At 34.4% G+C, this 144,179-nt stretch overlaps 8 protein-coding genes, 1 long non-coding RNA gene and 1 other non-coding gene across 18 annotated transcripts in view; 4 read left to right on the forward strand and 6 right to left on the reverse strand.

Annotated features, from left to right (window-relative positions):
* Positions 1–53,316: 53,316 nt before the first annotated feature.
* Positions 53,317–55,708, reverse strand: LOC127096524 (pre-mRNA-splicing factor ATP-dependent RNA helicase prp22-like). Its single transcript, XM_051035085.1, has 3 exons — positions 55,450–55,708; positions 55,246–55,316; positions 53,317–53,523 (listed from the first exon to the last, which is right to left on the reverse strand). Exons 1-3 carry the CDS (start codon positions 55,706–55,708, stop codon positions 53,317–53,319), a joined length of 537 nt encoding a protein of 178 aa, XP_050891042.1.
* Positions 55,709–56,109: 401 nt separating this feature from the next.
* On the reverse strand, positions 56,110–64,841 carry LOC127096525 (probable pre-mRNA-splicing factor ATP-dependent RNA helicase DEAH3). Its single transcript, XM_051035086.1, has 4 exons — positions 64,792–64,841; positions 64,274–64,686; positions 63,868–63,949; positions 56,110–56,917 (listed from the first exon to the last, which is right to left on the reverse strand). Exons 1-4 carry the CDS (start codon positions 64,839–64,841, stop codon positions 56,110–56,112), a joined length of 1,353 nt encoding a protein of 450 aa, XP_050891043.1.
* A 9,854-nt stretch (positions 64,842–74,695) lies between these two features.
* LOC127092392 (PTI1-like tyrosine-protein kinase 3) lies at positions 74,696–78,127 on the forward strand. Of its 3 annotated transcripts, none has more exons than XM_051031254.1 (8): positions 74,696–74,864; positions 75,225–75,408; positions 75,510–75,763; positions 75,872–75,998; positions 76,075–76,348; positions 77,229–77,361; positions 77,464–77,550; positions 77,639–78,127. In XM_051031254.1, exons 2-8 carry the CDS (start codon positions 75,315–75,317, stop codon positions 77,759–77,761), a joined length of 1,092 nt encoding a protein of 363 aa, XP_050887211.1. In that variant the 5' UTR covers positions 74,696–74,864; positions 75,225–75,314; the 3' UTR covers positions 77,762–78,127. The 3 variants fall into 3 exon arrangements, with proteins under 3 accessions (XP_050887211.1, XP_050887212.1, XP_050887210.1); XM_051031255.1 differs by having other exon boundaries at positions 74,698–74,864; positions 75,277–75,408; XM_051031253.1 differs by lacking the exon at positions 74,696–74,864 and adding an exon at positions 74,886–75,121.
* Positions 78,128–85,716: 7,589 nt separating this feature from the next.
* On the forward strand, positions 85,717–89,293 carry LOC127094426 (uncharacterized). Its single transcript, XM_051033262.1, has 4 exons — positions 85,717–86,364; positions 87,177–87,300; positions 87,885–88,062; positions 88,227–89,293. The coding sequence occupies exons 1-4, from the start codon at positions 85,776–85,778 to the stop codon at positions 88,740–88,742; spliced, it is 1,407 nt and encodes a 468-aa protein (XP_050889219.1). The 5' UTR covers positions 85,717–85,775; the 3' UTR covers positions 88,743–89,293.
* Positions 89,294–89,882: 589 nt separating this feature from the next.
* Positions 89,883–91,469, reverse strand: LOC127092973 (chitin elicitor receptor kinase 1-like). 4 transcript variants are annotated; one of them, XR_007792362.1, is made up of 7 exons: positions 91,429–91,469; positions 91,210–91,275; positions 91,040–91,130; positions 90,751–90,838; positions 90,537–90,658; positions 90,247–90,336; positions 89,883–90,142 (listed from the first exon to the last, which is right to left on the reverse strand). XR_007792362.1 is itself a non-coding variant. In XM_051031868.1 (6 exons), exons 3-6 carry the CDS (start codon positions 90,761–90,763, stop codon positions 90,110–90,112), a joined length of 258 nt encoding a protein of 85 aa, XP_050887825.1. In that variant the 5' UTR covers positions 90,764–90,838; positions 91,040–91,130; positions 91,210–91,422; the 3' UTR covers positions 89,883–90,109. The 4 variants fall into 4 exon arrangements, 2 of the variants coding, with proteins under 2 accessions (XP_050887825.1, XP_050887826.1); XR_007792361.1 differs by having other exon boundaries at positions 91,210–91,336; XM_051031868.1 differs by lacking the exon at positions 91,429–91,469 and having other exon boundaries at positions 91,210–91,422.
* Positions 91,470–91,493: 24 nt separating this feature from the next.
* On the reverse strand, positions 91,494–91,908 carry LOC127097324 (uncharacterized). Its single transcript, XR_007792997.1, has 3 exons — positions 91,796–91,908; positions 91,626–91,692; positions 91,494–91,556 (listed from the first exon to the last, which is right to left on the reverse strand). It is a non-coding gene; the product is annotated as an uncharacterized LOC127097324 (long non-coding RNA).
* A 76-nt stretch (positions 91,909–91,984) lies between these two features.
* Positions 91,985–97,231, reverse strand: LOC127096526 (zinc finger BED domain-containing protein RICESLEEPER 1). The gene is made up of 10 exons (XM_051035087.1): positions 97,199–97,231; positions 96,545–96,610; positions 96,327–96,404; positions 95,388–95,394; positions 94,720–94,744; positions 94,414–94,607; positions 94,221–94,306; positions 93,904–94,000; positions 92,111–93,814; positions 91,985–91,989 (listed from the first exon to the last, which is right to left on the reverse strand). The coding sequence occupies exons 1-10, from the start codon at positions 97,229–97,231 to the stop codon at positions 91,985–91,987; spliced, it is 2,295 nt and encodes a 764-aa protein (XP_050891044.1).
* Positions 97,232–102,429: 5,198 nt separating this feature from the next.
* On the forward strand, positions 102,430–105,757 carry LOC127094485 (uncharacterized). Its single transcript, XM_051033313.1, has 7 exons — positions 102,430–103,227; positions 103,418–103,473; positions 103,852–103,961; positions 104,077–104,236; positions 104,680–104,772; positions 104,971–105,102; positions 105,556–105,757. Exons 1-7 carry the CDS (start codon positions 102,540–102,542, stop codon positions 105,604–105,606), a joined length of 1,290 nt encoding a protein of 429 aa, XP_050889270.1. The 5' UTR covers positions 102,430–102,539; the 3' UTR covers positions 105,607–105,757.
* Positions 105,758–114,132: 8,375 nt separating this feature from the next.
* On the reverse strand, positions 114,133–114,239 carry LOC127099856 (small nucleolar RNA R71). The gene has a single exon (XR_007794323.1). It is a non-coding gene; the product is annotated as a small nucleolar RNA R71 (small nucleolar RNA).
* A 24,228-nt stretch (positions 114,240–138,467) lies between these two features.
* The window catches only part of LOC127091516 (CMP-sialic acid transporter 3), a 7,399-nt gene continuing 1,687 nt past the window's right edge, over positions 138,468–144,179 (forward strand). For 2 of the 4 annotated variants that reach the window (XM_051030183.1, XM_051030181.1), the window contains exons 1-11: positions 138,474–138,733; positions 138,937–139,147; positions 139,501–139,617; positions 140,732–140,788; positions 141,407–141,484; positions 142,031–142,075; positions 142,354–142,413; positions 142,579–142,701; positions 142,824–142,901; positions 143,392–143,461; positions 144,074–144,179. The exon at positions 144,074–144,179 is cut by the window's right edge and continues 2 nt beyond it. In XM_051030183.1, the coding sequence (XP_050886140.1) occupies positions 138,980–139,147; positions 139,501–139,617; positions 140,732–140,788; positions 141,407–141,484; positions 142,031–142,075; positions 142,354–142,413; positions 142,579–142,701; positions 142,824–142,901; positions 143,392–143,461; positions 144,074–144,179 (902 nt within the window). In that variant the 5' untranslated portion in view covers positions 138,474–138,733; positions 138,937–138,979. Of the gene's footprint in view, positions 138,830–138,936; positions 139,148–139,500; positions 139,618–140,731; positions 140,789–141,406; positions 141,485–142,030; positions 142,076–142,353; positions 142,414–142,578; positions 142,702–142,823; positions 142,902–143,391; positions 143,462–144,073 lie in introns of all 4 variants that reach the window. The other 2 variants (XM_051030182.1, XM_051030180.1) reach the window with 2 other exon arrangements.

Here is a 144,179-nt window from a genome sequence, read left to right on the forward strand (position 1 = left end):
GATGATTTGAATTTAAGAATCTCCGATGACCGAGAAAGATATTCTTCTGACCAAACTCCAAGCGCTTCCAATCTGTTTTATCTTCACAAATAGGACACGCACATTGACCTTTTATGCTATACCCTGATAGATTTCCGTATGCTGGAAAATCATTAATTGTGCCAAACAACATCGCCCTCAAGTTGAAACTTTCTTTCCTATATCCATCATAAACCTCCACACCGGTCTCCCACAAAATCTTTAAATCTTCGATTAAGGGCTTCAAGTACACGTCTATGTCATTCCCTGGTTGTTTAGGTCCAGAAATCAACATAGATAACATCATGTACTTACGCTTCATACATAGCCATGGAGGTAGGTTATAAATCATAATAATCACAGGCCATGTACTGTGTGAGATACTCTGGATACCGTGTGGGTTCATTCCATCAGTAGATAATGCCAAGCGAAGGTTTCTTGATTCTTCTCCAAATTCAGGATAATCATTATCAATTTTCAACCACTGTGGTGAATCTGCCGGATGTCGATACTTTCCATCTATAATTCTTTCATCTGCATGCCAGGTCAAGTGTCTTGAATCGGTTTCACTATGAAACATGCGTCTAAATCTCGGAATAACAGGAAAATACCACAAGACTTTTGCTGGAGACAACTTGTTCTTATATCGCGAGACACCGCATTTAGGACACTCATTTAACGATGCATACTCATTTCGAAATAAAACGCAATCGTTTGGAATGCATGTATCTTATCATAGCTCATGCCAATAGAGCACAACATCTTTTTGGTCTCATATGTTCGATTGGGAAGAACATTATCCTCAGGAAGCATATCTTTCAAAAGGGCTAATAACTCTGTGAAACTTTTATCCGACCATCAATTGCCCGCCTTTAAGTTGTACAACTTTAATACCGCAGACAATCTTGTGAATTTAGTGCAACCATCATACAAAGGTTTCTCTGCATCACTTACCAACCTCTCAAACATTTCGGGACAATCCTTAAGATCTCCTTCAAGTGCTTCTGCAATCTCTTCAACTTGATCACAATCGTATGTATCTGCGCCACTATAGTTTGAGGCATAGGTCGTACTATCCCCCGGTTCAACATTCTCGTTACTTTTCTCACCATGCAAATTCCAACATGTATAACTTCAATCAATTCCATGCCTCATTAGATGCGATGTCAACTGAACTGCGTCAACCCGTTTCCCATAACAACAACCCAAGCAAGGACATATCATTCTACTGGGGTCTTCGGCGTGCGCAACGACAAACTTAACGAATTCTGATACCCCATTCTCGTACTCTCTCGACAATCGATTGGAAGACATCCATGTATTATCCATTACTAATTAGAATAAACAAAAAACAATTTCAGAAGAGAAACCAAAAATGGGATGAGACAAAACAATTTCTCTTTATTGAGTTAGTCTCTATGCAGGGCATTCATGTCTCCATTTACTCTATCAAATAACATCCATACCTAAACTTCTTAAGTTACTAGCTACGCTATGTATGCTAAGTTACTAGAATCAAAGGTTTCTAATGTCTCTATAATGCAACCATAACCGAACCCTAACAACAGTCTTTGAATGTGATTCATAGCGATATCAAATTCAGCAATTTAAAAACCAATCGTCAATTTCCTAATAAACCCAAACTATTTAAATGACTATGAATATTGAAACTTTACAGGTCGAAACAAACGTAGCATAGACAACAATAACATAAAACTGAAATGGGGCAAAGCTAAAACAAAGCAATAGTGCAAGTAATAATGTATGCATCGTGTACCTTTGATTGGTAGAAGGAGGAAACGTCGTAGATCTAACAGAGGTGGAAGGAGAATGCCTTAGAAGTAGCGAAAATCGTAGCAGTGAGAACCCTAACGTGAAAAAGAACGAAAATAACAGAGAGTGAAATAACAAAACGCGCAGTATGTTATAATTTTAATGTTTACTAAAGGGGACCTTAGAGGGCGCTTGTGGAAAAAAAGCGCCCTCTAAAGGGGGCCTAAGAGGGCGCTTATGGAAGCGCTCTCTAAGGCTTTCCAGAAGCGCTTTATAAACTGGAAATGCACATGGACTTATAACAGCGCTTTATTAAAAGCGCCCTCTAAGGGTAACCTTAGAGGGCGCTTTCTAAAAAGCGCCATGTATTGTTGTCCCTCTATCTCCTCCTTATTTTTTCGCTTCACCTTAGAGGGCGTTTTATTACAAAAGCGCCCTCTAAAGTGCGCTGTCTATTGCTCCTTATTTTTTCGCTTCACTTTAGAGAGCGCTTTTGTAATAAAGCGCGCCCTCTAAGGTGCGCTGTCTATTCTAGTTTTTGGCGTAGTGAAATTAACATGACTAAATAGAAGTTATGTTATGTCATGCAAAAGGAGAATCCTAAAATCCAACAACATTTAAATGAGATAGCATGAATTAGTATAGCTTTGCCCAAAAATCATTGCAACGGCATGAATATCCAATTCATTAAAAAAGGACTCCTACAACAAAATTTTCTAATTAAATATGTGATTTAGAACTTTAAATTCTCTATGTGATTAAAATAGATTCTATTTTATACAAACTCCATTTATATTCAGCATTATAATAAGAGAGTATAACTAAATTTCTATACTTAAAAGATAAAATGTTTTTTTGTATTTTAAAAAATGTTTTTTATAATATTATAATTTTTTTTAACTTTGTTCTTTTTAAACTCAAAGATTAATTTTAAAATCTGATAACTTAAAAAATATATTATTGAAGATCAAATCATAATCAAAATAATAATTTTTTTAAATAGTTATATTTCAAAAATATTTTTTTGAAAAACTATTTATTAAGTAAATTTTTTAAAATTTTAATGTTAAAAATGTTTCAATAATATAATAAAATATCTAAAATAACATTTTAAGAATAACTACTCAAACCAAATTATTTAAAACTTTTATAAAAAAAAATTTATAAACTTTTTTACTCAAAAATATATAATATTATAAAAATCAGTTTTGAAAAACCTTAAACAATACTATAATAAAAATTAATTAAAGATATTCTCTATATTTTAAATATATCCATTTTTTATAGATTAGTTTTCATTTTATGTATGTATAAATGAATTTGATATAATTATTTAAGTAGTTTAGTAGTTAAAATTCATTTTTTAAAGATGAATAAGTGAGATATTCAGATTTAATTATGTGTAAATTCATTAATATTTCTGCGCAACTATCAATTTTATATGAGTCTAATTTTTTAATCCCTCAGTCTCATAATAAATGACCCATTTGAAATAAATAAAACATCGAAAATGAATGGTCAATTTCAATTTCTAATACATTTTTTTAATTTTAACCTCTAATTAATATTACTTTTATTATTTTCAAGGGTATTTTAGTAAAAATGTCTTTCAATTATTTATTTTTCTTAATTGATATGAAATTATTTATTGTGGAACAAAAGAGTAAAACTAACCTGTATTTTATGATTTCAAATAATTGAAGTTATATATATGTGTATAATCTTATGTCATCATTCGCTTTATCTCTTCTTTTCTTACTTGAAGGTTTCTCAACTCTTCTACAAGTTCTTCAAGCTCTTGGGAGTGCCTTTGGAAACACTCATGACTCAACAAAGCACCTCTGTGCACCGTGTTTAGGAAGAAGCGCAGATGACCGATTCGTCTCTCAATTCTTTTGCACTTCGCTTCAATACATGATAGCTCTTCCATCAGATTTTCCATTTTATCTTGTTTTCTTCTTAATTTCAACCACTTTCTTTTTTCACTAACAAACTCGTACCTTATGATAGAAGCGATTCTTCTTTATATAGAGAGAGCTGCATTCAAAAATATAACTCCGTGTTTATTTTTTCAATTGCAACTGCCTCACCATTTTTATTTTGTTATAATTAAATACTAAATCGTCTAATTATATTAATTACAAATTATTTTATTTTATTATACAAGAAATTCAAAATGATATGACTCATTTAAATTTTAAAAAGCCAAAATTGTATTATATAAAAAGAAATGATAATTACACAATTGAGAAAAAGAGTGACGATATATCATCTATGATGCAGAGTCAGCAAAAGAAGCATGGGAAATTCTGGAGAAATTGTTGGAGGCACGGAGAAGGTGAGGTTACAAACTCACAAAAGAACGTATGATTTTCTTCAGATGGAAGATAATGAAAGCATAACTGATTTCTTCACCAAGGTTACGAAACTGGTGAATCAAATCAAGGTATGTGGAGAAGTGTTGACATCAAGATATGTGTTGGAAAGATCTTGAGGTCGTTGGATCCAAAGTGCGACCATGTGGTAGTAGCCATAGAAGAGTCGAAAGATTTTTCAAAACTGAGAAAGGAAGAGCTTCAAGGGACGCTTGAATATCATGAACAAAGAATGCCTGAAAAGGCTGCAGGAAAGTCGAAGAATGATATGACTTTGTAGGCTCAATCGACAAAAGAAAGAAAAGGCAAAGGAAGCTGGAATGGCAACAAAGGCAAAGGAGGCTACAACAATTCGACTGGTCGAATCAGAGAAAACCCTGAAACCAAGGTAACCAAAGAGGTGGTGTTACAGGTAAAGGAAGAGACGTTGTTGATGGTTACAATAAGAGATGAAGAGAGATTCAAGGACCAGTGTGGTACTTGGACTCAGGATGCTCATCACACATGTCTGGAAGGAAAGATTGGTTTGTCAAAATAAAACCCTCAATGAAGAACATGGTGAAATTTACAAATGACATCACTCTAGCAGTTGAAAGTGTTAGTGATGTTCTGATTATCAGGAAAGATGACAAGAGGTCAGTAATTTCAATTGTGTTGTATACATCAGGCATGAAGAGTAATTTTCTCAGCATATGGCAGTTAGCCGAAAAGAACTACAGAGTGTCGAGTGAAGACAAGATGATGAGAGTTCTCGACTCAAATAGAAGGTTGATCTTGAAGGCTCTAATGTCTCAAAATAGAACCTTCAATATTGAACTAAATCCGATGTAGCATAAGTCCCTTGCAACAACAGCCAGCAAAGATGAATGGATATGGCATTATAGACTTGGCCATCTCAATTTCAAAGACATCAGAGATTTGAAGAGAATAAATATGGTTTCAAGATTGCCAGTAATCGACATTCCAAATAAAGTGTGTGAAGAATGCGTACAGGAGAAGCATCATAGGAATAACTTCAGTAAGGATGCAGGAAGCGGGTCGAAGGCAATTCTTGAAGTCATATACTCTGATGTGTGTGGCCCTCTCCAGTTGGATTAAATTGGAGTTAACAAATACTTTGTTACATTCATAGATGATTTCAGTCAAAAATTATGGTCTTACCTGATCTAGAAGAAAAGTGAAGTGATCGAGGTATTTACCAAGTTTAAATTTATGGTCGAAAGACAGAGCGGTTGAAAGATCAAGATTTTGAGGACTGATGATGGTGGAGAATATGTGCCAAAAGATTTTAAAACATTATGTGTGAAATAAGGGATTATGCATGAGGTGGTGCCACCATACACTCCACAGAAGAATGGGGTCTCAAAAAGGAAGAATAGAGCCATCACGAATATGGTTAGAAGTATGTTGAAAGGAAAGCATCTACCTAAAGAATTATGGGGAGAAGTTGTGTCGACTGCGACATATATCCTGAATAGATGTCCAACTAAGAAGCTATAAGGAATCACGTCAGAAGAATATTGGTCTGGTGTCAAGCCTAGCTTGAGTCATCTGAGGGTGTTTGGATCTATAGCACATAGACATGTGTCATATCAGTTGAGAAGAAAACTTGATGACAAGTCGAGTCAGATGATCCTGATAGGATATTATTCGACTAGAGGGTACAAGTTGTTCGACCCAGTGAATAAACAAGTGGTGATCAGCAAGGACGTGATCATAGATGAGCTTAAGGAGTGGGATTGGACTGAGAATGTCAAGAAAGATTCAGTGAGATTCTTTTGTGATGAACCAGCTAGTGAAGTCGAAAGAGAAGTTCGACAGGAAGAAATCAGAGGTGAAGCAAGCACAAACAGACCTCAAAAAACAAGACACATGCCTGCAAGGTTGCAAGAATGTATGATTACATCAGATGTGGTCAATGAAGAAGGTGAGCTGGTACATTATGCTTCCCTACGTAGATGTCAAACCTGTCAATGCAACTGAGGCATTGAAATATGAAGGTAGAGAAAAACAAGAAAGATGGGGGGGGGGGGTGAATTGTTTTTCCATACAATAAAAACTTTTGGAGTTTCTACACACATAATTTAAAGATAAACAACACAAAAGTTATCATGGTTCGCATGAAATTCAAAGCTACTCCAGTCCCCCTACCAAGGTGATTTCTCCTTCAAAAAGGACTTAATCCACTAATCTTGAAAGATTACAACAACATCTAAGAGTGCAAAGGTCTTTAGCCATCTCAAGTCTACAGACTACACAAGTCACTTACGAAATTTTACAACAACTATTATAGAACTACAAGAAGGTGTTTAGTGCTTTTAGGTAAGAAAAATGAACACAATAAGAACAATTGAATCTCACACTAAGAGCAACAACTCGTGTGAATATGTAGAGCAGACCAGTTGAATCAATTATCAAATGTCCATCAAAACAGCGGGCAATTTTTTTTTCAAAATCAGGCTTGCGGACATCAGTTTTATTATTCTATGTTTCATGTAGTTTAACATGGTATGCTCGATTTATTCATTTCCAAGTTTTGGAAAGCCAAGAAATCCATGTTGCAACTTGAAATTTTTCTAGAAAATTCAACTATCGTATTTTGAGTTTCAACTTGTTTCAACTTGTTTCAATCCCATTTCTTGATTCCATTAGCACATTCGGCATCCTCTGAACCTTTTGCAACAATTCTCAAGCTCTGAGACCTTATGAAGTGCTCTAACCAGATCGAGTTTTATCAACTTTTGATCACCATTTGGACAAGGTAGTTTTGAACATCATTTGAACTCAAACAAGTTACCACAATGTAGTCCTTCACTCTCTGGTGTTTTCTATCACACCCGAGTCCGAAGAGGACATATAGTGGTTACATGTTACACCTGAGGGAGAGAGAGTGGTTATCAGTGCACGAGACATGACAATGAGACACTCCTAGCAGCTTATGGGGACAAACCTAATTCACATCAGAATGAGAGGGATCTTGAGGATGTGCAGGTATGGGACTGAATGGTTGAAGGATGGATTATAAGGATTAATTGGTACTACCTATACCAATAAGATGTATCTTATTTTTGATATCCCAGCCAATAAGAACTTCATAGTTAAGTATGCTTGACTTGGAGTAGTATTGGGATGTGTGGCCTTCTGGGAAGTTTCCCGGAAGGCGTGTGAGTTAGGACAAAACATGCTGAAAAGACTCGTGTTGGTTTGTGGGATCAGTCGATAATCCTGAATATAGTCTGAGGCGTTACAAATGGTATCAGAGCCAAACGTCTCCCAGTACGATCTGGTTCAGGGACAAACCAAGCGGAAGCTGGTGGGCATGTAACACCCGAGTCCGGAGATGACTGAGAGTGATTACATGTTACCCGAGGGCGAGGCAGTGGTTGTCAGTGCACAAGGCATGACACTGAGACATTCCTGGTAGCTTATGGGGAAAAACCAAAGCCAAACCTCTCCCAGTACGATGTGGTTTGGGGATGAACCAAGCGGAAGATGGTGGGCATGTAACACTCGAGTCTGGAGAGGACAGAGAGTGGTTACATGTTACACCCGATGGCGAGGGAGTGGTTGTTAGTGCACGAGGCATGCCAATGAGACACTTCTAGAAGCTTATGGGGATAAAACTAAATTCACATCAGAATGAGAGGGATCCTGAGGATGTGCAGATATGGGACTGAATGGTTGAAAGAAGGCTTATAAGGATTAATTAGTACTACCTATACCAACAAGATGCATCTTCTTTTTGGTAGCCTGACTAATAAGAACTCCATAGTTAAGCGTGCTTGACTTGGAGTAGTATTGGGATGGGTGACCTTCTAGGAAGTTTCCCGGAAAGCGTGTGAATGAGGACAAAACATGCTGAATAATTACGACTCGACTCGACCGACTATGCTCTGATACCACTAATGTAACACCCTTCTAAAATACCCCAACTATTTAATTAAAATAACAATATATCAATCAGAGTAAATATGCAATTAAGGGTGTCACACAATCAATTCACACCATTCACCATAATAACTGTCATGCTCTTTTATTAATTCAAAACATAAAGCATTTGCACAATACGCAGCGGATAGAAATCAAATCAATCATGCAAAACATGTAACACATTACATGTAAAATTATTCAACAAGGTAAAACATCCCGTCCCGATGTTACATCTATCAGAGCATGACCCACTAAGGAGACTACAATAGACTCCAAGCACTAGCTTCTACTCAATCACTGCTCGTTACCTGAAAAATAGTTGTAAGGGTGAGTTCCTCAATCGATATAAAAAGCATTATAAAATATCATGGAATGCTAAGTAAATAACACATTAATCACCCTAATCATATCACACATTCGGTAACGGCACATCAACTCAAATATCATACTCAATACCAACACAATTCATACTCATACTCAATGCCAATACAAACACACGTATAATATTAGAATATATCCATTCATATTATACGCCATACATACATTATGCAATGAGACTCCATACATGCGGTACCGACTATTCGTGAACATATAGTTCACCTCACCGATCAAATCCAGATACGGCTACCAAGCCCACTAGTCCCACTTATTTGAGACCTAGTGACTCACTCACTAATTCCTCACCATGGGAATTAGCTACCACCCCAAGGGCTATGCTATGCACGCTAATCACCTAGCATGCAAACATCAACAACAATCCACAATGATTTACTCACTAATTCCTCACCATGGGAATTAGCTACCACCATAAAGGCCACAATATGCATGCTAATTCACCTAGCAATGCAACATCATCAACAACAATCCACAATGGACATATGCTCACACTCTAAGCCATAAAACAGTCCATTCACCAACACATGCATAATATATACATTCACAACATTATGCATATTTCCACACATCATCAGCATATTTATCACATAATCATATCATGTCATGCCAATTAATCAATCACAGTATTAGCACACTCTACTAATACCTATACTACTCAAAACAACGGGAAATGATCCCTACTATATCACACACTGATATAGGCAACCATCAAATAGGTACACAACATTCAAATATTAATTTTTTTCACTTTTCACACAGTGTTAACCGATTAACGCCCTGGGTTAACCGGTTAACGCAACACAGAACACGCTTTCTGGCAAAACTCAACAGTGTTAACCGGTTAACGCCCTGGGTTAACGGTTAACGCAGACAGAACAGCAATATTTTCACAACTCACAACAGTGTTAACCGGTTAACGCCCTGGGTTAACCGGTTAACGCAAGCAAAACAGCAATACCTCACAATTCCTAACAGTGTTAACCGGTTAACACCCTGGGTTAACCGGTTAACGCAAGACAGAAAGCTGTTCCTGCGCTAACACGAAGCAGAATGCAGAATTCTCCGCATTTTCCGCCGTTGGAGGACTTCCGGACCTCCGATTCCGATTCCGTAAAAAGCTATACGTTCGGGAAATCACAACTCACACAAATACAGATTCGATTACAGCTTTAACACAACTTATCCAACACAATTTCTCAGCATTCAACATCCCAATTAGGGTCAATTCAACGGTTCATCACTACCCATTACATGTTAACCCATAATACCCATTAAACGACGATAAACCCCCCTTACCTGAGTTAATCCGGCAATCCTTTAGCTTCAAGCTCTTCTCTTCTCCAACCTTCTTCCTCTTGCTCTGCCTCTTTGCCCTTTTTCCTCTTTTTGAGCCGCTTCTCTGTTTTCACGTGAAAACTCTTTTTACCAAAATGGAACCCTTTTTTCCTTATTTCCAACTTATATATTCCAATAATAAAATCCAATAATAATAATAATAATAGTCCAATAATATTCCAAATTATTTAATTAAATTAATAAATATAATATTAACTTAAATTAAATAATTATCTTATTTTTATCGGGGTGTTACAACTCTCCCCCACTAAAAGAGTTTTCGTCCTCGAAAACATACCTCAAGCGAATAACTCCGGATACGACTCCTTCATCTGACTCTCAAGTTCCCAAGTCACATTTCCACCTGCTGGTCCTCCCCAAGCTACCTTCACCAAAGCAATCTCTTTACCCCGCAACTGCTTCAACTCTCGATCCTCGATCCTCATAGGTGATGTCTCAATAGTCAGGTTATCTCTCACCTGTACATCATCTACTTGGACAACATGCGACGGATCAGGAATGTACCTCCTCAACTGAGACACATGAAAAACCTCATGCAAATTCGCAAGTGACGGCGGTAAAGCGATACGATAGGCTACTTCCCCTATCCTCTCCAAAATCTGATAAGGACCAATAAATCGAGGTGTCAACTTCTTCGACTTCAAAGCTCGACCAACCCCAGTTATCGGAGTAACACGAAGAAACACATGATCTCCCTCTTGGAACTCAAGTGCCTTCCTCCTCTTGTCGTGATAACTCTTCTGACGACTCTGAGCAATTCTCATCTTCTCCTGAACCATCTTAATCTTTTCCGTAGTTTGTTGAACAATCTCCGGTCCAACCACAGCACTCTCACCGGACTCATACCAACATAAGGGTGTCCGACATCTCCTACCATACAAAGCTTCAAACGGTGTCATACCAATGCTCGAATGAAAACTATTGTTGTAGGTAAACTCAATCAAAGGTAAATAACAATCCCAAGCACCTCCCTTTTCCAAAACACAAGCCCTCAAAAGATCCTCTAGTGACTGAATCATCCTCTCAGTCTGACCATCAGTCTGCGGATGATATGCAGAACTCAATCTCAGCTTAGTTCCCAAAGCCCTCTGCAAACCTTCCCAGAACTTCGATGTAAATCTAGGATCTCTGTCCGAAACAATACTCAACGGAATACCATGCAAACTTACAATCTTCTCAATATACAACTCAGCTAATCTCTCTAACGAATAATCCATTCTGATCGGAATGAAATGAGCCGATTTTGTCAATCTGTCAACAATCACCCAAATAGCTTCAAAATTCTTACCTGTCCTCGGTAAACCAGAAACAAAATCCATACTGATACTATCCCACTTCCACTCTGGAATAGCCAACGGTTGCATTAGCCCAGACGGCTTCTGATGCTCAATCTTTGACTTCTGACAAGTCAAACAAGAATAAACAAAACTCGCAATTTCTTTTTTCATTCCCAGCCACCAAAATAACTTTTTCAAATCATGATACATCTTCGTAGCTCTAGGATAAATACTCAAGCCACTACGATGTCCTTCCTCAAGAATACTCTTCTTAAGTTCGATAACATCCAGAATACACACCCGATTACCAAATTTCAAAACACCATTCTCATCAACTCTGAATTCACCACCTCGACCTTGATTCACTAGAGTCAACTTATCAACCAAAAGCACATCGGATTTCTGACCCTCTCTAATCTCATCCAGAATACTACTCGTTAACTTCAACATTCCCAATTTAACACTATTGTGAGTACTCTCACACACCAAACTCAAGTCTCTAAACTGCTCAATTAAATCCAATTCCTTAACCATTAACATAGACATATGCAATGATTTCCGACTCAATGCATCAGCCACTACGTTTGCTTTACCCGGATGGTAATTCAAACCAAAGTCATAATCCTTCAGAAACTCTAACCATCTCCTTTGTCTCATATTCAGCTCTTTCTGATCAAACAAATACTTTAAACTTTTATGATCACTGAAAACCTCAAATCTTGACCCGTACAAGTAATGCCTCCATAACTTCAGAACAAATACCACAGCTGCCAACTCTAAATCGTGTGTCGGATAGTTCCTCTCATGAACCTTCAGTTGTCTCGAAGCATAAGCCACAACCTGCTTATTCTGCATTAACACACCACCTAAACCCAACAATGAAGCATCACAGTAAACCTCAAATAGTTCTGACGGACTCGGTAATATCAGAATAGGAGCAGTAGTCAACCTTCTTTTTAACTCTTGGAAACCTTCTTCACATTTTGAGTCCCAAACAAACGCTTGCCCCTTTCTAGTCAACATCGTCAACGGTAACGCCAACTTAGAAAATCCCTCAATGAACTTCCTATAATATCCTGCAAGTCCAAGAAAACTCCTTATCTCAGAAACTGACTTCGGAGCTTCCCACTTAGATACCGCTTCTATCTTAGAAGGATCAACAGCAACACCACCTCTTGAAATCACATGACCAAGAAAACTAACCTCTTCTAACCAAAATTCACACTTGGACAGTTTAGCAAATAACTTCTTTTCTCGTAGAACTCCTAAAACCACCCTCAAATGCTCAGCATGCTCTTCTTCAGATTTCGAATACACCAAAATATCATCAATAAACACCACAACAAACTTGTCTAGATACGGATGGAAAATCCTATTCATATACTCCATAAATACTCCAGGCGCATTAGTCACACCAAAAGGCATTACAGAATACTCATAATGTCCATACCTTGTTCTGAAAGCAGTCTTCTGAATATCCTCAGTTTTCACACGTATCTGATGATATCCCGACCTCAAATCTATTTTGCTGAACACACTCGCACCAACTAACTGATCCATCAAATCATCAATCCTCGGCAAAGGATACCGATTCTTGATCGTCACTTTATTCAGTTGCCTGTAGTCCACACACAACCTCATAGTACCTTCTTTCTTCTTAACCAATAACACTGGTGCACCCCACGGTGACACACTCGGACGAATAAATTTCTTATCCAACAGATCTTCCAACTGACTCTTCAATTCAGTTAACTCAACAGCAGACATACGGTACGGAGCCATCGACATCGGCCTAGTACCAGGTACCAAATCAATCGAGAACTCAACTTCACGCTCTGGCGGTAATTCATTCACTTCTTCAGGAAACACATCAGGAAAATCACACACCACGGCTAGATCGCGAATCACAAGTTTATCTTTAGCCTCCAAAGTTGCTAACAGCATAAACAACTCTGCCCCATCTGCTGCCGCCTCATTCACCTGCCTTGCTGATAGAAACAAACTCTTTCCTTCCTCAATCTCAGAAAAGATCACAGTCTTATCAAAACAATTAATATAGACTCGGTTAAACACCAACCAATTCATACCCAGAATAACATCAATCTGCACAAGTGGAAGACACACTAGGTCCATCCCAAAGTCTCTACCAAAAATACTCAAAGGACAACTTAAACAAACTGAAGTAGTAGTCACTGAACCCTTCGCAGGAGTATCAATCACCATACTTCCATGCATCTCAGATATCTCTAACTTAAGTTTCACAGCACAATCCAAAGATATAAAGGAATGAGTCACACCTGTGTCAATAATAGCTACAAGAGGAAAGCCATTAATATAACACGTACCTCGGATCAAACGATCATCTGCAGAAGTCTCAGAACCCGATAAAGCAAAGACCTTGCCTCCCGACTGATTCTCTTTCTTTGGCTTAGGACACTGTGGACTGATATGACCCACTTCTCCACAGTTGAAACAAGTCACAGTCTTCGACCGGCACTCTGCAGCCAAATGACCACCTTTTCCACACTTGAAACACTTCTTCTCATTACTGGTACACTCATGGATACGATGTCCAGCCTGACCACATCTGAAACACTTAGCAGGGGCACTGGAGTCTCCCCCACTAGGCCTCTTCATCCCACTCTGTCTCTGGAAACCTTTGCCAGCTGCATACGGTTTCCCACGATCATTCTGATTCTTGCCTTTCCTATCAACCCTCTGCTGATAGCTCTCCGCTCTGGCCTTGGTATCCTGTTCAAAAATCCTGCAACAGTCTACCAAATCAGAAAACACTCTAATCCGCTGATACCCAATAGCCTGCTTGATCTCGGGACGTAACCCGTTCTCAAACTTCACACATTTCGAAAATTCCCCAGTGGCCTCATCATAGGGAGTGTAATACTTCGACAGCTCTGTGAACTTAGCAGCATACTCCGTAACAGACCGGTTGCCCTGCTTCAATTCTAAGAACTCTATCTCTTTCTTTCCTCTGACATCCTCTGGAAAGTACTTCCTTAGGAATCTCTCTCTGAACACCGCCCAAGTGATCTCAGCATTCCCAGCAGCTTCTAACTCAGTGCGGGTAGCAACCCACCAATCATCTGCTTCCTCTGACAGCATATGCGTACCGAACCTGACCTTCTGGTTATCGGCACACTCAGTCACTCGGAAGATCCTCTCGATCTCCTTCAACCACTTCTGAGCACCATCTGGATCGTATGCTCCCTTGAACATTGGAGGATTGTTCTTCTGGAACTCACTCAGTTGACGAGCAGCTCCCATTCCCACAACATTCGGATTCCCTCCAAGTACTCCAGCTAGCATACCCAGAGCCTCAGTAATCGCAGCATCGTCTCTACCTCTTCCAGCCATCTCTATTCTGAAAACCCAACAAGCTAAAACAATAAGTACTGATAGGGTTACACAACACCTATCACGTACAGGGAAACAGAATAATTACGACTCGACTCGACCGACTATGCTCTGATACCACTAATGTAACACCCTTCTAAAATACCCCAACTATTTAATTAAAATAACAATATATCAATCAGAGTAAATATGCAATTAAGGGTGTCACACAATCAATTCACACCATTCACCATAATAACTGTCATGCTCTTTTATTAATTCAAAACATAAAGCATTTGCACAATACGCAGCGGATAGAAATCAAATCAATCATGCAAAACATGTAACACATTACATGTAAAATTATTCAACAAGGTAAAACATCCCGTCCCGATGTTACATCTATCAGAGCATGACCCACTAAGGAGACTACAATAGACTCCAAGCACTAGCTTCTACTCAATCACTGCTCGTTACCTGAAAAATAGTTGTAAGGGTGAGTTCCTCAATCGATAAAAAAGCATTATAAAATATCATGGAATGCTAAGTAAATAACACATTAATCACCCTAATCATATCACACATTCGGTAACGGCACATCAACTCAAATATCATACTCAATACCAACACAATTCATACTCATACTCAATGCCAATACAAACACACGTATAATATTGGAATACATCCATTCATATTATACGCCATACATACATTATGCAATGAGACTCCATGCATGCGGTACCGACTATTTGTGAACATATAGTTCACCTCACCGATCAAATCCAGATACGGCTACCAAGCCCACTAGTCCCACTCATTTGAGACCTAGTGACTCACTCACTAATTCCTCACCATGGGAATTAGCTACCACCCCAAGGGCTATGCTATGCACGCTAATCACCTAGCATGCAAACATCAACAACAATCCACAATGATTTACTCACTAATTCCTCACCATGGGAATTAGCTACCACCATAAAGGCCACAATATGCATGCTAATTCACCTAGCAATGCAACATCATCAACAACAATCCACAATGGACATATGCTCACACTCTAAGCCATAAAATAGTCCATTCACCAACACATGCATAATATATACATTCACAACATTATGCATATTTCCACACATCATCAGCATATTTATCACATAATCATATCATGTCATGCCAATTAATCAATCACAGTATTAGCACACTCTACTAATACCTATACTACTCAAAACAACGGGAAATGATCCCTACTATATCACACACCGATATAGGCAACCATCAAATAGGTACACAACATTCAAATATTAATTTTTTTCACTTTTCACACAGTGTTAACCGGTTAACGCCCTGGGTTAACCGGTTAACGCAACACAGAACACGCTTTCTGGCAAAACTCAACAGTGTTAACCGGTTAACGCCCTGGGTTAACCGGTTAACGCAGACAGAACAGCAATATTTTCACAACTCACAACAGTGTTAACCGGTTAACGCCTGGGTTAACCGGTTAACGCAAGCAAAACAGCAATACCTCACAATTCCTAACAGTGTTAACCGGTTAACACCCTGGGTTAACCGGTTAACGCAAGACAGAAAGCTGTTCCTGCGCTAACACGAAGCAGAATGCAGAATTCTCCGCATTTTCCGCCGTTGGAGGACTTCCGGACCTCCGATTCCGATTCCGTAAAAAGCTATACGTTCGGGAAATCACAACTCACACAAATACAGATTCAATTACAGCTTTAACACAACTTATCCAACACAATTTCTCAGCATTCAACATCCCAATTAGGGTCAATTCAACGGTTCATCACTACCCATTACATGTTAACCCATAATACCCATTAAACGACGATAAACCCCCCTTACCTGAGTTAATCCGGCAATCCTTTAGCTTCAAGCTCTTCTCTTCTCCAACCTTCTTCCTCTTGCTCTGCCTCTTTGCCCTTTTTCCTCTTTTTGAGCCGCTTCTCTGTTTTCACGTGAAAACTCTTTTTACCAAAATGGAACCCTTTTTTCCTTATTTCCAACTTATATATATTCCAATAATAAAATCCAATAATAACAATAATAGTCCAATAATATTCCAAATTATTTAATTAAATTAATAAATATAATATTAACTTAAATTAAATAATTATCTTATTTTTATCGGGGTGATACATATAGCACATAGACATGTGTCATATCAGTTGAGAAGAAAACTTGATGACAAGTCGAGTCAGATGATCCTGATAGGATATTATTCGACTAGAGGGTACAAGTTGTTCGACCCAGTGAATAAACAAGTGGTGATCAGCAAGGACGTGATCATAGATGAGCTTAAGGAGTGGGATTGGACTGAGAATGTCAAGAAAGATTCAGTGAGATTCTTTTGTGATGAACCAGCTAGTGAAGTCGAAAGAGAAGTTCGACAGGAAGAAATCAGAGGTGAAGCAAGCACAAACAGACCTCAAAGAACAAGACACATGCCTGCAAGGTTGCAAGAATGTATGATTACATCAGATGTGGTCAATGAAGAAGGTGAGCTGGTACATTATGCTTCCCTACATAGATGTCAAACCTGTCAATGCAACTGAGGCATTGAAATATGAAGGTAGAGAAAAACAAGAAAGATTGGGGGGGGGGGGGGGGTGAATTGTTTTTCCATACAATAAAAACTTTTGGAGTTTCTACACACATAATTTAAAGATAAACAACACAAAAGTTATCATGGTTCGCATGAAATTCAAAGCTACTCCAGTCCCCCTACCAAGGTGATTTCTCCTTCAAAAAGGACTTAATCCACTAATCTTGAAAGATTACAACAACATCTAAGAGTGCAAAGGTCTTTAGCCATCTCAAGTCTACAGACTACACAAGTCACTTACGAAATTTTACAACAACTATTATAGAACTACAAGAAGGTGTTTAGTGCTTTTAGGTAAGAAAAATGAACACAATAAGAACAATTGAATCTCACACTAAGAGCAACAACTCGTGTGAATATGTAGAGCAGACTAGTTGAATCAATTATCAAATGTCCATCAAAACAGCGGGCAATTTTTTTTTCAAAATCAGGCTTGCAGACATCAGTTTTATTATTCTATGTTTCATGTAGTTTAACATGGTATGCTCGATTTATTCATTTCCAAGTTTTGGAAAGCCAAGAAATCCATGTTGCAACTTGAAATTTTTCTAGAAAATTCAACTATCGTATTTTGAGTTTCAACTTGTTTCAACTTGTTTCAATCCCATTTCTTGATTCCATTAGCACATTCGGCATCCTCTGAACCTTTTGCAACAATTCTCAAGCTCTGAGACCTTATGAAGTGCTCTAACCAGATCGAGTTTTATCAACTTTTGATCACCATTTGGACAAGGTAGTTTTGAACATCATTTGAACTCAAACAAGTTACCACAATGTAGTCCTTCACTCTCTGGTGTTTTCTATCACACCCGAGTCCGAAGAGGACAGATAGTGGTTACATGTTACACCTGAGGGAGAGAGAGTGGTTATCAGTGCACGAGACATGACAATGAGACACTCCTAGCAGCTTATGGGGACAAACCTAATTCACATCAGAATGAGAGGGATCCTGAGGATGTGCAGGTATGGGACTGAATGGTTGAAGGATGGAGTATAAGGATTAATTGGTACTACCTATACCAATAAGATGTATCTTCTTTTTGATATCCCAGCCAATAAGAACTTCATAGTTAAGTATGCTTGACTTGGAGTAGTATTGGGATGTGTGGCCTTCTGGGAAGTTTCCCGGAAGGCGTGTGAGTTAGGACAAAACATGCTGAAAAGACTCGTGTTGGTTTGTGGGATCAGTCGATAATCCTGAATATAGTCTGAGGCGTTACAAATGGTATCAGAGCCAAACGTCTCCCAGTACGATCTGGTTCAGGGACAAACCAAGCGGAAGCTGGTGGGCATGTAACACCCGAGTCCGGAGATGACTGAGAGTGATTACATGTTACACCCGAGGGCGAGGCAGTGGTTGTCAGTGCACAAGGCATGACACTGAGACATTCCTGGTAGCTTATGGGGAAAAAACCAAAGCCAAACCTCTCCCAGTATGATGTGGTTTGGGGATGAACCAAGCGGAAGATGGTGGGCATGTAACACTCGAGTCTGGAGAGGACAGAGAGTGGTTACATGTTACACCCGATGGCGAGGGAGTGGTTGTTAGTGCACGAGGCATGCCAATGAGACACTTCTAGAAGCTTATGGGGATAAAACTAAATTCACATCAGAATGAGAGGGATCCTGAGGATGTGCAGATATGGGACTGAATGGTTGAAAGAAGGCTTATAAGGATTAATTAGTACTACCTATACCAACAAGATGCATCTTCTTTTGGTAGCCTGACTAATAAGAACTCCATAGTTAAGCGTGCTTGACTTGGAGTAGTATTGGGATGGGTGACCTTCTAGGAAGTTTCCCGGAAAGCGTGTGAATGAGGACAAAACATGCTGAAAATGCTCGTGTTGGTTTTTGGAGTCATTCGATAATCATGAATGTAGTCTGAGGCGTTACATTTCCCCTAACTTATCTAATGTTGATTAATCGTGTTCATCATTTAATTTAATTTTTCGTGACTTACTTGTTTCTGAAACTTCTCTGAAATTCCATTTGCTTAGTTTATATAAATGAATTTGGAGTATGAGGTTGAATTCGGGATGAGAAGAGTATCACAATGGTGGTGGTCTCGTGTTCTGAATTTACCAAACGATGAAACTCTGGTGAGAGCTCACCGGAGAAGACGAGCGGAGTTTTCTGAGTTTGGTCAGACACATTGGAGGAACGAAATGTTCAGATTGGTTGGATTTGAACTTGATTCTGTGTTTTGCTTGCAGCATGTTCCATCGTGTTCTCTAACGTATTGAATGTTGGATCTGCCACGTCAATTAATGTGGCGTGATCCAACATTTTGTGTTTTTTCTGATTTTACTTATTTTTCTTATTATTTTTAATTACCTTTTCTTTTAAAATTCATAGTAATTTTATTTTTTATCCAAAAAATCCCAAAATAATTTCTAAAATTCTCTTTTATTTTTTTATATTTTACTTTACTGATTTTCTATTATTCATGAATTTTCTCTTTTCTCCTTTGTTTTAATTGGTTTAAAAATACTTTTTTTTTGCAATTTTAAATTATGGAAAAATTATTATATGCTTCTTATTTTATTTTCAACCTTCCATAATTGTCTTGGTCATTTATTTGGTGTTTTGAAGGACTTTGTGGATTTTCCATTTTATTTCTATTTTAAAATTTATTTAAAAATAACTTTGGTGCATTCTAATTTCATTTAATTGCATTTTATATTTGTGTGACCCTTGTGAACTTTTGTTGGTCTTGGACCATGATGATTTGGACTTCAAGTCTCATCAAACTCAATGGATCTTGGGTGTTGATGTAGTGAAAATATTAATCCACCAAAATGGATGATTGATTTTGATGATGACTTGATCAAAGTTTGGGTCCAATTTGGGTGTAATTTCTCTTGTTTCTTTCTTCTTTATCTCCTTATTTTCCCTTTGATCAATTGGATTGTTTGTGTCCATCTTATTCATGATGTATGGATCGGTACTTGATGAACTTTCATCATTTCAAATCCACCTTCTAAATGATCATGGATCATTTAAGGTACTTTAGGTTGATGCAGAAGTTTGTCCTAAGTGTCATGAAGTATGGATTGAAGTAATGGATCATCCTCATATCCTTTGTGCTTGATCATCCTCTTTCTTTCTTTTTTTGTGGCATGACTTTAGGAGAATGATTTACATATCATTTCTCTAGCATGCATTAACATAAACCTTATTACTGACCGGCCTCAGATAGTTGTGACTTCTACATAAGTCCAATTACGATTGCTTAACATAGCGCTAAATTTATCCCAAAGCAAAGACATTTTTATATAAGAGATTGTAATTCTCCTACTCCTCACGGTATTGTGTGAAAATGTTATTACTTTTCAATTTGTGAGAGTTAGTGGCATACTTGTTGATTTCATCCAAGTTGGAGCCCTTCTCATAAATGATATAGGTTCATATTTTCATACTTGTGGGTGAATAGTTGAGTTTTCTCCAAAAAATGATCAAACCATCCTTTATTATAATTTATAACCTCATTTACTAACATTTATTTCCAAGTCATTTACTTTATGGTCTTTGACTTTATGCTATTAACTTTATACTTTATGTTTAGCATCCCATATCATATTATTTGTGATTTTGTCATTTGTTCTTTGTCCATTTTGACTTTACTTTCATATCTTTGTAAAGAAAAATACTAATAAGAAAAAACCAAAAAAAATAAACTTGGCTATCCTGATTCATGGACTTGTGGTTACTATCCTTGACATCATTGTGGAGTTATGGACTTAGAATTAGGATCTTGACCTTTGCTTTGAGACTTATGATTTGAGACCTTAGAATCCATCTAGTACCTTTGACTTTGGACTTGCTTTGAACACTTGGTTGGGTTACCCTAGTTTCATCTGATACATGGATTATTATTTGCTTATTTTGGCTTGCTTGAGGCTTAATTCAAATGAGATAATTATTGCTTGACTTATGTCATAAAGATTACTATTTCTTGGTTAGATCTTTCCTCCATAACTTTTACTTTATGCTCTAGGATATTCTCTCCTTCTCCTCCCCTTATTTAATTTTCAAAATCTTCTCTCTTTTTCAAAACCTTCTTGTTTTTTAAACTTGAACCACTTTCTCAATAAACCTTGACTTTTGTCAAAAAAAATTATATAAACTTTTTTACTCAAAAATATATAATATTATAAAAATCAGTTTTGAAAAACCTTAAACAATACTATAATAAAAATTAATTAAAGATATTCTCTATATTTTAAATATATCCATTTTTTATAGATTAGTTTTCATTTTATGTATGTATAAATGAATTTGATATAATTATTTAAGTAGTTTAGTAGTTAAAATTCATTTTTTAAAGATGAATAAGTGAGATATTCAGATTTAATTATGTGTAAATTCATTAATATTTCTGCGCAACTATCAATTTTATATGAGTCTAATTTTTAATCCCTCAGTCTCATAATAAATGACCCATTTGAAATAAAAAAAACATCGAAAATGAATGGTCAATTTCAATTTCTAATACATTTTTTTAATTTTAACCTCTAATTAATATTACTTTTATTATTTTCAAGGGTATTTTAGTAAAAAATGTCTTTCAATTATTTATTTTTCTTAATTGATATGAAATTATTTATTGTGGAACAAAAGAGTAAAACTAACCTGTATTTTATGATTTCAAATAATTGAAGTTATATATGTGTATAATCTTATGTCCTCATTCGCTCTATCTCTTCTTTTCTTACTTGAAGGTTTCTCAACTCTTCTACAAGTTCTTCAAGCTCTTGGGAGTGCCTTTGGAAACACTCATGACTCAACAAAGCACCTCTGTGCACCGTGTTTAGGAAGAAGCGCAGATGACCGATTCGTCTCTCAATTCTTTTGCACTTCGCTTCAATACATGATAGCTTTTCCATCAGATTTTCCATTTTATCTTGTTTTCTTCTTAATTTCAACCACTTTCTTTTTTCACTAACAAACTCGTACCTTATGATAGAAGCGATTCTTCTTTATATAGAGAGAGCTGCATTCAAAAATATAACTCCGTGTTTATTTTTTCAATTGCAACTGCCTCACCATTTTTATTTTGTTATAATTAAATACTAAATCGTCTAATTATATTAATTACAAAATTATTTTATTTTATTATACAAGAAATTCAAAATGATATGACTCATTTAAATTTTAAAAAGCCAAATTGTATTATATAAAAAGAAATGATAATTACACAATTGAGAAAAAGAGTGACGATATATCATCTATGATGCAGAGTCAGCAAAAGAAGCATGGGAAATTCTGGAGAAATTGTTTGGAGGCACGGAGGAGAAGGTGAGGTTACAAACTCACAAAAGAACGTATGATTTTCTTCAGATGGAAGATAATGAAAGCATAACTGATTTCTTCACCAAGGTTACGAAACTGGTGAATCAAATCAAGGTATGTGGAGAAGTGTTGACATCAAGATATGTTGTTGGAAAGATCTTGAGGTCGTTGGATCCAAAGTGCGACCATGTGGTAGTAGCCATAGAAGAGTCGAAAGATTTTTCAAAACTGAGAAAGGAAGAGCTTCAAGGGACGCTTGAATATCATGAACAAAGAATGCCTGAAAAGGCTGCAGGAAAGTCGAAGAATGATATGACTTTGTAGGCTCAATCGACAAAAGAAAGAAAAGGCAAAGGAAGCTGGAATGGCAACAAAGGCAAAGGAGGCTACAACAATTCGACTGGTCGAATCAGAGAAAACCCTGAAACCAAGGTAACCAAAGAGGTGGTGTTACAGGTAAAGGAAGAGACGTTGTTGATGGTTACAATAAGAGATGAAGAGAGATTCAAGGACCAGTGTGGTACTTGGACTCAGGATGCTCATCACACATGTCTGGAAGGAAAGATTGGTTTGTCAAAATAAAACCCTCAATGAAGAACATGGTGAAATTTACAAATGACATCACTCTAGCAGTTGAAAGTGTTAGTGATGTTCTGATTATCAGGAAAGATGACAAGAGGTCAGTAATTTCAATTGTGTTGTATACATCAGGCATGAAGAGTAATTTTCTCAGCATATGGCAGTTAGCCGAAAAGAACTACAGAGTGTCGAGTGAAGACAAGATGATGAGAGTTCTCGACTCAAATAGAAGGTTGATCTTGAAGGCTCTAATGTCTCAAAATAGAACCTTCAATATTGAACTAAATCCGATGTAGCATAAGTCCCTTGCAACAACAGCCAGCAAAGATGAATGGATATGGCATTATAGACTTGGCCATCTCAATTTCAAAGACATCAGAGATTTGAAGAGAATAAATATGGTTTCAAGATTGCCAGTAATCGACATTCCAAATAAAGTGTGTGAAGAATGCGTACAGGAGAAGCATCATAGGAATAACTTCAGTAAGGATGCAGGAAGCGGGTCGAAGGCAATTCTTGAAGTCATATACTCTGATGTGTGTGGCCCTCTCCAGTTGGATTAAATTGGAGTTAACAAATACTTTGTTACATTCATAGATGATTTCAGTCAAAAATTATGGTCTTACCTGATCTAGAAGAAAAGTGAAGTGATCGAGGTATTTACCAAGTTTAAATTTATGGTTGAAAGACAGAGCGGTTGAAAGATCAAGATTTTGAGGACTGATGGTGGTGGAGAATATGTGCCAAAAGATTTTAAAACATTATGTGTGAAATAAGGGATTATGCATGAGGTGGTGCCACCATACACTCCACAGAAGAATGGGGTCTCAAAAAGGAAGAATAGAGTCATCACGAATATGGTTAGAAGTATGTTGAAAGGAAAGCATCTACCTAAAGAATTATGGGGAGAAGTTGTGTCGACTGCGACATATATCCTGAATAGATGTCCAACTAAGAAGCTATAAGGAATCACGTCAGAAGAATATTGGTCTGGTGTCAAGCCTAGCTTGAGTCATCTGAGGGTGTTTGGATCTATAGCACATAGACATGTATCATATCAGTTGAGAAGAAAACTTGATGACAAGTCGAGTCAGATGATCCTGATAGGATATTATTCGACTAGAGGGTACAAGTTGTTCGACCCAGTGAATAAACAAGTGGTGATCAGCAAGGACGTGATCATAGATGAGCTTAAGGAGTGGGATTGGACTGAGAATGTCAAGAAAGATTCAGTGAGATTCTTTTGTGATGAACCAGCTAGTGAAGTCGAAAGAGAAGTTCGACAGGAAGAAATCAGAGGTGAAGCAAGCACAAACAGACCTCAAAGAACAAGACACATGCCTGCAAGGTTGCAAGAATGTATGATTACATCAGATGTGGTCAATGAAGAAGGTGAGCTGGTACATTATGCTTCCCTACGTAGATGTCAAACCTGTCAATGCAACTGAGGCATTGAAATATGAAGGTAGAGAAAAACAAGAAAGATGGGGGGGGGGGGTGAATTGTTTTTCCATACAATAAAAACTTTGGAGTTTCTACACACATAATTTAAAGATAAACAACACAAAAGTTATCATGGTTCGCATGAAATTCAAAGCTACTCCAGTCCCCCTACCAAGGTGATTTCTCCTTCAAAAAGGACTTAATCCACTAATCTTGAAAGATTACAACAACATCTAAGAGTGCAAAGGTCTTTAGCCATCTCAAGTCTACAGACTACACAAGTCACTTACGAAATTTTACAACAACTATTATAGAACTACAAGAAGGTGTTTAGTGCTTTTAGGTAAGAAAAATGAACACAATAAGAACAATTGAATCTCACACTAAGAGCAACAACTCGTGTGAATATGTAGAGCAGACCAGTTGAATCAATTATCAAATGTCCATCAAAACAGCGGGCATTTTTTTTTTCAAAATCAGGCTTGCGGACATCAGTTTTATTATTCTATGTTTCATGTAGTTTAACATGGTATGCTCGATTTATTCATTTCCAAGTTTTGGAAAGCCAAGAAATCCATGTTGCAACTTGAAATTTTTCTAGAAAATTCAACTATCGTATTTTGAGTTTCAACTTGTTTCAACTTGTTTCAATCCCATTTCTTGATTCCATTAGCACATTCGGCATCCTCTGAACCTTTTGCAACAATTCTCAAGCTCTGAGACCTTATGAAGTGCTCTAACCAGATCGAGTTTTATCAACTTTTGATCACCATTTGGACAAGGTAGTTTTGAACATCATTTGAACTCAAACAAGTTACCACAATGTAGTCCTTCACTCTCTGGTGTTTTCTATCACACCCGAGTCCGAAGAGGACATATAGTGGTTACATGTTACACCTGAGGGAGAGAGAGTGGTTATTAGTGCACGAGACATGACAATGAGACACTCCTAGCAGCTTATGGGGACAAACCTAATTCACATCAGAATGAGAGGGATCTGAGGATGTGCAGGTATGGGACTGAATGGTTGAAGGATGGATTATAAGGATTAATTGGTACTACCTATACCAATAAGATGTATCTTATTTTTGATATCCCAGCCAATAAGAACTTCATAGTTAAGTATGCTTGACTTGGAGTAGTATTGGGATGTGTGGCCTTCTGGGAAGTTTCCCGGAAGGCGTGTGAGTTAGGACAAAACATGTTGAAAAGACTCGTGTTGGTTTGTGGGATCAGTCGATAATCCTGAATATAGTCTGAGGCGTTACAAATGGTATCAGAGCCAAACGTCTCCCAGTACGATCTGGTTCAGGGACAAACCAAGCGGAAGCTGGTGGGCATGTAACACCCGAGTCCGGAGATGACTGAGAGTGATTACATGTTACCCGAGGGCGAGGCAGTGGTTGTCAGTGCACAAGGCATGACACTGAGACATTCCTGGTAGCTTATGGGGAAAAACCAAAGCCAAACCTCTCCCAGTACGATGTGGTTTGGGGATGAACCAAGCGGAAGATGGTGGGCATGTAACACTCGAGTCTGGAGAGGACAGAGAGTGGTTACATGTTACACCCGATGGCGAGGGAGTGGTTGTTAGTGCACGAGGCATGCCAATGAGACACTTCTAGAAGCTTATGGGGATAAAACTAAATTCACATCAGAATGAGAGGGATCCTGAGGATGTGCAGATATGGGACTGAATGGTTGAAAGAAGGCTTATAAGGATTAATTAGTACTACCTATACCAACAAGATGCATCTTCTTTTTGGTAGCCTGACTAATAAGAACTCCATAGTTAAGCGTGCTTGACTTGGAGTAGTATTGGGATGGGTGACCTTCTAGGAAGTTTCCCGGAAAGCGTGTGAATGAGGACAAAACATGCTGAAAATGCTCGTGTTGGTTTTTGGAGTCATTCGATAATCATGAATGTAGTCTGAGGCGTTACATTTTCCCCTAACTTATCTAATGTTGATTAATCGTGTTCATCATTTAATTTAATTTTTCGTGACTTGCTTGTTTCTGAAACTTCTCTGAAATTCCATTTGCTTAGTTTATATAAATGAATTTGGAGTATGAGGTTGAATTCGGGATGAGAAGAGTATCACAATGGTGGTGGTCTCGTGTTCTGAATTTACCAAACGATGAAACTCTGGTGAGAGCTCACCGGAGAAGACGAGCGGAGTTTTCTGAGTTTGGTCAGACACATTGGAGGAACGAAATGTTCAGATTGGTTGGATTTGAACTTGATTCTGTGTTTTGCTTGCAGCATGTTCCATCGTGTTCTCTAACGTATTGAATGTTGGATCTGCCACGTCAATTAATGTGGCGTGATCCAACATTTTGTGTTTTTTCTGATTTTACTTATTTTTCTTTTATTATTTTTAATTACCTTTTCTTTTAAAATTCATAGTAATTTTATTTTTTATCCAAAAAATCCCAAAATAATTTCTAAAATTCTCTTTTATTTTTTTATATTTTACTTCACTGATTTTCTATTATTCATGAATTTTCTCTTTTCTCCTTTGTTTTAATTGGTTTAAAAATACTTTTTTTTTGCAATTTTAAATTATGGAAAAATTATTATATGCTTCTTATTTTATTTTCAACCTTCCATAATTGTCTTGGTCATTTATTTGGTGTTTTGAAGGACTTTGTGGATTTTCCATTTTATTTCTATTTTAAAATTTATTTAAAAATAACTTTGGTGCATTCTAATTTCATTTAATTGCATTTTATATTTGTGTGACCCTTGTGAACTTTTGTTGGTCTTGGACCATGATGATTTGGACTTCAAGTCTCATCAAACTCAATGGATCTTGGGTGTTGATGTAGTGAAAATATTAATCCACCAAAATGGATGATTGATTTTGATGATGACTTGATCAAAGTTTGGGTCCAATTTGGGTGTAATTTCTCTTGTTTCTTTCTTCTTTATCTCCTTATTTTCCCTTTGATCAATTGGATTGTTTGTGTCCATCTTATTCATGATGTATGGATCGGTACTTGATGAACTTTCATCATTTCAAATCCACCTTCTAAATGATCATGGATCATTTAAGGTACTTTAGGTTGATGCAGAAGTTTGTCCTAAGTGTCATGAAGTATGGATTGAAGTAATGGATCATCCTCATATCCTTTGTGCTTGATCATCCTCTTTCTCTCTTTTTTTGTGGCATGACTTTAGGAGAATGATTTACATATCATTTCTCTAGCATGCATTAACATAAACCTTATTACTGACCGGCCTCAGATAGTTGTGACTTCTACATAAGTCCAATTACGATTGCTTAACATAGCGCTAAATTTATCCCCAAAGCAAAGACATTTTTATATAAGAGATTGTAATTCTCCTACTCCTCACGGTATTGTGTGAAAATGTTATTACTTTTCAATTTGTGAGAGTTAGTGGCATACTTGTTGATTTCATCCAAGTTGGAGCCCTTCTCATAAATGATATAGGTTCATATTTTCATACTTGTGGGTGAATAGTTGAGTGTTCTCCAAAAAATGATCAAACCATCCTTCATTATAATTTATAACCTCATTTACTAACATTTATTTCCAAGTCATTTACTTTATGGTCTTTGACTTTATGCTATTAACTTTATACTTTATGTTTAGCATCCCATATCATATTATTTGTGATTTTGTCATTTGTTCTTTGTCCATTTTGACTTTACTTTCATATCTTTGTAAAGAAAAATACTAATAAGAAAAAACCAAAAAAATAAACTTGGCTATCCTGATTCATGGACTTGTGGTTACTATCCTTGACATCATTGTGGAGTTATGGACTTAGAATTAGGATCTTGACCTTTGCTTTGAGACTTATGATTTGAGACCTTAGAATCCATCTAGTACCTTTGACTTTGGACTTGCTTTGAACACTTGGTTGGGTTACCCTAGTTTCATCTGATACATGGATTATTATTTGCTTATTTTGGCTTGCTTGAGGCTTAATTCAAATGAGATAATTATTGCTTGACTTATGTCATAAAGATTACTATTTCTTGGTTAGATCTTTCCTCCATAACTTTTACTTTATGCTCTAGGATATTCTCTCCTTCTCCTCCCCTTATTTAATTTTCAAAATCTTCTCTCTTTTTCAAAACCTTCTTGTTTTTTAAACTTGAACCACTTTCTCAATAAACCTTGACTTTTGTCAAGTGATTTTCAAAACTATTTTCCTTAATAAATGCTAATTCATCTTAAGCATATGGAGATCAATTTTAAAAGACTTAAAAAATGCATAACTCACTCAGATCATTTTTGTGCCCTTTGTGCATTTTTCCTTTTAAAACTTTTATCAAGGCATTAGACATAAGTCATTTTCATAGTTGAGATATAATTCTCCTATCTCTATAGGATTTATGATATAACTAATTATTAATTTATTCACTATTAATATTGTATTATTAATAAATTATATAACTAATAATTTAGTTATTTAATTATAGTATTATTTAATTATTTAGTTATATTTATAATAAATAATATATTACTCTTAAAAGTTAATTTTATATTTTATTATTCTGTTATTTTAAAATTAATAAAAGGAACTTAGTAAAACACAAACAAATGGAAAGGACTATTTGGAGGACAAGGATGGGGTCAATGTTCTTCATTAATGCGATCAATACTAGATTATGATATTACGAATGTTTGGTTTGTAATCGATGTAAGACTCTTAACACCCCTCTCGCGTTCAGGATTTATGTCTGGGATGTAGAACTAAATGGTTGGGGCTAACTCAACCCTACAAAATAAACTTGTAAGATGATGATTGTCTCCACTTATAAACACATGTTCAGACCACCGACTGTCTAATGCGGAACTCTTAACGAATCACATAGTCATGCAATTAGACTGAAAAATATACACTTTCATGATCCACTAAAGTGTGGACTTGAATTACGGTCGATCAATCAACCATTTGAAATTCTACCCATAGAAAAAATGTTGTGACTATGAGAAATTTTAAACTTTTCATAGGTCTTATTCTCATGTCTTTGTTGCATGTTTTTGGCGTACATCAAGACTATCTAGTGCATATACCTAATTTATAGTTAGAGTCTACAACGAATAATTCCCAGTAGTCCCAACAAGGATTATTGACCCAATTATGAAGGAGATATGGTTTGCCACGATTCAAGCATATGAAAACTAAATATAAAGATCGTCCATGTCGTACCAACTTCCTGTTAGAGTTAATTCATTTTCAATAATTTATAGGTAAAATTTGATAGAGGGTATTTTGGTATTTCTCATTAAGTCTCAATTGTATTTAAGCAAGTAAGTGGTGTGAACAAATAGTACCTTTATTCCTTTTGCAGTCTGTATGTGCAACCATTTTATAATCATTTTAAGAGTAGTGAAATGGATCCATAATTGAATCATTTTAATACTATTGACCTTTATGCATGAATATAGTGTTAAATAACAATTCTAAGTTAAATGGATCCATAATTGAATCATGAAGGAAATCACTTTCATAGTAGTATTTTAAGTACTCTTAAATGTCTTAGAGTCAACGCGCGTCAATATTCAGTATAATTTAGCATATTTCGAGTTTACACAAGACCGATGAAAACTCAAATGTAGGGAAGATTTGAAATCTTTAATTTTTATTAAAGAGTATGTACTTTTGTAATGTGTTTTTCTGAATCTGAAATGATCAATTTATAGGGCAAGTAATGTTGTTTCACAAGGTTGCGACCTATTATGAAACTCGCATTTTCAGCAATAAATTTTACTAATGTTGCAACTTTTTTCCTACTACGATACTTCATGCAGTGTTACTTATTTCAAATTTAAAAACAAACATAAGCAACGACCATTAAAAATAGGAGCAACGACCACTGCCATGTATGGCAACTTGTCGCCATATGTCGCTTGTCGGAGTGCCCCCTATAATGTCGTGAGTAGTCTGATTGCTCAGATGCATCGTGCCTAAGTGCTTAAGTGTTGCCTACAGGTCTCCAGTAGCGCCTATACGCCCACACTCATGTCCTCAGATATGCACCTAGAGCTGGTGGTTTCGGTGTCGCCACCAGCAAATGGGGAGTGTAGAGGAGACAAGTGACATAAAACTTGGGACCACCATATTTGTCCATGTGACACTTTATCCTCTTTATCTCTTTTGTTGAGTTAATTAATATAACTTTTTATAATGTCTTTTAAAGTGAGTGATACTTTCTATGTGAGACTATTTCCAATGCATTGATTACCCATTTTTTTACTTGCATATTTTCTTGTCATTTTAGAACATACTAATGGTAATTAGTATTGTTATTAATTACAAAAATCCCCAATTGTTATAATAATGACAAGACCAATTCCAAAAAAAGAGACCAAGAATATTAATAAAGTTAAGTATATTTCAATTTGACTGTAACCATAGTAAGGACAACACAAAGTCTAATCAAATTGTTAGGTAGAAATGTTTTGAACATGTTATCCCCTATGATTAGATCGACATTACTTGTAACACCCTAAACCCCAAAACACTTATTTTATAAAAATATGTCGAATAATTTTAACTCAACGATAGGGTGTGACATGTTTTCTCAACAAAAAACATATTTTTCAAAAATCATAATAAAACAGAGGAATTCAAAATATCATTTCAACTTTAATTGTCTCAAATCATAACTCACTTCTTCTAAATAAAAGAAGTTCAATTAAACAACTAACCAAAGATAAATAGTAAAGGTAACCCATCCCAGTCCTACACTATTAGAGTGACTCGCAGAACTAAAATAAACTCAAAGCGATAAACTACGAAGAAGGCCGCTACGCCATCCTCTAACTCAACAACAACTAAGGATCCTCTACTTGAGTATTTGTACCACAGGAGTAAAGAACAACACGGAAATAAATTTGGGGTGATAATACATTCATAAATGTTAATGGTGTATAAAGCATTAAGGATAACTCGCTCAATCATCAAACGTATAATCATCCATAACAATCACCATTCACCAACGCAATTATGTATGCAATGCAATCAACACCTCTACTCCAATGCATATGGTACCAAGTTTTGAATATCAGAGTTACGTTATTAATTTATCCATCCACTGATGGTTCCTCTATGAACCTGATTCCTCTCTAAACCAAAACTCATTGCAATTCCCTACTTCTGAACCTAGAACTCGTCATTGGACTGAAGTCCCAGACTCGTCACTGGTCCCCACTTCTGAACCAGAAACTTGTCTCTAGACCTAAGTCCATACATATATCCTGACATATATGTTGCATGAAAAGCAATAGACAATATCGATGAAAAAATCATCGTTGGTTCATTTCTGAACCCACATTATCGCCAATATAAGGCCACCACAGTAGCTCTTTTGTCATACCCTAAATTTTAGCCTGAGTTTACACTCACATCAATATAGCATTAATCAATCCATTTTTTCGTGCATTTATTCCTTAAAAGGGTTTATCAGGGTTTGGATGAAAATTCAGGAGTTTTGGTATTTTATCTGATCTTGATGACGTTCATTCAGTCATCTGTTGATTGAGAAGTTAAAAGATTTGATTTCTCAATATTAGTGCATCGTTTATTTCCATTTCATAATGATTTCAGAGGATCGGAGGGTGACAATCAAGAGTATCATCTTTATCTGAATCCTTTATAAGTCTTGTTTATGTTTAAGAATGAAAAGCAAGTGGCTCAAGAGAGATTCATCTGCATCGGATTGTCCATTCATGTTTATTTAGTCAGCAATTCAGTAGATTCACGAGACGTTTGCATTTTATAGTTGTCATGACATGTATTTCATTTTGTATAACACTTGAAATATCAGCTAATGAACTTTTCGGATCTACAGATAGACCGGTCGAATTGTTTCTCAATTGTAGGTCAAATTAGCGTGCAAAAAATTTCAAAATTAAGCTTAGAGACGTCAGTTTTATTAATCTACGGTTCACGCAGTTTAACTTGACGTGCTCGGTTTAATTTCTCGACTACCTTTTCAATCACATTTCGATCAGCCTGAGTCTTTTAACCGATCATTTTTATTTTAAAATTTTATCGAAACATGTATATTTCAGAGAAGTTTATTGCATGCTGATAATTTTGGTGCATTAAATATAATTTTTTGGGCATTTTTACGCCCGATTTTTGTTTGTTTTTATCCGTTTTTTAGCCAATTTAATTAGTGGGAATAATTCAAATAAATTATGTTTGTAAATATAACTTTATTTCCATTTTATTTTTATTTTTTTCATTTATGTTTGTAGATATGATTTTATTTGTGTTTTATTATTTTTATTTTATTTATTCCATTTTAAAAAAAAAATCTTTGACTTTTATTTTTTATTAGAACTAAGTGTTTTAAGAGAAATTAAGAAAGTTTCCCTTCTAACCAAGTGGACAAATACTATCATTTAGTTGGGGATTGACTTTTGGAAGAGACCAATCGAACTAGCACATGGCAATCTCTGTTACACATGCCGAAACAAGGACAACAACCATTATGAACTTTTCGAACAAATCTATACCTCCTACTACCACCTTCCTCTCCACTCTCTTTTCTCCATTCACCCAACAACAACACTATAAAAGTTTCATCCAAACTTAAACCTGCAACACATACCTTCACTTCATACTCTACACACTGTTAATTTTAGAGAGGAAGTACACATACAAATAGAAGAAAACTGCTATTTTATTCTACTTTCTAAGATGGAAACAGTACTACTTAAAATAACTTGAAAAATTCAGCTAACCACTAAGTCCTATTAATCTGGATGCATATAGCCCATGTCTATTGATTTCAACTGAACTTCCTATAAACTTGAACAACTCTGATCAAAGCATAAATAATAAATAAAACAATAATAAATAATATTTCTAACATTCTCCCTTAAACTGAAAGTCTTCAGACATTCAGTTTATCACACACACCCAACAATGCTCTAAGCTTCTGAAATGCATCCACCTTCAATGGATTTATCATTATATCAGCAACTTGGTCTTCAATTCTGCAGTAGTGAAGTTCAATCACTTCATCCTTTGTGAGATTCCGGATAAAATGAAATTTCATGTCTATGTGTTTGCTTCTTCCATGTAAAACAAGATTATTGGACAGTTTGATAGTTGAACTGTTGTCACAGTAAATTACAGTAGCATCAACTTTCCTTTCTTGCACAAAATCCATCCCTTCAAGAATCCTCCTAAGCCAAATTGCTTGACAAACACATGTTGTTGCAGTAATATATTCTGCTTCGATAGTTGATAGAGTAACTATCTCTTGTTTCTTTGATGTCCATGAGATGGCTCTAGAACCCAGCATAAAGACATAGCCAGAAGTACTCTTTCTATCATCAGTATCTCAAGCATAATCATTATCTTCTAGCCAGTCAAATATGAATTTTCTCCCTTCTTGTAGAAAATTCCAAAACGAGTAGTACCTCATAAGTACCTAAGATTTCTCTTTGCTACCAAGAGATGACTCTCCTTAGGATTTTCCATATACCTACTGATCAAACTTACAGCATGCATGATATCAGGCCCTGTTCCTATTAAATACATCAAACTCCACACAATTTTATTGTAAAGGTGGCTATCAACCTTCTTTTCATCCGAACAAGTTTCAAGCCTACTTGTAAGACCCCAATTTTGACCCTAAGATCCCCCATGTTATCTCATCATATGCATTGGCTTTAGGATCACACTTCGGCATTCTCCTTACCCCTCATTCATTGGGTTTACATGGGAGATATCACCAAGCACATTTGATTTTATCATACATTGTTTTTCCTTGTTTACTAACCCAAATACCAAAAATATGTCAATGTATAGTTTACTTCTTTTGTAGGTAGTGTTGTGTTCACCAAAGCCTCGTCAAGCTCATATCTAGGATTTAAGACCCTTATTTCAAGGGATACTTAAAAATTCATTATCTTATGCATATATTATCTTCCATGAGTCCCAAAAGTCAATATAATTGCAAGCTAGCAAGGTGGTTCATGGTGGTTGACCAGAGGAATTCATCTGATCAAAACTGGAGTTCCCTAGACCCTATCTCCTACAATGTTTGTCATATGAAAATGATTCCAAGATAAAAGTTACTATAAATAACATTAAAAACAACTTTCATGTAGAGGTCTATATCTAGTGCTTCTTGGAAAGTCATTTTTTATGATGAAAGATTATAGATCATTTTGTCTAAATCCTAATTTGGAGGTCAACTTCCCAAGACCATAACATGCTCAATTTTTATGAGATGAAAGATTTACAAGTTGCACAATCAAATTAAAGATGTCTACTTTAACTTTGATGTTTTGATAAATAGAAAATTTTAATTTTATGTGCATGTGATATAAGGATACATTATAGGTCATCTTGGACCAATGCCATTAAACAAGTGATTTTCCTCAAGTTCCAAAATGTATAACTCCTTCATATTAAATCCAAATGAGGTCAAATTTGTGGATATTTTGAAGGAATTTGAGAGAGCTACAACTTTATTGAAGGGATGTTTCTCATTTGAAGCTCACGTAAAAAGTTAACCAAGGTGGAATAAGTGAACATATGGCTTGACACTTAGAAAATTTGTTGACATGTTTGATTTTCCCAACTTCCACCTCAAAACTCATCATGATAAAAGCTTCAAATGAAAAAGTGTTCAACATTAAAGTTGTTCATCTTGATCTAACCTTTCCAAAAATTCAAATTTAATTTATTTTCAACAAGATTTGAATACGTTGCGCATGGCTTGAACATTGGATCATCATTTGGCAAGATTAAACTTAAAACTTCCATACACCATTGCATAGCATTCCAACATGATCTCAGTATTGCTTGTACTCAATTATGGATCATAAGAATTGATTTCATGGGCATGTACACGCTCATGCACCCATGCAATGTACATTGCTATTTTTGAATTTCATTTCAAGTGTGAAAATATCAATCCATTTGGCTATAAATAGAGCCCTCTATGCTCAGACACAAGGACCCTGTGGGCCAGCTTTTAATCCATACCTACAAACCCTCTCATTTCAAAGGATAACCTTGATAATTTCCATTGGAAATTGAGTTTGAATCTCATTGTTTTGAGATTTGAAACTCCAAGAGTTCTGAGCTTTTCATCCATTCAATTATACTTCTTCAAGTGTCCTGAACAAGATCAAGAGCAAGATCAATCAAGCACAGACCTGCATTGAATGTATTTTCCAGAAATTTTCATCTCTTCGATTCTCACTCAATTCTCCAAAATTCTCTTGGATCATTGGTTGTCTGAAGTCCTACCAATGTAAGTAACAAGATTGAGTTGCTTTGAGGTCAAATCGAAGCAACTCAGATCGTGCAACTCAAATTTTAACTCCTTGTATCTCTGAATATACTTGGAGTTAGGATAGATTGAGGCCAGATTCGAGCTCAGTTGTCCTTATTTTTAATTTTGCTGATGGTTGTGGATGAATCAGTTCGGTGAAGCTCACCGGAGAAGGAGACCGGAGCTTTGGCTTCGGTGGTGAGTTGACATTCATCTGAGCCACTTGATCCATTTGAAATGATCTAATCTCGCGCGTTGAAACTGATTACCACTTGTGTTGCGCATTGACTCATGACCATAGTGGAATGCGCGCTAGCAACCACTTGATCTGCCACCTCAATTAATGAGGGAGATCAAGTGGTCCACGTTTTTTTTTCATTTTTCTGATTTTCATTTTATTTGGTTTATTTTCATTAATTTATATTAATATTAATATGGATCCAAAAAATATGAGAGTTTCACCATAAAAAGTTAAATAAATTCCTCTTTCATTTTCTGAATTAAAAATATTTTTTGGATCATTATTAATATTTTTCATGATTTAATTGATTTTGTGAATATTTTTAATTATTTAAAAATAGTTTTAAGTTTCCAAAAATTATGAAAAAAAAATCTCCAAGGTCCTTTGACCTTGTTTTACCTATGATAAATCTTATGGCCATTTCTTTGGTATTTTGATGAGGTTTTAGGATTTTGATAAACCATAATTTAATTTAATGCATATTTTAATTGATTTTAATTATTTAAATGCAAAATAAATTGTGTTGAACTTCTAATTTTGACTTGTTGAGTTTGACTTGTGTTGTTGGGCCTTGGTCAAGGTTGATTTGACTTTCTTAAGTTAAAATCATTGGATTTAGGGGATTGATGAAATGTGCATTTCATCTCCCAAAATGAATGAATGATTTTAATTTGATAAAAGTCCTCCTTTGACCAATTTGTGTTGATTTCATTCCCCCCCCCCCCCCCTTCTTCATCTCAACCCCCTTCTCTATTCATTCATATCATGAACCTATAATATCTCTATATCCTAAGGCTAGTTGATTGCAAAACCAACATGAGTATGGATGAGATTAGGTCCACTCTTTTTCATATTATTTTTGTGTGTGGTATGTTTTAGGATCATAGTTCATTATACTAAGTCTCTAACATGCATTAACACCAAAATTTCGATTGGCCGACCTCAAATAGTTATTACTTCTATATAAGTCCAATTACGATTTCTTAACATAGCGCTAAATTTGTGACACCAAAAGGCATAGCATTCTAGTAAGTGAGATTGTAAGCACTACGCCAAATAAGGGAAAAGAGGGCGCTTTTTTTGGCCTATAACAGCGCTTTAAAGCGCCCTCTAATCTGGCGCTGGCATAGGTAAAGACAACGCTTTTTTTCCTGGTGAAAGCGCTCTCTAAAGTGACTCTTTAAGCCCTTTAAGGGCCACTTTAGAGGGCGCTTTTTAAAGAAAGCGCCCTCTAAAGTGGAAACTTTTAAGGGTTTAGAGGGCGCTTTTACTGAAAAGCGCCCTCTAAAGTGGAAATTTTAAGGGTTTAGAGGGCGATTTTACTGGAAAGCGCCCTCTAAAGTGGAAATTTAAAGGGTTTAGAGGGCGCTTATTTTGGAAAGCGCCCTCTAAAGTGGGTGGTTATTTAAATTTTTTTTTTAAAAGCGCTATATTTATTTATTTATTTTAGACAACCTGTATATTGAAGCAGTACACCCAAAACTGTATAATTTGAAGCCGTTTTTCACACATTGCATTCAACAAGCCTTATATACAACAATCCATACATATATATACAACAATCCACTGATATAATCGTTTAACTTCTAAAGATTCTAAATATACAACCAATTCATAACTTAAAAAGAAATAAAACTAAGTAGCAAAAGCATCTCTGAGATGTATGTTTTTTTTGCTAGCTGCAGTCTTCTTAGCAACAACCTCTTTTTGTTCAATATCAATAGCATGAACCTAAAATATCATAAAATTAGTTAGGTGAAGTATAAGATCAAGAATTAACATTTTCTATGCATAAATATCATATAATTGTGTTTATACCTTTTTTTTTATGCAACTGACTCGATTTGCTGCGTAATCCCCTTATATTTTTGGTCCCTTATCTTTTGAAGATAGAATTGATATTTGTTTAGATGGACATGTTCCATTGTCGTAGAGGGATACTTTCAAATATCCAGCATCATCATCTACGCGAATGAGGCTTGACGACAATGGAACATCTCCATCTAAACAAATATCAATTGATACTTTCAAGTATCCCTTGCCCCTTGCACGAATGCTTGACTTCATAATAGCCATTTTACCTGTAATAAAGAAAACAATTAAAATCAGATGACAAATATAAAAACAATTAAAATCATAAAAGCCATTTTACCTGTAATAAAGAAAACAATTAAAATCAGATGACAAATATAAAAACAATTAAAATCATATAAGCCATTTTACCTGTAATAAAGAAAACAATTAAAATCATTTGACCTGCACCTTTTTCACTAAGTTCTCTTTCTTTTCTTGGTTGGAATATGTTCTACGTGTCTCTTAACAACACGGACGGTTGGATTGATCCAAATACCCTCATTATGATCATTTCTAATATATGAATCATTTGATATAATATTCTCATCTTGATCATTTCTGGTAAACGATTCAATCTCAACATCAATATCACCTTGATCTCCAGTGTTTTCATCAATTACTTTGTTGGAAAAAAGAACTATAGACCATTTCGTACTTTTCGGATCATTGACATAGAACACTTGTCTAGCTTGAGAGGCTAGAATAAAAGACTCATCTTTGTATCCCACCCTATTAAGATCCACTTGCAAAAATCCTGACTTATCCATTCGAATGCCGTTATTATTTTCAACCCACTTGCAACCAAATATAGGAATTTGAAACTTCTCATAATCAAACACCCAAATGCGCTCGATAACACCAAAATACGACAGATTTGCAAATTTGGGGTTTAAGTCCTTCACACTTGATATGCGCATTGCTTCAGCTACCACGGTGACACCACTATTCTGCATAGTACTTTTATCATCTTGTTCTTTGGTATAAAATGTGTATCCATTAATCGCGTATGCGCTATAAGAAAAAACATGGAAACTTGGACCATATGCTAAGCATCTCAACCTTTCTGTTATTGAAGCGGGATCTGAATAATACTTTGAATAAATATGATCCTTAAACCAAGGTATAAAACATAGATTGTGCTCTCGTACTATCCAATTTTCATTTCTATTGGGATTTAAACCTCGGAGAACATCCTTGTGAATTTCAACATACGGCTCAACCTCATTCTCATTGTGCAGAACATACAAATGCACTTGATCCCGTTCGACCCTTGATACTGCCACGATTTTATTTCCAATTAGATTTTTTCCTTCTTTCTTTTCGACAAGCTGAGACTTGGGGAGTCCGATTGACTGAACATTAGACAAATGTTCAGTACAAAACTCAATCGCTTCTTCAACAATGTATCTTTCAACCATACAACCTTCTGGTCGACTTCGGTTCTTCACGTACCCTTTTAATATTTTCATATAACGTTCAACAGGGTACATCCATCTCATATAAGTTGGTCCACACAATTGTGTCTCTTTCACAAGATGAACAACTAGATGTACCATTATGTCAAAAAATGATGGAGGAAAAAACATTTCAAGCTCACACAAAGTAATAACGATTTCTTTTTGCAACATTGGTAAGATCGCAGGATCGATCACCTTACTGCAAATTGACTTGAAGAAAGAACACAACTTAGTTATAGAGCTTCTTACTTTTTCTGGAAGAATAGAACGTATACCTATTGGGAGAAAATGTTCCATTATAACATGGCAATCATGGGTCTTTAAACTCTTTAACTTGATGTCTTTCATAGACACAAGTCTTCTAATATCTGAAGAGTACCCTTCTGGAACTTTAACTTCACTTAGAAACTTACACAATGTTTTTTTCTCCTTTCTAGATAGAGTATAAGCAGCAGGCGGTAGATATGTTCGTTTTCCTTTCTTCAAGGGTCCTAATTCAGTTCTTATTCCCATCGCTATCAAGTCCTTTCTTGCCTTAAGGCCATCCTTAGACTTTCCTTGTATATTGAGTAACGTGCCAATAACACTTTCAAATACATTTTTTTCAATATGCATAACATCAAGAAAATGTCTCACATACAAGGACTTCCAATACGGCAATTCAAAAAAAACTGACCTCTTCTTCCACCCACTTTTGACAAGTGTGTGGGCAAAAGGCTTGCCAAACTGAGTATCCAAATCTTTCACCTTTTCAAAAATTTGATCACCCGTCAATATAGGTGGAGCTCTGCCTTGTTCTGTCTCTCCATTGAACGCCTTTCTCCATCCACGGTAGTGATGATTTGAATTTAAGAATCTCCGATGACCGAGAAAGATATTCTTCTGACCAAACTCCAAGCGCTTCCAATCTGTTTTATCTTCACAAATAGGACACGCACATTGACCTTTTATGCTATACCCTGATAGATTTCCGTATGCTGGAAAATCATTAATTGTGCCAAACAACATCGCCCTCAAGTTGAAACTTTCTTTCCTATATCCATCATAAACCTCCACACCGGTCTCCCACAAAATCTTTAAATCTTCGATTAAGGGCTTCAAGTACACGTCTATGTCATTCCCTGGTTGTTTAGGTCCAGAAATCAACATAGACAACATCATGTACTTACGCTTCATACATAGCCATGGAGGTAGGTTATAAATCATAATAATCACAGGCCATGTACTGTGTGAGATACTCTGGATACCGTGTGGGTTCATTCCATCAGTAGATAATGCCAAGCGAAGGTTTCTTGATTCTTCTCCAAATTCAGGATAATCATTATCAATTTTCAACCACTGTGGTGAATCTGCCGGATGTCGATACTTTCCATCTATAATTCTTTCATCTGCATGCCAGGTCAAGTGTCTTGAATCGGTTTCACTACGAAACATGCGTCTAAATCTCGGAATAACAGGAAAATACCACAAGACTTTTGCTGGAGACAACTTGTTCTTATATCGCGAGACACCGCATTTAGGACACTCATTTAACGATGCATACTCATTTCGAAACAAAACGCAATCGTTTGGACATGCATGTATCTTATCATAGCTCATGCCAATAGAGCACAACATCTTTTTGGTCTCATATGTTCGATTGGGAAGAACATTATCCTCAGGAAGCATATCTTTCAAAAGGGCTAATAACTCTGTGAAACTTTTATCCGACCATCAATTGCCCGCCTTTAAGTTGTACAACTTTAATACCGCAGACAATCTTGTGAATTTAGTGCAACCATCATACAAAGGTTTCTCTGCATCACTTACCAACCTCTCAAACATTTCGGGACAATCCTTAAGATCTCCTTCAAGTGCTTCTGCAATCTCTTCAACTCGATCACAATCGTATGTATCTGCGCCACTATAGTTTGAGGCATAGGTCGTACTATCCCCCGGTTCAACATTCTCGTTACTTTTCTCACCATGCAAATTCCAACATGTATAACTTCGATCAATTCCATGCCTCATTAGATGCGATGTCAACTGAACTGCGTCAACCCGTTTCCCATAACAACAACCCAAGCAAGGACATATCATTCTACTGGGGTCTTCGGCGTGCGCAACGGCAAACTTAACGAATTCTGATACCCCATTCTCGTACTCTCTCGACAATCGATTGGAAGACATCCATGTATTATCCATTACTAATTAGAATAAACAAAAAACAATTTCAGAAGAGAAACCAAAAATGGGATGAGACAAAACAATTTCGCTTTATTGAGTTAGTCTCTATGCAGGGCATTCATGTCTCCATTTACTCTATCAAATAACATCCATACCTAAACTTCTTAAGTTACTAGCTACGCTATGTACGCTAAGTTACTAGAATCAAAGGTTTCTAATGTCTCTATAATGCAACCATAACCGAACCCTAACAACAGTCTTTGAATGTGATTCATAGCGATATCAAATTCAGCAATTTAAAAACCAACCGTCAATTGCCTAATAAACCCAAACTATTTAAATGACTATGAATATTGAAACTTTACAGGTCGAAACAAACGTAGCATAGACAACAATAACATAAAACTGAAATGGGGCAAAGCTAAAACAAAGCAATAGTGCAAGTAATAATGTATGCATCGTGTACCTTTGATTGGTAGAAGGAGGAAACGTCGTAGATCTAACAGAGGTGGAAGGAGAACGCCTTAGAAGTAGCGAAAATCGTAGCAGTGAGAACCCTAACGTGAAAAAGAACGAAAATAACAGAGAGTGAAATAACAAAACGCGCAGTATGTTATAATTTTAATGTTTACTAAAGGGGACCTTAGAGGGCGCTTGTGGAAAAAAAGCGCCCTCTAAAGGGGGCCTAAGAGGGCGCTTATGGAAGCGCTCTCTAAGGCTTTCCAGAAGCGCTTTATAAACTGGAAATGCACATGGACTTATAACAGCGCTTTATTAAAAGCGCCCTCTAAGGGTAACCTTAGAGGGCGCTTTCTAAAAAGCGCCATGTATTGTTGTCCCTCTATCTCCTCCTTATTTTTTCGCTTCACCTTAGAGGGCGTTTTATTACAAAAGCGCCCTCTAAAGTGCGCTGTCTATTGCTCCTTATTTTTTCGCTTCATTTTAGAGAGCGCTTTTGTAATAAAGCGCCCTCTAAGGTGCGCTGTCTATTCTAGTTTTTGGCGTAGTGAAATTAACATGACTAAATAGAAGTTATGTTATGTCATGCAAAAGGAGAATCCTAAAATCCAACAACATTTAAATGAGATAGCATGAATTAGTATAGCTTTGCCCAAAAATCATTGCAACGGCATGAATATCCAATTCATTAAAAAAGGACTCCTACAACAAAATTTTCTAATTAAATATGTGATTTAGAACTTTAAATTCTCTATGTGATTAAAATAGATTCTATTTTATACAAACTCCATTTATATTCAGCATTATAATAAGAGAGTATAACTAAATTTCTATACTTAAAAGATAAAATGTTTTTTTGTATTTTAAAAAATGTTTTTTATAATATTATAATTTTTTTTAACTTTGTTCTTTTTAAACTCAAAGATTAATTTTAAAATCTGATAACTTAAAAAATATATTATTGAAGATCAAATCATAATCAAAATAATAATTTTTTTAAATAGTTATATTTCAAAAATATTTTTTTTGAAAAACTATTTATTAAGTAAATTTTTTAAAATTTTAATGTTAAAAAATGTTTCAATAATATAATAAAATATCTAAAATAACATTTTAAGAATAACTACTCAAACCAAATTATTTAAAACTTTTATAAAAAAAATTATATAAACTTTTTTACTCAAAAATATATAATATTATAAAAATCAGTTTTGAAAAACCTTAAACAATACTATAATAAAAATTAATTAAAGATATTCTCTATATTTTAAATATATCCATTTTTTATAGATTAGTTTTCATTTTATGTATGTATAAATGAATTTGATATAATTATTTAAGTAGTTTAGTAGTTAAAATTCATTTTTTAAAGATGAATAAGTGAGATATTCAGATTTAATTATGTGTAAATTCATTAATATTTCTGCGCAACTATCAATTTTATATGAGTCTAATTTTTTAATCCCTCAGTCTCATAATAAATGACCCATTTGAAATAAATAAAACATCGAAAATGAATGGTCAATTTCAATTTCTAATACATTTTTTTAATTTTAACCTCTAATTAATATTACTTTTATTATTTTCAAGGGTATTTTAGTAAAAATGTCTTTCAATTATTTATTTTTCTTAATTGATATGAAATTATTTATTGTGGAACAAAAGAGTAAAACTAACCTGTATTTTATGATTTCAAATAATTGAAGTTATATATGTGTATAATCTTATGTCATCATTCGCTCTATCTCTTCTTTTCTTACTTGAAGGTTTCTCAACTCTTCTACAAGTTCTTCAAGCTCTTGGGAGTGCCTTTGGAAACACTCATGACTCAACAAAGCACCTCTGTGCACCGTGTTTAGGAAGAAGCGCAGATGACCGATTCGTCTCTCAATTCTTTTGCACTTCGCTTCAATACATGATAGCTCTTCCATCAGATTTTCCATTTTATCTTGTTTTCTTCTTAATTTCAACCACTTTCTTTTTTCACTAACAAACTCGTACCTTATGATAGAAGCGATTCTTCTTTATATAGAGAGAGCTGCATTCAAAAATATAACTCCGTGTTTATTTTTTCAATTGCAACTGCCTCACCATTTTTATTTTGTTATAATTAAATACTAAATCGTCTAATTATATTAATTACAAAATTATTTTATTTTATTATACAAGAAATTCAAAATGATATGACTCATTTAAATTTTAAAAAGCCAAAATTGTATTATATAAAAAGAAATGATAATTACACAATTGAGAAAAAGAGTGACGATATATCATCTATGATGCAGAGTCAGCAAAAGAAGCATGGGAAATTCTGGAGAAATTGTTTGGAGGCACGGAGAAGGTGAGGTTACAAACTCACAAAAGAACGTATGATTTTCTTCAGATGGAAGATAATGAAAGCATAACTGATTTCTTCACCAAGGTTACGAAACTGGTGAATCAAATCAAGGTATGTGGAGAAGTGTTGACATCAAGATATGTTGTTGGAAAGATCTTGAGGTCGTTGGATCCAAAGTGCGACCATGTGGTAGTAGCCATAGAAGAGTCGAAAGATTTTTCAAAACTGAGAAAGGAAGAGCTTCAAGGGACGCTTGAATATCATGAACAAAGAATGCCTGAAAAGGCTGCAGGAAAGTCGAAGAATGATATGACTTTGTAGGCTCAATCGACAAAAGAAAGAAAAGGCAAAGGAAGCTGGAATGGCAACAAAGGCAAAGGAGGCTACAACAATTCGACTGGTCGAATCAGAGAAAACCCTGAAACCAAGGTAACCAAAGAGGTGGTGTTACAGGTAAAGGAAGAGACGTTGTTGATGGTTACAATAAGAGATGAAGAGAGATTCAAGGACCAGTGTGGTACTTGGACTCAGGATGCTCATCACACATGTCTGGAAGGAAAGATTGGTTTGTCAAAATAAAACCCTCAATGAAGAACATGGTGAAATTTACAAATGACATCACTCTAGCAGTTGAAAGTGTTAGTGATGTTCTGATTATCAGGAAAGATGACAAGAGGTCAGTAATTTCAATTGTGTTGTATACATCAGGCATGAAGAGTAATTTTCTCAGCATATGGCAGTTAGCCGAAAAGAACTACAGAGTGTCGAGTGAAGACAAGATGATGAGAGTTCTCGACTCAAATAGAAGGTTGATCTTGAAGGCTCTAATGTCTCAAAATAGAACCTTCAATATTGAACTAAATCCGATGTAGCATAAGTCCCTTGCAACAACAGCCAGCAAAGATGAATGGATATGGCATTATAGACTTGGCCATCTCAATTTCAAAGACATCAGAGATTTGAAGAGAATAAATATGGTTTCAAGATTGCCAGTAATCGACATTCTAAATAAAGTGTGTGAAGAATGCGTACAGGAGAAGCATCATAGGAATAACTTCAGTAAGGATGCAGGAAGCGGGTCGAAGGCAATTCTTGAAGTCATATACTCTGATGTGTGTGGCCCTCTCCAGTTGGATTAAATTGGAGTTAACAAATACTTTGTTACATTCATAGATGATTTCAGTCAAAAATTATGGTCTTACCTGATCTAGAAGAAAAGTGAAGTGATCGAGGTATTTACCAAGTTTAAATTTATGGTCGAAAGACAGAGCGGTTGAAAGATCAAGATTTTGAGGACTGATGGTGGTGGAGAATATGTGCCAAAAGATTTTAAAACATTATGTGTGAAATAAGGTATTATGCATGAGGTGGTGCCACCATACACTTCACAGAAGAATGGGGTATCAAAAAGGAAGAATAGAGCCATCACGAATATGGTTAGAAGTATGTTGAAAGGAAAGCATCTACCTAAAGAATTATGGGGAGAAGTTGTGTCGACTGTGACATATATCCTGAATAGATGTCCAACTAAGAAGCTATAAGGAATCACGTCAGAAGAATATTGGTCTGGTGTCAAGCCTAGCTTGAGTCATCTGAGGGTGTTTGGATCTATAGCACATAGACATGTGTCATATCAGTTGAGAAGAAAACTTGATGACAAGTCGAGTCAGATGATCCTGATAGGATATTATTCGACTAGAGGGTACAAGTTGTTCGACCCAGTGAATAAACAAGTGGTGATCAGCAAGGGCGTGATCATAGATGAGCTTAAGGAGTGGGATTGGACTGAGAATGTCAAGAAAGATTCAGTGAGATTCTTTTGTGATGAACCAGCTAGTGAATCGAAAGAGAAGTTCGACAGGAAGAAATCAGAGGTGAAGCAAGTACAAACAGACCTCAAAGAACAAGACACATGCCTGCAAGGTTGCAAGAATGTATGATTACATCAGATGTGGTCAATGAAGAAGGTGAGCTGGTACATTATGCTTCCCTACGTAGATGTCAAACCTGTCAATGCAACTGAGGCATTGAAATATGAAGGTAGAGAAAAACAAGAAAGATGGGGGGGTGAATTGTTTTTCCATACAATAAAAACTTTTGGAGTTTCTACACACATAATTTAAAGATAAACAACACAAAAGTTATCATGGTTCGCATGAAATTCAAAGATACTCCAGTCCCCCTACCAAGGTGATTTCTCCTTCAAAAAGGACTTAATCCACTAATCTTGAAAGATTACAATAACATCTAAGAGTGCAAAGGTCTTTAGCCATCTCAAGTCTACAGACTACACAAGTCACTTAAGAAATTTTACAACAACTATTATAGAACTACAAGAAGGTGTTTAGTGCTTTTAGGTAAGAAAAATGAACACAATAAGAACAATTGAATCTCACACTAAGAGCAACAACTCGTGTGAATATGTAGAGCAGACCAGTTGAATCAATTATCAAATGTCCATCAAAACAGCGGGCAATTTTTTTTTCAAAATCAGGCTTGCAGACATCAGTTTTATTATTCTATGTTTCATGTAGTTTAACATGGTATGCTCGATTTATTCATTTCCAAGTTTTTGAAAGCCAAGAAATCCATGTTGCAACTTGAAATTTTTCTAGAAAATTCAACTATCGTATTTTGAGTTTCAACTTGTTTCAACTTGTTTCAATCCCATTTCTTGATTCCATTATCACATTCGGCATCCTCTGAACCTTTTGCAACAATTCTCAAGCTCTGAGACCTTATGAAGTGCTCTAACCAGATCGAGTTTTATCAACTTTTGATCACCATTTGGACAAGGTAGTTTTGAACATCATTTGAACTCAAACAAGTTACCACAATGTAGTCCTTCACTCTCTGATGTTTTCTGTCACACCCGAGTCTGAAGAGGACAGATAGTGGTTACATGTTACACCTAAGGGAGAGGGAGTGGTTATTAGTGCACGAGACATGACAATGAGACACTCCTAGCAGCTTATGGGGACAAACCTAATTCACATCAGAATGAGAGGGATCCTGAGGATGTGCAGGTATGGGACTGAATGGTTGAAGGATGGATTATAAAGATTAATTGGTACTACCTATACCAACAAGATGTATCTTCTTTTTGATATCCCGGCCAATAAGAACTTCATAGTTAAGCGTGCTTGACTTTGAGTAGTATTGGGATGTGCGGCCTTTTGGGAAGTTTCCCGGAAGGCGTGTGAGTGAGGACAAAACATGCTGAAAAGACTCGTGTTGGTTTGTGGGATCAGTCGATAATCCTGAATATAGTCTGAGGCATTACAAATGGTATCAGAGCCAAACCTCTCCCAGTACGATCTAGTTCAGGGACAAACCAAGCGGAAGCTGGTGGGCATGTAACACCCGAGTCCGGAGATGACAGAGAGTGATTACATGTTACACCTGAGGGCGAGGGAGTGGTTGTCAGTGCATAAGGCATGATAATGAGACATTCCTGGTAGCTTATGGGGAAAAAACCAAAGCCAAACCTCTCCCAGTACGATGTGGTTTGGGGATGAACCAAGCGGAAGATGGTGGGCATGTAACACTCGAGTCCGGAGAGGACAGAGAGTGGTTTCATGTTACACCTGATGGCGAGGGAGTGGTTGTTAGTGCACGAGGCATGCCAATGAGACACTCCTAGAAGCTTATGGGGATAAAACTAAATTCACATCAGAATGAGAGGGATCCTGAGGATGTGCAGATATGGGCCTGAATGGTTGAAAGAAGACTTATAGGGATTAATTAGTACTACCTATACCAACAAGATGCATCTTCTTTTCGGTAGCCCGACTAATAAGAACTCCATAGTTAAGCGTGCTTGACTTGGAGTAGTATTAGGATGGGTGACCTTCTAGGAAGTTTCCCGGAAAGCGTGTGAATGAGGACAAAACATGTTGAAAATGCTTGTGTTGGTTTTTGGAGTCATTCGATAATCCTGAATGTAGTCTGAGGCGTTACATTTTCCCCTAACTTATCTGATGTTGATTAATCGTGTTCATCATTTAATTTAATTTTTCGTGGCTTGCTTGTTTCTGAAACTTCTCTGAAATTCCATTTGCTTAGTTTATATAAATGAATTTGGAGTATGAGGTTGAATTCGGGATGAGAAGAGTATCACAATGGTGGTGGTCTCGTGTTCTGAATTTACTAAACGATGAAACTCTGGTGAGAGCTCACCGGAGAAGACGAGCGGAGTTTTCTGAGTTTGGTCAGACACGTTGGAGGAACGAAATGTTCAGATTGGTTGGATTTGAACTTGATTCTGTGTTTTGCTTGCAGCATGTTCCATCGTGTTCTCTAACATATTGAATGTTGGATCTGCCACGTCAATTAATGTGGCGTGATCCAATATTCTGTGTTTTTTCTGATTTTACTTATTTTTCTTTTATTATTTTTAATTACCTTTTCTTTTAAAATTCATAGTAATTTTATTTTTTATCCAAAAAATCCCAAAATAATTTCTAAAATTCTCTTTTATTTTTTTATATTTTACTTCACTGATTTTCTATTATTCATGAATTTTCTCTTTTCTCCTTTGTTTTAATTGGTTTAAAAATACTTTTTTTTTGCAATTTTAAATTATGGAAAATTATTATATGCTTCTTATTTTATTTCCAACCTTCCATAATTGTCTTGGCCATTTATTTGGTGTTTTGAAGGACTTTGTGGATTTTCCATTTTATTTCTATTTTAAAATTTATTTAAAAATAACTTTGGTGCATTCTGATTTCATTTAATTGCATTTTATATTTGTGTGACCCTTGTGAACTTTTGTTGGTCTTGGACCATGATGATTTGGACTTCAAGTCTCATCAAACTCAATGGATCTTGGGTGTTGATGTGGTGAAAATATTAATCCACCAAAATGGATGATTGATTTTGATGATGACTTGATCAAAGTTTGGGTCCAATTTGGGTGTAGTTTCTCTTGTTTCTTTCTTCTTTATCTCCTTATTTTCCCTTTGATCAATTGGATTGTTTGTGTCCATCTTATTCATGATGTATGGATCGGTACTTGATGAACTTTCATCATTTCAAATCTACCTTCTAAATGATCATGGATCATTTAAGGTACTTTAGGTTGACGCAGAAGTTTGTCCTAAGTGTCATGAACTATGGATTGAAGTAATGGATCATCCTCATATCCTTTGTGCTTGATCATCCCCTTTCTTTCTTTTTTTGTGGCATGATTTTAGGAGAATGATTTACATATCATTTCTCTAGCATGTATTAACATAAACCTTATTACTGACCGACCTCAGATAGTTGTGACTTCTACATAAGTCAAATTACGATTGCTTAACATAGCGTTAAATTTGTCCCAAAAGCAAAGACATTTTTATATAAGAGATTGTAATTCTCCTACTCCTCACGGTATTGTGTGAAAATGTTATTACTTTTCAATATGTGAGAGTTAGTGGCATACTTGTTGATTTCATCCAAGTTGGAGCCCTTCTCATAAATGATATAGGTTCATATTTTCATACTTGTGGGTGAATAGTTGAGTGTTCTCCAAAAAATGATCAAACCATCCTTCATTATAATTTATAACCTCATTTACTAACATTTATTTCCAAGTCATTTACTTTATGGTCTTTGACTTTATGCTATTAACTTTATACTTTATGTTTAGCATCCCATATCATATTATTTGTGATTTTGTCATTTGTTCTTTGTCCATTTTGACTTTACTTTCATATCTTTGTAAAGAAAAATACTAATAAGAAAAAACCAAAAAAATAAACTTGGCTATCCTGATTCATGGACTTGTGGTTACTATCCTTGACATCATTGTGGAGTTATGGACTTAGAATTAGGATCTTGACCTTTGCTTTGAGACTTATGATTTGAGACCTTAGAATCCATCTAGTACCTTTGACTTTGGACTTTCTTTGAACACTTGGTTGGGTTACCCTAGTTTCATCTGATACATGGATTATTATTTGCTTATTTTGGCTTGCTTGAGGCTTAATTCAAATGAGATAATTATTGCTTGACTTATGTCATAAAGATTACTATTTCTTGGTTAGATCTTTCCTCCATAACTTTTACTTTATGCTCTAGGATATTCTCTCCTTCTCCTCCCCTTATTTAATTTTCAAAATCTTCTCTCTTTTTCAAAACCTTCTTGTTTTTTAAACTTGAACCACTTTCTCAATAAACCTTGACTTTTGTCAAGTGATTTTCAAAACTTTTTTCCTTAATAAATGCTAATTCATCTTAAGCATATGGAGATCAATTTTAAAAGACTTAAAAAATGCATAACTCACTCAGATCATTTTTGTGCCCTTTGTGCATTTTTCCTTTTAAAACTTTTATCAAGGCATTAGACATAAGTCATTTTCATAGTTGAGATATAATTCTCCTATCTCTATAGGATTTATGATAATTTTTTCCATCTAAAAGAGCTAGTGACACACTTGTTAATCCTTATCCATGTTGGAGTCCTTCTCATGATGATGCAGAGTTCTCATACTTGTGGGTTACTAGTTGAGTATCCTTCTTAAAATGATAAAATGTCTTTTCCCTAAAAAATGAATCAAAACAAACTCCTTTTGTTATTTTTACCACGAACTACGAGGTTTTGATCCTGAATTGCATTTTGTTGGTACATAGGCATGAGACTTTATAAGTATTGGCAAACATACAAATAAGAAAGTATACTTCTTTTCTTATCCCTCTAATCTTTTACAAACAACACCTTTTTCAAACCAAAATGTACAGGTTTTTAAAGAGGTTCTCATGGAGTACCATAGATGTTTAGGATACTAATACCTTCTCTTTACATAACTAACCCCCAGACCTTTATCTCTTTTATTAGTTTTATTTTAAAAACTTCTTCGGGTTTTGTTCGTACTTTTTCTCTTTTCCTTTGGAAACAATAAAAATGCGGTGGCGACTCTTGCTTTGCGAGTTAAGGTAATCGATAACTTAATCTCAAAAAATTTACAGCTACACATTCAATCTAAACTTATTTTTATCTCTAGATATAATTTATTTTTTTAATCTAATTTTCCTTATCCCACCATAAACACCACACCTTCTCCACCTCTGAATACTACTCATGCACCCATAACCCCTACTGACTCTGATTTTGACTATGTTCATCATCAAGCCACCCACACCACACCTCTCACAATTCCCCTACCCATTAACATTCCTCCCTCAACCGAACATTTACCTTCCATTAGTGATACTACTAACAACATTCCTACCACCATTCCCATCTAACCAAATCCCACCTCCGCCCATACTAATATACCTACCACCCAACCCAGTAGATAATTTAACTGTATCTTCAAACCCCCTCCCTATATACAAGACTGCCACTATTACCTTATCCATAATTCCCTTTGTTGCATTCACAAGTACATTTGTTTACCCTATATTTCATTATATATCATATGTTAATTCATCTTATCATCATACATTTTTTTCTTTAAATTTATCTTCCATTCCCGAACCTCGTCTTTTGCTACTGTTGTTTCTAGAAAGCTATATATTTAGAACTACAGGTAAGGATGGAAATTTGACACATCTCCAACGGGCACCCACAAATTTACCCATAATGGGTAGGGTAAAAACCCGCAAAAACAGGTAGGGGTATAGGCTTGGATAATTACCTATAAAAATAAGCGGGTATGGGTGCGGGTATGGGCACCTTGGTACCCACCCCATACCCGAATACTATGTATTTATGTATTTTTATTTTTATTTATATATTTTAATTTATATTATTATATACAAATATAAGTCTATCAATTATAAAATGTATATCAATGTTAAACCATTATATATTTAATATAAATGTTCGCTTATTGCAACAATAATTTGTTTGAAAACTTTTAAATATTTTTAAAAACTTAAAATTATTTGATATTTTTATAATTGATCTATTTATTTTTAATAGAAATGTGGGTCATGAATACGGGTAAGAGTATTTACACGCAAATGGCACGGGTACGGGTGCTAACTTTGGCACCCAAGCGGGTATGGGTTTGGGCACGAGGATTTTTTCAAATCACGGGTATGGGGATGGATACTATAGTACCCTTCCCAAACCCTACCCATTATCATCCCTAATTGCAGACCCTTATTACCAATAAGACTTTGAATCTTACTTCCCTACCTCCCAATAATAATTCCATCGGGTGCAAATGGATATTTAAAATTAAGTTCCCTTCTAATAGCATTATAGAATGATACAAGGCTCACATAGTTGCCAACAGATTCACTAAAAATGAAGGATTGGATTATCATAAAACATTCAGCCCCGTTGTCAAAAATGACAATCATACGTACCTTACTTTCTATAGCCTCCACCAAAGGATGAAATTTCCATCAGTTGGACATCAACACAACTTTCCTTCATGGAAAATAGATGAAGAAGTCTATATGTAATGACCTCATGGAATTAACCATTCCTCCAATAATGTTGTGTTAAACTGAAAAAAGTTATATATGGCTTTAAACAATCTAGTACACAATGGAATAATACCCTCACTACCACACTCCTTGAATTAGGTTATACATAATCTAAGGCCAATTTATTCCCTTTTTAATAAAAATGATAACTTATGTTTTACTGGCATTCTTGTATATGTCGATGATCTTTTAATTGCGGGTAGCAACTTGTCAGAATTCAAATATGTCCTTGATAAGCGTTTTAGTATCAAAGACCCCGGTCTATTAAAATATTTCCTTGGTTTCGAGATAGCCTGATCATTTGATGGAATATCTTTATGCCAATGAAAATACTGATTTATTGCAGGATATTAGTTTATTGGGAGCCAAAACAACTTCCACACCAATTGATTTGGTCGTCAATTTACAAGTTAAAAAAAAAGACTAACTGATCCATGTTAGTTCCAATGTTTGATAAGTAAGTTGATTTATTTAACGCATTATCAACTTGACATTTGTTTTTCTATTAGCAGACTTAGTTAATTTATCGTAAGCCCAATCAAAACTCATCTCAATGCAACTTTATGAATTGTAAGTTATTTGAAGAACGCATTTGCCAATGGACTTCTCTTCAAAGCAACTTATAGTCTTACACTAACTGGGTTTACAAATGTTTATAGGGGCTTCTGCAAACTCACTAGATGCTCCTCCACACGTTATTGCTTTTACCGGGTTCCTCTCTAATTAGTTGGAAATCAAAGAAGCGGATTTTCCTTTCTCGTTCATCTTCAGAGGCTGAATACCATACTCTAGAAAACACAACTTGTGAAGCATAATGGTATCTCCATCTATTACAAGACCTCTCCATCTTGCAAACAATACCTCTCCATCTTGCAAACAATACCTGTTAAAATTTTTTGTAAGTATTTAGTGCACCTAATAGGGGGTGAATTAGATACTTTGATTGATTTTTGGATTTAGTGAAATCATAATTTTACTTTCTAGTTTGATAGAATTAATGAAAGTTGTAAAATGCAGAAAAGTAAAGAATACTAAGGGATTATCCTAGTTCCTCTCTCAATCCAACAGTACACCATAGGTAAGATATTTCACTATTTGTTAGAACCTTGTACAAGCTTAATCCTAGCATATATACACAAGTTACTAACTAAATCAATAAGGCACACTTCCTTAGAATTTTATAATGTAGAAAAAGAAAATAATTCTCTCTTTTTCACTCTCTTGTTTCCAACAATCCTGGACAACAAGGTATACACACAAATGTAAGAGTGATTGCAACTAGCTTACCTTTTTTATTTTGTTATAATTAAAGACTAATTACAACTTTTTTTTACATAAAATAGAACTTAAATAGTCTAATTATATTAATTGGAATACATTACATACAAAATCATTTTATTTTATTATATAAGAGATTGAAAAAGATAGGATTATTTTCTAGAGAGGTTGTATACACAAAATATATATATATATATATATATATATATATATATATATATATATATATATATATATATATATATATATATATATATATATATATATATATATATATATATATATATATATATATATATATATATATATATATATGGTGCAGAGCAAGAGTTAGAAGTCACCCGAGAGGCTCATGATAGGCTACCTATTCTCCAAATTAGCTAAAGGTTGTATAAGCCAAACATATGACATGCATCATCACACTGTTTAGAGTAATACTTGTCCATCATTTACTGGTTGAATTATTAATTGTGTTCATATCTATAATATAATATGCTTATTAAATAATGTAGTGTCTTTTCTTAAATTAAATCAATATATATTAAGTAACTTTCACTTCAACATCATATGACAGTATATATATAGTATATTATTTTATAATATAATGAATTATTAATGAATATTAGTTTTATAAAAAATTTCATAATGTCTTTTTTATATAATGATTATCATATTTTTTAATATGTATAAATTTTTTTAAAAACTTATATTAAAAGTAAAGGAAATATAGTAAATAATTAAAATATAATAGATTGTTTATATAGTAAGAGTATAATTAGTTATATAGTGTAAAAATATTACAAAATATATATATATATATAACACCATAAGAAACTAGAAAAAGGGGAATAATATATATATATATATATATATATATATATATATATATATATATATATATATATATATATATATATATATATATATATATATATATATATATATATATATATATATATATATATATATATATATATATATATATATATATATATATATATATATATATATATATATATATATATTGGTGTACCCAATAAAAGCACCATAAGAAACTAGAAAAAGGGAAAATTTTAAAAATAGATAAACTTGCGGAATAAATATGATTAAATGATAGTATGGAGATTAAGCGTGCATATGTGTTACAAATTCAACAAATATTGTAATATACAAGGACATGTTGCATTAAGCCAAACAATAGTATAGATACTCTGAAAATATTTAAAGTCTTTCTTTTCTTTTCCTATTATTGTGATAAGGTAACAAGCGATGGAAAGTGCTAATGTTTGTAATCTTTTCTTTTCCTTCAACATTCTTTCAAGAATACCCTTTGCTTCACTATTAGAATATTTTGATAATTTGTAGTACAATGACCATGATGCTGCTGAATCGACCAACCTGTTTCAAATTACAACTTTCCACTATCATTAACAACTTATCACTTAATAGAAAACATTGTAGGAAACTTTTCAGAATCAACACATATATTAGTCGAAATCGGCAAAGCCACTTTAAATAGAATAATACATACCTGATAGCATGGAAGAAATTGATAGTATCTCTTGTGAACAGTTGAAGTCAGGGCTAACAGCTAGCACCTTTGACATTTGTGGTTCCAAGGGAAACACACTCATAAACTCACCAATATTTGTTAACTTGCAATGTTGATCCAATGCACCCAAGTACACCAATGTTGCAAAGGCGCACACTAGAGATTCAACATCAGGAAAGTCAACGTAACCAAAAAACCAAAAATCATCTACATCAAGTTTCCATAAAGAGAGAATCATATTGGCGAGATTTAGGGCCCGTTTGAATCAGTTTTGCTTTTCACTTTTTAAAATATGTTTTATAAAATTGTTTTGGAAAAGTATTTTTAAGAAGAGAACTATTAAAAAATTTATTTGGTAACATGACTTTTCAAAACTGTTTTAAAAATGAGAAAATAAAAATATTTGTTTGGTAAATTATTTTTAAAAACAGTTTTAAAAATGAGAAAATAAAAAATGATAACTCAAATGAAAACAGAAATCCAAAATTAAAAATGAAAAACATGTTAAACCTGTTTTTGTTTTTCACTTTTAAAAACAATAAAAATGAAAGAGTTTTTAAAAACAGTTTTCTAGAACATTGTAATCAAACAAATTTTTAATTTTATAAATTTTGAAAACAAAAAAACTGTTTTTAAAAACTAAATCAAACACACCCTTAATCTCAGAATTTCAGGACATATCTCTTGATCACGATTATTCTTGTAACTTTCTTCTGTATAAACTCTAAAACATTTCCCGCTTATTGTTCTACCAGCATGCTCTGACCTCATATCTGCACTTGCTTTTGATATTGTTGACGTTACTAGACACTCCATATTTAGTTTATTGTCAAAAACCTTTTTCTTAACAAATCCAGAGTCAACAACATACGAAATATCATCCATTGATAAGGAAGATTCTACTATATTTGTTGTTACCACAATCTTTCTTCCAGAACATGGTTCAAAAATCTTGTGTTGCATTGTTGCTGGTAGACAAGAATATAGTGGAACCAGTTTCATAGGACCCACAAGATTCTTTAGATTACATATTTCTTTTGATATTTTGTTGCATGCATCTTCTACCTCTCCCTCTTCACTCAAAAACACAAGTACATCTCCAGGAGGTTCATGTCTATGTATATTCACCACAGTCTTTGTAACAGCATCCAAGTAATTATTCCTATCAACTTCTTCATCACTTGTATAAACAATTTCCACAGGATGTAACCTTCCAGGAACTTTCATAATATGAATACTAGGATAATGTTCTTGGAAATGTTCCTTGAACTTTTCAGATTCAAGACTTGTACTACTCATGAATATCAACTTCAAATCTGCTCTTTTTGTAAGAAGTGTGGATAAATATCCAAGTAGCAAATCAGTAGCCAAAGTTCTTTCCTGTATATCGTCGATAATTATAACAACTGATCTCTGTGCTGCCAGATTGCGAGCTTCTTCCTCTTTTCTAAAATCTCAACTGAATAAGGTCTTCCACTCCATCGATTCAATATGTTACCGCCGTTCGAATTGTCCATCACCACAAAACTTCACAACTGCTAATATGGTATGAGACTTTTGCAAAACAAACTTAAGATGTTAATAATAATAACAAATCACTACTTCTTTTATATATAGATAGATAGATAACAGATACCTAAATATATGGAAATTTAGATAACAAATTTTGACTTGTTGTCCATCATTTTCGAAGGATCTGGATATTTTTATATTTAAATTTGATTTTAAACCACAACAAGTAGATATATTTTATAAATAATATTTAATATACTTTAAAAGTTGAATTTGTTACAATTAAACGGAATGAGCTTTGGTTATTATAAATTTATAATATTATATATTTAAAAAAAATGATGAGTAAAACTTATATTTAATTTAATTTAATTTTTATTAAAGATTACATACAATTTTTTTATAAGTAAGACAATATTATATATTATAAATATTTTCATGAAGATTACACTAACTTATAAATAAGATTTAATATATATATACATATAGATAGATAACGGATACCAATAAATATGGAAATTAAGATAACAAATTTTGACTTGTTGTCCATAATTTTCGAAGGATGTGGATATTTTTAAATTTAATATATTTTTTAAATAAGATTTATATATATATATATATATATATATATATATATATATATATATATATATATATATATATATATATATATATATATATATAATGACTTTACAAGTTGAATTTGTTACTAATAAAGCAACGAATGAGCTGTGATTATTATAAATTTATATTATTATATCTTTAAAAAAAATCATGAGTAAAACTTATATTTAATTTAATTTATGTTTTTATTAAAGATTACTTACAATTTTTTTATAAGTAAGAAAATATTATATATTATAAATATTTTCATGAAGATGACATTAACTTATATGCAATCAAGGTAATGTATTATTATCCTTACATTAACTTAAATATTTTTATAAAGATTACAAATTTAATTGTTATATATTTAAAATTTTGAAGATTACAAAAGTTTATCACTATAGGTGATAAAAAAATTAACATTTTATTTTTTTTAATTTATTTGAAAAATATTCTCTATTTTATCTAATTTTAGAACATATGTTTTTTTAATGCAAATATAATATTCACAAATAAAAACAAATAAAATTCCTACAAAATACAAAAATTAGGTTAGCACCAAGCACAACAAATACAAGTTGTTTACGAACTTTTCGATCAATGTATTCTATTTTGTCATCATCGATGTTGGTTGGTTTAGATGTCACTCATTTGTTTTGCCAATTAATGATTGTAGAAACAATCTCACAAATACCTCTTCCTCCTTAATTTTCTGGAGCTTCTAGCGTATCAAAAATCTCATTGAACATTGTGAGATGTGTATATGGGTTTTCATTGTCTAATCATGTGATTGGGTTAACATAAAGAATTTGTAACAATCATGTTTTCATTTTTGTTTGACAGACATTCCTTTGTGGTCTAACTATGTGTCAGTCGTCTCAGACTATTTTAGCATGGCATGCTACCAACATTGTTTCCATTATTTTCATTATTATCATTGTTATTATCCTGATTGGTGTTGTTATCCATATCAGCTATAGTTTCTTGCTTTGAAACATAATACTCTTCTAGATCTTATAACTTGATTTGCAACTTTTTCTTTATGTTATTACAAATGTTTCTGTGTGCACTTCTTTCAATTTCGGGATCGAACAGTTATGTTGAATCCTTACCTCGCATTAAAAAGTAATAACAAAACTAACATGATTAGTAGGTTAGTGACTATAAACGAAATATGCACTATTGACATATATAAAACTTAAAATGATAAAAAGTTATTGCAATGCTTTCGGTCTCCGACAATGATACCATTTTTGTTGCAGTTATTTCTATTACTTTAAGTTTGGTTTATCTTATCCAAAGATTGATTGTTTGGTGAGTAATTGAAATGTAAAATAACAGAAAATAAACTTTCGGTGTTTCAATAGTGAAAACACTTTGTTGCGGTTAGAATTCATTTACTTATTCTTATCTAGCATTCTTAACTAGTAATATCCCATCCTAATGAGTTATTATTATTACCGTCTGGGACTCTCATCACAGTAATATTTCGTGGTAGTTTAGGAGTCCTGCTCACACGAGACTATAAGTCCCTCAAACGAGACATTTGACCTACTTGGACGGGACTACCATCGAACTCATGCAAGACTTGTTATCAAGCCTCTCAAACTGAAAATTTATCGCATCTCTCAGACATAATTCTTATGTCATGTATCTCCCAAGGACACATTAAGTCCCTCAAACGAGAGTTTAGTTAGCATAGAAAGTCTTAGTTTAAATTATAAAAATCAAACTGTAATATATTCTGCTAAACTTAAAAGAAAGAAAAAAATGTTTTTGAAGATTTAGAAAACCAAAAGTGAAAGGAAAAAAAATAAAAATTGGTTTCATAATATGGGTTTCATCAAATTTGTAGTATGGCTAGGTAGTTGAAGTCGTGCCAAATCAAACGACGAGGTCTAGGAGATGTCACATTATCTCTGATTTATATATTCAACATTAATAACATATTAGTATAAACTAATATAATTTTCTATATAATATAGAATTAATAATTATTAATTGTTTTATCTTTTGTTAATATAATAAATTTTTTATTCATATTATATTAATTATTAATATCATTTTCACATTTTTATAATTATTTTTCATTAACTATTAATATACTAAGATATTTACTATTAATATTTTTATTTAATTATTCATATTGTATTAATTATTAATTTATTCACTATTAATATTGTATTATTAATAAATTATATAACTAATAATTAATTTATTTAATTATAGTATTATTTAATTATTTAGTTATATTTATAATAAATAATATATTACTTAAAAGTTAATTTTATATTTTATTATTCTGTTATTTTAAAATTAATAAAAGGAACTTAGTAAAACACAAACAAATGGCAAGGACTATTTGGAGGACAAGAATGGGGTCAATGTTCTTCATTAATGCGATCAATACTAGATTATGATATTACGAATGTTTGGTTTGTAATCGATGTAAGACTCTTAACACCCATCTCGCGTTCAGGATTTATGTCTGGGACGTAGAACTAAATGGTTGGGGCTAACTCAACCCTACAAAATAAACTTGTAAGATGATGATTGTCTCCACTTATAAACACATGTTCAGACCACCGACTGTCTGATGCGGAACTCTTAACGAATCACATAGTCATGCAATTAGACTGAAAAATATACACTTTCATGATCCACTAAAGTGTGGACTTGAATTACGGTCGATCAATCAACCATTTGAAATTCTACCCATAGAAAAAATGTTGTGACTATGAGAAATTTTAAACTTTTCATAGGTCTTATTCTCATGTCTTTGTTGCATGTTTTTGGCGTACATCAAGACTATCTAGTGCATATACCTAATTTATAGTTAGAGTCTACAACGAATAATTCCCAGTAGTCCCAACAAGGATTATTGACCCAATTATGAAGGAGATATGGTTTGCCACGATTCAAGCATATGAAAACTAAATATAAAGATCGTCCAGGTCGTACCAACTTCCTGTTAGAGTTAATTCATTTTCAATAATTTATAGGTAAAATTTGATAGAGGGTATTTTAGTATTTCTTATTAAGTCTCAATTGTATTTAAGCAAGTAAGTGGTGTGAACAAATAGTACCTTTATTCCTTTTGCAGTCTGTATGTGCAACCATTTTATAATCATTTTAAGAGTAGTGAAATGGATCCATAATTGAATCATTTTAATACTATTGACCTTTATGCATGAATATAGTGTTAAATAACAATTCTAAGTTAAATGGATCCATAATTGAATCATGAAGGAAATCACTTTCATAGTAGTATTTTAAGTACTCTTAAATGTCTTAGAGTCAACGCGCGTCAATATTCAGTATAATTTAGCATATTTCGAGTTTACACAAGACCGATGAAAACTCAAATGTAGGGAAGATTTGAAATCTTTAATTTTTATTAAAGAGGATGTACTTTTGTAATGTGTTTTTCTGAATCTGAAATGATCAATTTATAGGGCAAGTAATGTTGTTTCACAAGGTTGCGACCTTTTATGAAACTCGCATTTTCAGCAATAAATTTTACTAATGTTGCAACTTTTTCCCTACTATAATACTTCATGCAGTGTTACTTATTTCAAATTTAAAAACAAACATAAGCAACGACCATTAAAAATAGGAGCAACGACCACCGCCATGTATGGCAACTTGTCGCCATATGTCGCTCGTCGGAGTGCCCCATATAATGTCGTGAGTAGTCTGATTGCTCAGATGCATCGTGCCTAAGTGCTTAAGTGTTGCCTACAGGTCTCCAGTAGCGCCTCTACACCCACACTCATGTCCTCAGATCTGCACCTAGAGCTGGTGGTTTCGGTGTCGCCACCAGCAAATGGGGAGTGTAGAGGAGACAAGTGACATAAAACTTGGGACCACCATATTTGTCCATGTGACACTTTATCCTCTTTATCTCGTTTGTTGAGTTAATTAATATAACTTTTTATAATATCTTTTAAAGTGAGTGATACTTTCTATGTGAGACTATTTCCAATGCATTGATTACCCATTTTTTTACTTGCATATTTTCTTGTCATTTTAGGACATACTAATGGTAATTAGTATTGTTATTAATTACAAAAATCCTCAATTGTTATAATAATGACAAGACCAATTCCAAAAAAAGAGACCAAGAATATTAATAAAGTTAAGTATATTTCAATTTGACTGTAACCATAGTAAGGACAACACAAAGTCTAATCAAAATGTTAGGTAGCAATGTTTTGAACATGTTATCCCCTATGATTAGATCGACATTACTTGTAACACCCTAAACCCCAAAACACTTATTTTATAAAAATATGTCGAATAATTTTAACTCAACGATAGGGTGTGACATGTTTTCTCAACATAAAACATATTTTTCAAAAATCATAATAAAACAGAGGAATTCAAAATATCATTTCAACTTTAATTGTCTCAAATTATAACTCACTTCATCTAAATAAAAGAAGTTCAATTAAACAACTAGCCAAAGATAAATAGTAAAGGTAACCCATCCCAGTCCTACACTATTAGAGTGACTCGCAGAACTAAAATAAACTCAAAGCGATAAATTACGAAGAAGGTCACTACGCCATCCTCTAACTCAACAACAACTAAGGATCCTCTACTTGAGTATTTGTACCACAAGAGTAAAGAACAACACGGAAATAAATTTGGGGTGATAATACATTCATAAATGTTAATGGTGTATAAAGCATTAAGGATAACTCGCTCAATCATCAAACGTATAATCATCCATAACAATCACCATTCACCAACGCAATTATGTATGCAATGCAATCAATACCTCTACTCCAATGCATATGGTACCAAGTTTTGAATATCAGAGTTACGTTATTAATTTATCCATCCACTGATGGTTCCTCTATGAACCTGATTCCTCTCTAAACCAAAACTCATTGCAATTCCCCACTTCTGAACCTAGAACTCGTCATTGGACTGAAGTCCCAGACTCGTCACTGGTCCCCACTTCTGAACCAGAAACTTGTCTCTAGACCTAAGTCCATACACATATCCTGACATACATGTTGCATGAAAAACAATAGACAATATCGATGCAAAAATCATCGTTGGTTCATTTCTGAACCCACATTATCGCCAATATAAGGCCACCACAGTAGCTCTTTTGTCATACCCTAAATTTTAGCCTGAGTTTACACTCACATCAATATAGCATTAATCAATCCATTTTTTCGTGCATTTATTCCTTAAAAGGGTTTATCAGGGTTTGGATGAAAATTCAGGAGTTTTGGCATTTTATCTGATCTTGATGACATTCATTCAGTCATATGTTGATTGAGAAGTTAAAAGATTTGATTTCTCAATATTAGTGCATCGTTTATTTCCATTTCATAATGATTTCAGAGGATCAGAGGGTGACAATCAAGAGTATTATCTTTATCTGAATCCTTTATAAGTCTTGTTTATGTTTAAGAATGAAAAGCAAGTGGCTCAAGAGAGATTCATCTGCATCTGATTGTCCATTCATGTTTATTTAATCAGCAATTCAATAGATTCACGAGACATTTGCATTTTATAGTTGTCATGACATGTATTTCATTTTGTATAACACTTGAAATATCAGCTAATGAATCTTTTCGGATCTACAGATAGACCGGTCGAATGGTTTCTCAATTGTAGGTCAAATTAGCGTGCAAAAAATTTCAAAATTAAGCTTAGAGACGTCAGTTTTATTAATCTACGGTTCACGCAGTTTAACCTGACGTGCTCGGTTTAATTTCTCGACTACCTTTTCAATCGCATTTCGATCAGCCTGAGTCTTTTCATCGATGATTTTTATTTTAAAATTTTATCGAAACATGTATATTTCAGAGAAGTTTATTGCATGTTGATAATTTTGGTGCATTAAATACAATTTTTTGGGCATTTTTACGCCCGATTTTTGTTTGTTTTTATCCGTTTTTTAGCCAATTTAATTAGTGGGAATAATTCAAATAAATTATGTTTGTAAATATAACTTTATTTCCATTTTATTTTTATTTTTTTCATTTATGTTTGTAGATATGATTTTATTTGTGTTTTATTATTTTTATTTTATTTATTCCATTTTTAAACAAAATTCTTTGACTTTTATTTTTTATTAGAACTAAGTGTTTTAAGAGAAATTAAGAAAAATTCCCTTCTAACCAAGTGGACAAATACTATCATTTAGTTGGGGATTGACTTTTGGAAGAGACCAATCGAACTAGCACATGGCAATCTCTGCTACACATGCCGAAACAAGGACAACAACCATTTTGAACTTTTCGAACAAATCTATACCTCCTACTACCACCTTCCTCTCCACTCTCTTTTCTCCATTCACCCAACAACAACACCATAAAAGTTTCATCCAAACTTAAACCTGCAACACATACCTTCACTTCATACTCCACACACTGTTAATTTTAGAGAGGAAGTACACATACAAATAGAAGAAAACTGCTATTTTATTCTACTTTCTAAGATGGAAATAGTACTACTTAAAATAACTTGAAAAATTAAGCTAACCACTAAGTCCTATTAATCTGGATGCATATAGCCCATGTCTATTGATTTCAACTGAACTTCCTATAAACTTGAACAACTCTGATCAAAGCATAAATAATAAATAAAATAATAATAAATAATATTTCTAACATTCTCCCTTAAACTGAAAGTCTTCAGACATTCAGTTTATCACACACACCCAACAATGCTCTAAGCTTCTGAAATGCAGCCACCTTCAATGGATTTATCCTTATATCAGCAACTTGGTCTTCAATTTTGCAGTAGTGAAGTTCAATCACCTCATCCTTTGTGAGATTCTGGATAAAATGAAATTTCAAGTCTTTGTGTTTGCTTCTTCCATGTAAAACAAGATTATTGGACAGTTTGATAGTTGAACTGTTGTCACAGTAAATTACAGTAGCATCAACTTTCCTTTCTTGCACAAAATTCAGCCCTTCAAGAATCCTCCTAATCCAAATTGCTTGACAAACACATGTTGTTGCAACAATATATTCTGCTTCGATAGTTGATAGAGTAATTATCTCTTGTTTCTTTGATGTCCATGAGATGGCTCTAAAACCCAACATAAAGACATAGCCAGAAGTACTCTTTCTATCATCAATATCTCAAGCATAATTATTATCTGTCTAGCCAATCAAATATGAATTTTCTCCCTTCTTGTAGAAAATTCCAAAACGAGCAGTACCTCATAAGTACCTAAGATTTCTCTTTGCTGCCAAGAGATGACTCTCCTTAGGATTTTCCATATACCTACTGATCAAACTTACAACATGCATGATATCAGGCCCTGTTCCTATTAAATACATCAAACTCCACACAATTTTATTGTAAAGGTGGCTATCAACCTTCTTTTCATCCGAATTTCGAACAAGTTTCAAGCCTACTTGTAAGACCCCAATTTTGACCCTAAGATCCCTCATGTTATCTCATCATATGCATTGGCTTTAGGATCACACTTCGGCATTCTCCTTACCCCTCATTCATTGGGTTTACATGGGAGATATCACCAAGCACATTTGATTTTATCATACATTGTGTTTCCTTGTTTACTAACCCAAATACCAAAAATATGTCAATGTATAGTTTACTTCTTTTGTAGGTAGTGTTGTGTTCACCAAAGCCTCATCAAGCTCATATATAGGATTTAAGACCCTTAGTTCAAGGAGACTAATCAAGAGATGGTTCACATTGACTCTAGACATCATATATGGATCCCCATGATCTTTATTTATCATTTTGATCAAGAATTCATCAAGAGTTTGAAGCTTGTTTGCCTTGGAAGCCCTAATTCATCTAGGTATCTTGTGTGACCTCCTTAGCACGTTTCCTAAACATTTGATCAAATATTTCAAGGGATACTTCATATTACATCATCATATACATATGTGATCCTCCATGAGTCAAAGATGTCAAGAGAACTTCAAGTTTGGAAGTTGGTTCATGGTGGTTGACCAGAGAAAGTCAACTGGTCAAAATTGGGGTTCACTAGACCCTATCTCCTACAATGTTTGTCATATGAAAATGAGTCAAAGAGAAGAGTTACTCCCTATGACATTCCAAACAACTTTCATGTTGAAGTCAAGAGCTAGTTTTTCTTGGAAAGTCATTTTTTATGGTGAAAGATTATATGTCATTATGTCTGAACCTTAGTTAGGAGGTCAACTTCCAAGGACCATAACTTACTCAATTTTTATTAGATGAAATCCATTCAAGTTTAATGATAAAATTAAATATTTCCTATCCAACTTTTATTATTTTAAGAAATTCAAATTCAACTTGCAAATGCATGTGCCAAGAGGAAACATTATAGGTTATTTTGGGCTATTACCATTGAACAAGTGATTTTCCTCAACTTCTAAAATGAATAACTCCTTCATGCCAAATCCAAATGAGGTCAAATTTGTGACCAAATTTAATAGGTTTGTAAGAGATACAACTTTGATGAAGGAACTTTTTCCATTTGAATCCCATAGAAAAAGTTATTCAATGTGGAAGAAGTGAACATTTGGTTTGGTACTTAGAAAATTTCATTTATGTTTGATTTTCCAAACTTCCACCTCAAAATCCATCATTATTCAAGCTTTCAAATGAAAAAGTGTTCAACATGAAAGTTGTTCCCCTTGATCTGACCTTTCTAAAAAGACTAAGATCATCTCATTTGGCCAAGAATTGGATGACTTGCGCATGGTTTATCTTCAAGGCTCCATTTGGATGAATCTCATGTTCACATTCCAATTTCCATTTCAAGATTACATGACACACTTTCATCATTGTGTAATACCCAAATTTTCACCCTAAGATACCTCATGTTATTCTCATCATATGCATTAGCATTGGGATCACACCTTGGCATCCTCATTACCCTTCATTCATTGGGTTTATATTGGGAGAGATCACCAAGAACCATTTGATTGTATCATACTTTGTATTTTATCATTTACTAACTAAAATACCAAAAATATGTCTTTGCATTTGTCTAACTCTTTTGTAGGTAGTGCACATGCTCACCTTTGATCTATCAAGCTCATATTTAGGGTTTAAGACCCTACTTGAAAGGAGCTCAACCAAGAATTGGTATACTATGGCTCTAGACATCATATATGGATCCCCATGAGCTTCACATGTTATTTTGATCAAGAAATCATCAAGAGTTTGGAGTTGGTTTTCCTTGGAAACCCTAGTTCATCTAGGTATCTTATGTAACTTCTTCAACAAGCTTCTTCAACAATTGATCAAATATTTCAAGGGATACTTAAAAATTTATTATCTTATGCATATATTATCTTCCATGAGTCCCAAAAGTCAATATAATTGCAAGCTAGCAAGGTGGTTCATGGTGGTTGACCAGAGGAATTCATCTGATCAAAACTGGAGTTCCCTAGACCCTATCTCCTACAATGTTTGTCATATGAAAATGATTCCAAGATAAAAGTTACTATAAATAACATTAAAAAAACTTTCATGTAGAGGTCTATATCTAGTGCTTCTTGGAAAGTCATTTTTTATGATGAAAGATTATAGATCATTTTGTCTAAACCCTAATTTGGAGGTCAACTTCCCAAGACCATAACATGCTCAATTTTTATGAGATGAAAGATTTACAAGTTTCACAATCAAATTAAAGATGTCTAATTTAACTTTGATGTTTTGATAAATAGAAAATTCAAATTTTATGTGCATGTGATATAAGGATACATTATAGGTCATCTTGGACCAATGCCATTGAACAAGTGATTTTCCTCAACTTCCAAAATGTATAACTCCTTCATATTAAATCCAACTGAGTTCAAATTTGTGGACATTTTGAAGGAATTTGAGAGAGCTACAACTTTATTGAAGGGACGTTTCTCATTTGAAGCTCACGTAAAAAGTTAACCAAGGTGGAATAAGTGAACATATGGCTTGACACTTAGAAAATTTGTTGACATGTTTGATTTTCCCAACTTCCACCTTAAAATTAATCATGATAAAAGCTTCAAATGAAAAAGTGTTCAACATTAAAGTTGTTCATCTTGATCTAACCTTTTCAAAAAGTCAAATTTCATTTATTTTTAACAAGATTTGAATACGTTCCGCATGGCTTGAACATTGGATCATCATTTGGCAAGATTAAACTTAAAACTTCCATACACCATTGCATAGCATTCCAACATGATCTCAGTATTGCTTGTACTCAATTATGGATCATAAGAATTGATTTCATGGGCATGTATACGCCCATGCACCCATGCAATGTACATTGCTATTTTTGAATTTCATTTCAAGTGTGAAAATATCAATCCATTTGGCTATAAATAGAGCCCTTTATGCTCAGACACAAGGACCCTGCGCGCCAGCTTTTAATCCATACCTTCAAACCCTCTCATTTCAAAGGATAACCTTGATAATTTCCATTGGAAATTGAGTTTGAATCTCATTGTTTTGAGATTCAAAACTCCAAGAGTTCTGAGCTTTTCATCCATTCAATTCTACTTCTTCAAGTGTCCTGAACAAGATCAAGAGCAAGCAAGAGCAAGATCAATCAAGCACAGACCTGCATTGAATGTATTTTCCAGAAATTTTCATCTCTTCGATTCTCACTCAATTCTCCATAATTCTCTTGGATCATTGGTTGTCTGAAGTCCTACCAATGTAAGTAACAAGATTGAGTTGCTTTGAGGTCAAATCGAAGCAACCCAGATCGTGCAACTCAAATTTTAACTCCTTGTATCTCTGAATATACTTGGAGTTAGGATAGATTGAGGCCAGATTCGAGCTCAGTTGTCCTTATTTTTAATTTTGGTGATGGTTGTGGATGAATCAGTTCGGTGAAGCTCACCGGAGAAGGAGACCGGAGCTTTGGCTCCGGTGGTGAGTTGGCATTCATCTGAGCCACTTGATCCATTTGAAATGATCCAATCTTGCGCGTTGAAACTGATTACCACTTGTGTTGCGCATTGACTCATGACCATGGTAGAATGCGCGCTAGCAGCCACTTGATCTGCCACCTCAATTAATGAGGGAGATCAAGTGGTCCACGTTTTTTTTTCATTTTTCTGATTTTTATTTTATTTGGTTTATTTTCATTAATTCATATTAATATTAATATGGATCCAAAAAATATGAGAGTTTCACCATAAAAAATTAAATAAATTCCTCTTTCATTTTCTGAATTAAAAATATTTTTTGGATCATTATTAATATTTTTTATGATTTAATTGATTTTGTGAATATTTTTAATTGTTTAAAAATAGTTTTAAGTTTCCAAAAATTATGAAAAAAAATTCTCCAAGGTCCTTTGACCTTGTTTGACCTATGATAAATCTCATGGCCGTTTCTTTGGCCATTTCTTTGACGCCAATTGGTCTGACGCCTCAGTGCAAAGTGCAATTTTTTTTGTTATAAATAGAGGTGTTGTGTGAATCATTTTTCCACATCTCATTTCATCATTTTGCAAACATGTTTGGTGTTCGTCACCGCTATGGAAATGTGATTTATTCGAGAGACAAACCCCAGATGTTGATGCTCTTCTGGAACATCACTACTTTCGATCAACTGAAGAGGGAGCTGGTTCATTGGTTAGATGGAAAAATACCAGAAGGGGAGAAAATTAAAAGTATTGAGAGACTCAACAATATATTTGGTTGGGTGCAAATGAAAACCGATAAGGATGCTAGGGAAATGATGTTTGGACGAGATGACATCAATTTCATTGTTGTAATCAGTTAGAAATATTCTGTTTTAAGTTTGCTTATGTTGTAGTGATGTTTGTTGTGAACGTTGTTGTAACAAAAACTTAATGATATATAAAAATTGAAGTTACAAAAATCCAATATTACAAAAAGATTATGACTCAGATGTTTCTCATTGATTGGGACAGTTGTTCTTACTATGTCCTGGTTGACGACATATACTATATAGTCTTATCATTTTATCTGTCGTATCCGATTCTGTTCTGATATGTGTGCTGTTTGGCCGTCCTTTTTTCTTTTTTACGCATCTCGCCGTTGTGCCAAACTATGTCACCTTCATATGGAGGCTAGTACTCCTCCATTGGTAGCACCGAGAAGTAAAATATGAGTTTGGTATGATATCAGTTTGATTCCATATCTAAGTTTTCAAAATGAGTTTGATTCAATATCTATTTGATTCAATGTCTATTTTATTCAATATGAGTTTGGTAGAATATCAGTTTGGGAACATATCAATTTGATTCAATATCTGAGATTTCAAGATGAGTTTGATTCAATATCTGTTTTATTCAATATGAGTTTGGTACAATATCAGTTTGGGAAAATATCAGTTTGATTCAATATCTGAGTTTTCAAAACGAGTTTGATTTAATATCTATTTTATTCAATATGAGTTTAGTACAATATCACTTTGAATCAATATCTGAGTTTTCAAAATGAGTTTGATTCAATATCTGTTTTATTCAATATGTGTTTGGTACAATATCAGTTTGGTACAATATCAGTTTGATTCAATATCTGAGTTTTCAAAATGAGTTTGATACAAATATCCGTTTGATTGCAGTATTACTTCTCAATATCAGTTTGGTTTAATTGCAGTATTACTTGTCAATATCAATTTGGTACAAAATATCATTACATAATAGCACCTGTTGTGCAGTTGTCATTACATAATAAGGGAGAGTAGTCATTCAAAATATCATTACATAATAGCACATGTTTTGCAATTGTCATATTAATTAAACATATTATACCAATTGTCATACTAATTAAACACATTAACCACATTAACCACATTGTACCAACTGTCATACTAATTAAACATATTATACTAATCACAACATAACAAGACAGTAGTTTCTTGTGTTAATGTGTCATCTCCATCCTCAATAGTTTCATCAGTTCCACTTATTACAAGGGGTACTTCAACTGCACCAGTAGTGACTTTTGCTTTCTTTGCATAGTGTTTAGGTGTCTTTCTCTAAAAATGGGAATTATGATAATATTAACATCAATTAATTACATAAGAAAATTAAGTACATGACAATAAGGAATTCTTACCTTTCATTTCAAAGCCTCTGGATTCTGAACTGCTTCCTTGCATTTTATTGAGTTATGGCCCATTTTGTCGCATTTAATGCATCTATAAGTCACTCCAACTCTCCTCATTCTTGATCCACCTTCACCTAACTCCCTAAACCTAATTTTTTTGGTCTCCCAGGACCTTTCTTGTAGGCAAGAGGGTGTATTCATCTACATCAACTTCAGTCACATGTCTTTTCCATTTATAGAACTTATAGAAAAACTATAACAAATGGTATACATTTTCCTTGAATAATATTCATCTACAAAGTCCAATGGTTTTTGTTTTCTATAAGTTATTGTTGCACAAGCATGTTTGCAAGGAATACCAACCAAATCCCAAAACCTACATGTGCAAGTCCTATTACCTGGATCAACAACAAATTATTGAGTGTTGTAAACATGTTTTACCTCTCATTCATCATTCATAGACCATGTTGAGATATATTGACCACTTGTATAAACCTCTTTATCTAGTCTCTTCCTATGTATTGGCATAATCGTATGTTCCCAACTGTCCAGATTGTTTTGTAGAGTTTGACATCGTATTCATTAGGTAGGTTCTAATCCATTCATACATGGTTAGAATAGGTTTATCCCTTTCAACCAATATTGTGGCATTAAATGATTCAGAAATATTGTTCATTAATACATCACACTTAGGATAAAAGTTGAAAGCATGCTTACACCAAGTCTTAGTTGGAACTTTCACATGTAATTCCAACTGAGTAATTCTTCCTCATGTCTTGCATAATGTCAGCAATTCTAACGTTCTCATATGTTTGCATCTTATTAACCACAACTTTTGCAACCCACTTGAACTTGTCACTTCTTTTGTTCAAAACCCTAGCACAACTGTGGATCCCACCCATGTTTTTATCTAAAAAGTTTGAGACCCACCAACTTTAGAGCATATAGCCAAAAAATTACATCTGCCCTTACATTCTATCCTTACCTTGTTACTTTCATTCTTGACAAATGTAATTTCCCCTTCCATTTAATACTGACCATTCAATTATGGCATCTTTGAAATCAGTCAATGAATTAAATTTCGTTCCCAGCTTGAATTCATAGTCTTTCCTAAGTTGTTTCTTCCTAAACTTTTCACATTTAGGTAACTTCTCATCTTCATAAGCATCTGGGTATGAGCTACCTAATTCATCACTCACATATTGGTCTTCTCCATCATCCTTAGGTTTATGATCTTTTTCTTCAGCAACATCTTTTGATTTCTTAGCATGTGACGCCCCCTTCACCTTCACGGCCATCTTCTTCTTTGGGGTTAATTTCTTCTTCATATGTGACTTACTTCCACACATCTTAATCTTACATGACTTTCCATTTATGTTAACTCTGTTTGAACCTTCTTTGGGCCTGTCGACTTCAATAACTTCAAATCCATCATTCAATCTAGTTGTTATATCCTCCTCACTATCATCAAACCTAACATGCCTTGCATCATCATCACTTTCATCTGCATCTTCATCACTTGATTCATTCCTAACAGTAACATCAATGCATTTAGGCTCAACCACTTTGACCTTGATGTCCTTCACATTATGTTCAACATACAAATGATCTTCAATGGAGTTTCCAACAACATAAGTAGCAATATCAACAACACGATGGTCATTGTTAATTTCAAAATAACAATCACTTATACCTTCAAGTTTGCTCCATACCCTAAACTTGTTTCTTTCATAACCCCAGTCAAGAACGATATTCATCACCTCAGATAAACCCCACTTTTCAATATTTTGTTCATGGACAGTGCTTTGAACCCCACCCCTGTAAAACATTATTTTCTCCCTAACAAACTCTCCACCGTGATGGAAAACCACACTGAACATGATCAACTACAGAAATGAGAAACTTGATCGAGAAAATTTACCTTCGAATGAAGCTTCGTTTCCAGAACACGAACTCTATCATCACCTCTTCAATGTCGTTTTCACTACAAGCTCTTCAACACTTCAACGACATCTTCTAATTTAGAGCAAATGTGAAAGACGGAAAGTAATGGTAAAATTCTCAATTATGAGTGGTCACGTGAGGTGTCAAAGATTTGGTACATGTGTCAATGAATTTTTAGATTCAGTCAACACCCACTTGCCTAATCAACTCCACGTACACTCCTCAAATGAATCTAACCACTAAAAAAAAGTGGCAAATTTGTAATTTAAAAAAAATCACAAAAAAAAACCAAAAAAACTTTAAATGAGAGAGGATAAAATTATTACTAGTATAACAAATAGGGAGTAAGGAAGTTATGAAATTCTCAATACCGAGTATTATATTTTTTGGTAAGTTTATGAATGGTACATACATGATCCTAAGAAAGTGGGAGGAGGTTATTAGAAAATGGAAGCAGTCTCCGGAAAGGAATAGAAACGGGCAACGCATAGAGAAAAGGTCCCAACGAAATAGTTGGCCAAAGATGATAATCACATTTTTAAAAACCATCCTAACTGACACTAACAGACTTTTTTTGTAAACATAACAAAAGATGATAATCAAGTTTTTTTTAAAGTTATTTACATTACACAAGAATATAAATAAATATTATCACTAGTAATTAAATTCTAAGTAACAATTTAATTTGTTTAATTAATAGAAAAAATCAAATAAATATTATTATAAGAGATTGGTAGAATAATAATTTATATTTATTTCACTCAACTAACATATATTATTTAATAATAAAAGTTTTAATCAAGTTTGAAAAATTTCACAATTACAATGCGGCAAAAAAACAAATTAATTTTTACATAAAAATAATTTATTGATTTTAAATTTTATACTTAAAATACAATTATTACATAGATTTTAATAATAATTTTTTTCATTGAATATGGATAGTTTTGAAAGAAAGCATTGAATATTGATGTAAATTTTATTTAAATAAATGATATTTTTTAATTTAAAGTATAAACACTTTTTTAATAACATTTTTATATGAATTATTTATATATTAACTATAAAATAAATTTATATTCTCATTTTTTTAAAATAATGCAAATAAACAAACTCAAATAGTTTAAAATTGTGTTTGAATATTTCTAAATAACAAATCAAATTAAAAATTTATTCTAATGAGATCTTACAAAACAAAATAAATTATTCACCCAGTCAAATGAAAAATGACCTTTTATTCAAAAAAAGATATGTGATAAAATAAAAATAAATAAATATTATTATATTCTATTTTTATTTTCTATTTATGTATCTATATATATATATATATATATATATATATATATATATATATATATATATATATGATTTAATAATTAAATTTTTATTATTAATAATAAATAAATAAAATATTTAAAATTCAAACTCGCGCTTTTATAAACATATTTATGTTATAAACTGATTTAATGAAATTATTATATATATACGTATTTTTTTTAGATCTTTACATGAAGGGATAAAAACAATTGTAATTTTTATCTATAAATCATTTTTTTTAAATAAATAGTCAAATTAATCTATTTTTTATCAAATTAATCTATTTTTAAATTATAAAATATTTTAAATAAAAGAGACACTAGTTGACGTTTAATTGGTGATAGTGTATAAATATATAGGAGAAAGTGCATTCTCTATTCTACGTTTGTACATTGTCATCAATTGGATCAAGGTCTTCTTATGTGTTATGTGTTGTACATAGACGTCAATTGTATTAACGTCTCTTTTATTTTTATTTTAAAAATAGATTACTTTTAAAATAAATAGAAAAGAATGTTATTTTAAATATCTATTTAAAAAATAAGTTATTTGAATAAAAATTTGTTAATATTCCAATACTAAAATTAATATTTAATTTGACACAATGGTTATTTGAGATAGAATTTGCTTAAATTTCATGTCATATTCTATGTATTGAAAGAAAATCTAAATGAATATAAACATAGTGGACTCCTATGTTTCACCTTTTTTAAAATTGATTTTCATACAGTTAATAATATATTGACTGAATTACAATTTTGATTCCCCAAATGTTTATTATGATAATCCGAGAAAAAAGTGATATTTATTTATGGAGTAATAATAATTAATTGGGTTGGCCGCGTTGGTTGTTGTCTTGTCCGTATGAAATAAAGCACAACGCACAAACCCACCTGGCTTTCACTCTTATTATCATTCATTCATTCTTTCTCTCTCAAAAAGCATAAACTCAACAACAAACCAAACCCTAGCGTGTGTGTGTGCTCGCTCAATCAATCAATCAAGGTAATTTCTTTTTCACCTCTTTTTTCGCTTCTTCTAATTTTGGTCTTTCTCATTTCTATTATTTCTTTCTTTCTTTTCCCTTTCTTTTTTCCCCCATTTGTTGCATCTTCTGCTTTTTTTTGGGCTTCTTCCGGTGTTCTTCATTTCTCACCGAATCCGATTTTTTGTTTCTATCTCCCACTATTCTTTTTTGGATTCGTGTCTTACTCCATCCTTTCATGGACCGCTCTGACTTTCACCATCATCATCGTCATTCGGTACATTCATTCATTCATTCATTCATAATTGCTTTCTTGATCCCTTTTTTATTGTATGATTTCTGTTTGACGAGTTTCTAAATTTACGCGTCTTGTTATGCAGGCACATGCTCCTCATCCTCCCCCTGATTACTTTGTTCGGGTTGGGGACTCAGATAACAAAGACGATTTATATTTGAGGAAGAGAACGAGAATGCGTCGTTGGCTATGCTGCACTTGTCAGGTCGAAGAGTCTTATCCATCCAATGAAAACGAACACCTGAAAAGCCCAAGGGGTTATGGAGATGGTCAGTTCCTCAATTTAATCCATTGAATGTTTAGATTTCATTTTAGTTCTGCATATCAGATGGATGGATTTGTCCCTTTCCTGATATTTTATGTACTTTAGGCAACACAAAAAGTTCGAGAGTGTCGGCTCCTCCCAAACCTGAAGCACAAAAGGCACCACCACCTATCGAAGTTCCAGCATTATCCTTAGATGAGCTGAAGGAAAAAACGGACAACTTTGGATCAAAGGCATTGATTGGTGAAGGCTCGTACGGGAGGGTGTATTATGCAACATTAAACGATGGAAGTGCTGTGGCTGTGAAAAAGCTTGATGTTTCTACTGAACCTGAATCAAATAACGAGTTTCTCACCCAGGCATTTTTCTATTATAAGCTAAACAAACTGTTTTAATTTATTCACGGGAGTGGTGTTGGTCCCTGTATTTGGTTTATTTTCTTTCTCATTGAGTATTTTCTGTATCAGGTTTCCATGGTCTCAAGATTGAAGAATGAAAATTTTGTTGAATTGCATGGATACTGTGTTGAAGGAAATCTTCGTGTACTTGCATACGAGTTTGCTACTATGGGCTCTCTTCATGATATTTTGCACGGTATGTAGCTTCATATCTTTTCTTTACTTATATATCATATAAGAAATTCCATTGATGATTTTGGCGTCCATTACAGGTAGAAAGGGAGTTCAAGGGGCACAACCTGGGCCAACTCTTAACTGGATGCAGCGAGTTCGAATTGCAGTTGATGCAGCAAGGGGATTAGAATATTTACATGAGAAAGTTCAACCATCAATTATACATAGGGATATCAGGTCAAGCAACGTGCTTATCTTTGAAGACTACAGAGCTAAGATAGCTGATTTTAACCTCTCTAATCAGGCCCCTGACATGGCTGCACGCCTTCATTCTACCCGTGTATTAGGAACCTTTGGGTATCATGCTCCAGAGTAAGTTACCAGCATTGAATTTATATATCTACATGTAATGTTTTCTTTAGAGTTCATAAATATGCTAATCTGTATAACAGTCTATGTATCTTGTATCCTTTGAAGTTTTTTCTGAAATGCTTTAGACTGTTTAGTGTTGCCTATGTGTGTTATCTCTTTACATACATGCAGCTGCAGTTCATGTTTTATTGCTGTGGTCTATTAAATAGCATTTGACTGAGTTATTTTTATCATACTATCATTGTCATATAATAAGCGATAAAGCAGTGGTTTAGCTGATGATACATGTTAATTCAATTCAAATGTGTAATATTTCTTGTATAACTGATGATAAAGCAGTGACTGTTGACATTGACCCATTGTCGGGAGAGTTGGCTCACATGACTCTCCCACGGGAAAAGAAACCGGGTTCAATTTCTAGAGCCGCCCAAGGTGGTCCAACCCTGGTTAATAAAACCAAATGTCTTTGTTGCCGACTCGAGGGATAGTCCCATAGTAGACCTAAAGAAAGGGCTTAAGCCATGGTGGTATCTACTAAGGGTCAAAAATCCTAATTAGCGGTTTAGCAAAAAAATAAGTGACTGTTAATTGGTATGTTTTTGTTACAAAGAGCAAATGAGGATTTGGAATCCACTCTTCTGACAAAAATAACAACCAACTACCAATATTTGCTATTAAAATGGTTCATGTCATTTTGGTAATATGCTATATGATCCAGTTACGGAGGCATGCAATTTCACTAGAACCTTATGAAAACTGAATTGGTATCTTTTCCTTGCTGAGTTTTTCATTAATTTTTGCTTCTCATCTCAACTTGCCTTTGTTAGATATAATTTTGTTTGTCGGTTCTTAGCTTATGTTTTGTCGCCAAACTTTGCAGATATGCCATGACTGGACAGTTGACTCAAAAAAGTGATGTCTACAGTTTTGGGGTTGTTCTTCTTGAGCTGCTTACAGGTAGAAAACCCGTTGATCATACCATGCCTCGAGGACAGCAGAGTCTTGTCACTTGGGTTAGTTTACCTTCTTAAACTCGTGCCTCATCACTGCCCTGTTTCAATTATTTACCAGTGGCTGCCTGCTGTAGACATTTCAATGACACAGATTTTTTGTAGGCTACCCCAAGATTAAGTGAAGATAAAGTGAAACAATGCGTTGACCCAAAACTGAAAGGAGAATATCCCCCTAAAGGAGTTGCTAAGGTAACTCTTTTCACTTTAAGGATTACATAATACATTGGATCTTCTTTTCTGAGCTTGGCTGTAACAATGAATATGGTTGACTATGCAGCTTGCAGCTGTAGCAGCACTGTGTGTGCAGTATGAAGCTGAGTTCAGGCCTAATATGAGCATTGTTGTTAAAGCACTCCAACCACTTCTGAAGGCTCCTCCCGCACCTGCACCAGAAACTTGAAGCAGATGATTTAAAGTTTAAAAAAAAAACTATTCTTTGGTTTCTGCATCTTCTGCACAGTTTGAGTCAGATATTATCAAATACTGCAAATAATAATATATATAATATATATATTTTTATTTTTTGTTTGAGATTGAATGTGTAGGATTGGATTGGCTGGTTTTTGTCATTGTTAAATTCCATGTATTTCTGGTTTTGCACTTTTGTGCAGAAGATTATAGAGCCATACTGCAACATTAGATTTGGGTTTGGGTTGGATATTTGTTTGATAGATGTTGTTTGTCACTCAAGGCAAATCCCCCCATATTCTTTATATGTTTCTTGACTGAATTGATACTTGGATTGAAAGACCTGTGTGTTGCTGTACCTTTTTGTTTGTCTTTTCTTTTCTATTATTTGTTGCTGGGTTATAGTTTGATGTTGTAATTTTGTTACTGTCATGCCAATTTCTTTGAAAACAATAGGAGTTGTAGTAGGCTAATATGTTTATTTTTGTCGTGAATCAATATTTTAAGACATTATCTAGTTTTGACTCTAAAAATTATAACATAAAGTTGTTGACTAAACACATTTTTTACAAGTATAATCCAATATTATTTAATGATTGATCTTAAGATTTGTTAATTGTCATACCAAATGAAATAATAATTGAAAATTATCCCCTCACCCATTTGAATGGTCGTGGTGATTATGAACGAGACATAGATATTTTATGAATATAAACGATGTTCTCAATATAATTTAAGTTTCAATCACATGATTGATTCAGCGGGAGTTCAAATGTTTTCTGGCAATTCAATAATTCAGGTGTTAAGTGCTCACATGCATCAAAGTCGGTAGATTCATATCTGTCAATTGAATCACTATTTAGATATTCACTTTCTTTTTCTTCAAGACAAAAGAGTTCGTTAGTATGAATCACATTTAGAACCGTAATATTTACATATTGGAAGTTAAAAAGCCTATATGAAGTGAAGAACTTGAAATAAGTTTTGTGATGTAATCATTTATATCATCTACAACCTCTATGATTGAAATTAAGATTGTCCTATTTTGAAGATAATTAGAATCTTTGTAGTGTTAATAATATTAGCATATGTACTTGTAACAATGGTTTCAACTAGGCCACTAAAGTTAGAAATCAAAAACCCATATGGAGTGGTAATGTCAACTTAACCATTATTTGGCTTTGAGATTGTTCCATCATCAATGTTTAGTATCCATTCTGAATATTTTTTATATCTCGTTGTTGGATGTTGTTGAACCACTTTATAAGCCTTAGGACCTTACAACGATCTTAAATATATGAAGCATTCATTGTTACATGAACAATATCAGATTGACTATCTCTTAGTATAATTAGAAGAATTTATCTAAAATAAGCACAAAAAATAACTATATTTCCTCAAAATATCTTCGTAGACACAACCTTGTTCTCACTTATATATCTTTCAAACTTTTATCAAGTACCTCAAAGAAAAAGTTGTGTGTCATAGGAGTTTCATCCTATTTAATTAGTTTTGTTAGTTTAAGAAGCCTTGCAAGTTCAGATTTTGTCTAGGTTGTAAATTGAAGTTTCAATAGTATGAATCAAAATTTTAAATTTAGAATGAGTTGCCATTTGTCCTTATTGCAACAATAAACTTATTATGCCATTTAAGACAGTTGTTAAAACTATTTGCCTCTTTTTGAACGAAGTGCAGCTGACGAAGTATTCCATATAAACGTTTTACCAGTTTCACCATAATCATATAAAAAAAGTACCTCTCATAATGATTTTTAATAACTTGCATGATTTCAAATAAGATATTTCATTGTTCATCTAAACCATAATGCATGTGTCATACAATAGTTAGTATCAGACATTTACAAAGGATTGCTATGTTTGCAAAAATAAAATAAATGTATAATTTACTTATAAGGGAGCCAAATAATTTTTGGTATAGTTGATTTTGAGCGACCACATCATATTACCTCTCATCATAAACCAAATTATTCCCTAGGTGATTAAGCACATAAGCCTTTTGGATATGACATTGAATTGAACTCCTTCAAACTTTTTAATTATTTTGTAATTATGATTTTATTGTCATGAGTGTCATTTGTTTTGTTTCTTCATCTATCAGTATTAGTCCTAATGGAGACAAAGCAGTTTAAAGTATATACATAAAGATGACATTGTTAAAATAATGGTATGCAAATTTGATGAACCAATTTAATCATACTCGCTACTTTAATAAATAGAGTACCTAGATATTTTGACAATTGACGTTGTTAATAATAAATATCATTGGATAAGTTCATTTATGAATTACTCCAAACATGCTCTGGTCTATTAATTGATGCGGGTAACAACATATTAATAAATAACTTTTGCAAGAAAAATCCAGAATCCCACACATGTTCCTCTTTTATTGCTTCAATAAATTATCGATTATCTTACAAAAATCTCATTGCAAAACATGCATCCCTGTTGGAAATCAACGATTTTTTTTAATGTCATCGTAACATATTGGTCCCTTTTTAATATAAAACATCATCTTTAGATAATATGACTCTCATTTTAACATTTTTTTATAGAAAAATTCACCATAGATTAACAATTTAGCATGTTCATAAATTTTATTTGCCTCAAACCATAATGTAAATATTGATTCAGATACATTTGGTTTGAGTAACACATTTACAATTTGTTCAAAATCATTGTAGTAAACTAAATTTATGGATCTATTTATTTGCATGTATAGTTAAGAAGTGATCCAAGATGGTGAAACTTATGGATAATGTTCAGGACCGACCATAATAGTCACCGACAGACCACTCAAAAGAAGTTATAATTTGTCTAGAATATTCGCAACACACAGGAACTACCACATGGAAGGATACATGTGATTCAAGTCCCAGATGCATCCAACGGCTTCATGCATTACACGCATAACAAATAACAAGTTGTTATAACCGCCCCATTATATAAAGGGAAAGTGCGTCATTTTCAAGTACAGAATTTCAAACAATTTCCATTCACTATTCTCTTTCACATACTGACTTGAGCTTTGGAGTGCTAAACTTGCAGGTCAACCCCGACTTCATCGTATCGGAAGCTCAGATCCATCGCGATTCTCCATAAACCACATATTCACCATCCTTTTATGGTTTCACAATGGATCAATGGCCCCGTCTATGGGAATCGACATATGATTCTCGCGATTTCCACAATTGCATATTTGCTCCTTGATTCATCAATTTGAAAACTCATTAGTTTATCAGATCTAGAGTTCTCAAAATTGAACACGGAGGTCCATCACATTTGAAATGATAAAGCAACATATAAATTTTGATTTCCTGAATATCCAGATTCCTGGCTTCCATACTTTTTCAGCAATGGCTGGATCTAGAGCTACCTGTTCTGCCGCAGTATGCAAAACCGCTGCCAGTCAAGAAATATCAATCAACCTCATCTTAGAAGCATTACAAACCAAGTAGCGGACACTTAGTTGCATCCATATCTGCTTCAAGCTCCTCTGATAACTGTATATCTTAAAGTACATCCTATTAGGCCTTTGATACTGCCGCCAACTTCACAACTAGAAGCCTTTTCTGGTTTCCACTTGTTGCGAGTTAACCTCAGGAAACAAGGCGCCAATGAATTACTGAACATCATGTACAACATTGTTCGGAAACAAAACTCGCATGCAATAGAAGAAAGGTTGCTTCGTCTTGAAGAAAGTCGGCTCAAAGTGCCTTCGTGAACGAACACTGTGCAAAAAAAGTTGTCAAAAAGAAGCCAAACATCCATCCTTGAGTTGATCATGTTAAGAAGAGATGAAGCTCTAAAATTGATGAATTACCAAAGGATCAAGAAGGATATGACTCATCCTCAGAGCTCCGAGGCAGATTGAGGAAGCCATGCTCCTCTAGAGGACAAGGTAGAAAAATATCCGCCAAAGAATCTGTAGAAGCATCTTATGTGCCCCCATATTTTGGACAAAAGAATACTGAAATCAATGGAAAGGGAGATCCATATGAGCATGTGCAACTCGTCAACGAACGGTTGAATTATTTCCATATTGCGAAGCCTTTAAGTGTAAACTATTCATGCTAACTTTGATTCGACTAGTGATAGGTCCGCAAGTGCACGGAAATATCGGTTATAACATAAAAAGTGTCGAACATATAGAGTCCAATGGCAACTACCATTATCTATCGTTACTATGTGTATCTAAGGCGATGAATAAGTGTTTCTGTTTGCAAAGAAAGGGAAATAAGTTGTTTTGAATTAATAAGAAAATGGTAGACCAAAATGTGGTTCTCATCAACCGTTAGCGCTCATAAAGTCGTTACTTATAATTAAAATGAGACAATATTTTCTCGTAGAAAAAGAATTAGTTTTTAAGGTATCGTCCGCTTTCGCGTGACCGCTACTGAATTTCAGATTTATCATTTATGGCCATTTTAAAAGTTAGTAACGACCCAATGAGCTTATCCAATTTGACGATGCTAATGTATTGAGTTTCTTCTATAGTTGTAACCTTCATATTAAACCTTTTTAGAAGAGATTTGAGAATCTTTCTGACCACCTTTTCTTCAGACATTTTTTCACAAGGGAAAACGAGAAGTTGTTTAAGTCACAAACGCTAACATAGAAATCAACAATGGTTTCGTCCTATTCCATTCCCAGGTTCTCAATTTTGGTGGTGAGAAGTTAGAGTCTTGACATACGATACACGTGTTGATGAGACAAACAACATTCTTGTCAAATCCATTGAATATGGTGCTGAGAGCACAATAATTTCCATGAGATTCTTCATCTTCATCTTTGGTACAATTATTTTCTAGCTTTAGGGACTGGGTGCCATCTGGTGCAGTAACGATTGAGGGTGTCCATCCTTTGATGACCGCCTTCTAATTTTGTTTTCCACGGATTTGAGAAAGACAATCATATGCACTTTCCAATAATCATAGTTTGTGCAATCTAAGATAGGTGGACAATTTACAGATCTTCATTCTTTAGCATTATCCATTTTGAACAAAATGAATATATCTCATAGAGCTCACTCAACCAGAACAGGGTGCATGTTCTGATGCCAATTAAAATTATGTTCTTTTCTTGAAAGATGTCACATATAATATGCTAAATAATGTGCATGACAAGTTTAATACAATAACAGATAAATTACAAATAAAGTAAATAGACACAAGTGATTGATAATCCAATTTGCTGCAAATACACCTACGTCTGAAGGGTGTTAACGCAAGAAAGGAAATTCACTCATAATAGTAAAAGTACAAATTAGTCTTAATTAAACCTTCCTAATTCAATGTCTTTTTTCTTAATTCTACCTGCGAATTTCTATTTAGGACCCCCCATGTATATGAGACCTATCTCACTTTCACTCAATCACTTTCTTAAGTGTTTGGATTATTACAATGTTGAAAGAATGATGAAACTCAATACAACTTAAAATAAACTTTATCCATTTACAAAGGAATGATTCTAGCGAATAGAGTTTTCACAACTTAACAAAGAAAACACAAAGACTCAAAATACTAAACAACTTTGCTTGTTGTCTCAAGGTATGAATCTTCTACATGGAGAGCTTCTCCTTAAATAGAAAAGAACCCATATGCATGGTCCATTAGAGGTTTGAACAATACTTACGGTTGAAGTAAATCCCAATAGCGCAATTTAATAATCCAATTTAATTCGATTTGAAATATTTCATAAATTAAATCTCCATCAATATGATTTGGTCTTAATAACTTATCTTTTGAGAAATCTTTCCTCATTCCAAAAAGTGCATAAATAATCGGACAATAAAGAAAACAAATCAGGCACGAGATTTACTTCTGTGTTGGTTGGATTTTGAGGCAGGATGTTCCTTAATGTGTGGGATGTCTTGCTCAACATATTTGGCTATTGTTTTGATCTCATAGAGACAAAATGTCTCAACATAATGTCATGGAACCTTGCATTATATGTTGTATATAAAATTATGTTAATCACTTGTAACAACATTAGCATTACAATCTAGTCCCAAATCTATATAAAGATTACAATCTAGCCTCGAATCTATATCACGATTGCAATCTAGTATTTTTTTTACTACATCAGTGGTCCCTCCCTCAGAGTTCTCTTTTTCAAAAACAACAATCCCTCCATCATAGTTTTCCTTTTCTAAAACAATGCTCCATCCCTCACGATTCTCTTTTTTCATATCTTTTTCCAAAACATTGGTCTCTCCATCACAATTGACTTCATTCAATAGAGTTGAAACTTTCTACAAAAATCAACCTTAGTGGGATTTTAGACAAAGTCTCTTTCATAGTCTAACCCCGCCATATTGGGCCATATGATATTATACTCTTGTAAAAATAGAATCTCTTATATTATTTCAAGTTATGATAGTGGGTGGATAACATATAAATGCACAATCTCAGTCATAAGTGTAATATTTATCATCATATTGGTACCTAAATCATATTTCAAGAGTACCATCTCATTCATGTCCATATCCTAACAAAACCACAAGTTCTCTCTACATGTGGATACCCTAAGTCCTTTAAAATACTCAATACTTCAAAGTAGGATCAATAGTTCAGATCACAATCCCAAACACACCCGATGTCATTTTAATGTGACTTTGTAAACTCATTAAATCTCCTCATGGTGTATGACACACTTAAACATATGATCCTTGCCTCAATCAAAATAAACAAAATGAAGGGAACACAATTCAATAAAACAAACAAATTTAGAACGGTGAAATGAACCATTGTATTTTGGGATTTTAAAAAATAATGTTGATTATGGATGAATAGTTAGGAGACCGTGATATAAGTGTACGTCGAATACTATCGAGTCTACCACGATTTGTGTTACAACTTCGTTCTTGTTATCTAGATAGTTGTCTTTTTTTCTATAGAATTTAGGGTTCGTGAATTTGAAAAAAGTAACTATCTTGTTGAGAGGCAAATTAGAGTTTGTGGCATCGACGGAGAAATGACACTATCAAAATAAAATAAAGATATGTCATATTAAAATAAAACCAACTCGAATGCCAACTGAGCATAAGTTAATGTTTTTTGAAAAATTTAACAGAAAATGCCATATTTACTAACAAAAATGTTTGTAAGAGATTTAAAAGTAACGATTAATACATTTTAAAGATATAAATACATTTGAGTATTTATTTACGTGCGTGCTTAAACAGTATATATTTGAAATTGTGCCTCTAAACATTTTTCTATAATGTTTTTCTACAATAAATTCTCTATATAATGTTATTGTTAGAAAAATGGTTTAAGAAGAATATTTAGTTGGGCACCATCCCAAATAAGTATATGGTTTAAGCACATTCTCATCAAAATAAATTAAAAGGTATCATATGATTTGACTAAATTGTTTTTCATTTAACGTAGGGATAGCGATAATAAATATAGAAGTTACAGTCAATAAGGTAGGGATCATCAAAACACCGAACCATCTAATGTAAAGATAGTTTTCGTGCTGGTTATCCACTTATAGAAGCGATCTCATAGGTTTTTGCTATCGCATTTCTCAAAAATTGCAGTCATGGTATAATCTTGGGTTTATTGAAATTGAATCATGAGGGACTCTCAAACACACGAATTCTCTATAACTATAGAATTAAGGACTTGTTATAAAACAGTATAACATGACTTATATACGGATGTCAACCAATACCAATGCATTTTTTTTTCCATTTGTGAGAGTGTGCTGAAACCATTTAAATTTGTGTTTGTGCCAACTAAAAATTGCTCATGGTTCAAATTGAAGAAGGATGCCACGTGTATATGTGTAGTTGGATGAACTTCCATGGGCCAATAACTTTGTATTTGTATTACGACCCAGCCCGCCCCGGCCCGGCCCAGCCCATTATACCCGAATCTAGAGCTATAAAATGAGAATCAAAACTCATTTCAGAACTAGAATTCATTTCAGATTATTAGAAAGTAAAAGAAAGCATACAAATTTTGAACCTTTCGTACACCCATGGCTGAACCTTCCGTTTCCGTTTCCGATTGTAACGATCTCAATTCGCAAGAACAACCCGTTCTTGCCGCCGCCGCCGCCGCCGTAACCGAACCGATTGCAGTTTCTCATCAACAGGACCCCAACAAACTTGAAGACAAGAAGAAACGCCTCTTGGAAGAACTCGAATCTGCTTTGATCCCACCTCCGATTCCCAAACCCGTTCACAAACCTAATCGCTTAGGTTTTGGAATTGAGGTGATTGACGAAACCGCTTTACTTGATAGCATTCCAAAGAACATCGGAAAACAATCAAGAAGAAGAGCTTCCAAGAAGATTCACAAGAAAGCTGTAACTGTCAATGAGAGTGAGGATCTTGTTGCAAGAAACGTCGTCATCAGTAGCAGCAGTAGCAGCAGTGACAATGAGAGGAAATACTCTCGAGAGGAAATGGAGACTCTGAGATTTGTGAATGTCTCCCAGCAGCGCAAATTCTGGAAAAAGATATACGCTGCTCTTCAATCCACCTTCACCGGCGAGTATGATACTTTGGTTGCCGCTCCCAACAACCCTATTCCGTTCGTTCCCAACAAGAAACCCATTCTCGCTGGTCAGTACTCTATTCCATTCTTTTCTTGCAATTCTTTTTCATGCATCGTTTTGTTAATTGGGCTGAAGAAAAATAAGGAATCTTTGATATGTGATAATGTTTACTATTTGTGCTGTAAATTGTGGTGAATTGATTTGTGTTTCTGAAATTTACACAGAATGCTTTTCTCGATCCTTCTTTGCGTCTTATTAGAGGTTGTGTGTGTGAAGTTTGTTCAAATACTTGTTCTTCATATTCTTTAGAGGTCATGGTTGAAGCCAATCTTAAATCAGACTTTATTGTTCTGATTTTTGTAACTTTGCGTGTTTAATTGTCTCCTGGTTGTTAGCTCAGATTGTGTCATGTTGATGTTTTCAATTTCTGTGATGGACAGGAGAGGGTGCTGCTAATGGAAGATGCAGATATATGAATGTCTTTGTCCATTGAACTTTGAAGAATGAGCAAAAGGAACCTGAAAAGATCTAACTGCAAAATTTGTTGACCATGTTCTAGTTTTTGTACTTAGGCACTGATTTTTCAGTTGCGTGGTTACTTGTATAAAGTCGCTGTATATGGAAAGTCATGTGTTTTTGGCTTGATTGTAAAGTTGAAATACTAGTTGAGTCAAACAGTAATGAGGATACTGTGTTGTATATTGTTTGATTTTTCAATGAAGAGTTCAATTTTCCTGTCTACATACATTGTGTTTGAATGAGTACAATTTTTGCCTTTATTATTGATTTTGCATGTGCTAAATTATACTGTTATTCCTTCTTAAACTCATACTACACAAATGCTGAAAGTTTTGTTATTGCTTTGAGGTGCAATTTCAGAAGAGTGCATTGATAGTGAGGATGATTATGCTAGCATCCAGAGGCCGGCTTTTCAAGTAGACGGGGAACCTGATTTTGATTCTGGTCCACCGGAAGACGGATGGGAATATCTTAGGCGTGTCAGGTATTGCTGTAACTTTCATTTGTGCCTTATATAATAGTGATTCTTAATATTGTTGTGGATCACTCCAGCTCCTTACTAAGGGTTTTGAGAATGTGCATTACAACTGATTCTAACCGCGTAGCTTCAAACTTCTAGTCAGTCTTGAAATTCAAAATGCAACCAAGTATGACAACTGTAGTGGACACACTTTCATGAAATTGTAAATAAAAAGCGAGGGACAGAGAGCGAGGTAACCTGCAATAGGCATTACATTGTGCATATATTATTCTTGTCACAAATTTTATTCTTAAAAAAGTGGGGATTCCACTCACAAATGTTGGTGGTTATTTAAGTTATGTTTAAATTCCTTTAATCATAGTTCAAAATATGTCTAGGTTGTGATCTTTGTGGGTTAAGTGTTGGGAAATTATTTTGTTGGGATGGAATTGGAGACTGGTATTTTTGAAGTGGTTACCAATAAGTTAAAGCCACTTTGGTTTAGTTCTAGGTTTCTGATTTGTTAAATGATGGCGAGTAGAAGAAACTTTAGTGTTGCCTACCTAGTAAGAGAAACAACATGTATCTCAAACTCTTTTCTTGCTTAGGTGGGAGGCACATCAAATTCCTAATGTGAAGATATCCAAACTTGATAGAAGTAAACTTACAAAGGAACAAAGTCATTATATGCCACAGATTCCTGATATTGCCAAGTGTCCTGAGCATCTGTTGCCATTGAAACAGTGGGAGGATGCATTTCTTGCAGAATTTTCTGCACTAAGAGCGGTATGTTGTTTTAGAACTTATCTTTGTCTTTGCTTTTTGTTTTCGTTCATTTTCTCATTTGGAAGGATCAATGCTCTATCCCTGAATCTCATGACCAAACTTAACCATATAGTCGACTCATATATACTAAGGACTGACCCTTGTTTCCTAATTTGTTATTCCAGAATCTGTCATGCCTTGTTGAAGAAGGTTCAAACACCATGCAGTCTGGCAATGATTTTGGAGTCATGAGCAGAGATATCCTACTTTGTAATAACATGAGCATTGCTAAGGCTGATCAACCTACTATCTTGGCTGGCAAAAATGAGGATAGCATTATGCCTCTAGAGAATCCTGGATCGAAAACTTCCATAGATCAAACTTGCAGCAATATTCCCACTCCTCCCCTGCTTTCTGCAATCCTAGGAATGGACTCTGTAGCCCGAGTATCAATGTTGCTGAAACGAATTCGCCTGCTGGAACCTGAAAACACCATCACCAGAATTGATTGCTTGTGGCTTTTTGCTCTATGTGCAGCAGTAGATACTCCACTAGATGCAGACACTTGTGCTGCACTCAGGAGTCTACTGCGAAAGTGTGCCAACATTCGTGCTGGAAAAGCTGAACTGGATGATGAGGTTGTAATGTTGAATATATTGGCTACAATTTCGGGGAGATATTTTGGACAATCTGAAAATTGAATTTCCAGCTTGTAAGGCTTCTTATGTTTTAGAATTGGGATGGTTATAATTTTTCAGACGATGCATAAAATGTTATGTATGGTTCTAAGAATTTCTAATATACGCCTTAATATTATAACCAAGTCATTATTGCTTTACAATTCAAGTACACTTGACAACCAACATGGGGTGACACATTTAACTTTTGGTCCCTAAATTACGTGTTCATGTATTTATTGGGATAACACCTATAAGGGATTAGAATCCTCATGTGAAAAAAAATTGAAGAAATAATGTGAATGATCTTTAGACCAATGTAATATAAAGAGAGGATTAGTATTAAAATGTGGGGGGAAAAAAGAATAGGTTGAGATGTAAAAATTGAGAAAACATGACTAAAAATGGCGTGGATTAGGAAATATTATTAGGCCCTTAAATAGTCTCTAGGTTCTGGGTGTGGTAGGGGTGGACATCGGTTGGGTTGGATCGGTTTTCGGGCCCAAATTCCCAATCCGACCTAACCATCGGTTGGAAAAAACATAACCAAAACCGACCGGTTTGCAATTCGGTTATTTTCGGTTTCGGTTTTGTTCGGTTCGGTTTCATAATGCGGTTTATTCGGTTTTAAAAATAATTGAGCTCATTTCAAAATAAACCCAACACAAGTGGATTTTATCTAGGATTTAAATAGCACAATTTTATACTAGTCTTTAAACTTTTAGTTTACTTATGAACAAAAAAATAAAACAATATATCTTAAAACTTATGAAATTGCTGCATTTTTCGGAAATGGATTGAACAATCATTGTTAACATTTGTATTCTAAATTTCTACTCATATTATATCTATCTTGCTGACATGGATACAGGGCCGTTCAATGTAACAAATGTCTTTGAGTTCCATAATGGACGGTGGTATATGGTTCATCATCACAGTTCTGTGATGAATGGGGATGTAGAGCAACAAATTATGCATGGATAGTAATAGTAAGAGAGATGATATGTTATTATGTCTGATACTGGTCTCAGAAAAGGTTTATTTGCAGAAGCAAGATGCTTGAAATTATTTTCGTAATTGGAAGTTTTGTTTTGAGCTTTGAATCTTTTGTTTTCATACTGTATATAATACAGGAAATCGCAATGGGGCCAAAAAAGTGTGAAAAATAGATTAAGTGGATTAAAGTAAATACAAAAGATCGATGGAAAAGATTACATGTGAATCAACGTCCAATACATCGGTGAGACTTGTGAAAAACCAAGGCTGTGCAGTTGCAGGAGTTACTAATTCAAAAGTATAGTCCAATTTTGGCGTGCATTTTAGTTCTCTAGCAGTGTGTGCATTTTTCAATATTGTAAGAGACAAGTCCATTCCGGCAATGCAATATCCAATCAACCTTCAATGCAATATCCAATCAACCTTACCTATAGATGATCATCAATCAACAATCGTATATATAAGAGCTAGTGCATAACAATTTCTATAACAAAAGATAAAATCAAATCAAATTCTTTTCATAAGCTATTACCAAGTTCAAGTGATGAACACGCGTTAACACCTTAAGCTCGGCAAAAAATTCTTTTGATGCTTTCATGTCCATCTTCTTTATTGCAGCTTTCTGTGTAATTAGATAGAACTTCAGCATTATCATATTCAACATTAGTTAGCATGAGAAAAACAAAAATCAAAACAGACACAATACATATCAGCAGCATTAAACCAGAGGCCATGCTTGTTTTCACTTCATGAGCATATTCAGCACAAGCTAGACCAAGGAATGTTAAAGGGAATGAGTAGATCCACCATGTAATGTTTAACCTTTTTATAGTTTTCTTGAACAGTCCTGGCCTGCAAATAATGTACCATTCCTAGTGAAAACATTGAAATCGCAAACTCGCTCCAACCGATTTCTGTCGCAACTTGAGCCGCCACCAAGTTTCCTATAACAGAAACAAGGTTAACAGGGTTTGCTACCACTGATAGAAACCTCTTTTCAGTAGGTAAACTTTGAGAACAATGGTCTTGTACTCACCAAAAACAAACATGGTAGCTCTGAATCCACCTTTCTTTCTCTTCCATTCAGCAAGAAGCTTGAGCTATTCAGTCTCCTCTTGATATGCCTGCAAAACAAAAAAAATTGAATCTCATCAACATTATGCATAAAAAAAGTATATAGAAAAATGGTTGAGTAAGAGTTCATTCAAATCCAAAACAGGAAAAAAAATTGAATTGTATTATTGATGATTAAGGGTACAGATTAATGATGCTTAACCAATCAATTATCATAATCATAATCAAACCTAACATATAGTATAGTATACCCCACTCTGTCTTTATTCCACAGCTTAAGCATTAGTACTGTAAGGTGAAATGTCTTGGGCTTAATGAATATAGATTTGTTAATCCCCAAGTCTGTAAGAGTGAAAAAAACCAGTCATATTTCAGATAAAAAAATAGCACATAAGCGAATGAGATTAAAACAGAAGCATACCAAAAAAATGTAACATTTCGAACACTGAATTGTTATGAAACTAGCAGCAGTGGCTGCCCAAAAAGTCTGCCCAAAAAGTTTCTGAGTCATGATTCTCATAACAACAGCAATATGAAATAACAACAATCTGAAATAAATAAACATGATTCTCATAAATAACAACAATCTGAAATAAATAAACATAACAAATGATCCATGAACATTATGCAGAGGCATTACCTTCCTGATGACCAGCAAACGCAGTAGCTACTGAAACGGTTTCATCCTTAGTTTCAAAAATGACTCCAAAAAGAAAGGCTTGTCTTATTGAATCACAAAGTGACTCCAAAATATTCAAAAATTCACAGCTGCAAATCAAATCAAATCAGTATAGTTAAACCAATGTAAGACATAAAACAAAACTATATTTTTCATACCTAGGCGAGAATTAAACAGGCCCAGCCTGTGTAGGAGCAGCTGCTCCACCAGTAGCTACTTGAAACTCTACAAGTTGTTTAAACATACGTTAAACATATAGCAAGAGGCTTAATTTTAACAAATATTTAAAATAATGTTAAAAGAGACAAAGTTTTCATTAATAACGTACCTGAAACAATTGATTCACTAATCTCATATTCTTCAGTCATATTAAGGACATTTAGATCATTGTCAGAAGGCTTCAACCAGTTTTGAGTACATATAAGCGCTTCGACCATATCTAGACTCAAAGAGCTCCTATAGATATCTAAAATCCTCCCCCCCCCCCCCCCCCCCGTGCTAAAAGCACTTTCTGAGGCTACACTAGAAACAGGTGTTGCCAACACATCCCGAACCAAGGTTGCTAATATAGGATAACGGGTGCAATTTTCCTTCCACCAATTAAGAATACTAAAATTTTCTCCCTCCCCGCAACAAGGGTCACCTAAGTACTTCTCTAGTTCATTTTCATTTTCAATTGTGTCTTTTTCCTTCAGATGTTTCTTAAAAGCATTAGCCCTTGTAAAAGGTGATGGTTCTTTTGGTTGGGAAGATGCTTCTCCAAGGGAAGTGCTCCCTGGTGCACTTAAAGGACTAGCCCCAACATTCTTATCATGATCAGATTTATGCCAATTATATAGTTTAAACAAACTAGTTTTGACACATTCAATATTTTTCTTGGCAAGGTCACTAGAATGCCCATACATATCATTAAAAGACCACTCAATATAGTTAAACTTAAACCTAGGATCAAAGATCACTCCATAGTAAAGAAAATGATTCACTTTTCCCACATCCCCCCAATACTTATCATATTTAACCTTCATATGTGAAATCATTGGAGCCACATAAGAATTCAAGTTAAATGAAGCTTCTTGAAGCTCACACAAAATTGAAGACAAGTTATGAAAAGCTAAATGCAAGGACACTTCTTGCGAAGTTGAAAACACTTTGGTTGCCTCATAGAAGGTTTGTAAGAAAACCACAAAAGCCCTAACTTTTTTCCAATCCTGAGAACCGGGTGGACCGGTAAGGAGGTCAAAATATTCGATGTATCCAGGATCCTCATCAATCATATTGTCAAATGCAGCTTCAAACTTTTCAGCAGCATCCAACATTAGGTAAGTGGAATTCCACCTTGTAGAAACATCAAGACAAAGTTTTTTTTTACAAGTTATGCCCGCAAGTTCAACACACTCCTTAAACTTCATAGCTCTTTGTGGAGAAGACCTTACAAACCTAACAGCAGTGCGAACTGATTCAATAGACCCTTCATGTTCTTTTTCACCATCTCTCACTACCAAGTTCAAGACATGGGCAGCACACCTCATATGCAAATAATCACCTACACCCAGTAAAGCATTCTTGCTCTTAAGTCTTCTATCCAAATAACTCACAGCCACATCATTTGCTGTTGCGTTATCCAGGGTAATTGTAGACACTTTCCTAAGCCCCCATTCCCTCAAAACGTCCTCGACTTTCATGCCAATGGTATCACCTTTGTGATTTGGAACTAAAGAGAAACTAATAATTTTTTTTTGGTACTTCCAAGCAGTGTCAATGAAGTGTGCAGTGGTGGCCATATAACTAAGGTTTTGTATCGAAGTCCAACAGTCTGTGGTTAGTGCAACCCTAGTACAATCAGATTTAAAAAAGGCTTTAAGACGTGACTTTTCAGCTAGGTAAAGCTGAAAACAATCCCTAGCAACGGTCCTCCTAGTAGGGATAGCCATTTGGGGTTGCAATTGTTTACACATTTGCTTAAAACCAACACCCTCAACCACTCTAAAGGAATGTTCATCAAGGATAACAAAGGTATTAATGGCCTTCCTACAGGCTGCAGCATTAAACCTTTGACTAGTTGGAACTAAAAACCCACCCTCGCCGCTTACAAGGTTTGTCTGATTGGGGTCTTTCAACAAAAGGGTAGGGTTTTTGTAACACACTTTCGAGTGAGCTAGCATGTTAGAAGTACCATGTGTTTTAGGGTCACATCGGTACCTTTTATGACAGTGTTTACACGCGGCTATAGGTTCAGGCTCATCCGGTAAAATGTTAAACTCTTCCCAAACCGTAGAAGTTTTTCTACTACCACTAGCATTAAGTTTCCTTTTTCGAAGTGGAGGGAGTGCAGTACCAGCAGCTGCTCCTATAATTCATACATTTAAAAATGACAGCATAACATGTATCACTTATTAAACAAACACTCAGTATAAAAATGACAGGTGATGGCATTACCTTGACTCACTCCTTGATCTACAACTCCGCTAGGAACTCCAACTCCTTGCAAGCTAAGAACTCCAACTCCTTGCAAGCTACTTTTGCCGCGCTCCATCTTCCAGTACCAAAACACAACCAACAAAACAAGAATTGTCAATTAGAAACATAAAACAGAAGGAAAAAGATGAGATGAGAAATACACATGGAATATTTAACCAACAAGCTTTCTCAGTAAATGAAATTCATTTATAGGCATAAATATCAAAACTCAGTTAGAAACCAACCTGAAGCTGTTACTCCGAAAGAGAATGATTCAACTTCCACCTCAAGGTTACTGTCTCAAAGATCAATCTCTTCACAACAAGAGTTGTGGGCCTATTAATAACCTCTAAACCAATAGTTGTGGGACTGGAACCATAATCTGGCAATAAAAAGTGATGAAAAATCATTTGAAAAAAGAAGTGTGATTACAGAAAACTAGTACCAGAAATGTGATTACCGAATTCTACTTCATATCCTTTAATATACCAACGCGCACCAATAATTTTCCTGCCATTATATGAAAGGATAAATGTTTAAGAACTGCATCTACTATAGCAGAACTAGAAATAAATTTTAATGATATGCATCCACTGCTTCTTGACATACAGTGTTGTTGAGTAGGCAACCCAAACTCAAATTTATCTTCTTCCCATTGCGTGCTATGATCAATTAGCTGGCACCTTCATAACAAATTATCATCACACTAAAAGTATACAGTACAAGCCAAATAACTAACAACTCATCTTTAGCCTAAATGCCACTTCATATGAGAATACCTATTAGGACACTTACCTTGAAATTGTGTCGGTGGGTGATGCTGGTTAGAAAGTTCAATGTTTTCAACGAAAAGAAATTTAAAAAGACAAGTATTTGAATAGGGAGTGTTAGCGCTGGACAGAATAAAGAAACCCAGCCCAAACCGACCAAACCATGTGGCCCCTTAGAGGAATACAAAACAAATAGAGGAATACTTATAAATATTATTTTAAAATAGTTACAAACAGACAAGAATTACAAATAATATTTTATATTAACAAACTATCAAAGTATTAAACTGATGTATAAGGATTAAAACGGTTTTTGGACACAGATTTATACTTCGATTGAGTTAGGTCGTTGGCGGCAGGACTCATCCAATTACCTTTAGAATATTGTTCCTCGTTACAATAACAGCACATTGTGTTACCAGATATCCATTAGAAACAACCAAGATTGAAATCACTCTTGACCATGCCTCATAATTATTAAAATTTTCATTTCTTTTTTGATTTTTATCGAATATTCAAGACTTTGTAAACAAACTTGGTTGTTAGTCTACATCTTTTCTGTGTTAAAGCAAATTTCAAATTAAATAACACGACTTCCAAAACAAACTACAGTTGGACAGATCTATTGTGTAAAGCAAATTTCAAATTAAAAGATGTACATATAAACATATGTTAGGCCTGATTTGCACATACTTTCACCCTATAAACCAAATATGATGACAGAAACAGCATATAAATTACTAGATAATGTAATCAAAAAGACTGATGAGGTTCAGACATTGACAAAAAAAACATTTCAATATGCAGCTAAGGTAAAAATTTAAGTATATCATCTATATTTATATATCTATACAAATAGATGAAATGAGAAAAGAGAATAATAAACTTTACATGAACTAACAAAGTTTTCAACATTGGGGGAAGTAAGAATTCTCTAACGGAGAAGATATAAAAATTGAATTCCTCAATTCAAATTTATAATTAAAAGGTTTAAATCCTAGGATTAAAAGCAACAACTATTAAAATGAAGTGTGACTTATGATCCAACACCTAAGCATCGTAATATCTTGATATGTCCAACCATTCTCATAATATTCAAACAAGCCATAATAATCAGTATAAAAGCTATTCAAAACAAAACCAGAACTAATGTGAACCATACCACAAAACTCAAACCATCAAGTATAGCTTAGCTTACTCAAAACTAATAATGCCACACAACCCAAACAACTGAACAATGAAATAGTTTTATAATCATATTGAAATATCAAGAAAGTACAAAATAAATAGAAAATAAAACAGAAACAATGAGGCTGCAAAAACAGTAGTTCAAAAATACTTGCCCCAATCACAAATAACTAATTCTAAAAACAAATATTCCTCTATAACAACTTAAACTTATTTCTGTCAGATGCAAGACTAGCATGATAAAGAGCCTATTTGTTAATGCTTGAAAAAAGTGATTTCAAACTTGTGTAAGAAAATGATTATTTCTTCATAGCAGTAACTAATGATTCTTCATAGCAGTAGTTATAGCTTTAAAAATCACTTTTTAAAAATCACTTTTTATTTGAACAGCTAGTTATTAGTAGCTATAGATAACATGAAGTTTATAACGGCCAAGAGTAAAACCTCAGGCTTCTTATTCCGGAAGTTGTCGGCGAGCTGAGTAGGAACAATATTTACCGACAACACCTTCACAAAATCAATCTGAAGAAGCAGTTTTAGAATCGGAGTTAAAACAAAACAAAGTCAAACCCATCAGAAATAGTTCAACCAAACTTAACATTTCAACCATAGTCAGAGAGAAAGAGAGGGAAAGAGAGAAAGAAAGATAAGGAGTAACTTACATCGGTGGTGATTTGTGGTTGAATAATGGACGGCGACGGTTCTTCGTTAAACAATGAAACCACGAACTAGCATCAACCGAAAAATTGGAAGGTAGAAAGAGTTAGTTCTTAAACGATGAAACCACGAACTGGAAATTGAAAGGATGAACCCTAGAATCAACCGATTACCTGAGAGAATGCTGAACCCTAGCGGAGTAACGTTGCTGTTTGTGCGTATGAATCTCACGAAGAAGTGGAACTAATGAATTGAGATTTGAGACTGAGAGAGAGTCTTGGTTTTGGTTGGGCCGGCCGGTTGATTTAGGAATTTATGGTCTATAACATAATTTCTACTGAACCGGTCGGTTTAGGATATCATCGGGTCCATAAATTCAAACCTAAACCGACCGGTTTAACCCATGTGAACCCAAGATTATTCAAACCGTCAAACCGAAAAACCGACTCACCCGAACCGGTGTCTAAGGGGCCACATGGTTTGGTCGGTTTGGGCTGGGTTTCTTTATTCTGTCCAGCGCTAGGGTGTGGGATACTTTGGAAGAAAAAAAACTAGACTATAAAAATATAATTTTAGATAAAAATGAAAAATAAATCATAAATAAAATTTGAATTGTTTACTTTTAAAACTTTTAACTACAAATGACCACCATCAACTACCTTTTGACCATCACCGATCAACACTTCATCCATTTATGATCATCAATCCATTATTCTGACCTCGTCGGTCAATACTTTATATATTTATGATCACCATTCTAATCACCCTCAACCATGGTCATCCACCAATACATTCACTTTCAATCACCAATATGACCATTTTCACCGTCGATTAAAATTTTAACCACCACTCCGATCATTATGTGTTCATTGTGTACTACCGCTTTGACCACCACTCGCCATTGTTAATATAACCACTTCCATTACCGACTAATATTATAATCTTATACCAATTAGCTCTAATTTTTTTAAACTAAATTTAAATTTAAATTAACTACTTTGTGTGCCATTACATATATACTAATCTATGGAAGAATGTGTTCGAATTTTTTGAAAGATAGAAAAAAGAAAAAAAAAACATCTTCTAAGTAACCTATTCTTCCAAGGTTATCATAAAAAGAATATGAATGCAGTTTGTGACTATTGACAATGATTATCCGAAGTTTCAACAATTACAAAAGATTCAAGGGTAGAAATATGTTCCTTGAAGTGCTAATGATCGTCAAAAAGTTGAATCAGTTATTCAGGATTGATAAGATGTGTCAATCAGTAATAATCAAATCATCATCTTTCAAAGTTTATCTAAAACCTTATGAAGAAGAGTTTAATAGTATGCTTCAGGCATGCAAGAGGAGTTGTTTCCAATTAGTATATGATTGATCGTATTGTCGCTTATGATATTCTTGTTGTTGATTACTAATCATTTTCGTATACAATAAATTAAGTTTAGATCGTCTAAATTAGTATGATCGTTTGAACCATTCTTTATTCTTTTTCTGTATGCATAGTTGTAATTATTCAAATGCCTAAATGCGTTGTATATTTGAAATATGTATGTGTATGTGATACGTTTGTGCATCTCATGCTTTAATCTTTCAACCATTCGATGCATCGGTTTAATTTTATTTTGTCTGTTCATTGCATCCATATGCACCAAGCATCCATTCATGCATCATCATTTAATTTCTAACATTAAAATTGTTTTAGCATTTACATCACAAAATATTTTGCATTAAAAATAATTTTGATCATTTTCATTATCCTTAAAAATCATAATTTAATTTGTGAATCTCATTCAAACTCATATTTCAAAATAATTTGTCAGAAAAGCAACCAAATTCAACCTCAACAATCTCCACCTCCAATTCCAAAAAGGGCAAAAACCAAATTTCAAGCTAGTAAAGAAATTTTGGATAGTCAAGCCATTTAAATCATTTGCCACAAGGAAAAACATCTATTGCTTGAGGATAGTCTAAAATTGTTCCATGCAAAGTTTTTGAATATGGCTATTAAGTGTGAATACTATGTTGACAAAATCTCTGATATTGAGTTCAGAGCAAAATTTCTTAAATCCTTTGACAACCATAAGTTGCTGAAATTTATTGGTCTGAACAAAAGGCATAATCCTCATCATATCAAGGCATTTTACTGTAATCTTGAGAAAACTACTAATGGAATTGAGAGTAGGTTCAAGGATTGTGTAGTTAAATTTGGTTATAGTGATTTCACTAAGCATTTTGATTTTAAGTCTGAAGGTTCAAGCTTAACTGTTATGAAGTCATCTGATTATGATAGAATCTCTTTTGTGCAATCAATTTATGTCTGTTTGTGAGCAACTTGGCATAGTAAATTTCCATATCAGTCAAGCTAGATTTGATATTTGTATTCTTGATTGGATGGTTGTTAAGGTGTTCTACCATAAACATAAAAATTGGGTCAGAGCTAACGACTTTGACTTCTACTTTGGTGCGGGCTCTTCTATTAAATGATGGATTTTACTGGGTATAACTCATCATTGAAAGGATTCTCCACTGTAACACAAATCCAAAAAGGCCTATGTTTTTCGCTTCTTTTGTCCAGTTGACTCTAGATCTTAATTGAATTGTGTCAAAGGAAGAAGACTTGGTGGAAGTTCCAAATATTTTGAACGAATTTGGAGTTTCTATGATGAGGTATTACAAAGACTCTGACAGTGTTTATTACTACCTTGAGGATTTTGGCATACAAGTGTATGATGACCGGATTGTGAAGTTGATGAAGGACACTCTGATGAGGCTGATGAATCTAGTATTGGGTTGTTATCTACTGATGTGAAAACATATTTTTATGAGTGATTCAGGAAGATCTTAGCCGATAATCTAGTTAGAGAATAAAGGATCATGAGCCGAATTAAAGTTGTGGCAAAAGGAGCTGAAGAGGACCGAGAAAAGCTGAAGGAAGATGTGAAGGTTGAGATGTTTCCAAGCTCTGTTAGTGTTGTGTTTTACTTTCACGTTTCTTAAAATCTCTGATTTCATTTATGGGACCTAAAATATTTTTAAAATTGTCTTTTAGAGGACATGTTTATTCAACTACCCTTCTAGACCTCTTTGTGTCCACATTCTCACCAAATATATATTATTCAATATATTATTCAATTTTATTTTAATTAGCGTATTACGATAAAATAGATAATAAGTTAATAAATTAAGTTACTACGTATAAGAGGTTTTTGAACTGAATGATCTAGTCTAATCTAACTTAGCTTTTATAAAATTTTATAGTTTTTCTATTAATTCAATCTCCCCTTCTATTATATCAACCTGTAAATATTTTTTTGTGATAAATATTAGTATAGTGATTATAAAAGTCTGTTATATACAAGTTAGGAGTGGAAATAGGCCAGATCGATTAATAAGGGGCTACGGCCTAACCTACACAAACTTAGGTCAGATCCGTTTTTTTAAAATAGAAAATATCTATTCTTTTTTATAAGCCTATTTAGTTAAAAATGCTAGATATCAAACCATAAAAAGACCTTTTAAGCCAATCAGGCCGACCTATTTAAATAAATATGAATAATTTTTTTATTATCATTATATTATATTTTGTACTTTGAATTAAAATACATAAATAAAACTTAGTTATCTTGAAGAATTTAAGAAAATAAGATGAAGACACCTTATGAACAATTTCATATGTTGCTTTCATAAGTTCTCTTAAACAAATAATCTCACAAGATTTACGTTAATAGGTAAATTAAAATAAGTCAATGCAAACAAATTTTTATTCTCATTTGTATTTTAGTTTGTTAGTCTATATAAATATTATTTGAATTACTTATTTACATATGTCTAAAATAAATAGGTTAATAAGCTAACGAGACCTTCGAAAAGGACATACTCAAGTCTAAAAATAACCCAATGACAGATTACAGGTCAAACTTAAATTTTGTTTTTTTTTTGTAGGCTAGACTTAGACTTCAAAAAATCTAACTCGATCCAACTTATTTTCACCCCTAATATAAGTGCACCTTGATTCTTAACATAACGTCTTAAAATTTTAAGAGTCGCGTAATTGTAAAAACAATTTTAAAATATAAATTTGAGGAGGTTTATATTTCTTTATCAATACAAATGGACACATATAATTGGTAAAGTGATTGTAAAATCCAAGGAACCTAACTTATACTCTTATATTTTACTTTAAAAATTTTTAAAACAACTTCTTCTCTCTACCAAAAGGTATAAATTTCTCTATAAATAAAAAGTTCTATAGACATAAAAGATACAAAAATCATTGTATGATTTAAATTTCTGTAAAATATTTATAAATTATTATTTATAGATTTTAAATTTATTTACAATTTAAATAAATGTTGTATTTTTTGTGTGAATATTTTTATGTTTTTTTATTAGATATCGATTTTTCGTATGAGTTATGTTCCGGCTTAGGGACAAGGTCTAGAAACAAATATGGTTCAATGCAATACGAAATCTCATAGGAGTTTCAATCTTCTAGGAAGACAACAGACCGTCTGATTAAGAGTAAAAAGAACTTACTTCATACCAAAGACATCACCTTTTAACTATGGTCCTAAGGAAGGTTTTAGGACATTTGAGGTCAAAGATTAACCTGTTTTAGAATAACACTTCTTCAAGGCAAATGGTTGTATGAAGATCGTGAGATCACATAACGAATAATATTTTTACAATTGTCACTTCTTGAAAAATTGTCTCACATAAAAGATTTTAGATTATCTAAACTCTAAGACCTTAATATAAAAAGATAAGTAAATCATCAAATCAAAGTACACACTTTCTAATTCTAAAATCCCTACATCTTTAACAATTACTGACTTGCGCGTTAGAGTATTTGCAAATGTCACCCTCCAATGTTATATCAAAATGTGGGGGATATTAACAAATTCATTGAGTTCACCCACACACATGACCTACTCCTCACCCACCTAAGCAACTATGATCTTAGTCGAATAAGTTAAATGATGACCTTCAAATTATTGCGACAACTATGACTAAATAAATCTATTATATATTGCCAAGATAGATTGACTAAGTTGATAAGAAGTTAGTCCACATATCAAGAGTTTATGAGTTCAACGATGTGAGGATCTGTTTGATGGATGATTTGTGAGTATTTCTATAAACATTCTTTCGAAGTTCAATTTTCCTAAATTTTATTTATAAAAAAAGTTTGATATATATTTATAGTATTTTAGTTATTTAAAATTTTTAATAATGAGACGATTTCAATTAAAATATATCTATCATAAATATATTTTTTTATATATTTATGCTCATGAATCGAATCAAGAATTAATAACAAATGTTGATGAATTATTAAAGTTAGGAAGAAATAAAAAAAAATTAATAGATAAAAGTATGTTAAACAATCAATAAATACATTTCTTTTATTAAAAATAAAGGATCTACGAGGGGATCATATAGTTTAAAGTATACATTTTACTTATAAAAAGAAGATGCATCTTTTGTATTTAAATTTTTAAACGATTTGCAAGAAAATAGAGTTGAATTTGCGCAGATCTAGACAAAACTATCAAATCAAATGGGTCTAAATATTAAATTAATTAATAATATAAATATTTTGATAAGATTTTTTAAATAAAAATACACCAATAATTTAAGAAAATAAGCATATCCCTAAATATAAATGAATTTTCAAATTGATAACCATATTTATTATTGTTTTCCAAATAAACCTTTAAATATTTCTACCAAATATTTTGTAATATAAAAATATAATTTTAAAAATACATACAATTATAAAGAGAAATAGATGGATGAGATTTTTTTTTATTGATGTGGGGTTAGTCTAGTGGAAAAGATAAATATAAATAAGACAAAATTATGGCAGGTATATATTTTACATCGGTCTTGCTTGGGCTAGTTGTTAGTTCTTATGCTATGGTGTGATTAAAGCTTAGTTGGCAGAGTGAGAAAGAGAGAGAAACCACAACACATATGTGTAGTAGCGATTTGATATGTCGATTTTTTCTCCCACTTCTTCCACTCTTCCTTCTCATTCTCCAATTTCATCACCATGCTTTTCCCGCTTCGTCACCGCTTCATTCGGACGTCGCATCCGCCGCCGCAGCCGCCGTCACAACAAACTCAAACCTTCCATCCCTACCACCACCACAACCACAACCTCTTTCGAACCCAAGCTCGAAGCCGTCATAGACCTCACAATCTTCCCTTCCTTCCATTCCAACATTCGTCAATTCGTTTCCTCCGGTGAAGCGGCATACCGCGATTTACAGACCTTGTTCACTCTCGACGAAAATCGCAGAGTCGTCGTTTCGTGCCGGCCTTCCACTATTCACTTCGTCGGAACTTCAGCTGCTTTGACTCTCGTAGCGTTTTCTGTTTTTAGAGTGTTGATTGAATTGGTTTCTAGGTTAGCGCCGTGGCGGCGAAACGCGTCAGGTTATGGTAAATCTATGGTGCGCAGAGACCGGAGTCTTGGAGGGAAAGAGGTGGTTGTTGGATTGGGTTCCAGGAGCGGCGTTACGGCGCCGATTAAGCGGTCTTTGAAGAACAATAAGGTTGCAGTTCAAAGGAAATTGCCGAAATGGTGGCCAATTGTTAATAATCCCAATCACAGTGATTTTGATTTTGACCTAAATGAGCAAGAAGAATACAGAAGAGATGCTTACAGACTGGTTCGAGGTTTTTCTTACTCTCATTTAACACTTTTTGCTTTTACTTTACAAACTGTTTTTTTTTGTTTATTAACTCAACTGTTATCTGTTTATTTATGCACTTTCTTGTGTTGTATTGTAGGTAAAGACACTCTTCTAATTTCTCTACTGTTTTCCATCCTTTAATTCAAGTTGCAACTTACCCACTTGATTTCCAGCAATTATTGACAGTAGAATGGCTGCAAAAGACATCTCTGAGAGTGATATCATACAAGTTAGTTTTTTCTCCCACTGATTTACTTTATTCGGTTTTATGTAGTATGTGACAGAATTTGTATCCAACAACTGTGAAATCGGCGATGTTGTATGTGACAGAATGCTGACTTGTAAAGAACCGACACGAAAATAAACTAAATGCAGCATGGTAGAAAAGATGGTGGGAATTAGGTTTAGGGGGGTTCAGATGAAGGAAAGGCAAAAAGCTAGATGTTGACTTTGATGATGAACATTGAATTTGAACAATTAAAATACCATACTGATGGTCTCTAATTCTTTTATTGAAGTGTGCATACATATAATAAATCATTTCTGTAACCAAAGGAAATTTGTTCCCTTACTGACGACAATGTTTTTTGCCTGTACACATGAACAGTTACGTCAACTATGCCGAAATTCTGGTGTGCAAGTGTCGGTTGAACCAGCGAATATTCGGGACTCCTTGTATCGAACATCTGTTAACTTTGTTTTAGATGCTTGCAGCAGGTGTGATCTTCATAGGCCTGCCTGTGTTTGTGTCTATACTTTTGTTTACTACTAGGTAGCAGCTGTTATTCATGCTGTATACTTGGGTTTTAATGATTATTTTGTTTATATTCAGTGCACCAACTTACTCTACTTCAGTTAGTATTAATGGTGAGGATTCTCAACAATTCCTTGCTGGATTTGCTGAAAACATCGGCCTTGAAAATGTTCGTGCTGCAACAATTGTGTCTGCAGCCGTGGCTTCACGCACACGCGCCTGTCTTTTGCAGGCCTGGGTAATTTTCTTACTTTTAATCTTGTCTTTTAGCATTTGGGTATCAACAAGATTACATTAATTGTAAGTTAGTAACTACTTGCATAATAAAGGCTGTTATATTTTTGGTTAGAATACTCTTGGCTGTCTATATTTTTTCTGTTACTGGAAATATGCCCTAAATCCCTATATCTTTCATAAATATTGTATAACTTCATGCCATTAAATATGTTTATCTTCTATGTTGGTCACACAAACGAAAGAATTCGATGTACGCTGGTTTTTGTCTGGCAAATTGTAAGCTCTCTAAATTGATTAGGATTCTTAAGAATGATTTATGAAGTTACTCGAAAGTGTGTAACTTTAATGCTTGAATTTTATGCCTCAGATAACTTCTTTTTTTATGAAGTTCATGTGTATATGCTCCATTAAAACTAATGCTTTTTTTTTTTCTTTCAATTATAGGCTCTGGAAATGCAAGGCAAACATGTTGATGCTTTGGGAGAACTGTCAAAGATGTGCCTTATTCTACAAGTATTTCCTCCCGAGGAATCTTCGGTTTGTACCTTAAACAATAATTTGCAAAAATATTTCCATTGAATTTTTCCACTTGTCTTGAATGAATGTTTATTTACTGTTTTCTTTACTCCTCTCATTAGATGTTGTTTTGGATGAGTAGATAGAGGGACATTTGTGCTTACCTTGTCTGCTGCAATCTATGATTTCTGAATTAACTTGTTGGGTGTTTCTCTGCAGCCTGAAATGGAGATGGTTAGCCGAGGCCTAGCGAAACACTTGAAACTTGAACAAAGAAAACACCTTATGTTTCTCTTTGGTAAAGTTTGCAGTGAGGACAGTCACGGGATTGCAAGAGAAGCCCTCGGCTTGGTACGGAACCCGCTAACCCTATTTCTGCAGACCTTACGCTAATGAATGCTTGCTAGCTTTGCTTCTTACAATTTAATTGTAATATTAGCTGAATCAGCATGAGCTGTTTAAATCATTGTTAAAAGACGCAGTGCAGTCATAACGATTCCTTCTGAAAATAGAAAGTTTCCTCATTGGGTATGATGATAATATTCTGAAACAGAGTATTACCACATTGGGTGTGATGATACTATGAAGTTAAAAAAAAATTGAAATTTTTTAACAGTCATGTGACAATTTATACTCGCGGGTTACGACTACTTCAAAAGTCACTTCATTTATGTTATAATTTTGACATATAGTGTTGAAATTTTGATTTTTTACCTCAGTTTTGAATGTGAGTTATCTTGTGTTATTCCTTTGCTGTTGAACTATACCCTAACTCTTTAATCTAACCTTCCTTTATTTGTGTAGATACATTCTCAAAATTATAGCGCTGGTCAACTTGAAGACAACATACCTTGAAGCTGAAAGATAATAATATCTGCCTGCACACTGTAGAATGCATTCTTTTAGAATATTTATGTTTAATCCTTTAGTTTTTTTATCTGCTTATGAAATAATATTTAGATGGTTTATTTTAGTCATGTATAATAATAAATAATATTCACCATAATCATCATTAAAAATGTGTCTTTTAAATTTCAGGGCTGTATTGTAGCTCTGAACCATAAATAAAACATAGACACTCACTCTGTCTTAATAACTTTCAATTTATAGGTCAAATACAATTTACAAGGATTAGATGCAAGAAAACAAGTGTATTTCAAGCAACAAACACTCTTAATGTTACTTGACACTTTAAACTGGTGCAACTTCCACACATGCAACAAGAGTAGGTGTCATCCAAAGGAATGGAATAGAAAGGCAACGCTTTGAGTTTGGATTATTATTTGGGCATGTATTATTCTTTGCCAATTCTTTGCCATTTGCGTCACATGCAACAAGGTTATGTGTCATCATAGAGAACAAACACAATATATCAAATATGGACCCCGGGCTTGCACTTGGATCATTATTTGGTCCTATGTCATTCTTTATCTAAAAGCTTTTGATTCAGTTGATTGGTGATACCTCTTCAGATGTTATCAAAAGCTAGGACTCTTCCCATCAATGGAAAATGTTATGTGTTACCCTGGTCTCCTACAATTGGGCATATAGTTTCGATGATGATTCTTTAAAAAGAATTACATAAATATGAGGGAGGTGAGATTGAGGTAATAAAAAGAATTAGATAAATATGGGTGAGATTGAGGTAATAAAAAGAATTAGATAAATATGAGGGTTTTTAAGGCCAGTCAATAAACTTGAATGAATAATCAGAAAGTGCTTTCAATGCCAATTTCCCATTCTCAGTGGTGATTATGAGCTATCATTAGAAAATCCGAAAAATGTCAATAGAAAAATAAGAAAGTTAAATTTTGGACGCTTTCATACACACTAAAAAAAAATACCGAAGTCACTCCATTTTTGTAAAAAAAATAGAATGGAAGGTATTCTTCGTACCGATGCAATGTTGGGTGTGAAAGTTAAGTTCTGAACTAATGGTGTGAAAGTTAAGTTCCGGACTAACCGCTTGACACATTTTGAACTTATAATAGTGTGTTTAGCCTAAAAGAAAAAGAAAAATATCGATAAAATCTCAAAAGAATGGTCTTCGCAATCAAGAGAGGATTCGAGAGTCGGTTATGCAAGGGGAAAATATTAGCACCCTCACATCTATTATACTCAACGGGAACCATTTTGCTTGTTCTTTGTGCGTCTAGATGTTGTTATATGAAGGTTACTTGCTATTGCTTTGGGGGAGAGAAAATAAATTTTTATTTAGTGTGCTCACTAAGATCTCGCAATCGTGTGTCTACGTATCCTCATAGTGCAATAAGGAAATCAGAGCTCTGTAGTTTCGAGTAGAAAATGAGTGCGTGTTGGTTGTTTTTAGTGGACTGACGTTCACACTTCTAGCAGTTAACGTTGCAGTTAAATGTATACTTGTGTATTCACGTATGAGAGGTTTAAGCATTGTTCGTACCGCGATAGAACGGAAGTAACATGTCCTTTGTGAAAAGGGTTTTGGATGCCCTAAGGCATAAAATTGGATTTGATAAGTTGCAGTTGATTTTAGAATATGAGCCAAGCACCAGACCCCCAAGCTAGGCACGACCGACAATCTGAGTACTTTGAGTTGAGAGGACATTTGCATCCTAACCACTCTTTTTCGCCTTAAAAAGGTTTTTTGTTTATGAAATTGTTTTGCAAGTTTCATCATTGGTACTTAGAGGGAGACAAGCATCTAATCCTTGGCTAATTACGACCAACAATCAGAATACTCGAGAGTTGAGAGGACAATGTCATCCTAACAACTTTTTTTCGCCCTAAAAGGATCAAGTCAAAATCGTTTTATTGTTAAGTGTTTTGAATGGAAGTCAAGTATCGGGCCCCCAAGCTAAGTACGATTAACAATCCAAGTACTCGACAATATTGTGTATAATTGTGTACACTCCATCTTTGTCTTCCAGTTTATTATGAAACTGTTTTGAAAAGGCACTTGGCGTTGAATCAAGTGTTTGAGATTTGATTTGTGAAAGGTGAGAAAATGAGATAGAAGTAAGAGTGGGATAAAATGTGTTGAATGAAATAGTGAGAATGGAATAGATGATGAGATACTTGGATGAGATATTTGACATTGGATCAAGCACTCACGTTGCTTTTTATGTGAATTTGATTGTGAAAAACACTTGACGTTGGATCAAGTGATGTTTTATTCTTGTGAAAAGTTCTTTTTTATCGTTTTGATTTTATCTTATTTATTAACATGTGAAATAAGCAATAAAGAGTATAAAAGTCTAAGCTATTACATGTTTATGGAAATGGGGGACATATTATCCACAATGGGCGGATGAATCACTATACACCATACAAAATGGGAAAAGGATCCATACAAGTATACAATTATGATTAACCATGCCCTAAATTCAATCACTTGGCTCACTATGGTAACCCTATTATAAGATCATACACACAAATGTGATTAAAATGGATGCAAATGATGACAATTAAAATTCAATATCAAGCTTGCACTAAAATGGTTTAAATCATCTAACAAGAAAAAACAAAATGGACATGGATATTTGATCACAAAAATGACTACACAATTACGGATTACATTGAAATATTGGACTAAAATCAACTAAACCACAATCATCATGCCAATGTAATGGATTATGCAAACTTATACAAGGATTAAAGTTAAAACCACATAATTAACCGTTTTTAATTCAATATAACCAAGACAATTTTAAGGTCATTACCAACCTAATCATGTTAATTTCTAAGTGAAGATTAATCAACAATCACATGCATTTTGAAATCTTAATTCATGGAAAAAAAATAAAATCAAAGTGATGAAAACAAAAGAATTAAAATCACAATGAAAAAATAAAATCCAAAGAAAAATCAAAAGAAATAATGAACATGGGCCATGGGTGTTCACTGCAAATGGATGGTGTAAAGGGTTAAGGGCCCAAATTTGCTAGGCCCAATATGGTTTGTAGCATTCAGAGGGAGGTGCGTATAGCCTGGTCAGGGTGGAAAGAGCCCTTTCGTTGGGCCTCAAGACACATGTCCCATTGCCCTTGTTTCAAAGATGCATAGGGGTATTCAGTAGGCCTGAGGGTGCAATGAGGAAAGGCCAATGGGCTTAAAGATGGATTTGGCCCAACCATACAAATGAATGGAGGGAGGATCAATTTTGTTCAAGCTATCACATGCGTTTCGGAGGCCATAACAATGTTACTGAGAAACCTCATCCGTCGCGCCAGAAATCACCTCTGGCGGCGACGGAGGGCCAAACCCTACGAAATCTATATCACTGAAATCGTCTCAACAAGGCCTAACTGAATTCACCATCAATTTTCAACAATTTGGGCTATAACTCTTAAACCAAATCATTTTACTCAAGAACCCTAGAACCTACATTTCAAAATTATACCCTAAATTGATGGAATGAAAGCCCAGATTGTTGGGGCTTTGACTCTCCAAGCCATAAATTACATGTTGGTAACTCAAATGAAGGAAAAACAGAGAGAAAAGTGAACCTAACTTTGAAGATGACAAATTCCGGTACGAGTTAAAGTATGAGGATGAAGGTGAATAAGACATAGGTACAAAATCATTTACTCTCTCTTCTTCTTATTTGCTCGATTCTTCTTCTTCTTCTCTTCTGAGTTTGTGTGAGATTATTCTGAGTGTGAGAGACGATGTTATGGATCTTGATGCATGAGGTGAGATAGGTTTAGCTCGAGCACGTTGAAGCTTTAATGGCTGTCGAAACTGAGTTATAGGTGAGGGTGAAATTGGGGGGAATTGCAGAGCAATGATTGAAGTTCTGTGAATGAATCATGATTGTTCCTCCTCATGAATGAAGGAGAATGATAGAATTTATAGAGATTGAAAGTTAACAGAGTTCAACTCTGTTAATCCTCTCAAGTGCAAATTCAGTTGCAAGTTATCACAATGTTAACAATTCAATTAGGGTTAGTTTAGTTAGTTAAGGAATATGTTAGGGTTAGAAAGGCAATATGTTAATTGTGTTAATTATGGAAGGTTAATTCAGTTATTTGGTGTATGGATTTATTAGTGTTAGTTTTGGTTAATCTCAATTAGGTTAGTTATGTGCAAATTCAGTTATGTTGTTGTGATTCAATTAGTGCTAGGTGATATTAATTCAATTAGCCATAACAATTAGTTAACATGTTAATGCTACTATGAATTGGTTCTTTATTGTCAGTGGTGGAACTGAGGGGGGACGTGGGAAGGCCACGGCCACCCCTCAACTTTTTATTTTTTTTAATTCATATATATTAAATTACTAAAACATCCTTATTTTAAATTAAAATTATTTTTTCTTTTTTCGTTTTCATTCAAAGTTAGGTTAAAATACAGATAAGGTAAAAAGCTCATACCTTTCCTTTCTTTCTCATATGAGTTTGCTACCGGCACCGGAATCGAAACAGATTAAAGTGATCGGCATCTAACAGGTAAAAAACTTTATTCATTCTTCTTTTATAAAAAGTAACAAATTAAAGTGATTGATTGATTTGTGTTTTTGAGATTGTTTGGGTTCTTCTTTCTTGATGTGTTAAAATAATCTATATGAGGTTTATTAAGCCAATTCATAACACTGTAATTTACAAATATAGTTATACACTGTAATAAGGTTTATTTAATCATTGTTGCTGCTAATTTCTAATAGTGAAGTTACCGGTATTTGAAAATGGATTAAAGTTGATTAATTAAATTTATTAATTTTTTTCTCTTTTAATTTTTATGTTCTCTAAATTGATTTTTGGATCTGATATGATATTATAGGAAGAGTAAAGATGAATAATAGGAAAATTGATTCTTTTTTCAAAAGGAAAGCATGTGAAATTGAAAGAGAAGAGGGAGATGAAGAAATTATAATCCCGACATCCGAATCTGAAACAGTTCTTGAGAATCCAACAATTGAAGAGCATCATGGTTTTGAAAATTCTTTGGAACGCGATCCTGGAAAGCGTCCTCCGATTTGGAAATATCCACCAAATCAAGTGGATGCAATACGAAGAGCTTATCTAAAATGGGGTCCATATCAAATTCATTTAGAAAACTATCCTTTGTCCGGTAACGAGGATCATCGGAGAAGGTTTCAACATACTTGGTTTAACATATTTTCGTCATGGTTAGAATATTCACCATCTGAATATGCCGCATATTGCTTACCATGTTACCTTTTTAGAAAAAAACTAAGTGGACGTCCCGGATCACTTGTCTTTATTTCTATGGGTTTTAGAAATTGGAAGAAAGTTAGGAATGGAAAACATTGTTCCTTCCTTAAACACATAGGGAAGGATCCTTGCTCACCACACAACAATGCAATGAAAGCTTGTCAAGACTTGTTGAATCAAGATGGTCATATTAGAAATGTTATTCAAGTGCAAAGTTCAAGTCAAAGAATGAATAATCGGTTACGACTCAAGACTTCAATTGACATTGTTCGTTGGTTAACACTACAAGCTTGTGCTTTTAGGGGTCACGACGAGAGTAGCAAATCAAGAAATCAAGGTAACTTTCTTGAGTTATTGAAACTTTTAGCATCCTACAATGATGAAGTTGCAAAAGTTGTGTTGGAAAATGCTCCACAAAATTGCAAGTATACTTCACATCAAATTCAAAAAGAGCTCTTGCAAATTCTTTCTAGTAGGGTGAAAAAGAGTATTCGTGAGGAAATTGGTGATTCCAAATTTTGTATCGTTGTTGATGAAGCTCGTGATGAGTCAAAAAAGGAACAAATGTCTCTTGTATTAAGATTTGTTGATAAAGTTGGTTTAATACAAGAGAGATTTTTTGATGTGGCACATGTTAAAGACACCACATCTTTAACTCTTAAGGAAGCAATATGTGATATACTTTCTCGACATAACCTTGATGTTTCTAACATTCGTGGCCAAGGGTATGATGGTGCTAGCAATATGAGAGGAGAATGGAATGGTTTACAAGCCCTCTTTATGAAGGATTCTCCTTATGCATACTATGTTCATTGTTTTGCTCATCGATTGCAACTTGCATTAGTTACATCATCAAGAGAAGTCTGATAACACGAAATTATATCACATTTTAGGACTTAATTCAATTAAATTATATTATTATTTACTTTAAATTATTTCATTTTATCAGATATTACGCGGTATTTCCTTCCTATTTATCTCAGGTATCTATTTGAAGCAAAAGTAAAAAAAGGAAGAAAAGGAGGTGTAAAAAGAAGTTACTAGAAACAAATAGCAAAAGCCAAGCCCAGCCCAAAGAAGGCACAGGCGTTGTGCCTGTGACGAGCGTCACAGAGGTTGTGACGAGCGTCACGCTATATGCACTTGTGTGACGGACGTCACACCATTCCCCTATATTTGAGGCACAAGGAACGCTTCAGAGACGTTGAGAGAGAGTTAAGCCCTATTTCCACGCCCAACTATTCTGCACGTTGAAGACCTTTTGACGCGGAAGCAGTTGCGGGAGGTAGCATATAAATAGTAGCTTTTTGGAAAGCTCAGGGTTCCACGCCTTTTTCCAGATTTTTGCCGTTTTCGTATTCTTTCTTTTTCCAGCAGCTTAGGCATATTTTTACAGTATTACTTTGACAAATTTTTATATTGTTTTCCTTTTGCAATTCTATTTTCTTTTCCAGCTCTTAATTAATTTTTCGCACAATAGTTTCTACACCGGAAACTATTGTGTACCTTTTACCGGATCTAACCTTACGTTAGAATCTAGTTTTTTTTATTCCTTCGTTTTATTTTTCTGCCTGATTGAAGAACTCAAGAACAAATCCAACCGGTCTGTGGTGGAGTGTTCAAGACTGCTATTTAATTATTCAGGTTCTTTATTTAATTGTTGAATTTATATATGCTTGTTTTTATTATTAATTTTTGATGCTTTCCTGTGATGAATCTGTTTATGCATGTTATTTATTTAAGTCTGTTTAGCATGTCTGGCTGATTTATTTAGGTATCGGTATGTAAAGTAAGCGGAATGAAGGAATCAAAACTAAGTTGGTTTAATTAAGTTTAAAATTAAAATCACTCTTTTTACGGTCTCAATTTACAGGTTTAATAACAAAGTTTTTGTACGAAAGTAAAAGACATAAAGAAGTTAAAATCAATAGAGCGAGAGTTTGAGGTTTTGACTGGACAGTGTAAATTGGACATTAATTCTAGATCAGGGCGAGAGCAATTTTTAGAGTTAATTAAATTCTAACCTTTTTCAAAAAGTATTTTTAAAGATTGAATGTGAGGGCGAAAGTTAAGCATTTGAGTTTAATTATATAACCTAAGTCAACAGAGCGAGAGTTTGAGATAAGGGTGTTTAAACGATTAGTGTTTTCTTAAAAAGAGTTTCTACGGATTCTACTATTTTCAAAAAGTGGTTTTTGACTTAACTATAAGTGACAGCTACGTTAATATAAAATCATAGTTTATTCAACAGAGCGAGAGTTTGAGATAAACTTTTAACCAATAGCGTCAACTGAAAAGATTCATTTTAAAACCAAGAAACCAATAAAGAATTGATTCCCTAATTACGACGAATTACATACCGATATCCGCTTATCAGATATTAATTTTAGATCTTATTTTAGTTTTAACTTTTTCCCCCAAACAATTAAAGTATTACCTGCCTTAGCTTTACGAAGTAACCTTAGATAACGGTATATCGATTCATAAGTCCCTGTGGGATCGATATCTTTTAAAACTACGCGATAGAACTGTGCACTTGCAGTTTGTACCCCAAATTCGACTCATAAAGTCGCGATCAAGTTTTTGGCGCCGTTGCCGGGGACTTTTATTTTAGTCGATATCGTAACTCTTCTGTTACACTGTAGAGACTAAGGCTTTTCTTTCTCTTTTCTTTCTCTCGTTGATTTGTATGCCACGCACTCGCTCTCAAGGCGAACCGCTCTACTTACGAATCAACGATATCGAACTATATCTCCGAGTCTTACGACGAATTCGGGAATATCGTGCTGCAAACAATCTACCTCCTGTAGAACTTCCTGATTTCAAAAATATTTTCCCTTCGATACCCGAGATGGCAGAACCAGCTCGTGCTCTTAGAGATTACGCCACTCCATCGCAAGATGAACCACATTCAAGTATTGCTCCGCCCGCAATCGAAGCAAACAACTTTGAACTCAAACCTTCACTGTTGCAGACAGTGCAACAGAACCAATTCTCTGGGAATCCTACCGAGGATCCTAACCTTCATTTATCCGTATTTGTCCAATACGCTGATACTGTTAAAGCTAATGGTGTCACTTCAGAGGCAATTCGACTTCGTCTTTTTCCTTTCTCACTAAGAGATAGCGCTAGAAGATGGCTTCAATCTCTTCCTTCTAACTCAGTCACCACATGGAACGAGTTGAAGAAAGTTTTTCTTGCTCGATATTTTCCGCCAAGCAAAACAGCTATGTTAAGAGCCCAGATAAATGGATTTAAACAGAAAGATAACGAGTCTCTTTTCGAAGCATGGGAAAGATACAAAGACATGATGAGACTTTGTCCACACCATGGTTTAGAAGACTGGTTAGTAATTCATACATTCTATAATGGTCTCCTGTACAACACGAGGTTAACAATAGATGCCGCCGCCGGTGGCGCGCTAATGAACAAACCTTATGCAGACGCTTACCAACTTATCGAAAGCATGGCTCAAAACCACTATCAGTGGAGAACCGAACGAACAATGGTGGAAAAACCTCAAACGAAAACTGGCATGTACGAGATAAGTAACCTTGATCATGTTAATGCAAAAGTGGATGCTCTGGTCCAGAAAATTGAAAGTTTAAATGTATCACCTCCAGCCACAGTAGTTGCCATAACTCAGAATTGTGAAGTCTGTGGAATCCAAGGTCACACTCCTGCAGATTGTCAACTCCTAACAGGAATCCAAGCGGAGCAAGTAAACTATGCTCAAGGAAGCCCCTATTCGCATACCTATAACTCAAATTGGAAGAATCATCCAAATTTTTCATATAAGAGTAATAATGCTCTATACGCACCTGGACAATCTCCAAATCAAGCCCCAGCTATACCTCCGGGATATCAGAAGCCGACCCCATCTACACCTAACAATAACGCCCCTAGGAAATCCAACTTGGAAATCATGATGGAGAACTTTATAGCTTCTCAACAGCAAACCAATAAAGATTTCTTAAACCAGAATGTACACACTGGCGAACAAATTAAACAGCTAGCAAGTAAAGTAGATGCCCTGGCTACTCATAACAAAATGCTGGAAACGCAAATATCACAAGTAGCTCAACAACAAGCGCCTACTGCTGCCCCAACTGGTACATTTCCTGGCCAACCCCAACCTAACCCAAGAAGCCACGCTCATGCAATTATACTGAGAAGTGGAACGGAAGTGGAAGGACCGTCTGACCCAAGGATAGAAAACCAAAACTCTGAAAGGTCAACTGAGGAAAGTGAACCTAAGGAAAAGGCAGAGAGTAATAAGGAAACCGTAGAAAAGAAGGAACCCTATGTACCTCCACCACCTTATAAACCACATATCCCTTACCCTCAAAGGCTTGTTAAAACCAAAGATGCGGGCCAATTTAAAAAATTTGTCGACCTACTAAAACAATTAAACGTCACAATTCCGTTTACAGAAGCTATTACGCAGATGCCCTCATATGCCAAGTTTTTAAAAGAAATTCTTTCTAATAAAAGGAAACTTGAAGATAGCGAAACCGTTACACTTACTGCTGAATGTAGCGCTATAATACAGAATATGCCTCCTAAACTTAAAGACCCAGGTAGTTTCTCTATACCTTGTCACATAGGAAAATTTGTCATAGACAAAGCCTTATGCGATTTAGGAGCCGGTATTAGTGTTATGCCTTTATCCATATGCAAGAGACTTGAAATGGGAGAATTAAGACCAACTAAAATGTTTGTGCAACTAGCAGATCGTTCCGTAAAATATCCTGTAGGAATTCTTGAAAACGTTCCTGTGCGCATAGGTCAATTCTACATTCCAACTGATTTTATAATTATGGATATTAGAGAAGATGAACTTACACCCATTATACTGGGAAGACCGTTCTTAGCAACCGTCGGTGCAATCATAGACGTAAAACGAGGACGACTCACTTTCGAAGTAGGAGAAGAGAAAATTGAGTTCATTCTTTCCCAATTTTTGAAAGCACCTGCAATAGAAGATACATGTTACTTAATGGATATCATCGATGAATGCATAAAAGAAACGGAGTTAGAAAAAGACAAATCATCTGACTACCTTGTAGAAGAAAAACTTAACCAATGTTTAGCAATAACACCGGACCCTACGCAATGCCTCAAGAAACCAACCTTAGACCTGAAAACACTTCCCAAGAATCTGAGATATGAATTCCTAGACTTAGAGCTTGAACGACCAGTGATAGTTAATGTTGACCTAGGAACACTCGAAACAGAAAAACTCCTGCATATCTTAAGAAAATATCCAACCGCACTAGGTTACAACATCACCGATCTTAAAGGAATAAGTCCTTCTATTTGTATGCACCGCATCATATTAGAAGAAGACTGTAAAACTTCTAGGGAACACCAGAGGAGACTAAACCCGATCCTGAGTGAGGTAGTGAAGAAGGAAATAACCAAGTTATTAGAGGCAGGTATCATATATCCTATATCTGATAGCAAATGGGTTAGTCCTGTACACGTAGTACCAAAGAAAGGAGGTATAACAGTCATTGAAAATGAAAAAGGAGAAACTATAACCAAACGAATCGAATCGGGATGGAGAATGTGCATTGACTATAGGAAACTAAACAAAGCAACCCGAAAAGATCATTTCCCTTTACCATTCATTGACCAGATGTTAGAACGATTAGCAAAACATTCACATTTCTGCTATCTAGACGGTTACTCAGGTTTCTTTCAAATACCAATTCACCCTGATGACCAAGAAAAGACAACGTTCACGTGCCCTTTTGATACCTTCGCTTATAGACGAATGTCGTTCGGCTTGTGTAATGCTCCTGCAACCTTCCAAAGATGCATGATGGCAATATTCGCCGATTTTCTAGAAAACATCATGGAAGTATTTATGGATGACTTTTCCGTATGCGGACAAAGCTTTGAAGAATGTCTTGAAAACCTAGAGAAAGTTCTAGAGCGATGTGTAAAAGTAAACCTAGTACTTAATTGGGAAAAATGCCACTTTATGGTACAAGAAGGAATTGTTTTAGGACACATCATCTCAAATAGAGGAATTGAAGTAGACAAGGCCAAAATAGAGGTAATCGAAAACCTTCAACCTCCGAAGACTGTGAGAGAAGTACGAAGCTTCTTAGGACATGCCGGTTTTTACCGACGATTCATTAAAGACTTCTCTAAAATAACTAAATCGTTGACCGGATTATTGATGAAAGATGCTGAATTCATATTCGACAATAAATGTTTAGAAGCATTTCAAACGCTTAAACAAGCACTGATCTCCGCACCCATAATGCAGACACCAGATTGGAATGAACCATTCGAAATAATGTGTGATGCCAGAGATTACGCTGTAGGTGCTGTCTTAGGATAACGAAAAGATAAAAAGCTTCATGTTATATATTACGCAAGTAGAACTCTAGATGAAGCACAAATGAGTTACGCCACAACCGAGAAAGAACTTCTAGCAGTAGTGTTTGCGCTAGATAAATTTCGTTCTTACTTAGTCGGAGCCAAAATAATCATCTACACTGACCACGCTGCTATCAAATACCTCTTAACTAAAAAAGATGCAAAACCTAGACTCCTAAGATGGATCCTGTTACTACAAGAGTTCAATTTGGAAATCAAGGACAAGAAAGGAACTGAAAACGTAGTAGCAGATCACCTCTCTAGACTTGAGAACCTTGAACCGGAAAGAACAGCAATTAACGATGATTTCTCGTACGATAAGCTTATAGCTACTTTAGAAGAAAATAACGCTGATAAACAGGTAGAAACTACCTTAGCAATATCTGTTACACCGTGGTACGCTGACCTCGTCAATTATTTAGCTGCCGGAATAGTTCCATCTACCTTATCGTACCAACAGAAGAAACGATTCTTCTATGATATAAAACAATATTACTGGGATGACCCCTTACTTTTTAAAAGAGGTCCCGATGGTATTTTCTGTCGGTGTATACCTGAAGAAGAGGTAGAAAATATAATCCAACACTGTCACTCCGCTCCTTATGGTGGACACGCAAGTACATCCAAGACCTGCTCTAAAATCCTACAAGCCGGTTTTTATTGGCCAAGTATATGGAAGGATGTACATGCAGCTATTAAGAAATGTGACAGATGTCAACGCACAGGAAACATATCTAGACGTGACGAGATGCCACAAAAGGGCGTTTTGGAAGTCGAGATTTTCGACGTGTGGGGAATAGACTTCATGGGACCTTTTCCATCCTCTTTCGGCAACAAATACATACTCGTGGCAGTTGACTACGTATCAAAATGGATTGAAGCTATAACTTCTCCAACAAACGACACACGAGTAGTAACTAGACTCTTTAAGAATATAATATTTCCAAGGTTTGATGTCCCAAGAATAGTTGTCAGTGATGGTGGATCGCATTTCATATCCAAAGTACTCGAAAAACTACTGCTTAAGTATGGCGTAAGACATAGAGTAGCGACACCTTACCACCCTCAAACCAGTGGGCAAGTGGAAGTATCTAACAGAGAGATCAAACAGATACTAGAAAAAACAGTCGCCACTTCAAGGAAAGACTGGTCATTGAAATTACCAGAAGCTTTATGGGCATACCGAACTGCTTACAAAACACCCATAGGGACAACCCCATTTAAGCTAATTTATGGAAAATCCTGTCACCTCCCGGTAGAATTAGAACATAAAGCCTATTGGGCTATTAAAAATCTAAATTTAAACTATAAAGCCGCCGGTGAAAAGAGAATCCTTGATATAAGCGAATTAGAGGAACTCAGAAGAGACGCTTACGAAAATGCCAGAATCTACAAAGAAAGAACAAAACAATGGCATGACAAGCGCATATCAAAGAAAATCTTCAAACAAGGCGATACAGTCCTTTTATTTAACTCCAGACTAAAATTATTTCCGGGAAAAATACGATCTAGATGGTCAGGTCCTTTTCAAATCACTAATGTTTTTCCCAGTGGAGCAGTAGAAATTAAAGGTAAATCCATGGAACCATTTACCGTAAACGGGCAACGTCTAAAACATTATCACTATGCAGAAAACAATGAAGATTCGCAAGTCTTGCACTTAGACGAAATGCCTCCAGAAATCATAGATTATAATTGATTGTTTTTATGTCGAGCTTGCGACATTAAACAAAGCGCTTAGTGGGAGACAACCCACAAATTATTATTCTATTATTACTATTTTTTATTTCTTCCTTAATTATTCTTTTGATTTCTGTTTAATATTCATTCTTAATTTATTTTAATTTATTAAAAACTTTTCTCTTCTTTCGGCATTTGGCCAAATCCTGACTAAAACTATTGTTTTTCTTTTCTCTAGCTAACACTAACCTGATGGGACATATTGATCGTATGGGTATCAAATTCAGAGGAACAGCTCAGAAACAAAAGTTTGAGAAGCTAGCCACGAGAGAGATGCTACCTAGCCTGTATGCTGATGACTGGGCAATGACTGCCCTTGGACTAAGACAAAGTGTCCTGTATTTGCTGAATCAGATAGGGTGGGAAACCGCTCCTATCCGTAGACAGTTTGTCACTTACCGGAGACTGACTCTAGAATTCCTTAGTTCTCTGATCTATCTACTCAGCCATGGAAAATGAATAAGCAGAGGTTTTATACAGTTCAGAATGTTTAACATGGAGTGCTGTCGTACCCCAATTTTGTCCGGGCATTTTTAATTTTTTCAAAATTAATTTCAGTTTCATTTTTGCATCGTATACATACCATTACATACATTGCATCATGAATAAAACACTTAAAATGTCAGTCAGATTGGACTTCTTTGAAGATACAGAAAAATCGGTTGAATCGTCGAATTTGAGGAAAATACTGTATTTTTAATAAGTATGGTTTGTCTTGACAATTTTAGTGTGACCAGTTCTTTTTGTACTCAATTTCTATTTTTTAACTGGTCAAATATTTAAATTTTAGTTAATTTAAACAATTAGTTTTTTATATTAGTTAGATTTTTTTTAAAAATAGTAGTTAATTTTAGTTTAAATATTAATTAGTTTTAAATTTTAGATAGATAATTAAATATTAGTTGGTTTTCTTTTTTTTTATTATTATTATTTAGTTTAGATTAGATATTAACTAGTTTTTATAATTTGTAACAATAATTGTATATATCTACATTGGATTCTCTATTCCATAAAAAAACAAAATTCAAAAATTCACTCTGATTTCCTCCCAACGTCTCTCACGCGTACACACTGCTCCACTATCCCACTATCACTCAGTAACTACCTTTCCTCTCTCTCCCATCAGAAAATGACAAAAAAAAGAGGATACAAAAAGGTCTCACCACTGTTCACTCTCCCTCTCTCACGAAATATACACTCCACTCTCATCTCTCTCACACTATCGCTCCACCAACTCACTCACAATTCCTCTCAACCCTAAATCACTTCATCATCGCCTTCGCCCTCTTCCATCTCTCTCGCCTTCACTCCGCCGCCGTCCTCCTCTCCATTTCATTCACCACCATCTCACAAACCCTTCGTTCCACCATCAATCACCTTCATCTCCTTACCGCCACAAACCCTCGCTTCTTTCTCCCTCTTCAACAACCCTAAACCGCCGCCACCACCAACGAAACACCATCTCACCATCTTAGAAACACCACCGTCAAGCTCCATCATCTTCATCGTCCTCTCAACAACCACCAAGACCCTTCATCACGACCACCACCCTCAAATCCTCCTCCAAATCGAAAAAACCCCTCACTCGATTCTGACCTCATCATCTTCCTTCACCACCCTATCCGCCGTCAAAACCCATTTTCAAAACCCTAAAGAGTTCCAACCGAAACCCAATCGCATCATCTTTATATTAACCCTTTTTTTTATGTTTTCAGATTCGAGGATTTTTTGTCTTTTTTTTCGTTTTTGGTTGTCAGCTGTTGGAAATCAATGCGCAGGTTGTGAGCGTTAATCAAGGTTTTGGAAACAGTTGTCTTGACATGGCCGAGTCCCATTTCGATCGCGCCAACAAGAACGATACATAACGAACGACTCGCTGACGGTAACAATGTGAACTCTGAGTTTTATGTTAATATGTTTTTTGTTACGATTTCGGTTTAGCTGTTAAACTGTTGCTACTATTTTGATAAGTAGAAATCCGCTTATATATGTAAATAATGGTGGTTAATAGGCCTTTCTGTTTTGTTGAAGGATTCTTGTATAGTTGTGTAAATAGTCCTGCAAATATATGAATGCTTCGCCGTGTTTCTGTTTGGTTTCGATTACGTTACGAGTTCCAAGTTTATTGCTATTCATGATAGTTTGATGAATTTCTGGAAAATAGCTCAATGTGTGAGAAATATGCTTATTGTTATTCAGCTTCTCCATGACTCATAGAACTGTCGAAAGTTGTGTTTAAAGGGAAAAATCAATTTTTAAGGTTGCGGTTTAGATCTTGAAAGGTGTTGTTAGTGTTTTTTCTCTTTCTCTGTTTTCTAAGCAAGATTGAAATGTCAAAGTATTTGTTTAGTATATCTGTCATGGAAACCGTCTCCTATGAGCATTATTATCTTGTTAGAAATCATGACTTCAAATATTGGTTGCGTGTATGTTCAGGCCTTGGCCCAACAGGATTTGAACTTTGGTAATTTCCATCGTTGCTTCACTGTTAATTTTAATTGTAATATGATGTGGATCTTATTGGTTTTCTGTTTGATTTCATTGCAATAAATTAAAGATTTAATCAATGGATTCGACTGTTCATGTCGTTATGCCACAAAATTCTCAATACATTATCAAATATTTCACCGTTTTTTTTCTCTCTTTGAACTTAATTAATTGATTAAAATCTTTAATTAATTTAATTTCTATTAATCAATTTTAATTAACTTAATTATTTAATTTAATTAAATAATTTTGATAATTAATTTTAATTAATTTTAATTAATTAATTTAATTATTTTTTAATAAATTAATTTTGTTTCTAAAGAAATTGATTAACTATTTCCTCTCACAAATTTCACATCATTTCAAACAAAATTATTTCATAAGCCATTTCATCCCAATTCCAATTCCAAACCATCTTTTCATAAATCATTTTAAATTTCAATTTTATTTCAATTCAAAACACACAAACCAATTTCAAAAAATGCACAAATCACAATTCTCGATTTAAATATCGAGCCCATTTTAAAACACCCTTGTAAGTCGGTTGCTCTTCGCATCGCCATCAACCTCACATAGCTTACTCTTGGGCTTCCTTACAATGAAACCTACTTGGTTATTGATTAACCGAGTAGATGAAATAATACACAAAAAAATTCATTTCATTTATAAACACAAGTTCAAACCATTTTTCAAAACCATTCAATTCCAAAACATTTTCATTTCAATTCATTATCTATTAAAACAAATTTCAAAATAAACACAACTCATTTTCTCCAAATAACTCAATTTCAAAATTCATTTCAAATTCAACTTCAAATCATTTTTTTTAACCAATACAACTTCTAAAGAATTTTTAAACATAAAATTGGGATGAAAAAGAGATAGGGAGCGTACGCTTCATTATTTCTCAAGCACTCGAACAATTGGCGTACGCCATATTGCACGAGTTCTTGTCATTCGATTAAACCTTAATCACATATTTCAAATCCCTTTTCAATTTATTCAAACCACTTTTTTTAAACTATTCAATTTCAAAATCATTTTCTCTTTCAAATATAAGCATGGGTTGAAAAGGAGATAGGAAGCGTACGCTTCACTATCTCTCAAGTACTTGAACAATTGGCGTACGCCATATTGCGCGAGTTCTTGTTACCCGATTAAATCCTTAAACACAATTTCAAATCATTTTTCAAAATCGAATATAAATTCAAATCATTCAAACCAAAGACTTCAAATCATAATATTTTAAAATTATTTCTACCAAATCCTTTTAATTAATCTCTGAATGAAAAGGAGAATAGTGAGCATCCGCTTCATTATCTCTCAATTATACGAATAATTGGTGTACGCCATATTGCTCGGATTTTTGTCATTCAAATAAAACTCTAATAATCATATACATTCAAATCACATTCTCTAAATCAATTACAAATCCTACAAACCTTTTAATTCCTTATCTCAGATGAAAAGAGGATAGGAGGCGTACGCCTTACTATCTTTCGATTATTCGAATAATTGGCGTACGCCATATTGCTCGAATCTTCGTCATCAATTCAAAACCACAATCGAGTAAGCTCAAATCATCGACAAATCCAAACCTACCAATCCAAAATTCAAACTATTTTCGTAAACCACATACAAACATCCAAACATATCTTTCTTAAATTAAACTTCGGATGATAAAAGATGGGAGGCGTACGCCTCACAGTCTCTCGATTATTTGGATAATTGGCGTACGCCATATTGCACAAATTATCGACTTCCGACTAAAACACGCTAAATAAACTTGGATAAAGGAATAGGTGGCATACGCCTCATTATTCCTTGAATAAGCAAGTAGGAGGCGTACGCCTCACTACCGTGCGTATTCAACATCCACGAACAAACTTTCGATAAAAATTCGAACGAAAAAGGGAATAGAAGGCGGACGCCTTATTACTCCTCGAAAGAATTGGACGATTGGTGAACACCACATTGCTCAATCTTTCGTCGTTCTCCAAAAACATCTCCAACAAATCAAACCTAAGTTCTCGCCCCCGAGCGATCGAAACCAAACACCCAAACACATCAATTCAACTTGTCACCCCCGCGTGACCAAAACCCTTTCAAAAAGAACACTGTCAATCCTTTCTAACGCGCACAACAAACCAGTGCTAGAGCCTCCCCCGAGAGTAGACAACGCCAGCGTTTAGCCGTTAGAACGCCGACTTACACAGTCGTTCATCAAAACAAAACCCACCAAATATTCGTAGTTTCCCGAACTACGATTGCTCTGATTTCCTTATTGCACCATAAGGATACGTAGGCAGGAGATTGCTGTATCTTCGCGAGCACACTAATAAAAAACCTCCCCTTTTCCCTCCTGAGGTCTTCACCCATATCTATCATCAATTCTAATTACCCGAAGAAAAGCAAATAACATGTAACTAACATTCAAATAGCAAATTAGACTAAAAGGTTCCCGTTGAGTACAACGGACGTGAGGGGTGCTAATACCTTCCCCTTGCGTAATCGACTCCCGAACCCGAATATGGTTGCGACGACCATTATTCAGTTTTCTAAAAGGTTTTATCGATATTTTCCTATTCCTTCATTGGGATAAATAAAGTTCGGTGGCGACTCTGTTCAAACATAAATTTTTCCGCGACCATCGCGAGGAATCGTATTTTTCGAGATGCGACAAGTACCAATTTAATATTCAAGATTTTACCAACCTTTTAGGCTTCCCTACATCCTTTGACACATTCACAGTGAGCCAAGAGGAACTTTTAGAATATAGAGAACTTGAACACTTTTGGGGTAACTTGACTGGAAATGACGATCCCGAGGAACATGAGTTTCTCTCTGGAAACATACATATCCCGACCTTTCGCTATTTCCATAAGATCCTGACCCACACCTTATTTGGGAAGAAGCCAAACAGTACCGCAGTTTCACGTGATGAACTCTTCATCATATTTTGTGCTTCCCAGAACCGTCCAGTAAACGGTGCCACTTTTATGTTAGCAAATTTGGACCACCTTATCCAAGATGAGCGAGCACCAATCCGAATAGGCGGTTTGATAACTATGATAGGTAATGTTATTGGATTACGTCAGCCTATACTCGACTTAAGCCCTTTTTGTGGCATTACTACTATGAGTATACCCTTCCTCTTCAACACTTTGTTTATAGCAAACCTAGGGTCTGATGAGTTTGAGCTTATTATTGATAACCAAGTTCTTTGCCTATTCACCATGCCCGATCCTAGGACTAGTGTTCACAACCGCAACAACTGGCTCTACAATCTGAACGAAACCCCCTCCCCTGCTAGATCCACTGAATCCATCCAGGACTATGAGATTTGTGATGACTATGAGACTTATGATGACCAGATCCCTTATGCTGAATCAGATCCTCAGACACCATCTGGATATCATGATATTGACCCTCCTCCTCAACCTGCTCAGACCGAAGAATCGGCAATACCCGACCTTAGACATCATATGCCCGGAACTGATTATAACACTGCCATGGAAGCTTTGATGTCAGAACAAGATGCCCTCAGAGAAGAGTTCACTAGCTTGAGGCACGAATTTCTGGGATACATGAACATTATGACAAACCAGTTTCACGAGTTGCTATACCGTGTTAACTCCTTTGCTCCTCCGGCCAGAGATCGTGCAGATGGATAGAATTTATTTGTTTTTCTTAGTTATTTAGTCTTAAGCTAGATTAATTCGTTAATGTTATTTCAAATTATATTCGTATTTGTTTCTCTTTCACACTTTTTGTTTTTTTTTCCATTGTTACATTATGATTATTTTATTGAAGCTATTTATTCATTTTATTATGTAATATCTATTATGCTCTCTACTGTTGCTGCCTACATGACTTATTAAAGAACAATATATTTATGCATGATTGTGCAAAGTAGAATGACATGCAGAAAATTAAATAGCAAAATAAAATAATCAAAAGCAAAACAAAACAAAAAAATAATAAAAATATATTACCAAAGTAACTATGAAGAACGCTAGCTGAAACCTTGCCAAAAAGACTGTGTGACGAGCGTCACACAATCTATGACGAACGGCACGCCAAGTACTTGTGACGCCCGTCATGCATCTGTAACGAGCGTAACACCCTCCAGACTAGGTGAACGTTACAGTGCCGTTGGAGACGAACGTTACACCCTTCAACTTTTTATCTTCCCCGTTTATTCACATTTACCCACATTTATTTACTTTTCAACCACCTCCTTTCCAATTTCCAAATTTCTTTCCTATAAATACCCACCAAACCTCCCTTCATTCACCACAAACCACTCTCTAATATCAAATACATTTCTTTTCTTTCCAAATTACTCCTTCAAATTCATTCATCACTATGGCGGAAAACCAGAATTTCGGAAATATCATCTTCCGATCCGAAGATGAAAATTATCAAAAGGAGCAATTCGAGCGTTTCCAACAGCGAGGCGTCGTCTCCATCAGGTATCCCGATTCAAGTTGTTTATAACAATTAGGATTACTCCAAGGTATCGAGTGGATGCTCCGCCTTGCCGACTTAACCTTCCTTTGCACTCATAATCAACCCACCTACCCCTCCCTAACCTTAGAATTCTTAAGTTCATACGACTACACCACTCCCGCCGGTGAGGACGAATTCTTAACCGGTACCGCAACCTTCCGTATGTTCAACACTGAGTACTCTTTAACCCAAAACCAATTGAGTACCATGCTACAATTTCCCATAGAAGGTCAGGTACACCCCAGAATACCTCCAAACTCAAACTGGAACACAGTTGCCGTTTTCGATCTTTTCAAGCGAATTTCCGGTATTGATGCCAACAACTGGGAAGAGCTCCTTCTTTCCCACATACATAACCCAACTATCCGGTACTTTATCCGCATCTTGCAAAACACCGTTTTTGGAAGACCGAACAACAGCAAGGTCAACTCAAAGGAGTTATTCTTCCTCCATTGCGTCTTCGAACCGGATACTAAGGTAAACGCCGCCTCCTTTCTATTTCATCATATCCGCACCTTATGTGCTAGAGGCCGGCAACCTTTTATAATTGGTGGATTAATCACCACCATAGCACTTGGCTTAAACCTAGGGGACCGACTCCAAACTTTAGAATCTTTACCTCCCCTATTTATGGATATAGGCTACTATTGGTCCAGCCGCCTAATAAAGAACCGAATAGGCGGAAAATATTACCTTATGGTGAATAACCAGGCCGTCCCAAGCGTTGTTCTCCCCAACATTTCCCTAACCGATGTCACCAATCCCAACCGCCACCTCTATGATTTGAATGCTCCCGAAGCTACCGAGCCTTCGCATACAAACCCGTCTACAGACGAGTTCGAAGAAATGGAGCAAGGTGATAACGCTCCTGCACAACAATCAGTTCCGCTCAACCCTTCCGATACTGCAGCTGGCCCATCCTCCCGACGTCATCGACGAAGAAGGCCTGCAACCAACGACGACATCATGGATGCTATTGATGGTATGCAAGCACAGAATGTCGAGATGATGCAAATTATGCGTCAAATGCAACAACAGCAGGAAGAGAGGAATACCATAACCAATTAGCGGTTCACTGAGTTGTTTAGCAGGTTCGACAACTTAGACTTACGTCAGCGATCACCAGGCCCAAGAACAAGAGGCGGAAGGCAACCTTAACTTTCCTTTTTCCTTTCTATTCCATATTTCATTTCGTTTCCTTAAAACATTGGGGACAATGTTTATTTTAAGTATGGGGGGGAAAACCATGTTCTTTCTATCCTCCACTTTCCTTTTCAAGTATGTTATTTTCCCTTTCATTGTTATTTCCCTTTCTTATTATGAAAAAAAAAATTATTATAATATATATTTATTTTAAGTCAAGTCCCTAGTGTGAAAAATTCTTATTATCTATTCCCCTCAATTTTCTTGAGCCATAACAGAAATTCAACACACCCGATAAGTATAAAGGTTGCTTATTTTATAAAACTTGAGTGAAATCAAAAACAAAAAATTATTACCATAACAACGCTCTGAGAACCTCAACACGTTAGATCAGGATAAGCACCTATTATATCAAGTCCATGGACTTTTAACCTTATAGTAACCCCAAGTAGTTTATACGAGAAGTCAGCACCATCTTAATAGCAAACTACGTGGAGAGCCGATGAATATAAGTGAATGATTCCCAAAGTAACATAAAAAAATATATATCAGGAAATGCACTAATTAAGTTAGGTGATCCTTACCAGATCATTTAATCTAAAGGTTGCAGATCATACAAAAGCATAATACAAGAGATCCATTATGAGTTGGTTCAGTAGGTATCTGGTACTGAACTTGGTAGGGCGGACTACGGTCCGATCCCCCGCAATTTGCAATGGACTGAATAACGAAGTTATCCGACTTATGTACCAGAACTTCTAGCTAAAAGGGGATCAGAATCACTAACCGGTTACTCCACTATGTGCGCGAAAAGATAAAGGGCTTAATGTGATTTCGCTAGAATGAAAACGGGTGAAATAAAGTAAAGGAACTAGGACAGCTATAAGGGCATTACTTGAACTGGTTTGCATAAGGTGAGGTTATCTGAGGTTGTGGCGGTGGTTATCAATGTCAAGATTAAACTCAAGTCACTTCTAAACAAAGTTTACATGCAACCTAATACGAATCGATGCGTGTTTTAAAATTTCACCTGGCTAAAATTTTTAAGTTCTATACCGTATTTTGCTTGAGGACAAGCAAAGATCTAAGTATGGGGGAGTTTGATAACACGAAATTATATCACATTTTAGGACTTAATTCAATTAAATTATATTATTATTTACTTTAAACTATTTCATTTTATCAGATATTACGCGGTATTTCCTTCCTATTTATCTCAGGTATCTATTTGAAGCAAAAGTAAAAAAAGGAAGAAAAGGAGGTGTAAAAAGAAGTTACTGGAAACAAATAGCAAAAGCCAAGCCCAGCCCAAAGAAGGCACAGGCGTTGTGCCTGTGACGAGCGTCACGCTATATGCACTTGTGTGACGAGCGTCACACATGGTGTGACGGACGTCACACCATTCCCCTATATTTGAGGCACAAGGAACGCTTCAGAGACATTGAGAGAGAGTTGAGCCATATTTCCACGCCCAACTATTCTGCACGTTGAAGACCTTTTGACGCGGAAGCAGTTGCGGGAGGTAGCATATAAATAGTAGCTTTTTGGAAAGCTCAGGGTTCCACGCCTTTTTCCAGATTTTTGCCGTTTTCGTATTCTTTCTTTTTCCAGCAGCTTAGGCATATTTTTACAGTATTACTTTGACAAATTTTTATATTGTTTTCCTTTTGCAATTCTATTTTATTTTCCAGCTCTTAATTAATTTTTCGCACAATAGTTTCTACACTGAAAACTATTGTGTACCTTTTACCGGATCTAACCTTACGTTAGAATCTAGTTTATTTTATTCCTTCGTTTTATTTTTCTGCCTGATTGAAGAACTCAAGAACAAATCCAACCGGTCTGTGGTGGAGTGTTCAAGACTGCTATTTAATTATTCAGGTTCTTTATTTAATTGTTGAATTTATATATGATTGTTTTTATTATTAATTTTTGCTGCTTTCCTGTGATGAATCTGTTTATGCATGTTATTTATTTAAGTCTGTTTAGCATGTCTGGCTGATTTATTTAGGTATCGATATGTAAAGTAAGCGGAATGAAGGAATCAAAACTAAGTTGGTTTAATTAAGTTTAAAATTAAAATCACTCTTTTTACGGTCTCAATTTACAGGTTTAATAACAAAGTTTTTGTACGAAAGTAAAAGACATAAAGAAGTTAAAATCAATAGAGCGAGAGTTTGAGGTTTTGACTGGACAGTGTAAATTGGACATTAATTCTAGATCAGGGCGAGAGCAATTTTTAGAGTTAATTAAATTCTAACCTTTTTCAAAAAGTATTTTTAAAGATTGAATGTGAGGGCGAGAGTTAAGCATTTGAGTTTAATTATATAACCTAAGTCAACAGAGCGAGAGTTTGAGATAAGGGTGTTTAAACGATTAGTGTTTTCTTAAAAAGAGTTTCTACGGATTCTATTGTTTTCAAAAAGTGGTTTTTGACTTAACTATAAGTGACAGCTACGTTAATATAAAATCATAGTTTATTCAACAGAGCGAGAGTTTGAGATAAAACTTTTAACCAATAGCGTCAACTGAAAAGATTCATTTTAAAACCAAGAAACCAATAAAGAATTGATTCCCTAATTACGACGAATTACATACCGATATCCGCTTATCAGATATTAATTTTAGATCTTATTTTAGTTTTAGCTTTTTCCCCCAAATAATTAAAGTATTACCTGCCTTAGCTTTACGAAGTAACCTTAGATAACGGTATATCGATTCATAAGTCCCTGTGGGATCGATATCTTTTAAAACTACGCGATAGAACTGTGCACTTGCAGTTTGTACCCCAAATTTGACTCATAAAGTCGCAATCAAAGTCAAACCTGTTCATAAATTTTTTGAGAAGCTGATCTTTGTTGTGAATGTTGTTTGTTCTTCTACAAAGCGTCATGATGAGTTACAAGCTGCCCAATTAGAAGAAATTGCTTATTTGTTAGAGATTGATGAGTTTGTAACTAGTAAAGGTGCAAATCCAGTTGGTACATTGAAACGAGCTGGAGATACTCGTTGGGGATCACATTACGATTCAATTTCTAGCTTGATAAACATGTATGAAGCAACTTGTTTAGTTTTTAAAAAAATTGCAAAAGATAGAGGGAGTTATGTTACACGTGGGGATGCAGATAGTTGTTACAATTACTTAAAGGCATTTGATTTTATATTTATTTTGCACTTGATGAAAGAAATCATGGGAATAACAGATATGCTTTGTCAAGCCTTACAAAAAAAAATCAAGATGTAGTTAATGCTATGAACTTGGTTCGTTCAACAAAACATCTTATTCAAGGTTTGAGAGAAAATGGTTGGGATATATTATTTACTAAAGTGGTATCTTTTTGTGAAAAGTATGGTATTGAGATTCCTGATCTTAATGATGTTCATTCAACAACAAGATTTTGACGCTCCCGTCTTGAAGAGAATCAGGTCACAATTCAACATTACTTTAAAGTTGAAATCTTTTTCACTACCATTGACAAACAGTTACAAGATGGATGATGGTTTCTTGGAGATAGCATGACAGTATATATTGAAAGGGAGATTAGTGCAAGCATTAGTTCGGAGTCAATTATTGACGATTTCAAGTCACTCGGAACGCGTAAAGCATTACTTTAAGGTAGTTTTAAGTCATGTAATTTAAATTTTTAGTAATTAACTTTGTATTTATTTTAACTTTAATGTTTTATTTAAAATACTATTTAAATTTTATTTATAATCTTTATTTTACGTTAGCGGCCATCCCAAATTTTTTTATCTGGCTCCGCCACTGTTTATTGCAATATGTTAATGGTTAGATGCAAATGGAGTGGTATTGCGAATGGTTTAGTAAGTACTGAATCAAAATCAGTTTAGGTATGCAATGCTAAATGAAATTAGTTGCAAATTTATTAGTGGTTATTGAAAGTTCCTAATCTATTAGGCAAATCAACTGAAATTATTATGCTGAACTGAGATGTTGAGCCATTATGTTACTTTGCTCACCTACATTCAAAACTGTTGGAATTCGAAATTAGGATAAATAGTTTGAATTAACTGTGGAACTATTAGTTAAAGAAAAACTCAAACCAATTACTGAAATTGGAGATAATAACATGCTAATGAATGAAATGCAAGTAATGAACTCTTAATTATTGTTCTTATGAACTGCTAATTATTGTTCTTATGAACTGCTTAAATCCCTTTGTTAATGTTAACATTGAATTTGTATTGTTATGCAAAAATTGACTTGGCATTAAACTTGATTGTTTGAATTATGAACCATACATGATTAAGTCATATACTAATGTTTTGAATTGGGTGAGATGCACACTGAAAATATTGCTTTGTTTGATGCAGGTTTGCTAGCCCCATGAAATAAAGCATGAATCATGAAGAGTTTGGCATAAAGGCAACATGGCATGAAGAAATGTAGCATGGATCACTTGGTCATGAAGGAAACTTGGACATGAAGTCATTTGAAAGGATGGAAGAGTGAAGATCAAAGGGAAATTTAGGGTTAGGATTAGTGGTTAGGTCAGTTGACTTTGGTCAACTCGTTGACAAAAAAGTCAATAGTTGACCCAAGTCAACTGTAGGTCAAAGTTGTATATATTTTGTAATGTTTTTGTATGAATGCTTGTAATTGGTACTTGTAAATGAAATGAACATTATACTCATGTAATCAATGTTTGTGTAAATGAAACAAATCCCTTTATGATGCTATGTAATAATGCTTCAAAGTTCAAATCACTTTTCAAAACTCAATTTTGTATGACATGCTTGTATGACATGGCCTACATAAACATGACCATTCAAAAATGTAGATTTCACGTCTAAATGCATCAGAGACCAACTCCTGTTAGTAGCTATCACAATCACTAGCCTGATTGTTTCATGTCTTGCTATAGACGCAAACACTTCAAAGTAATCTAACCCAGGTTTCTACAAAAATCCTCTTACAACTAACCTTGCTTTGTGTTTGCCAATTGATCCATCTGGGTTTAGTTTCACCTTATAAACTCATCTCATGCTGATGGCTTTCTTGTTTTTTAGAAGTTCAGTCAGCTTCTAAGTCTTGTTTCTCTATATGGCATCAAGTTCTTCTTTCATGGCATTCAGCCAGACTTTCTGCTTGAGAGCTTCTTCCGTACTCACACGTTCAGAGTCTACTAACATGGCACACTGAATAATTTTGTTAGACGATAGTGTCGATCTAGAAAGGGGTTGAATAAATCAGTTTTGAAATTTAGCGCTTTTTAAAAATGTTTTCAACGGTTGCGGAAGCACCCTATATATTAATCGTCTAAACGATTTGTTAATGGAAAGATCGGATATGCGTGAAACCGAATGGAACTACTTAAGATAAAGATTATCAACCACTATCTAAATCAATCGATTAACCATTATGATCCTTGATATCATTACCTCTAATAATGCTCAACACAATAAGAGATCAAGTAAAATATTACTAAGTTTGTGTGAGATTAATTTTATCGAACCCTTGGTATGCTTTTCACACCAAGTTTCAATTTCACTCAAATTGAATGTGTATAATTTTATTCAGTTGCAATCAAAGTGATTGCAATAATTTATCGAACAGTTAATATGCACACCAATAAAGCGATATTGATTTTACGATTAATTTTACACAAACCCTAATTAATGCAGAATTTAAAGAGTTAAGGGATAGAGAGAACAAGATCGGATTTGTTGAGGCAGTTCCCCTATCGTCCTCGCTTAGGGTACGTCTACCCTCAATTCTAAATCTAGAATTAAGACGTTTTTATTAACACGTTGCAAAGTCAATACAAGAGAACAAATGATCACCACCAATCAACCCCTAGAGTTGTTGCAAATCCTATTTTATTCTCTCCCCTTGATTCGAGTTGAACTAAGTCCTTCAAGCGCTTCGAGCAAACCTCCGGTTACCGCTACCTTATTGCAAGAACACCACGTTCTCCAAAACTTTAGCTCGACTGATTTCGAACGTAAGTCGCTTGAACCCTAAGCTTTCTTCACAATCCTCCGGTTACCGCTACTTGTTTGACCGAACCTTCCGTTCTTCAAACTTTTCACTCGGCTGAATATGCGAAGTAAAGGTTAGTGCAAAAACCCCTAATTCTTGGAAGACAAAACCCCAGTGGTTTTATTCAAGAAAAACCCACAAAGTCTCAACCCAAACTAAGATAATCCAATCTTATTTGAACGTTATCACAACAGCAGTGCACAATACTCAACAAAGATTATTATGTGTGATTATTGAGAAATGCAATGAAGAATGAAGATGAAGAGCACTTTGGTGTATATCTTTCACTTTTCTTGTTAAATGTTGAAGAAGGGACTCTAGAATATTTATATGATGCATGGACAAAGTAATAGACATAATAGAATAATTTTGCAAAAATACACAGCAGAAAATTGAGTGCCAACAGCGACCAGTCGACCTGTTCACACAGTTGAGTCGACTCAAACAGGTTGAGTTGACTCATGACTCGACCTGTTCAGACCCGTGGCAACATGGTTCAAATGAAACAGCCAATGAGTCGACTCAAATAGCCAATGAGTCGACTCAAACAGGGGATGAGTTAACTCAAACAGGTTTTTCAGAGTTGAGTCGACTCATGACTCGACCTGTTCAGACCCGTGGCAACATGGTTCAAATGAAACAGCCAATGAGTCGGCTCAAACAAGGGATAAGTCAACTCAAAATTCTTAAACTGTCCAAAATGAGTTTTTGATATTTTGGCCAATTCAAACCATTTTCTTATGAACCTAAGGTACCAATGATGATCAAGTGCATTATTCACATCTATGAAATGCTCCTATATGCATGGACTCATTTCACTTATACTTTCAGCATGTTGGAGGATGAATTTATTCTATATTTGATGACACTGTCTAAAGCACACATTATGAGCAACTAAAAAGGTTTGACATCATTAAAATAAGGACAAGGAATTTTTGCCCTCACAAATTTCCCCTTCAGAATCTACTTCAGTATCTTGCAGCATGTCAAACTCTACAAACCTTCTCAGAATGTTTCTGATTCTTTGTGGCCTCTAAACTTGTTCAGAACCTTCTGACTCTGGAACAATATCATATGATAGAACTCAAGAAATACCAACTTCAGAAGCATGACCATCTTCAGAATCTGGAAAATTCTCAGAATCTGGACTGCCACTAGAATCTGAATCACCATCAGAATCTGGATCAGAATCAGATTCTTCCTCAGAATCAATCTCATCTTCTGATTCTAACTCACTCTCAATCATTTTCAGGTTCTAACTCATCTTCAGAATCAGAATCAATATCTTCAGAAGTTAAATCTGCATTGTTGTTGGATTGACACTTGCTCCAATCCCATACTTCTGAATCTTTCACAATAACATCTCTGCTGACTTCAATCTTATTAGTTAATGGACAATAAAACTTATAAGTACCTGTAATGTGATACCCCACCAGTAACATCACCTTGGTTCTATCCTCCAACTTATTTCTAGTAGCATCTAGAACGTGTTTATAATAGACATAACCAAATACTCTGAAATGACTCACACTTTGCTTATCTCCAGTCCACCTCTCAAAAGGAACAATTTCCTTCAGCTTCTTGGTTGGACACATGTGTTAGCACATATGCTATAGTGGCAACAATTTCTCCCCACAAAGTGTTAGGAAGCTTCTTCTCCTCCAGCATGTTCCTTGTCATATCATGTGAAGTTTGGTTTCTTCTTTCAACAAGATCATTATGTTGAGGAGTATATGGAGCAATCACTTCATGTTTAATTCCATTCTCCTCACAGAACTTCTTGAACTCTATAGAGTTATACTCACATCCACCATCAGTTCTGAGAATCTTTAGAGCTTGACCACCATGTTTCTCAGCCTTGATTCTGAATTTCTTAATTTCACAAAACACCTCGTGTTTGAACTTTAGAAGGGATACCCATGTCATCCTTGTGAACTCATCCACAAATGACACTAAATATTTATTCCTTCCTAGTGAAGGTTCTAGAAATGGTCCACACACATCAGAAAGCATTACTCCCCAAACATGCTTTGCTCTTGGAGCTACTTCTGATGCAAATGGCAGTCTTGGTTGCTTCCCTCTCATGCACATATTGCATGACTTTTCTGGTTTCTTAATTGCAGGAATTTCACGTACCAGTTACTTTGAATTTAGATGCCCTAAGCTTCTGAAGTTCAAATGACGAAATCTTTTGTACCACAACTCACTTTCCTTCATAACACTTGTTGCGCTAATACATTTAGATTATGCAGTTTTAACATTCACCTTGAATGTTTTATTCCTTCCCTGTTCTGACTCCATAATCAACTTCTGATTACAGCCATACAACTTCAAAAGATTGTCCTTCATGGTAATTGATAATCCCTTCTTAATTAGTTGATCTATACTCATCAAATTGCTCTTCATGCCAAGAACATACCAGACATTCAGAATTAACACAAATTTGCCATTATTCATAATCACTCTAACATTCCCCATTCCTTCAGCATTCAAATAATTATCATCAACACATCTGATCTTGGTCCTCTTCCCAGAGTCAAAATCAACCAACCATTTCTTATTTCCAGTAAGAGTTTGAACAACCAGTGTCCATATACCACCACTCTTCTAAAGACGCACTATCATAATCAAAAGCCATTAATATCACATGTTAATCATCAGAACTTCTGGCTATATTCGCTTCTTCTGATTTCCTCTCCTTGTTTGACCAACAATATGCAGCAAAGTGACCAAACTTCTTACAACTGTAACATTGAACTTTTCTCTTGTCATACTTCTCCTTTCCCTTATGACTTCCAAAAGTTGAGGTTTCTGACTTCTGAGACCTACCATGTCTTTTCTTGGCTTATGACTAAGACTGCTTATGGTCTTTCTTGACAAAATAAGTTTTCAGAGTCTGCTCTACCTCTCTTTCAGAGGTTCTTTCAGTCAGACACAACTCTTGCGCCTTTAGACTGCTTTGTAACTCTTATATTCTCATGGTGCTCAGATCCTTAGAATGTTTAATTGCTACAACGATGTAATCAAACTCAGGAGTAAGAGATCTACGTACCTTCTCAATGATACTTTCTTCAAAGAGAGGTTCTCCACACGACTTAATCTCATTTGTGATCAGAATCACTCTAGAGATGTAGTCAGGTACCTTCTCATTGTTCTTCATGCTGAGATTCCCATACTGCTTACGTAGAGACTGAAGTTTTACCTTTTTCACTGACGCATCACCGCCGTAGCACCACACCAGTGTGTCCCACATAGCTTTCACCGTCGTCGAGTCAACGATTTTCTCAAACATGTTCACATCCACACACTGATGGATGTAGAACAACGCCTTCTGATCCTTCTTCCTCATATCACGTTGGGCATTTCTCTGCGCATCTGTTGCATTTTCAGGAAGTACAACATGAACGTAACCATTGTTGATGAGATCAAGAACATCTTAAGCTCCAAACAACACACACATTTGAATCATCCAACAATTGTAGATCTTGCCATCGAACACTAGAAGCTTGGTACTTAGATTATCGTTTCCGTTCATTTTCGACCTTGTGCAATACACTCAGATCTCATCTAAACACACTGTTTTCCAATTCCGCAGAATCAAGATATGTGATTCTGAACAAAAATTCAACACGAATTCTTCGAACATAAATCAATCACACAACGCCTCGCTGTTTCGCTTGTGTTTCCCATGATGTTTTCTTGTGGATCTGAACCGAAGCTCTAAATACCAATTGTTGGTGCTTTAGAAGAAAAATACCTTAAATCTATGAAATTAAATATTTGTAAATAAATGACGTTGTAGAAAATTTTCTTTTTAGCAGTTTTGTGTTTTCATTTTTTAGTCATATAAAAAAAATGCTGAATTAATATTTTATTTTAAAAAATCAACAATGTTTGTCTAAGTTTTATTTTTCATCTTTGCCTACACTCAAAAAAAGCCTTAATTGATTATATTAAAAAAAGAGTTTTACTTAACAATATAAAAAACTAAATTACATCTAGATTATATTATAATCTTTATAGCAATGTATAGCTTTGAAAATTAAAAAAAAAAAAGTTAAGTCAAACAATGTCATTCAATTTTGTTTTTATATAATTAAGTATAAAAGTTAAACGGGATAATGTTATTTTAAAAAGATGTAAATAGTAGTAATTTTAAAGAATGATGAAAAGTGTCGGCATTTATAAGAAGAACAAAGAATATTCTCTTAATCTTTAGTAAAAATTTATAAATTACTGGTGGAAGAGGAACATTGCACAGCAAAATCCAGATTTGGGATTTTGATTTTTTTTTCCATTATTTCAATTTCAATTTCATAATAAAGTACTCCTAATAAAGTTTAAAATAGTAAATTATAAACTTTAAATTAGAAGATAAAATAATAAATTATAAACTTTAAAATAGTAAACTATAAACTTTAAATTAGAAGATAAAATAATAAATTATAAACTTTAAACTAAAAATAGATTATTAAAAACAATAAATCTCAATAAATAAATATAAATTATATACTCGTGAAAAAAAAATTAATTATTTTATAACTATATAAATTTATAAATCATTATTCACTCTCTTATTTATAATTATTTATAAAAAGTATATTTTTTAAATTTTAATAAATAACTAATATATTTAATATATAATAGATTAAATACATTAATTATTTAATAATATTAAAAAATAAGATAAGGATAAGAAGAGGATAACATATCCTATCTTCACTATTTTAACCAATATTTTATTTTTAAATATTAAATAATTAATATATACAATTTTAAAAATAAATTAAATACGTACATATTTGTTTATAAGAGTAATGAGAGAGAGTATACACTTAAAAATATGGAAAATATTAACGAGTATTCTAAGAATATTTTTTAAAATATTATTTTTTAAAAAAATATACATGTATTTAATATTTTAAAAATTAAAATAATTAACTTTTTTACAAAATAATATATTTTATTTAGAAATATTAAAATGTGTTCTGGGAATGTGTTAGAAATGTTAGCATATTCCAAAGAGTTACCAAAGTATTATTATTATTAATATTAGTTTTTGCAGACAGCTCAGAAGAAGAACACTGCAAAGTGACGCGAAAGAAACGTCTAACCTAAAAGAAATTAAAATTGATGCACCAATTTCATGTGTAATAATAATGAAGTAATTATAATTATAATTTGAAGAGCACCGAACCTTTAAGACAGCGAGTCACCAAACTAGAAATTCCCCTTTGACTCCACTTCGTTTCCTCTCACCTCATTGGTCCGTCACGTGTCATAACTCACTACTCACTAACATAACATAACATAACATAACACCCCCTCTTTTTTGTGTGACTTCAAAGCGAACCACCAAATAACGCTCTTCCATTTTACAACAATTCATTCTCTTCTCTTCTCCCTCTTTTTTCCTCTTCCAACTTTCTCTCTCCATTCCCATTTCCTTTCTTAGATATATACAAATCACTCCCAAATATCTCTAAACCGCTTTTTCCTTCTTCTTCACACACTCCAGATCACGTCAATGCTCGCTTTGGACTCGATCTAGGTTTTTCTTCCTTCCTCAATTCTCTATTTCTAGATTTTACTCCTTCTCTCTTTTTTTTTGTCGGTGATTTCTTTTCCGCAAGATCTCAGCTCTTATGTTAGTACTTTCACTCATCGTTGAAGATCTCTATTTTCCTTTGGAATTTCTGTTTAATTTTGTTTTTCAAATGATTTTTTAGCTGTTTTTTGTTGATTGAATTGCAGATCGAGTTCTTCAACCTATTCTAGTTTGGGGTGGGGGATACAGATGAATAACGGGATGATAGAATGCAGTGTTTGCCATTCCAAATTGGTATCGCCCGCTAGCAAAACTATATCAAGGGCTTATGATCGGCACAAAAGTAGGATAACATCCAAACAACGTGTACTCAACATCTTGTTGGTTGGTGGGGACTGTATGTTAGTTGGTTTCCAGGTGATTCTTATATCTCTCTCTTCATTTTTTATATTAACTCTCCAAATGGTTTAGTGTATTCAAAGGGTTATCTTGCGTAATTGCAATTGCGATTTATACACTTAATGTCTAGTTAACAAAGGGATTTCAGGCAATTTATACGGCGCAGGACCACAAGTTTTTAGGAAAATAAATTGAGTTGTACCTAGCATATTTAAAAAAATTGCTTCAATGGCATATGTGATTTCTTTGACTTGCAGATCTAAACTTGTGCATCTGGAAATTAAATAATTCAATACTTTATTGTGGATTAGAAACTCCTTTTGTGTTGATATGGTATTTCTTTGACATATACTATTTCGTTCTTTTGGCAGCCTATCCTAGTCTATATGTCCAAGGTGGATGGGAAATTCAATTTTAGCCCAATTAGTGTTAATTTTTTGACAGAGATCACCAAGGTTTTCTTTGCTATTGTTATGCTTCTTATCCAGGTAAATATCACTTTAGCTTTTGTATATTCAAGTCAAATATATACTGTCTGTTCGATCACATATTTAGAACATGTGTCAAGTGGAAGTAGATTATGAAGGAAACACGTGCACATATTTTGAAGTGTGTGATTAATTAAATTAATCACTTTGGACTTTGAGCAGTCACTGCTTTTCTTCTGTGCTGGTAGCAATATATGCCCTTAATTTCCATGGTCAAGCGTAATGAAACATTAGAATTTATAACCCCAAAAATAGTTTTTCGTTGGTTTGCAATCATCCTTGTGCGATCTACTTAATAAATCTTTCACAATAGGTTAGAATTGCTCTATAGTGAATGTCAGGGTATGGATCTGTTGTCTATCTTTGCAAGCAAATGGAAACAAAACTGAAATTTGAATGTTTTGGTTTTGTTTTTTTTATCATCTTTACTTCCATATCCATACTATTAACATTAACAAAAGTATAAAATGCAGTTTGGTTATCCACGTCGTACCATGTGGCTGTGTCTCCAACTATCTTTTATATAAGAGAAGAAACCCTCAATATCTGTTGATTTTCTTGCACCCATTGTGATGACAGAAAAGTAGGCGTGCTGAAGACATGTTAAGAAAATAGTTACAAGCATTATGTAGACAAAAACAGATGTGGATGGCTGGTAAATTGAAAGAAAGTATTATTAGTTGTAGAACTAAATTGGCAGAAGGTTTTTTGCTCAGGGCTCCTTAGGCATGCATTTGCGTATGAACTCATCATTATTCTTATTACCAGCTTTACATCCATAAAAAGGAGGCTTAGCCTCAGCTTATTAGCATTAGAAAAATAGAATCCTTCCAAAATCATAAAGCATTAGGCTTTTCATTGTTACTAAACTAGCGAAGAACACCAGAACACCAAAATAAGAGTGAGTCAGATATGAGTAGCACAAATATCAAGAACACACCCAGGACTTGAACATGGACTGCAAAGATATACTGAAAATCCCTAGAGATTGAAAAGATAACTTAACCTTTGCAGCATTCTTTAGCTGATAATATAATGCTACAGGATTCAGATCTAGAAATCTTTATGGAGTGGTATATCTTGCCATTTATCTAAGGTTTGATTGCCTGTGCAGGCTAGGAATCAAAAAGTTGGGGAGAAGCCTCTTCTCTCAATTTCTACACTCACACAGGTACTATGATTTATTTATGATATTAATTTTGCATGAATTGACAGATATGCAGAGACCATATATCACTTAGTTTTTCTGATATAGGATATCTCTTCACTGTTTTTGATTTGCTAGGTCTAGGTGCCCTACTTCCTGGGACTGGCTAAAAAATAATTTATCCAATTGTTCATTCTTACTCTTCATCTTAGTTACCTAATATTGATTATTACTGACTTAATAAGAATGCTGTTAATTGCGGATCGCAAAAAATAGGGGTTGTTCAAATTGTGCAATGCTACAAGGCTATGGCTTCGCAATAGCAATAGCGGTTATGTGACAACACGTTATACTAAATAGCGTCGTATGGCGGAACAGTAATGACTTGTTCAAATTCCTCTATACTATAGCGCTATAGCTCTGCTATAGCCACTATTTGACAACATTGCCCGCTAAGCTGTGCTCCATTAGAATCATATGTATAATGAATATGGGAGAGTGTCTTTTTTTTTTTTAATTTTCTCGAGCCTTTTCTTTTTATATGTATATATTTGAAATTGAACAATTCTTAAACACTAAATTCAAGTTTTTCTTGGTACCTTCTTGATGTTCATCCTCAATGTGGTAATTTGTCTCTTGTAGGCAGCCCGCAACAATGTCCTTCTTGCCGTTCCAGCATTTTTGTATGCTATAAACAACTATCTGAAGTTTGTCATGCAGGTATATAAAATTATTATATTGCATATGCCATATAATATGGTTTTTGGCTAGAATAAGAATGCTAGTCTTTCTTCTATGTTTGATATGCACCTATAAAGTCAAGAATCGGCAACTTGTTTTTCAGTCTGAGTTTAGGTAGTACATATTTGTATCCCACATATAGGTAGTACATATTTGTATACAGTGCCTGTGTGGTGGGTTTCATTTTCCATATTAGTAATTAAATGTTTTAGAAGCAAAATAAAATTTTCATTGCTTGTTAGAGTATTAGCTGTTACTTTTTTAGGACTTAGAGTCTTATTTTATTGATAATCTTATAGTGCTAGCATTGTGTTAGTAATACTACACAAGGATTAGGCATTGGTTGTTACTCATGGCACACCTATCTTCTCTCTTACTTAATTTCCCATCTAATCCATCTAATTTTAGTATGGCTCATATTACAAACTGATGAATTATTGTGTTGCTTCTGCATCCATTGATACCTAATATAAACTTGGTTGTGTCTTAACGATAACTTAAGGGTTGATTTCACATTTCATGCAGCTTTATTTTAATCCTGCTACTGTGAAGATGTTAAGTAATTTGAAGGTAATTTCTCGTTCACTGTGCTGTATGATTGATTTCTGTATTTTTGCCAGCCAAATAACAACTTGCTTAAGCGTTACATATGATATATTTTGTGATAGCTGACGGGTGCTTCTTAAATTTTGAGTCATTGCTTTCAACCAAAATTTTCTTTTCACTTAATTTCAATTAAGCTGTTTTCTGTCAGATTTCTTGAGACAATTGAAAAATACTCTTCTCTTGATAGTTAGCTGAAGTTGAACATGTTTTTAATGGTTGGCTGTTGACTCTGCATGTTTCAGGTGTTAGTAATCGCACTTTTGTTAAAGGTGGTTATGAAGCGCAAGTTTTCTATCATTCAGGTCAGTGCATAAGATCTATCATGTCTATAGGATATAGGGATTTTAGAGGTATTCTTGCCATTAATTGGCTCTTACTGCAGAGTTTAACAAGTTGAAATCCTCACATAAATCTAAATTGCTTATCTAGCTGGAAAATTGATTTTTTTTTTCTTTTCATTTTTACAGTGGGAAGCTCTTGCTCTCCTGCTTATTGGTATAAGTGTTAATCAGCTACGATCTTTACCCGAGGGAACTACTGCTTTGGGTCTTCCTGTCACAATGGGTGCATATGTCTATACATTTATTTTTGTAAGTGGTGTTTGTTGTTTGTTCTTTCTGTATATTGATTATTTTTATGCAATCAGTGCATTTTTTCATCTATTAGGATTCTTTGTTATTTGCTGAACTTCAAATCTGGAATCATTTTTCAGGTCACGGTTCCATCGATGGCCTCTGTTTATAATGAGTATGCTTTGAAGAGCCAATATGATACAAGTATATATCTGCAGGTAACTATGCAGAATTGGGAAAAAAATTCATAAACAGAATACATTTTTATGAAGTCCTGAAAATGTTGTAATGAATTCAAAATTGTGTTTTTGCAAGGAATTTAAACTATCACATCCTTATAACGTTGGTCAGTCTACTATATTTATTGTTTTAGTTATGCCTTTTAATGTATTCTGATCAGCAACTTAATTAGTGTCCAGTTTGTGCCCATGTGTGAAGACACTCTCTTACATTGTATAAAAATTGATGTGTATTACAGTTTATATTAGAAATATAACTTCGGTCACTTCGAAACTAATAGTGATGCTTGATGACTGAAACTAACTAGAAGAATCCTCTTGATTTCATTGAAGTCAACTGTAAAGTAAAATAAAATAAATGGAAAGTGTCAAGAACTGCACTTTAGTGGTGCCAGTCTGCTTAGAGGACACTTTTAACTGCTTTAATATTTATATTTTAGATGATTATTCTCTATTTCTTGATTTGCAGAACTTATTCTTATATGGGTATGGAGCCATGTTCAATTTTCTTGGAATAGTCGTGTCGGCTATTGTCAAAGGTAAGAAAATGGATCTATTAAAAGTTGAACTCTTGAATTTAAATTTAATCCATTTGAGTGTGCCAGTTGAAAATTCTAGTGTGCAAATCATACATAAATTCAGCCGGCACTTGGGATTTGTCTCACAAATTAATTAACAGGATGAGCAAAATCAGGAATTTGATATCCACTTATGTCAACAAATTCAGATTATGATACAGACATATAAGCATTGTGTTTAATTAACCTCATTGATTTTCTAATTCAAAATAGATCTGCATAAATGAAAATGTGATGTGAATGATTCTATGCTCTTGAGACTTTGTATTGTATTCAAGTGTTTCTGTCGTATTACTCATATATCATTGTGTTGTCGTAGCAAGGCAGTAAAGAGTCTTTTCTATACACACAGCTTCAAAGGACCTCAAAGTATAAACAACCTTTTTTTATTAGTTTAGTTGTTGATGCTTTATTGTATTTGTTGATTCTATCAACATTTGTACACCTGAAATATCTATTGATAAGAAATTTCGAATGCTTTTCAGTTTTAATCCAAGGTATATAGATTTTTCTTTTTTTTGTTCTGATGCTCTAACTATTAACGTTTTAAAAGTGCTGTTTCAAATGTTCCAGGTCCTAGCAGCTTTGATATCCTAGAAGGCCATTCAAAAGCCACTATGCTATTGATTGCAAACAATGCTGCCCAAGGGATATTATCCTCTTTCTTCTTCAAATATGC

Source organism: Lathyrus oleraceus, chromosome 6 (genome assembly GCF_024323335.1).
Source record: "Lathyrus oleraceus cultivar Zhongwan6 chromosome 6, CAAS_Psat_ZW6_1.0, whole genome shotgun sequence".
Classification (NCBI taxonomy): Eukaryota; Viridiplantae; Streptophyta; class Magnoliopsida; order Fabales; family Fabaceae; genus Lathyrus; species Lathyrus oleraceus.

Excerpts from the sequence above, each read along its gene's own strand:
- LOC127092973 (XM_051031868.1), bottom strand. Across the intron at positions 90,337-90,536 it reads TTCAAGAAAACTATAAAAAG|AAAGCTGCAATAAAGAAGAT; the intron begins GTTAAACATTAC and ends CTAATTACACAG. Across the intron at positions 90,143-90,246 it reads GTGTTCATCACTTGAACTTG|GTAAGGTTGATTGGATATTG; the intron begins GTAATAGCTTAT and ends GATCATCTATAG.
- LOC127092392 (XM_051031253.1), top strand. The coding sequence starts at position 75,083 with ATGGACCGCTCTGACTTTCACCATCATCATCGTCATTCG. Across the intron at positions 75,122-75,224 it reads ACCATCATCATCGTCATTCG|GCACATGCTCCTCATCCTCC; the intron begins GTACATTCATTC and ends CTTGTTATGCAG. Across the intron at positions 76,349-77,228 it reads TTTGGGTATCATGCTCCAGA|ATATGCCATGACTGGACAGT; the intron begins GTAAGTTACCAG and ends CAAACTTTGCAG.
- LOC127096524 (XM_051035085.1), bottom strand. The coding sequence starts at position 55,708 with ATGATTCTCTCTTTATGGAAACTTGATGTAGATGATTTTTGGTTTTTT. Across the intron at positions 55,317-55,449 it reads AATTTCTTCCATGCTATCAG|GTTGGTCGATTCAGCAGCAT; the intron begins GTATGTATTATT and ends AATTTGAAACAG. Across the intron at positions 53,524-55,245 it reads TTCTAATAGTGAAGCAAAGG|GTATTGTTTGCAAGATGGAG; the intron begins GTATTCTTGAAA and ends AAATTTTAACAG.
- LOC127096525 (XM_051035086.1), bottom strand. The coding sequence starts at position 64,841 with ATGGAAAATCCTAAGGAGAGTCATCTCTTGGCAGCAAAGAGAAATCTT. Across the intron at positions 64,687-64,791 it reads GCAGCAAAGAGAAATCTTAG|AAAGAGTACTTCTGGCTATG; the intron begins GTACTTATGAGG and ends TATTGATGATAG. Across the intron at positions 63,950-64,273 it reads GAAGCTTAGAGCATTGTTGG|GTTTAAGTTTGGATGAAACT; the intron begins GTGTGTGTGATA and ends TATGTGTTGCAG.
- LOC127094426 (XM_051033262.1), top strand. The coding sequence starts at position 85,776 with ATGGCTGAACCTTCCGTTTCCGTTTCCGATTGTAACGATCTCAATTCG. Across the intron at positions 86,365-87,176 it reads CAAGAAACCCATTCTCGCTG|AAGAGTGCATTGATAGTGAG; the intron begins GTCAGTACTCTA and ends GTGCAATTTCAG. Across the intron at positions 88,063-88,226 it reads AATTTTCTGCACTAAGAGCG|AATCTGTCATGCCTTGTTGA; the intron begins GTATGTTGTTTT and ends TTGTTATTCCAG.
- LOC127096526 (XM_051035087.1), bottom strand. The coding sequence starts at position 97,231 with ATGGATGAAGTGTTGATCGGTGATGGTCAAAAG. Across the intron at positions 96,611-97,198 it reads TGATCGGTGATGGTCAAAAG|TTCGTGGTTTCATTGTTTAA; the intron begins GTAGTTGATGGT and ends GGTTGATGCTAG. Across the intron at positions 94,307-94,413 it reads AAAATTATTGGTGCGCGTTG|ATTATGGTTCCAGTCCCACA; the intron begins GTATATTAAAGG and ends TTTTATTGCCAG.
- LOC127094485 (XM_051033313.1), top strand. The coding sequence starts at position 102,540 with ATGTCGATTTTTTCTCCCACTTCTTCCACTCTTCCTTCTCATTCTCCA. Across the intron at positions 103,962-104,076 it reads GTTTTAGATGCTTGCAGCAG|TGCACCAACTTACTCTACTT; the intron begins GTGTGATCTTCA and ends GTTTATATTCAG. Across the intron at positions 105,103-105,555 it reads CAAGAGAAGCCCTCGGCTTG|ATACATTCTCAAAATTATAG; the intron begins GTACGGAACCCG and ends TTATTTGTGTAG.